General features: G+C 39.7%; 4 protein-coding genes and 3 non-coding genes across 10 annotated transcripts; 4 read left to right on the forward strand and 3 right to left on the reverse strand.

The window, feature by feature from the left end:
* Window positions 1–942: 942 nt before the first annotated feature.
* Window positions 943–12,965, reverse strand: VNN3P (vascular non-inflammatory molecule 3). Its single transcript, XM_004044696.5, has 7 exons — window positions 12,623–12,965; window positions 12,396–12,526; window positions 6,885–7,077; window positions 4,865–5,156; window positions 2,753–3,126; window positions 1,881–2,054; window positions 943–1,198 (listed from the first exon to the last, which is right to left on the reverse strand). The coding sequence occupies exons 1-7, from the start codon at window positions 12,833–12,835 to the stop codon at window positions 1,070–1,072; spliced, it is 1,506 nt and encodes a 501-aa protein (XP_004044744.2). The 5' UTR covers window positions 12,836–12,965; the 3' UTR covers window positions 943–1,069.
* A 9,061-nt stretch (window positions 12,966–22,026) lies between these two features.
* On the reverse strand, window positions 22,027–41,627 carry VNN2 (vanin 2). Of its 2 annotated transcripts, XM_019028658.4 has the most exons (8): window positions 41,557–41,627; window positions 35,896–35,984; window positions 35,641–35,771; window positions 34,067–34,259; window positions 30,693–30,981; window positions 29,379–29,752; window positions 27,896–28,066; window positions 22,027–22,687 (listed from the first exon to the last, which is right to left on the reverse strand). In XM_019028658.4, exons 2-8 carry the CDS (start codon window positions 35,947–35,949, stop codon window positions 22,496–22,498), a joined length of 1,404 nt encoding a protein of 467 aa, XP_018884203.3. In that variant the 5' UTR covers window positions 35,950–35,984; window positions 41,557–41,627; the 3' UTR covers window positions 22,027–22,495. The 2 variants fall into 2 exon arrangements, with proteins under 2 accessions (XP_018884203.3, XP_018884202.3); XM_019028657.4 differs by lacking the exon at window positions 41,557–41,627 and having other exon boundaries at window positions 35,896–36,129.
* Window positions 41,628–47,566: 5,939 nt separating this feature from the next.
* SLC18B1 (solute carrier family 18 member B1) lies at window positions 47,567–92,665 on the reverse strand. Of its 3 annotated transcripts, XM_031012537.3 has the most exons (18): window positions 92,619–92,665; window positions 83,097–83,350; window positions 82,930–82,987; window positions 78,444–78,790; window positions 76,830–77,185; window positions 75,402–75,541; window positions 68,578–68,673; window positions 68,165–68,238; window positions 65,830–65,977; window positions 62,318–62,474; window positions 57,475–57,611; window positions 54,524–54,625; window positions 52,422–52,513; window positions 51,194–51,289; window positions 50,334–50,408; window positions 49,237–49,330; window positions 49,091–49,140; window positions 47,567–48,534 (listed from the first exon to the last, which is right to left on the reverse strand). In XM_031012537.3, the coding sequence occupies exons 5-18, from the start codon at window positions 76,870–76,872 to the stop codon at window positions 48,468–48,470; spliced, it is 1,371 nt and encodes a 456-aa protein (XP_030868397.2). In that variant the 5' UTR covers window positions 76,873–77,185; window positions 78,444–78,790; window positions 82,930–82,987; window positions 83,097–83,350; window positions 92,619–92,665; the 3' UTR covers window positions 47,567–48,467. The 3 variants fall into 3 exon arrangements, with proteins under 3 accessions (XP_030868397.2, XP_063563949.1, XP_055247421.1); XM_063707879.1 differs by having other exon boundaries at window positions 76,830–78,790; window positions 83,085–83,350; XM_055391446.2 differs by lacking the exons at window positions 76,830–77,185; window positions 78,444–78,790; window positions 82,930–82,987; window positions 83,097–83,350; window positions 92,619–92,665 and adding an exon at window positions 69,187–69,264.
* A 184-nt stretch (window positions 92,666–92,849) lies between these two features.
* Window positions 92,850–95,933, forward strand: RPS12 (ribosomal protein S12). Its single transcript, XM_004044699.5, has 6 exons — window positions 92,850–92,978; window positions 93,097–93,147; window positions 93,337–93,453; window positions 94,828–94,930; window positions 95,332–95,433; window positions 95,846–95,933. The coding sequence occupies exons 2-6, from the start codon at window positions 93,134–93,136 to the stop codon at window positions 95,906–95,908; spliced, it is 399 nt and encodes a 132-aa protein (XP_004044747.1). The 5' UTR covers window positions 92,850–92,978; window positions 93,097–93,133; the 3' UTR covers window positions 95,909–95,933.
* Window positions 93,672–93,744, forward strand: LOC115935147 (small nucleolar RNA SNORD101). Its single transcript, XR_004070847.1, has one exon. It is a non-coding gene; the product is annotated as a small nucleolar RNA SNORD101 (small nucleolar RNA).
* On the forward strand, window positions 95,168–95,243 carry LOC115935171 (small nucleolar RNA SNORD100). The gene has a single exon (XR_004070871.1). It is a non-coding gene; the product is annotated as a small nucleolar RNA SNORD100 (small nucleolar RNA).
* On the forward strand, window positions 95,589–95,718 carry LOC115935163 (small nucleolar RNA SNORA33). Its single transcript, XR_004070863.1, has one exon. It is a non-coding gene; the product is annotated as a small nucleolar RNA SNORA33 (small nucleolar RNA).
* Window positions 95,934–144,179: the final 48,246 nt, after the last annotated feature.

Consider the following 144,179-nt stretch of genomic DNA (forward strand, 5'->3'; position numbering starts at 1 on the left):
TCAAAAAAATTAAAAAAAAAAAATCCATTTCAAGTATCCAATTTCCATATAAATAGAACATAGGAGTCAAATTAGTCATGACTAAAGGGACAATACTAGCTAAAAAGTTGTTCATAGTTACTTTAAAAGATGTCCTTATTCTTTAATTTCCTGTATCTTAATTGGCTGGAATCAAATACCCTCTGCATATTCAAAGTTCATCCTATGTATTTACAAATGAAGTGCATTAGTCAGGGTTCTCCAGAGAAACAGAACCAACAGGAGAGAGAGAGAGAAAGAGATTTATGATAAGGTATTGGCTCAGACAGTTATGAAGGCTGAGAAATCCCATGGTCTGGTCTGCCATTTGCAAGCTGGAGATGCAGGAAACCAGGGGTGTCATTCGAAGGCCTGAGAGCAGAAGAGTTGATGGTGTCAATTCCAGTCCAGGCCTGAAGGCCTGAGAACCAGGAGCACATGAAGGCAGGAGAAGATCTCTATCCAGCTCAAGTAGTCTGGCAGAAAATGAATTCAAACCTCCTCCTTCTTGTTTTTCTCTGCAGGCCCTCAAGGGACTGGACGATGACCATCCACACTGGGGAGGACTGTCTGCTTTACTCAGTCTACCATTCAAATGCTGTTCTCTTCCTTGAAACACCCTCACAGACACACCCAGAAACAATGGTTAACCAGCTATCTGGGCATCTCATGACCCAGTCAAATCAACACATAAAATTAACCATCATATGATGGAAACAACACTTGCATACATTAGTGCAGTTACTGCAAAAGGATTTTTCTAGGACCTCCTCCTATTTAAATATACGTTCCACTATACATATACATACTTACATATACTTAAACTCACATACATGGAGGATGAATGCGGCTCCCATAAATGAACCTGTGCTATACCAAACATGTAAAATGTGAAATTTGCACACACACTTGCTGCTTTTCAAATCTGCTTCAGTTTATTTTATTTGTTTCTGTAAGTTTATGACATCTTTTCTAAACAGACACTAACGGATCTCTTTTTTTTCTTCCTCTCTTAGCCAGGCTAATCCTAAAAGGGCTCTGCTAAAGGAGCTCACTGGAATTTCCCAGATCCCTGCCCTAAGCGTGGAGGGTCCTTCTCAAACACTCTTCCATACAGGGCCATAACTAAGACAGGCAAAGGGGCTCCACTTCGGCTCCTCAAGCGTCCATCTCTTGAAATCTGGTCAAAGAAAGCAAAGGGTTAACTTCAGTGCAGAGTTTAGGTTACAACCTAGAGCCCTTCTCAGGCAAGATCGCTCCCTCCTAAAGCAGTGTAGAATGGTAAAAATCACACAGGATTTGGTGTTGGAAGACCCAGGTTCATGTTTCAAGTCTGAAAGTAGAGGGACTTTGCGTGAAAGTGCAGCCAACAAATTTGTTGCACAGGTGGTCAAATAAGAATATGTATAAAACTATGTTCTTCAAACTCATGAAACACTATACAAAATATTAGTTATTACTATAATTATAACAACTTCTCAAAATAGTATACCCAGAAAATAAGTTGTAGATGCATTATTTAATGTATTTAATTTGCACCTTCTACACCATGCAAATGACAACATTATTGCCATTATCAGCAGTCAACATTTTTATTTTAGCTTCTCTGTGAATTTCCTGTTGCCTTGAATATCAACATCACATTTATGTTAAAAAAATGAACCCCAAATTCTCCATCACAGCCTAATGGCAATCTAAAACCACAACTTATATTCCATATCATAGTTTCCACATCTTTAAGGTGTTTCTTGTAGAATGTGAACCACGATATTGCTATACTCTCATTATTTCAAAGATTTTCATTATGCTGCTCTACACATCTGCTCTGCTCAAAGGAATTTATCATCCTGCACACCTCCTACCTCATAATGCCTTTCAGGGGCAAGCTGACTCCCACTTAGAATGATCTGTGGGAAAACATAACGCGTTCCAAATGTGCCACTGAGGGAGAAGTCTTCAAACTTGGTAAAAGCTGACCCCACAGGTTCTCCACACGTTTCCAGGTCAGTGGTTTGACACTTCAGTAATGTGCATATCTATGGAAGAAAAGAAAAGAGAAGGAGTCAGAAAACTTGCAAATATTTTCTCAGCTAAATAATGCAATTTCAAACTATAAATGCATATTTAAATTGCCTCATAAGAAGTATTTTTCAAACTGCAGGTAACAACTTATTAGTGAATCCTAAAATCAATATAGTGGGTCAGGATTAACACTTTTTATACTGAAGTCAAATAGAATAGACTAGGATTTTAAAAATCAGAGTGCATTGCACATAATAATAGCTATTTCTAATTCTATTTTAAATTATTTCATAAACTATTTCAATTAAATATCTTTTTTTTTATTCAGTCACACATCCACTTGGCTACACTGGGTTATGAGGTAAAATATCCTTCTTTCTCTGGATTTAGTTGAAGACAATTTGAAAAACACTGCTCTAAAGTAACCTGATGGGAAAAGAGAATACACAGAAATTGCAGCTTTTGAAACCTGAACCTGGCCTGCTGAGAACTAGTCAATTTGCTTTATGTTTTTGCCTTTCAACTAAAAGAACTAATTCTGTTCTTGCTAAGACTGAACAAATAATGTGTTCTGGGGACAAAATTCAGAGATAAATATAACATTACTAATTATAAAATTAGCTAAATCCAGCCCAATTTTCAAAGAAAGGCAATGACGACCTAGAAGAAAAACTGATAATAAGGCCACTTTAACATATTAAAGCATTTCTACCTGTAAGTAATATTGGCCTTCTACTGTGTGCAGTCCATCAAAAGCACCTAGGGCATAGACCTCGTCTGTTCGCTTCTCAGACATCTTGTAAGTTAAGTAACAACACAGATCTTTCTGGCAAGCTGTGTAATTTCCTGTATTTCTCTTAAGCTTGGTGAAGGTAAACTCATCAAAATAAATCATCCCCGGAAAATCTGACTGTTCAGAAGAAAATGGCTTGACACTGCTGGCATACGCATGCCAGTCAACAGCTGCAGGGTAGGTGGGCTCACGGCGGGGCCGAGACTTCAGTTCTGATAGCAACAGCTGACCACTCTCTGTTTCCATGTCATAGTGGTACACCTTGACTGCTTCTGGGGCGTAGATTCCACTCCCTACAAGCAACATAAATACAAACATTGGTTTCAGATTTGTTATGGTGACCAACTAATAGAATATTCCCATGAGAAGTTAAATACAAAGTTATTAAAGCATATTTTCAAGATAGTTAAGGAGATAGCTGTTACATTGGCCTAAGTTCCAATTTGACTCTGTGTCCTCCATAAGGTACTACTTGCACTGAAATTATCATTTGACATGGGGGGCATAGTTTTAAGCTAACTTAGCAACAAACTAGAAAATCCCCCAACATGAAGAATAATTTTAGCTCTCCACTGACGATTTAGTTTATTTGTGTTTGGGATTTGTTATTCAACAAATAACAAAACAGTTAAAAAGGAAGCATGCATTACTTTGAACATGGATATGATAAAGGAGAAACTCTAAAAACCTGATTAAGTCAAAAGAGATTTTTATCACTTCAACAAGTTTTTTTTAATGCTTGAAATATTTTTATTTATTTGTATTTTTTTCTTCCAACTGTTATTTTAGGTATAGAAGGGGAACGTGTGAAGGTTTGTTACATGGGTAAATTGCATGTTGCTGGGGTTTGGTGTGCAAACGATTTTGTCACCCAGGTAGTGAGCACAGTATCCAATAGGTAGTTTTTCAATCCTCACCCTCCTCCCACCATCCCCCGTCAAGTAAACCCTGGTGTCTATTGTTCCCCTCTTTGTGTTCATGTGTACTCAATGTTTAACTTCAACTCGTGAGAACACGCGGTATTTGATTTTCTGTTCCTGTGTTAATTCGCTTAGGATAATGACCTCCAGTTGCATCCATCTTGTTGCAAAGGACATTATTTCATTCTTTGTTATGGCTATGTAGTATTCTATGGTGTACATGTATCACATTTTCTTTATCCACTTCACCATTAATGAGCACCTGGGTTGATTCCATGTTATTGCTATCGTGAAAAGTGCTGCAATTAACATACAAGTGCATGTGTCTTTATGGGAGAATGATTTATATTCCTTCTGGTATATACCTATTAATGGGATTGCTGAGTCGAATGGCAGTTCTGTTTTAAGTTCTCTGAGAAATCACCAAACTGCTTTCCACTGTGGCTGAACTAATTTACATTTTCACCAGCAGTGTATAAGTGTTCCCTTTTTCTTCACAACCTTGCCAGCATCTGTTTGTTTTTTATTTTTTAATCATAGCCATTCTGACTGGAGCGAGGTGGTATCTCATTGTGGTTTTGATTTGCATTTCTGTAATGATTAGTGATGTTGAGCATTTTTACATGCTTGTTGGCCACATGTATGTCTTCTTTTGAGAAGTGTCTGTTCATGTCCTTTGTCCATTTTTTAACGGGATAGTTTTTTGTTTGTTGATTTGTTTAAGTTCCTTATGGATTCTAGATATTAGATTTTTATGAAATGCACAGTTTGCAAATATTTTCTTCTGCTCTGTAGGTTATCTCTTTAAACAACCAGACTTATTTCGATATTACTAATGCACATTGGCTAGGAAGTTTCTTAGAACTCTCTTTGATTTTTTTACGTGACTTCCTCCAGCTCCAATTTCCTTTCAAGTAAAATTGAGATAATAACGTTTGCCTCTTTTATTCACAAGGACAATGAGCGTTCCTTAAGTAGGAACAAATGCTATTATTAATTTTGTGATGTTAAAATTGGTAATAAAGTTATTAAACAAAAGTTTGTGGCTTGAAAATCAATGAAGCCTTCCTAAGACTGTCACTCCCACTTGGTGCAGGCCCACGTGAGTTACCTGTCATGTGCATGCTGGTGTTGTGGGTATTTGCAGCAAGTAGATTGACTCCCATGGCCTTGGCCCACGCTGAATGGAAGGGAACAGCCGAGAGGAGGGGCAGCGTGTTGTACCATGCTGTGGGGTAGAGAATGCTGTCAACTTGAAACTCATCCACCACCACCACAGCTGGGTCATGAGAAAAAATGTCAAAGCAAGTAAAAATGCCAAACTTCCCAAAGGGACTGTCAAAAGTCACAAGTTCTGAATCCTTGGGGAAATCAAACTGAATTTCAGGTGCAAAAAGATTGTACTGTTAATAAAAAGCAAAGAAGAAGAAAATTAATAAGAAAACTGCCAAATAGATGTGATCAATTAAGTCTTTCCCCGTTAAATCTTTCCTCTCATGTATGTTGACATGCAGGTTTAAAAGTGTTACACATAGGCCGGGTGTGGTGGCTTACGCCTGTAATCCCCGCACGTTAGGAGGCTGAGGCGGGTGGATCACTTGAGGTCAGGAGTTCGAGACCAGCCTGGCCAATGTGGTAAAACCCTGTCTCTACTACAAATATCAAAAAAAATTAGCCAGGCTTGATGGCATATGCCTGTAATCCCAGCTACTCATAGGCTGAGGCAGGAGGAGCCCCTGAACCCAGGAGGCCGAGGTTGCAGTGAGCCGAGATCGCGCCACTGCACTCCAGCCTGGGCAACAGAGCAAGATTCCGTTTCCAAAATCAACAACAACAACAAAATAAAACTGTTACACATACATTTGTAAAAATCATCCCCACTATACCACCATCTATAAATTTTCTTACTGTGACATTAATAAAAAAACTTTATTTTTTTTACAACCAATGAATGAAACCACATGTACAAATGATATTTAAAATGTGAAAATGTGTATCTTAAAATCACAGGTTGAAATCTTGAGTCCTACACTTCTCAGATTGTTTTCCACTGTATTCTTTAAATTTCAACAGCACTACCATGTTAATAAAATAAACTTTGTCATGTGTCCCAATGATACTGCCAGGTTTATAGAAGTGAAGTCCATTGAAAATTAATTTAGACAATGCAGTTGCTACATATTATTAATTAGTAAGCCATTCGTAATTTTATTTTATTTTTCAGCCTGATTCTTTTTCCAAAACTCCACTTAACCTGGGCTCAGGAGTACAGCATATGTTTTGCTCAGGTTTTTGTTTGGCCTGTTGTGTGCATGTGTGTGCTCTGGGGAGAGCTACTTCCCACCTCTGTGGTCCATGGAGGCCTCTTGCTCCTCCTTTCTCCTCCCATGTGGCAGCCTATCCTTCATCCTTTGGTGATTAGCTCAGGAAAGGCACATCACCTAATTGAATCAAGGAGTGATAAGGCCTTTGCAGGGTTCTAGGAGGGAGAAATACACCCTTCCTGTAGATTTTGTTGATAAAGATGTGAATTTCGTGTTGCTCCAGCAATGTGGCTTCTAAAAGGAGAGTTCCCCTGAGAAAGAAGCTGTAACAAAGGGCTAGGAGAGCTAGAGGGGTGGATGATAACTTTGGAGCCTCTGAGTGTCAGACTGCACTGAAATGAGACCTGTCCTTTCTATGATACACATTTTTACATGTGCATAAGCAAGGAAATTTCCATCTTTTTAAAGCCATTTTCAGTTGAGGTTTTGTTTTCATTGCAATCAAAAAAGTCCTAATGGAATACATGGTAGCTTAGTATGAAATGCTAACAAATTGGGCTAAAAAATGAACCTGATATTAAATCATGAATGAAACAGAATGTTTACTTCTTTTTCAGAGAACATTAAAAGCTTTGTGTGGCTATTGTCACATCCATTTAAATACTCTACCATATTCTGTTTTATGATAAATGCAAACCCAGAACAGTTATATGGAACTGAATTAAATCTCCTTTTCAACTATGATGTAATAATTATAAGATGCATCTATAACAGTTCTCTCCCCAACATTCAACAAACAAACACACATACATACCACAAGCACACAGAAGAAGTAACAAGTTGAGCTAAGGCACAAGTGATGCTCACCTTATGGTAGCGTGCCACCAGTTTTCCCTGAGAATCAAACACCACATCAGTGTTGTATTGGTAACGGCCATCAGGGGGACACTGAGAGTCACTGGCATTGCATGGCTTCTTGTCCCCAATATTAGCCACGACATAGATAGAGTTGTCCTTGGCCAGGCAGCTGAGTCTTTGTTGCACTGGTGTGTTGCCGAATCTAATTCAATAGACATTTCCTCAAACTTAGTGTATTTTAGTGATTTCTGAAATACCAAAGTGATACTTTATTTGCCCATTGCCCATAACACAACAGCTCTAGGTCAAGAATCAACAGAAAATATTTTAAAACTCTCATGTGATACAGTGTTTATCTTCCTGAAAGCTAACCTAATTTACTATGCCAAACTCCAGATTACAGTACAAGACTGAAGGAAAGAAAAGATGGAAGAGGAAGAGGAGGATGAAAAGAAGCAGCACATTCTCTTATGAAGTGCTCCCAGGAAGATATATGAAGCACTTGAAATTTAGCAGATTCTGCTAATGGAGAGGGCCTTTTCTATAATCCAAGCCATAATTTGTACAAGTTTGCTGATATGAGATGTGGTTGGAAACAGAAATGCCAGGTGACAGTAAATAGTTTGTACCCTCCCGATTGTCTCTATAAAAAAACAAATATAGCTGTAAGTAGTGGAAATGTTAAAAATTAAAATAAAAAATAAAAAGCACTTCACTGTACTGACTCAGTTTCTTCATCTGTCAAATGTAAAACAATAGCTTCCCTTCTGCCTTAGTGGATCCACATGAGAAATCCTGAGATAAGTACAGACATGAAATTGTTTTACCAAGTCCATCCATATTAAAGATATTTATCCTTGGTATAAGAAGAGAATGTAGCATGGTGATAGCCGGCTTCAAATATTTGAAAGGCTTAATTTATAGGAGATGGGTCATACGTGTGAACATAGCATAGAATGCAGGAAAAAGACGAAAGGAAGTTAAAGTGAGGCAGATTTCAGCAGAAAATAAGACAAAAAATGTTTAGCAACCAGCTCACTCTGTCAAATAAGTGGATTTGCTAGTCACTAAAAATTTTATTATAATATGGTTCATCTAGCCCTTAGAGTCCATTCCATTAGCACAGTTAAAGGACATAGCTGTTTTAATTCCAGCCAATCTAATGATCAATCATGAGATCATAAGCCTTCCTTTTTTCACATATTTGTAATGCAAATAGTAATGCCAACTACATAAATTGAATATAATAATGGGTATAGTATACCAGGTACAGTTCTTGGGACCTAGTAAGTGCTCAGTAAATGAAAATTGCTATTATGGATTGTGTGATTAGAGGCCATTCCATGTCTCTCTATGAACTCACAGCCCCTCTGCAATTGAGGTTAAACTAACCTTTGAATAAAAAGGACAGATTAATGGCCTACTGGTTTAGAACTTTTCTTTTTATTTTCTTCTAAAAAAAACAGAGAAATACTATTAATATTCATATTCATTAAGACCTTTAATAAGTTTATCATGTCCTTTGTTTAATTTTTCTTTTCTTGACTAAATAATTTGAGTTATTTAATATTTCCTACTAGTTACTCATGAAAAAAGCCCATGGAACTGTTTGACATGTCAGCATTCTAAATATTTAAATGCACAAGGATGACCGCATGCCTCTCTACTATTCTCTTCAGGGATAAATATCACCAGGGAGAAAACTGACTTTCTTTTCCAATATTATCATTATATTAAGTACTGGATTTCTCCTTTTTGTAACACAAAACTGAAAGGTTGTCATTTGAATAAGTAGGTGTAAGAGTTCATAATGTTGACATTTCATCAGTCACCTACTTTCCCAACTTAAAATAATTTATCGATAGCTAATTATCAAATTTATGGATATCTTTTCCCTGGAAAAGTCAGTTTCATTAGCCCAGTCAAATACAGTACATTTTCGTGTAAGCCTCATCAACTGCAGCAAATAATGATTCCTTCCTGTTCTGGGAAACGCCTCATAAGCAAGTAGATGTTGAGTCATAGTGACATGGTTTCTGTAAACACAGACCATGCAATGTTTAGAGAATATTTTTCCAAAGGGCAAAATCCCAGAGTGAGGTTTGACTCACATAGCTGAGCCTGAATGTTGTACCATTAAGCATGACTTTCCACTTAATTTCACATAGGTAAAATTATCAAAGAAGTTTCTCTTTTTGCACAATAGGTGTAGTTCTAAACAGGTGCATGTAAATTTAAAATTAGCAAGTTAAATGACTTCTTAACCCATCAATTTTGCCATTTAAAGAAATAATCTTAAACTATTTTTAAAAGTTAATACAACTAAAATAATCTATTTCACAGATATCATATTTATTATACATATTTTCTTTAAGAAAGTTATGCCTAAATTACATCTACTAATAATTACTAAAGTCTCTCAAAGGACAAGAACACAAAGAAGTTCAGACTCAGTCCCTTCTGTTAAAAAAAAAAAAAAAAAGGAATAGTGACAGCTAGCATTGGAGAGTGCATTACAATGTACAAATTCCATGTGTATTACTTCATTACTCTCGTCTGATCTGTAAGAGAATTAAGGGACTCTATTATCCCTGTTTTACAGATAAAGAAACAGAAATGTTAAGCATTTAGGTTATACGCTTACATCACTCAGCTAGGTGGTCGTAAAATGTGGTCCCAGAAGTAGGGCTTCCTTTTTCAAGTCCTATACAATTTCCATTGGCCATATTGATTGCATTCTAAATGATAGCGATAGCAATGCTCTTTGGAAACAGGCTCATTCATCTTTTTACTCTTCCTGTGAAGGAGGCAGGTGTCCATGGATGAACCAACTTACTTGTATTTGGGACACAGGTTCTAGATATTCCAACTTTTTCACTTTGTTCAAACCCAATTAAACACATTTACTATAAAAATTGTGTATATACCTACTATTTTTTTTTTGAGATGGGGTCTCACTCTGTTGCCCAGTCTGGAGTGCAGTGGCGTGATCTCGGCTCGCTGCAACCTCTGCCTCCTGGGTTCAAGCAGTTCTCCTGCCTCAGTCTCCCGAGTAGCTGGGATTATAGGCATGCACAACCACACCCAGCTAATGTTTGTATTTTTTAGTAGAGATGGGGTTTCACCATGTTGGCCAGGCTGGTCTCGAACTCCTGACCTCAGGTGATTTGCCCACCTCCACCTCCTAAAGTTCTGGAATTACAGGCGTAAGTCACCACACCCGGCTTATACCTACTATTTTTTTAAGACAAGGTCTTACTGTCACCCAGGCTGGAGTGCAGTGGTGCAATCATAGCTCAATGCAGCCTCAAACTCCTGGGCTCCAGTGATCCTCCTGCTTCAGCCTCTCGAGTAGCTGGGATTATAGGTGTGAGCCACCACACCTGGCTAATTTTTTTATTTGCCGAAATAGGGTCTGGCTTTGCTGCGCAGGCTGGTCTCAAACTTCTGGCTTCAAGCAGTCCTCCTGCTTTGGCTTCCCACAGTGATGGGATTACAAGTATGAGCCACCACGCCTGGTCACACTTACTATTCTTGAAAGACAATTGCAACAAATAACCAACTAGTCATCAGTATCTCAAGTCATTTACCAAACAGGAGATATGCCAGATGATATACACTATGAAACATAAGCAGTATCTGCAGATTCAATACTGTTTCTTTTCTTCTTTTTTTTTTTTTTTTTTTTTTGAGACAGAGTCTCACTCTATCATTCAAGCAATTCTCATGCCTCAGCCTCCCGAGTAGCTGGAATTACAGGCACACACCACCACACCCAGCTAATTTTTGTATTTTAGTAGAGATGGGTTTTTACCACCTCGGCCAGGCTGGTCTCAAACTCCTGATCTCAAGTAATCCACCTGCCTTGGCCTCCCAAAGTGCTGGGATTATAGGCATGACTCACAGCACCCAGCCTCAACACTATTTCTAACAAACTACCAATGTCATTTTTTCACAGATTTAGAAACAAATTTCTAAAATTCATATGGAACCAAAAAAGAGCCTGAATCGCCAAACCAATCCTAAACAAAAAGAACAAAGCCTGAGGCATCACATTACCCAAGGCTACAGTAATCAAAACAACATGGTACTGTTAGAAAAACAGACACATAGACCAATAGAACAGAATAGAGAGCCTAGAAACAAAGCCGCACACCTACAGCCATCTATAGCTCAAACAAAGTTCACAAAAATAAGTATGGGGAAAGGACTCCTTATTCAACAAAAGGTGCTGGAATATCTGGCTAGCCATACGCAGAAGATTGAAACTGGACCCCTATCTTTCACCATGTACAAAAATTAACTCAAGATGGACTAAAGATTTAAATGTATGACCTCAAACTATAAGAATCCTAGAAGAAAATCTAAGAAACACCATTCTGGACATGAACCTTGGAAAATAATTTATGACTAAGTCCTCAAAAGCAATTGCAACAAAAACAAAACTTGACACGTAGGACCTAATTTAACTAAAGAGCTCTGTACAGCAAAAGCAACTATCAACAGAGTAAATAGACAACCTACAAAATGGGAGAAAATATTTGCAAACTAGGCATCTAACAAAGGTCTACTATCCAGAATCCATAAGGAACTTAAATCAATAAGCAAAAACAAAACAAATAACCCCATTGAAAAGTGGGCAAAAGACATGAACAGACACTTCTCAAAAGAGGACATACAAGTGGTCAAAAAACACGTGAACAAACACTCAACATCACTTATCATCAGAGAAATGCCAAGCAAAACCACAATGAGATATCATCTCACACCAGTCAGAATGACTGTTAACAAAAAGTCAAATAATAAAAGATGCTATGGAGAAAAGGGAACACTTACACACTATTGGTGGAAATGTAAATTAGTTCAGCCATGTGGAAAGCAGTTTGGAGATTTCTCAGAGAACTTAAAACACAGCAACCATTCGACTCGCAATCCCATTACTAGGTATATACCCAAAGGAAAGGAAATCATTCCACCAAAAAGACTCGTGCACTTGTATGTTCATCGCAGCACTTTTCCCAACAGCAAAGATATGGAATTAACCTAGGTGCCCACAAGAAGGAACAAAATCATGTCTTTTGCAGCAACAAAGGACATTATCCTCAGCAAGTTAACTCAGGAACAGAAAACCAAATACTGCATGTTCTCACTTATAAGTGGGAGCTAAGCATTGGGAACTCATGGCCATAAAGATGACAGCAATAGACACTGGGAACTAATAGAGGGGAGAGAGAGAGAGGAAGGCAAGGGCTGAAAACCTTCCTGTTGGATACTATGCTGGGTGGTGCAATCATTGTACCCCAATCCTCAGCGTCATGCAATTTGCCTATGTAACAAACCTGCACATGTACTCCCTCAATCTAAACTAAAAGTTGAAATTACAGGGAAAAAAAAGCATCTACATCCTATGCCACAGATTGACTATTTATCAACACAATTACCAGTCAAGTTCAGTGAGTTTACTGTTGGTGTTTTACCAAATCACAACTTTTTGTTTAGAAATTAATGATATGATATTACCTCCAGGGGTCTCTACACGGAATCCAGTTCACTCCAGGGTCTGGTATATCCTCTAGATAGGGGTAAATGCTCTCCCTGGTGAAGATCCAACCATAGATTCCATCTTCTGGGGTCACAATGATATGTGCACCCTGCTCGAAACAAGTGGGGCAAAAAAGTTTGTCATGAATTCCAAATACTCTTTGACCAAACTGCAAGTCTCCTTTACAAGTATAAAAGGGTAATACCTGCTTCGCTGCCAGCTTAACTGCTTTCTCCAAAACATCTATGTTCTTGTTCATCAGGAGCAAAGCTTCTTCTTTTGAAACAGGTGTTTCTGTTCTGTTTGGTAATATCACCGCATGCTCATATACTGCAGCAATAAAAGTGTCCAGTGCACCAACACTCAGGGCAAGGAGGGCAAAAACTGCCACACATTTTGGAAAATGTGATATAATCATAACTAAAATTTAGTGATCTTTGAAAAAACAAACTCAGATTCTTACGTTTTGTTTCACTGGAAAAACTTTACATTAAATCCCTCCTTGCAATCAGCTGTTTATATTTTCTTGCACATATATTACACAACACAGCATTGAGAAAGGATGTTGTGCAAGAAAACTGACAGCCAGGACGTAATTGGATTGATTCAAGTGTACAGTGCAGTTGTTGACATTGTTCAGAGTCAACTCAACACTAAAAGATTGAGCCAACCAGATGAATTCACCCCAGTCCAAAACACACTGGCAGTTGAAATATTTTCTTTTAATAAAAAAAAATTTTCCTGGTAAGCCAATATTTCTATTAATAGGGCCAATATTGGAAGGTAGTCATCATAGCAATAATTTGTTGAGCACTCTACTTACATATTTGTATGGCCATTTCTATTTGAAAAGCCCTTGTTCTCCATCTGTCTAAGTTCCAGCTCCCCCTAGAGTCCTCCCAAATCCACCCCAGTCCTAAGTGATATTTCTGAACTCCTATAGCATTTTTTTCTGTGCTGCTGAATGTCTCTCACCCCTCGCTGTTGTCTTGACCTTTAATTTAAATATTATACCAATACTTAATATTATATATGTATGTTTTGTCTTCTTAAAGAGATTAAAAAGAAACTTGCTGTTTTCTTTCAGAACATCCATGTCCAATAAACATCTAGATAGAGATGATGTATCCTGGGATGTGGCCCCTGGAGGGTAAGGGAAGTGTCCTGCTCACTGTTGAACCTCATCACCCCAGCACATGTGTGACAGATGGTGAAAGCTCAATATATGAATGAATGCTGAATGACGGAATCTACTACCTGATGGGCCAGTCTATTCCACCTTTGAACACTGACAATTTTAAGAACATTCTTTCTTGTTATTGAGATGCAATTTACTTCACCTGTCTTCTACAGTTTAAACCCGCTTCCATATGAAGACTAATCAATAATTCAAAAAGTGTTAAGTTCTCCTTTAATTCTTTTATTTTTTAAACATATCATCCTTATAAGTCCCTTAAGGGCAGGGTCACATTATAATTCTCTGCTGCTTCTATAGAATTTTATACTGTGCTAAGCTCTGTAAATGTTTTTTGATTAGTTAAATTCATTTCCCTCGCCTAATTTTGGATTGAATCTCCTTGTTTGAATATCAGTTAATTTAAAATGTAGAATTTTTTTAAGGTTTAAATCTCTGATTCTAGAACAATTAACACTGCTTCTCCCTCTTGAGATTCTTTCTAAGATCTAAGGAAAATTGTAAGTTATGGAGATTTGTGTCTATTTTGGGTTTGGCTTGGTTCTATAATTCAAAGTCTCTTGGTTTCAATAAACTTTTCCATTATCCAAATATTTCTGCTCCCAGATACCCCAGTGTTTCCATATGTCCTTATGCCCTGATACCATTTCAGGGAATAATGACATACGAACATAAATTCAGCCCTAAATTCTGAATTTATGTCTGACATAAATTATTTTCATCAGACATCAGACATAAGTTCTTTTCCAAAAAAATTTCTGAGGAGAAGAGGGAAACTATGTAAAACAGATGGATTGATCTGGGATGAGAAGAAAATAATTTTCATATTTCAAGTTGAAATTCTAACTCTTTTATTGGTTCACCTGACTTTCTGAATAGAATCAAAAGGAAACATATGGGAATTCCCCTTCATTCTCCCAGCCCCTAGTTCCAGGAAATGTACCAGCTTTTTTTGTGTGTTGAAATCAATAGAAACTTGAGTTAAATATTTTATTACCCAATGTTGTTAGTTATGTCTTTGCTTCCTAGGTGTATGAGGTGTGCAGCTATGAGTTATTTGAAACACTGTATTGGTACATAATCCTTATGACAGTCTGGCATTATTGTAGGATTAAGAAGTTTAGAGTCAGAAGTTTTATATTACAATAAATATAATTCTTCTTTTAAATATGTAAGGGACACATCTTAATGGAAAGAAGAGGTGCTGTAATAAAATATCTAAGAGTTTACTGGCTTTCCCCAAATCTTTATTTCTAACACTCATTGTAAAACCTCCTCTCCATTCTCCTTATCAAGTTCCTGACCCCATGAATAAGGATTCTTTCAGGCTCTCCACCAGCCTCTCTGATCCCACTCCTCCCACCCTAACCCTCAATACTGTAATCCATTAGAGTTCCCTTGACCATTGCTGTCATTAATTAAGATACTTCCCATGCATATATTGAATCAAAGCAGACAGTAAGAGCCTTCTTTCTCTTGGTTCCATTTTATATTTTGTGTTCTCAGCTAAAAGTACTCTTCTTATTATAACATGATCACTGTTGCTCTGATCCTGGAATGATTCTGACCAATTGAGCTCGCCTTTCGAGCTCAAATCCATTGCCTCTCCAGTCTTGTTGCTATTCCCTTCTCTAAACTCTTAATGGACTTATGGCCAGTAGCCACATTGTTGTTCACTGTCTTTCAGTCCCTTACTCTACCCTCTCCCCTGGCCCCAGGTTTTTTTCTACTTCATACCTTCAACTATCTTCTACAAAAGGATAATGACTGTGTCTCTATCTTTAGCTCAAACTTCCGTTCTGAACTTCAGGCCTATTTATCCAACTCAAAAGAGCTCCTTTCCACAAGCTCCCACCAAGTACCTGCCAGCCATTTGTACCTATAAATTATGCCTCCCCCCATCCTTACTATAAATGACTCCTCTTGACCCTACTTAAGTCTAGCCCCTATCTTTGAGCACTGGATCCCAAGGACATTGCTCTAGAAGTTCTTCTCTCTTACTTTGTTTATTTTTTTGTTTGTTTGTTTTTGAGACAGGGTCTCACTCTGCCACCCAGACTGGAGTGTAGTGGTATAATCTTGGCTCACTGCAACCTCCACTTCCCAGGTTCAAAAGATTCTCCTGCCTCAGCCTCCCAAGTATCTGGGATTACAGGCATCTACCCCCCACACCTGGCTAATTTTTGTATTTTTAGCAGAGATGGAGTTTTATCATGTTGGCCAGGGTGGTCTCAAACTCTTGGCCTCAAGTGATCTGCTCACCTCGGCCTCTCAAAATGCTGGGATTATAGGCGTGAACCACCAATGCTCGGCCTTTTTTTTTTTTTTGAGATGGAATCTTGCTCCATCACCCAGGCTGGAGTGCAGTGGCCCAATCTTGGCTCACTGCAACCTCCGTCTCCCAGGTTCAAGCAATTCTCCTCCCTCAGCCTCCCGAGTAGCTGGGCTTTCAGGTGCACATCACCATGCCTGGCTGATTTTTGTATTTTCAGTAGAAATGGGGTTTCACCATGTTAGCCAGTCTAGTCTCGAACTCCTGACCTCAAGTGATCCACCCACCTCGGCCTCCCAAAGTGCTGGGATTATAGGCATGAGCCACCGTGCCCAGCCCCATTACTGTTTATCATCAATTTTTCTTTCTCTATTGGACACAATAAAGAAAACACAAATATCCTATTATATATTCTACAACTATCCTGCAACATTTTCTATCTTAAAAAAAAAAAAGCCTTTTGATCTGACATCCCCTTCCAATTCCTGCTCCATTTCTCAGCTTTATTTTACAACAAAATTCCTTTCCACGATGGTATGTACTCCTTGCCTCAATTCCTGTCCTCCCAATGGACAGGATTTTACCCCCATGACTTCACTGCCTTGTCCAGTTCCCATTAATCTACCTATTACTAAGTCCGATGGTCAATTCTCAATGTCATCTTACTCAACGTCTTGGTAGTACTTGACAAAGCTGCCATTATCCCATTCTTAATGTACTTTCTTCTTCACACTCTTTTAGTTTTCCTCTTTCTTTCCTCTTAGTTTTTGTATTTGTTTACTTTGGTTTGTTTCTTTGGACTTTTTCTTCTGGTTTCTACTCATCATCCCTGACTTGGCAACACTGGTGCACCCTGGAGCCCAACCTTTGGAAGTCTTCTGTTCCTATCTACACTCACTTCCTAGGTGATTACATCCATTTCATCTCTTTAAATACCATCTATATATTTAATATTAGTGACTCACAGATTTATATATCTACCGCAAACCTCTCTTGAGAACTCTAGACTCTTATATCTAGCAACAGTCTACTCAAAATCTCCACTTGGCTGTATGAAGGCTTATTTGATCAACATGAACAAAACTGAGCTCCTGACCTTCTCCTCCTGATGCTCTTTCACCAGCAGTCTTTCAGATCTCAATTAACGGCTTCTCTCATCTCCCTTTTGTTCAGGCCAAAACCCTTGGAGTCACCCTTACTTCTTTCTGTCTCTCTCACTCTACACACGTTCAAGCAAGTGGTCTTTTACTACACCAACTGTGGTCCAAGCCATCATTATCACTAGTCTGGATTATTCCCAAACCCTTGCACCTGGTTTTTGTACCACTACTTCTACTTTTGCACAACAACAATCAGAGCCATTCTATTAAAATATAAGACTAATCATATCATTCCTCTGCTCAAAACCTATCAATGGCCTGGTTGCAGTGACTCACACTTGTAATCCCAGCACTTTGGGAAGCCAAGGCGGGCGGATCACCTGAGGTCAGGAGTTTGAGACCAGCCTGACCAACACGGAGAAACCCCGTCTCTACTAAAAATACGAAATTAGCTGAGCACAGTGGCATGCACCTGTAATCCCAGCTACTCAGGAGGCTGAGGCGGGAGAATCACTTGAACCTGGGAGTCAGAGGTTGCAGTGAGCCAAGATTGCACCATTACACTCCAGCCTGGGCAACAAGAGTGAAACTCCATCTCAAAAAACAAACAAACAAATAAACAAACAAAAAAACCTATCAGTAGCATTCGATTTTACTCAGAGTAAAAGGCCAAGTTCTTACAATGCCTAAAAAAACCACTATAAGCTGTCACTTCTAACAATTCCTACTACTTTTCCCATGTTCCCTCGGCTCCAGTTGCATTGACTTCTTTGCTGTTCCTCAAGCATGTCCCTGTACTGTCTCCACTACCCTGAGGGGACTGCTGCAATTGGCTCCTTCCTGGCCACTCTGCCTTTAGAACTTCTTTCTCCACTCCGTCCTTCAAAAAGCCATCAAATTTATCTAGTTTTTAAACTGTTCAGTCCCTCATGGCTACTTGACTCTAAAACTCTTCAATGTGTCTTTCTCTCAGCTTCTGGATAAAGTCTAGACTTCATTTGTGTTTCAACACTGACTCTGGACTATCTCTCCAGTCTTATTTTTTACATCGTCTGTCTTTACCCTTCCTCCTTGCATCCTCTTCCTCCGTAATACATTAAACACTTCTTTAAGCATATTTCCATGTCTTTGCATGCATGACTAACTCTATTGAGAATGCCCTGATTATCTTATTCTGCTTGTCTGTGACATCCTTCTGGTCTTCCAAGGTAGAATTGATCCATTTCTGGTCCTTGTATTGATCATAGCACTAGCACGCCTCAGCGTCCAAAGTGCTGGGATTACAGGCATGAGCCACCAAGCCCGGCTAAGTTGTTTTTTTTTTTTTATATGTGATTGTTAGCTGCATAAATGTCTTCTTTCGAGAAGTGTCTGTTCATGCCCTTTGCCCACTTTTTAATGGGGTTATTTGTTTTTTTTTCTTGTAGAAAAGAAGTTCCTTGTAGATTCTGGATATTGGGCCTTTGTCAGGTGGATAGATTGCAAAATTTTTGTTTAAGTTTCTTGTAGATTCTTGGATATTGAACCTTTGTCAGAAGGATAGATTGCAAAAATTTTCTCCCTTTCTGTAGTTTGTCTGTTCACTCTGATGATAGTTTCATTTGCTGTGCAGAAGCTCTTCAGTTTAATTAGATTCCACTTGTCATTTTTTGCTTTTGTTGCAATTGCTTTTGGTGTTTTCGTCATGAAATCTTTGTTCGTGCCTATGTCCTGAATGATATTGCCTAGATTTTCTTCTAAGGTTTTTATAGTTTTGGGTTTTACATCTAAGTCGTTAATCCATCTTCAGTTAATTTTTGTATAAGGTGTAAGGAAGGGGTCCAGTTTCCATTTTCTGCCTGTGGCTAGCCAGTTTTCCCAGCACCATTTATTAAATAGGGAATACTTTCCCCATTGCTTGTTTTTGTCCAGTTTGTCAAAGATCAGATGGTAGTAGATGTGCAGTATTTTTAAAATTAATTTCTGAAATGCAAAATGAAACAGAACAGGGAAGCAAAGGTTTATAACATAACTGATCAAAGCTTTTAGCAGGGTTGTTCAATCCATATTCAAACAAAATAAGATGTCACAGAATTCTTGAAGACAGGTAAATTGAAATTAGTCAGTTCACTCTCATTATTTTTCTCCTTTGACTTAGCTTCACGTGGTCTAGAAATTCTCAAATAAATTGTTGATTTTTTTTTTTTTGGACACAAGATCTTGCTCTTTTGTCCAGGCTGGAGTGTAGCGGCGTGATCACAGCTCACTGCAGTCTTGACCTCAGAGGCTCAAGTGATCCTCCCACTTCAGCCTCCCGAGTAGCTGAGAACACAGACACACACCACCACACCTGGCTGGCTTTTTGTATTTTTGGTACAGACAGGGTTTTACCATGTTGCTCAGGCTGGTCTTGAACTCCTGAGCTCAAGCAATCCTCCTTCCTCAGCTTCCCAAAGTACCGGGATTACAGGCATGTTTTCTTTCCCATTCCAAGTACTTTCTGTCTTATTTGCATACTCAAGAAATCCTCTTCACAGTTGTCCCTGTTTCTTTATCCAAATGTCTTCCCAGGAATGCTTTCATTGGAAGTAGCTGCGTGTGGCTCAGTGTAAGCATGTGAGTGTGGGTGTGGGTATAATAACCATATTGACCTAAGCAGGCATCCAGCCTCAGATATCTTTTAGAACATTATCACCCATGGACTATCTTGGAATGACGGTCAGAATGGAGTTAGAAATGTAAAAAGAATTTAGGAAAGAGGCCAAAACAGAAAGAATGCTGACAGAAATCACCTGTACAGAGCAATGAGCCAACACTATGAGGACAGGTCAAAATGCAAAGAAAGTAGAAAGTAGGGGCAGTGTAATTGCAAAGCAGGTTGTGAGCATATCATAGAAATTACGGAAATAGATCATATCAAAGGGGGCAATGTCACAGAGTGGCAAAGGGAGCAAAGAGAATGCATAGACCACTGTCTCAGTACTTAGTGCTTGGGATATAGTAGGTGATCAATGCTTCCTGAATGAATGAAGGAAGGCTAGGTAGTGAGCCCTGAGAGAAGGCTTCTACTGAGCATGTGACTTTGTAATACAGGGGGCTGTAACCAGGAAGTTGTAAAAGAGCATTTCAGGAAAAAAGCCTAATGAAAGCCAAATAGGAGAAAATAAGAGCTTTGTTTACTATCTCCAGAACCACAAGGGACTCAAGAACTAACATGAAATTTTAGAATGGGATGAGGCCGGGCGCGGTGGCTCACGCCTGTAATTCCAGCACTTTGGGAGGCCGAGGTGGGCGGATCATGAGGTCAGGAGATGGAGACCATCCTGGCTAACAAGGTGAAACCCCGTCTCTACTAAAAATACAAAAAATTAGCCAGGCGTGGTGGCGGGCGCCTGTAGTCCCAGCTACTCAGGAGGCTGAGGCAGGAGAATGGCGTGAACCCGGGAGGCGGAGCTTGAAGTGAGCCGAGATCGCACCACTGCACTCCAGCCTGGGCGACAGAGCAAGACTCTGTCTCAATAAATAAATAAATAAATAAATAAATAAATAAATAAATAAATACATACATACATACATACATAAATACATAAATAAATAAAAATAAAATGGGATGAAAGATAGTTATCAAAGAAATATTAAGGCCAAATGAAACTATGCTTGGGTTGTTTGATAAAATAAAATGTTTGTGAGAAACCACGGTGGAGACGGGTTAAAATGTGGTGCAGGCAATTTTACAGTAGAGCATTAAGTGCTCTTTAATTTCCTTGCCACTTGGTGCTTTTGTTTTTTGTTTTTGTTTTTGACAAACTGAGGTACAGCTGACAGCTCCAAGCTTGAATCAGAACTGTCCCTTTCTGTGAAAGGAGCTCCTTGCTTGTATTTTACTCAAACCAGTTTGTTTAAGGTCAGCTGTTGATTTTCAATCAACATCTAAATTTCTGCAAATGAAACGTCATTGCCCAAGAGCCAAAATACATGCTGCAAAACCACTGCACAACATCTAACTTCCTCAAGCAAAACTTGGCAAATTTTAAATGTCCCATACTTCATGAAAAGAAAAAAGAAGCCAGGCATGGTGGCTCATGCCTGTAATCCCAGCACATCGGGAGGCCAAAGTGGGTGGATCACCTGGTCAGGAGTTCGAGACCAGCCTGGCCAACATGGCGAAACTCCATCTCTACTAAAAATACAAAAATTAGCCAGGCATGGTGGTGGGTGCCTGTAATTCCAGCTACTTGGGAGGTTGAGGCAGGAGAAGCACTTGAACCCAGGAGGCGGAGGTTGCAATGAGCTGAACTCCCACCATTGCACTCCAGCTTGGATGACAGAGTGAGACTCTGTCTCAAAAAAAAAAAAAAAAAAAGAAAGAAAAAAGAACATAAAACTTTGATGATTATATGATTTGGACTATATACACAAACGCACGTTCATTACAACTTTAAAATTGCCATCTTTGATGTCCCAAGGCTGAACATAGGGAATATGTATGCTCTTCTCAAAATTAAATACCAAGTGTGGCTTAACTTCCATATTTCTTCTCTTAATACTAACCACGAGATTATAAAAGGAATCTTACTTTTCTAGTGTATTTTGGTAGAATTTTAAAATCAAATCCATAAGTAGGTTTATGACAATATGTAAAAACAAAAGATAAATGCTTCAATTGTTTTTTTATGTAAAAGTAATGAACTTAAAAATACTTTGGGAGATAAAAATCAGAAAATAAATCTGAAAATTCAAAATCAGTTCTTTAATTTTAAGAGTATCTGAATTAAATGAGCAATAACAAATATACTAGTTTACTTCAAGTAGCATGGAATATGTGTATTTTGTAAAAAGTCAACCAAATGCTGAAAATAGTGTAACTTTTAACTGTCATGGTCTTTGTGTTATGAGATTTCTGCCTGTTAAATTATGCCATAGCCTTAAGGTGGGACAGTTGGGGCTATGAGTGCCCTGGGTCAGGTCTCCTTTGATATGAACTTGGAATAGCCGTGAATTCTTCTAGCACTCAAAACTACGTTCACTGTAGAAATAAATGTCGACATTGCCTTTTGATTGGAAAGTAAATCTCCTGATAAACATTAGCACAGAAAACTAGGTGAATTCAAACTGTCTTTAATGTCAAAGGGAATTCAGTCATAAACCTCTAAATTCCCATCATTACTATTCTCTTCAAGGGCACAGCTATGTTTGCAATGGCCCTGAAACTCCTCACTCCCATACATACAAGTCCCCCATACACACAAAGTCTCAAGCAAATGAGGCTGGAGCTGGAGTTTGATCTTCATTTATCTGACCCAAACACCCAGGCTCTTTCCATTGTTCCACACTGCAACATTTCAGAGTAGCCAAAAAAATGGACAACATTATCATAATACTTAAAAAATAATTATTGATGAGAAAAAATATTTAGGACTCACTGGTCTATACTACTGAAATAGCCCTTCAAAGTTTCTTAGTAAACTTGGGAAGCCGATAAACACATTCAGCCAAGTATATGATGCAGAAGCTGAGTGATAAAGAGATGCCCTATACCATTACAATATTTTGCACAGCTACGATCATTAATAATATGAATATTAGCAGGTAAGTTATTGCTGAATTGCTGTTCCCACATGAGCTGTAAAGTGAGTCCTTTGTGTACCACCTCCCAAAGAGTGACACTGTTAGGATAGGCCCAGATGATCCATTCTTGTTTACCAAACGCCCATCTTTCAGCACCTAAAGAAAAGGTGGGAAAAGTACAGTCAGCTTTCTTAACATACAAGTTAAAAGCAGATTTATCATTTTGAAACCATCCTAGATATAATATATAGTCAAATCATTTCTGATTTAGGAGGATACAGCAAGTAGGCCGGGCAGGGGACAGCCATTTACTACACAATGAAGACTAGAGCAATTCAAGAGGGCCCAAGATTTTAGTTTCAACAGTCAAATGTAACCATTAATGGAAAGTCAAAATCAGCAGCAGCAATTCATTGAGTTCGATTATGTGCAAGACAATCAAGAACCAGAGAGGTATACATCACATCCTTCCCTCAAGAAGCTAAAGAGCTAATGGTGAAATGGAGCGGATTCTAAACATAAAGAGAGAAATCAGTTTATCAGTGTATCAGAGAAGAGAACAGGTAAGTGCTAGGAGGTCTGAGAAAAAAAAAAAACTGAACTGGTCTGTTTCACGGAGTGGGACACAAGCTGCCAAAAACTCAAGCTGTTAGGAATTTCTTTCAAGGGCTGTATGGTGGAAGACATTGTGGGAAGTGGACATTGAATCAGCAAAGGCTCATTCTGAGACAGAAGTGTGTGTGACAGATCAAGGCAATGTGAGTTCTCATTCTAGATTGGTTAAAACCAGTGGTGTGCTGGAGCTAGTGGTGCACAGGCTCATGAGAACAGATTGTTAAATTTCCAGGAAATTGGACAGCTGGCTGTTAAACACAGCCATTCTTTTTTTTCCCCCTTTTTAGAGATGGAGTCTCGCTCTGTCACCCAGGCTGGAGTGCAGTGGCATGATCTTGGCTCACTGCAACCTCCGCCTGCTGGGTTCAAGTGATTCTCCTGCCTCAAGCTCCCCAGTAGCTGGGATTACAGGGGCGTGCCACCAAGCCCAGCTAATTTTTGTATTTTTAGTAGAGACAGGGCTTCACCATGTTGCCCAGGCTGTTCTCGAACTCCTGGCCTCAAATGGTCCTCCCAACTCAACCTCCCAAAGTGCTGGGATTACAGGCGTGAGCTATCAAACTCTGCCAACAGGTCCATTCTTGAAGCTGGTGGGATCATGGTGGGAATATTGACACAATGAAAATTGGCAAATTCCATAAGTCAGGGCTTTTTGTTTTCTACCTCAGAGAAGGAATTGTTTAAAGTTACATCACACCACTGGCTAGCCCTGAAGATTGGTGAAGAACAGAAGAAAGAATATGATCAGAGGAAGGTGGAGATCAGACTGTGAAAGGCATTAATGACTAGATCTAGCCTGAAGCCACAGTGGAGTTTTCGTAAGAGAGGAATGCGTACAAAGCAATTGAACAAGAACAGAAGGAAACATGCATAGACAGTCAATAAACAGAACAAGAATAAAAGAAAATGAACCCATTAGTTGTGGAAATGGAGTTGGAATGGAGAAGAAATTGAAAATTGGGAAATTAGTTGGAGTGGAGAAGAAATTGAAAATTAGGAAAATAGATGCTTTACAACTGGAAGGAGAAAATGACTAAATATCCTAGAAGATAATGATTGTACTTCACCATTCACAAAGTGCCTTCACATGCATTATCATATTTGATCCTCACCAAATCAGTGAGGAAAATATTCTCTTCTATGAGTAGGAAATTCAGAGGTAAAGTGACTTTCCCAAGGTTATCTAACTAGTTAGTTACAGAGAACAGACTCTGCCAGTGCTTCTGACAATACACCAGAGTTGCCTAAGGTGCTAAAGCAAGATGTTTCCACATGTGTGGGCATGGTGAGTAACACCACCCTTTTAACATAAAACTAAAGTGGTGGTGGGGGTTGAGGATACACAACAAGTCTGTTGAAATCTCTGCAATAGTGATCCTCTAAGATAACGTGTAAATATCTACGGAGAGAGTGTGCATCCATCAACAGAACTGAGAAGCTACTCAAGAAGCCATAATGAGCATGACTGATGTAAAACATTTGTCATCTTCAATATTATGACTGCTCTCTCTAGAAACAACATATTCACAGAAGGGCCATGCCCTGCAAGGTCTCTAGAGAAAAGAAACACTAAAAAAACCAAGAATGGGTTATTGGACTTTTTTTTGGCTCTTTTTGAGGAAAGTGGGCACCTTGATCCTACATGGTCTTTAGATCACCAGCCCTAAAGAGAAGAATCACATTGCCTCAGGCTTCCGTGGGTTCTTGGAAATCTTTTCCAAGAATGCCCAACTCCTTTTGTTTTAATTCTGCACTCACAAAACAAACTGATCTATCATTTGTACTTTTGAGAGGATTTGCCAATGAAGAGTCTCCTTGACATACAGTTCATTGTTCCCAGCTAAGGGAAGCTATTTTTTAAAATAACAAGTTGGTGTTCTCGCTTATCTATCTTGCAAATTTGATTAGTATCTGTTCCTTAGAACCTGATGAACTTCAGTGAAAGTCATGCCACAGAGAATCTACACTTTTAAAATAAAGACCTGCCTCACCCTCACCATGATGCTCCCTCCAAGGGACTACAATTCCAAAGACCCTCCCTGCCAGCTGTCACATGGCTCTTTCATATCTTTTGTGGTGTAATACAATCTAAATCTCATTTCCTTCTTCTGCAAATGGTCTGGAGCAGGTAAGACAAGATCCAAATGATGATTACACGTGCCCAATTTAAACGGTAGGTGCTATACCCCCTTCCCTCCTTCCTTCCATCTAAGAAGGAACCAGAGATGGGATACAGCATGACAAGTTCACAGAATCATTAAAAGTTGAGACCTACTGATACCACATTTACCCTAATGTGATTATTACACATTGCATGTCTGTATCAAAATATCTCCTGTAACCCATAAATATATACACCTACTATGTACCCACAAAAATTAAAAACAAGGCCGGGCATGGTGGCTCATGCCTGTAATTCCAGAACTTCGGGAGGTCGAGGTGGCAGATCACTAGATGTTAGGAGTTCGAGACCAGCCTGGCCAATATGGTGAAACCCCATCTCCACTAAAAATACAAAAAGTAGCTGGGCGTGGTGGCATGCACCTGTAGTCCCAGCTACTTATGAGGCTGAGGCAGGAGAATCGCTTGAACCCAAGAGGCAGAGTTTGCAGTGAGCTGAGATCGCACCACTGCACTCCAGTCTGGGCAACACAGCGAGACGCCATCTCAAATAATAATAATAATTTAAAATAATTTAAAAAAATGTTTAAGAGTTGAGATGTACAAATACTATGGAGTTAAGCATTTAAACATGTATTCTCTTGTATCATTCTCTAACTCTTCTTAACTGCCTGAAGCCATTTGGGATGAAATTTTTAAAACAAAGAAAGGAAGTAGTAAAGGAATAAATTATTTACGTTCTCCAACTCTTCATGCACTATCACCATCCACCTTCAAACACTTATGTGGTTCAGAGTAAGAGTGAAATGGTATTTCTGGCTTTGGACCTTTAACCTAGTTTGGAAAACTCTAGCATTTTTTTTGTCCTTCTCCCATGGATGAAGTAGTTTCATCAGGTAAATGTTCAGTCCTACTTTGGGACAATTCCTCAAAGAGATAGATTTCTATGAGTACAAGACATGGAAAAAGTGGCAAAGTAGTACCAGAAAATTAGATTGTGTGCTCAGTTTAAATCTTCAGGCTTACAGAATATAACGCATCAATATGGCTAGACCCTATGTCCTCCTAAGTTTACCTTGGTGACCCTGATTTCTCTCTCTCACTTCCTTGAAGTGATCTCAGATAGATATTTATGTCAGTCCAGCCACCTTTTAGCTACTGGATTTTAGCCCCAGACTCCTTGCTGTAGATTTAATCATGATTTTCTGTAGTTGGCAATTCAGCTTTTATTCCAGCCTCAATTTGCTCATGAGATTCTACCTAAACAGGTCCTATGGCAGCAAAGGATTCCTGATCTTTGGATTTTATGGCCTTAAGGTTACACTGTATGTTAAATTGTTGGTTTCACAGAATTAAGTATTTTTATAAGTATGATATGTTCCACTCTGATAACACAGCAGATACAGATACATGACCATAAGCAATCTGCAATTTTAAAGACTTCCTTACTTGATGCCTTGATTGAATTAACTTGGACCCTATTTTATAGGATATGCAATGATTTCACTCTAGTTACTGAAACCCTGCCACTGTTTGCCACAATTCAGAGAAGACATTAATATTCAAACCACTGGAATATGTGTATGTATGCGTGTATGTGCATGTGTGCAAGTGTTGTATATTAGCAGATATAAGCCTGCAGAGTCATAATTCTAATTTGAAGCCAGCTTAATTTGTGAATTAATTAGCCACAGCCAGTGTAATTTATGAACAAATGCTGGGTGCAGTGGCGCATGACTTTAAATCCTAGCTACTCAGGAGGCTGAGGCAGGAGGATTGCTTGAGCCCAGGAGTTTGAGGCTTCAGTGAGCTATGATCATGCCACTGCACTCTATCTAACCTGGGTGACAGAGCAAGACTCTGTTTAAAATAAAAATGTGAAATAAACATCTGATTCTGTTTGTCTTCACTTGTGACCAAAGGAAATTAAAAATCTATAAACAAATATTCTTCAATGAATGGTATCTCAGACTCACAGTTCTAGGTATGTTCTTTATTATGTTCTTCCAATGAAGTATCATCATTTTATAATTAGTTGTTATAAATTGAAAAAATGATCACAATATTTTCCCCTCCTTGACCCATGTCCTTTTGCCGTGCGATTTTATAGCTCTTCCCATTGAGAGGTCTGAGTTCTTTATTTCTCTACCACTTGAATCACCACTGCTCATGTAACTTCCTGTGTTGATGCAACATTTGCAAACACGGTGCAAGCAGAGATTTGCAAAGAACTTGCGAAGATTTTTTTTTCTCTTGATACTCCTGGACTCATTCAGCTAACATGTGAACAAGCTCAGGTTTGCTGAAAGATGAGAGACCACGGGGAGAGATGGCCTTAATAATCCCAGCTGTCCAGGACAAGGCAATCACAAACTGGTCAGTCCTAATCAACCCACTAGCCAATGGCAGACACAATGAGCCCAGCCAACGTCAACTGAGCCTATCTCAGACCAGAAAAACAGCCTACCTACACCAACTTCAAATTGCCAACCCACAGAACCAGGGCTAAAGAAATGGTTTTGAGGAAATTTGTTACACAGCAGAAGTTAACTGGCAGAGTGGCTATAGCTTGTTTTACTTGACTTCAGAGAACATATAAAATGAAAATACTCATAAAACTCCTCTTACCTCAAATTTTCCAGGTGACAGATGAATTTCGGTAAGTAGCACTTCAGGAAAAACATACTCTGTTCCAAATGTGCCACTGAGGGAGAACATTTCAAATCTTGTAGAAGCAGTTTCTACTGGCCATCCACAAGTTGTCAAATTAGTAGTTTTGCACTTCAGCATTGTGCAGACCTATGTGGAACAAACGCAGATAAAACGCAATGCCTTACATTGAAGTTACTCGTACCAGAAATGTTGCCCTAGTTTTTAACCACAGCGAAGCAAACATTATCTTTCTCTGAAAAGGGATTTGGATCATGTTTCTAATAATTAACTGCTTTATTAAAAATGGCCAGTGACTTCAGAATCAACCCACTTCCTAAATAACAAGTGGATTAAGAGAAAGAAGTCAGTTTAGAATTAGAGTTAAACCATTAGTTTGGTATGTCAGATGATGGCATTGAGCTCAATGAAGTGGAGATCTTTGGGCAACAATAGTACTGAAGAGTACTGAAGCTGAAAGGATATTAAAATTTTTTCCACCCTTTAATCTCACCTCTCTTCCCAATCCTTTTCTTTAGAAGAAGGCAGTGGGACATGGAGTATAATAGGAAAATACAAATTCAGAGCCAACATTCTACAAAAAGTTTCATCTTTAAAATTTGTCATTTGAAAGCAATATAAGGCCAGTTGTGGTGGTTCACACATGCTATCCCAGCAATTTGGGAGGCCGAGGCAGTCAGATCAGCAGGGGTGAGGAGTTGGAGACCAGCCTGGCCAACATGGTGAAACCCCGTCTCTATTAAAATATTTTGTGTATATATATATATATGTGTGTGTGTATATATATATGTGTATATATATATATATATTTCCAGATGTGGTGGCACACGCCTGTAGTCCCAGCTACTCAGGAGGCTGAGGCATGAGAATCGCTTGAACCTGGGAGGCAGAGGTTGTAGTGAGCCGAGATCATGCTACTGCACTCTAGCCAGGGTGACAGAGTGAAACTCTGTCTCAAAAAAAAAAAGAAAAAGAAAAGAAAAGAAAAGAAAAAGAAAGCTATACAAAAACCAGGACATCTGATTAGAAGAGAAACTAAAATAAAAGTAGTATCTCTATTTACTGTTAGTTTTGCAAGTGAAAATAAGACTGTTTATAATTTAGTTATGTTGGCAAACCCACTTAAGGAAGTCTTCCTGATGTTCTCCACAGTAGGCTGTTTTATTAGTCAAATCGAAAGTCATCATGGTTTGGTTAATAATTTTTTAAATATGCTTAAAGCAAGCAATAAGATTATACTTAATTCCCATTGTAAATATTTTATCCCAGTGTATGTACATGTATAAATGCACGTGTGTGTGTGTGTTGTGTGTGTGTGTGTGTTGCCATCAATGCATGGAGTCAAGCCAAGGAAAAGCACCTGGTTTTCTGGAACAAATATAAAAAGTTAACCTGGAATTTACCTTTCACTTGAATGCCCTTTCATTTGAACTGAAATTACCTGCCAGTACTCTCTTCTCCTTCGGCCATGTAATCCTGTAAAAGCTCCTAGAACGTACACTTCATTCTCTTCTTTTTGTAACATTCTGTAGCTTAAATGACAGCAAAGCTCCTTTTGACAGACTGTAAGATTTCCTGCATTTTCAAAAAGTTCTGTGAAGTTGAACCCATCCCTGGAAATAAATCCCCTGAAAGTGTTTTTCTGTACAGGAAATGGTTTGATGGTGGTGGCGTAGGCATTCCAATTCACAGTTGTTGGGTAGGCAAGCGAGGATAGGGGATGTGAATCCACCTCCGAAAGGAGAAGTTTTCCCAACTCTGTCTTCATGTCATAATGATACACTTTGGGACCATTTGGTGCATAAATACCACTTCCTGTGAATAAAAGACAAGTCTTCTAAAAACAACAACACACAAAAAAAAACCAAAACTGCCAATTTCCCCACCAGAATTGGGCATGTGATCACGCCACCATATTAGTCACGATGAGAGAGGATACATGTTTCTAATTGCACTGAACACCTAACTACTTCTATTCTCTAATGGAAGAGATTAAAATAAACATTCCTTGGTCTCATTTCAATTAAACCTTAAATATAATAGCATTATTTATTAGCATTATGGAAAATTAAACCAACTACAAAAATCTTCGTAGTCAGGAGTTCCTGAAAGGTGAGGAAAGGGAATAAAAATTCTCCCCTATTCCTCATTGTGGTGGTTTTCAAATATATCCAAAAATTCCTTAAAATTCTTCTTTCCGGTGGGAGGATCTAATTCCTTCCCCTTGAACAGGGGCTGGACTTAGTGACTCACTTCCAATGAATAGAACATGGCAGAAGTAATGGTGGGTAACTAGTCATAAATAGCAATGTGGCTTCTTCCCTTTTCTCTCTTGTCCCCTCTCACTAATTGCTCTAGAGGAAGACAGCAGCCATGTCATGAGGATATGCCATGCAGCCGTATGAGGAGACAAAGGGCAAGATATAGAGGCTTCCATGGCCACTGAGGAAAGTAGTAGCTGGGTAGCGTTTGGCAAATTACTTGCACTCTCTGTATGTCAATTTTCTCATCTGCAAAATTGGGATGACACTATCTGTCTCATATAATTATTGTAATAATTAAATGAATAATACACATAAAGGTCTTAGTATAACCATAGCTTATAATCAAGTGCTAGCTTTTTTTTCTATTATGAAACTATGACAAACACAGTAAGAAGTTCCAACAAGCAAAAAATTAATACAAGTCATAACTGAGGCATTCATTTCTCTGCACTTAAAAATATAAGATGAAACCTAACCTGGTCATGAATTACCTGTCATATTTAGGCTGACACGATGTGTGTTGGCCACAAGAAGATTAACTCCCATTCCCATAGCCCAAGCTGAATGGAATTCAATAGCTGTCAAAAGGGGCAAAATGTTCATCCAAGCTGTGGGAAACAGTATGGTGTCCACATGGAAATCTTTCACCAGGGTAACACCAGGATCATAGAAGAATATATCAAAGCACGTGAAAATGCCAAACCTTCCAAATGCGGTGTTGAAAGTCACCAACTCCGGCTTTTCAGGGACGTTAAACTGAGGCTCAGAGTACAGGTGGTACTACAACAAATGGATAGGAGAAAACTAGTAAAGCCTTGTTTGTTGAAGAAATGACTCATAAAAACCCTCCAAGTTGGTAACAGATTTGGCTATGGTCAACTGCAGGGAATCTCCTAGGAAGCGGATAAATCTGGCAATTGGAAGTAAATTTCTAAGGAAAATGTGGAGGAATATGTAACATATGTCCATAGCATCTCTCTCATCTCCTCTCTCTCCCTTCTCTCTCTTTCCCTCTCTCTCAGTTAAGAGCCAAATACCTCCCCATAAACCCCAAAGTCTGTAAGCTTTTTTTAAATTTAATTTAATTTTATTTTTCTGAGACGGAGTCTCGCTCTATCACCCAGGCTGGAGTGCAGTGGCATGATTTCGGCTCACTGCAACCTCCACCTCCTGGGTTCAAGTGAGTAGCTGGGATTACAGGCACATGCCACTATGCCCGGCTAATTTTTTCATATTTTTACTAGAGACAGGGTTTCACCGTGTCAGCCAGGATGATCTCAATCTCCTGACCTCATGATCCACCCACCTGGGCCTCCCAAAGTGTTAGGATTACAGGCATGAGCCACAGCGCCTGGCCCTATAAGCTTCTTAAAAGTTAAAAAACGTGCATTATTCTTCTTTGAATCCTTGGTGCCTAGAAACGTAATATTAATAGATGCATAATAAATACCTGTGAGTCAGGTGAGAGATGTCATCTCTCTCTTCAGTGTCCCATCCAAAGTAATCTCAGTGACTCTTGCCCACCTTTCAAAATTACCATAGAAAGAAATGTATTTAATTCCCCAATTCCTTCTAGGTAAACTCAAAAAAAACTTAGTCTAATATAATAAATGGAGTCAACAGTTAATAAAATGGTCTGCAGTGTAGAAAAAATATCTAAAAAATAGAAAAGAAATTGAACTTTACTCCTATTTTAAGAATTGACGGTCCAGGCAAGGTGGCTCATGCCTGTAATCCCAGCACTTTGGGAGGCCAAGGCAGGTGGATAACTTGAGGCCAGGAGCTCAAGACCAGCCTGGCCAACATGGAGAAACCCCGTCTCTACTAAAAAATCCAAAAATTAGCCGGGTGTGGTGGTATGCACCTGTAATTCCAGCTACTCAGGAGGCTGAGGCAGGAGAATGGGTTGAACCTGGGAGTCAGAGGTTGCAGTGAGCTGAGATCGTGCCACTGCACTCCAGCCTGGATGACAGAGCCAGACTCTGCCTAAAAAAAAAAAAAAAAAAAGGAATTGATCGACAAAGGTATTCTCATTAGGTTCACATATGTCAGAGGTCATGGGTTACAAACGGTCCCTGAGGTACCCTCAGGGAAGAGTGAGAGCCTCTCAACTTACACAGGGTAACTGCAGGTTCCTTGCTAGTTTGTCCACATTCAGTGCACTGTGCCATCCTGCACATTTACAGAATGGCAAAATAGCTTCAAATGATTACTGCAAATAAACTGCATTGAAAGATAATACAAATAATGCAAACAACCTCCCAAGCAAGAAAATGGAAGCACTGACCTTTCTATTTTTACTATGAGACACATTTTAAGAAGAAAGTGAAGTGCAGTGATATATATGAAAAGAAGCTGTCAAAATCCACAAAATTATGAAGAAAGTGTTTTGAAATTGTTGTACTTTATAACTACACACACAAAAATACATATATTGAGGACTTACGTTAACGATTTTTTCCAATAGGGGTCCATGATCGAAATCATTTGAAAACCATTGGTTTAACACCCCTCCTCTTAATTAATATTTATATTTTGACTGAGACTGCCAGGAGATAATTTCTCCACCCCAAAGATTCTGAGGCTACAATTTAAGATGCTTAGAAAATATCTGGGTGTGGAGAAGGGACATTCATACTGCCTGTACATCACACATATCCATTTAAAAGGCCAGCTTTCTTTCTCTACCTAGTTTAGTATAAAATTATGACTTAAAGGTTATTTGATTCCTTTTTTCAATTCAGAATTTAAAGTAAATATTTTATGGTTTGATCTTAAATCTATAAGATGGTAATTAAATTAGCTGATGTAGAAAATAAGGTATTTTGTGGTTTGATAGCAAATTAACTTATGCGAAGCTGATTCATACAATTCTGAAACATCTTTATACCATTTCAATATTAAATAGTATTTAGATTATGGCTGTGCTCAGTGGCTCATGCCTCTAATCTCAGCATTTTGGGAGGCCAAGGTGGGAGGACTGCTTGAGGTGAAGAGTTCAAAGACAGCCTGGGCAATGTAGTGAGACTCTGTCTCCAAAAAAATATTTAAAAATTAGCATGGTGGCACATGCCTACAGTCTCAGCTACTTGGGAGGCTGAGGCAGGAGGATCACTGGAGCCCAGGAGTTTGAGGTTAACAGTGAGCCATGATGGCTCCACTGCACTCCAGCCTGGGCAACAGTGAGACCCTGTCTCTAAAAAAATATAAAATTATTGAAACAGTGCCCAGATTATAGTCACCTTAGTATCTTTTTTTATGTTAAAATTATTTGTTTTATATGTGCAAAAAGCTTATCTCAATCCTGGACCATCATGACACTTTTTTTTTTTAACAGTTCTCTGCCTACATGTTTTTCTGAGTAGTTTTTTCCAAAGTGTCATTTTCTTTTTTCTTTCTTTTTTTTTTTTTTTTTTTTGAGAGTCTCCCTCTGTCACCCAGGCTGGAGTGCAGTGACACAATCTCGGCTCACTGCAGCCTCCACCTCCTGGGTTCAAGCAAGTCTCCTGCTTCAGCCTCCCACATAGCTGGGACTACAGGCATGTGCCGTCACGCCCAGATAATTTTTGTATTTTTTAGTAGAGACGGGGTTTCACAATGTTGGCCAGACTGGTCTCAAATTCCTGGCCTCAAGTGATCCACCTGCCTCAGCCTCCCAAAGTGCTGGGCTTACAGGCATAAGCCTCCACGCCCAGCCCAAAGTGTCATTTTCTTTATTGCCCACTTTCAAAAAACAAAAAACAAAACAAAACAAAAAAACCCTCTAGTAATATTGTATCATATAGGGAATGAAATTCAAACTCCTAAACCCAGCATTGACCACTCACAACACGCTCCATTTTACACGTCCGTCCCTCTCTCTTACCTTATGGTAACGTGCCACGAGTTTTCCTTCTGTATTATACACCACATTGGTATTGTATTGAAAGTAGCCATTAGGAGGACATGTGGAGTCACGGGAATTACATGGCTTTTTGTCCCCCAAATTTGCCAAGACATAGATAGAGTTGTCCTTGGCCAGGCAACTGAGTCTTGCTTGTACTGGTGTGTGACCAAATCTAAACCAAATTATAATTAAGAAATTTCAATTTTAAAAAAATATTTTAGTCACTTTATACGGAAATGATAGCAACTGTAACCACTTAAGTGGAACTTAAGTCAATACAAAAACTATGCCTAAAAATATCATACTTTAAAAGCCACAGATGATGATACACTTGATGAATACTTCCCACACCGTATCTATTGCTACAGAAATTCATTATTCGGTCTCCTGCCTCATCAAGGGTCTCCTCTCTACTGAAACATCCCATCAGCAATGAAATATCCTCTAGTACCTTCCATCTTTAAAAAATAAAATTAAAACCTCTTTTGACCCTTCCAAACATGCCCTTCCAAATATTGCTTTAATCCTCATCTCTCTCTTAAAGCAAAACTCCTCAAAAGATCAGTCCCTCTTGCTGTTGGCCAGTTTCTCCTCTCCCATTCTCTTTCAGAGCACTCCAACTTTTATCTCTATCACCCAAACTCTTACTAACGCCAGCAGTGACCCCCACATTTTACCTGATCTCATCTTAACTTTTCAACAGCAGTTGGCACAGTTAATTACACCTCCTTCTGGAAACACCTCACTTCTTTATTGGACCCACCCTCTCATTTTCCTATTTATTGGTTGCTCTTCTTCGACTCTTCTGCTGATTCCTCGTTTTCTTCCAAGTCTAAACACTAGAATTTCCTAGTGCTCAAGCCTTATACCTAAACTCTTCTCTAACTCACTCCACAGGTGAACTCGTCATGGTGTTTAACACCATCTATATGCTGACATTTGATTTTCTATCTCCAGATATAATTTTGTCTTTTCATGCCAGACTTGTCCATGCAACTGCCACGTTGACACCTCCAGGATGACAGTAGGACCCAGATTTTTAATATATATTAGAAGGTTTCTAGATAACCTTTTCCCAGGAAAATTAGCTTTGTGAGCCTAGGAAAATGCAGTTTCAAAGCATAAGGTCTTATGATTCACTTGAAAATACATGGTGAAGTCTTTCTGCCTAAGAAGCGACTCTGGGATGGAGAGACTCTATAATATTGAAAGGGTGTCCCTTCAGCAGAGGCTTTGGAATGTATTCCTAACACAATCCACTGTCTACTTCAGAAATTAAGTTACTACTTGTATCTATGAGATCTCTTCCGTTAGTTTTTCTTGCAGGAATACCCTATTTACACATTTTCTCAAAATTTAATAAAGATTTTCAATCACAAAAGATTGTTAAATAGTATCTAAGTACAATTTTTTAAAATCTGACAAATGTTGAGATAAATATAACCATAACATATACCACATATATGATAATTCAAGAGCAATCATTTTGCTTTGGTGAACGTGCACATTTTAGAGAGTTACTTTTGCACAAAAGACTAAGATAGTTAAAATACCTGTGGTGGTCTTGACACGGAATCCAGTTCACCTGAGGGTCTGGGATATCCTCCAGATAAGGGAAAACAGTTTCCCTGGTAAATTTCCATCCATAAAGTGCATCTTCTGGAGTCACAATGATTCGAGCACCCTGTTCAAAACAAGCGAAATAAAAATGATTTTTCCATGTACAACACAGACAATTCAGCTCTCTCGTCTTCCACCAGCTCCCATGCCCCTCGTATACATTATGATTAACAGAAATAAGAGAATACCTGCTCAGCTGCCTGCTTGATCGCTGTCTCCAGAATGTCTATATTCTTGTTCATGAGATTCAAGGCATCCTCCTGAGAAACTGGTGTTTCTGTTTTATTTGGCAAAATGACAGCATGTTCATACACTGCAGCTATAAAACTGTCATGAGTACCAACCTGCAGGGTTATTATGGCAAAAACTGCCACAGAGATTGGAAAAGAGGAAGTGACCATGGCCAAGGTTTAGTGATTTCTGAAAGCAAAAATAACATTCATGTAGTATTTACAGAGGGGAGAATGTTTGCATAACATGTGGCTGCCAGTTACTGGCCTTTTACTTTATCATCTTTTTTCTTCTTCTTCTTCTTTTTTTTTTTTTGAGGCGGAGTTTGCTCTGTCACCCAGGCTGGAATGCAGTGGCGCAAGCTCAGCTCACTACAACTTCCACCTCCCAGGTTCAAGCGATTGTCCTTCTTCAGCCTCTGAAACAGCTAGGACTACAGGTGCGCGCCAACACTTCCAGCTAATTTTTGTATTTTTAGTAGAGATGGGGTTTCACAATATTGGCCAGGCTGGTCTTGAACTCCTGATCTTGTGATCCATCCACCTCAGCCTCTCAAAGTGCTGGGATTACAGGCGTGAGCCACTGCACTTGGCCTACTTTATAATCTTAAGAACGCAATATATCTGACCACTTTTAAAGAAAGAAAAGTTGCAGTCCATTTAAGACAATCAGAAAGTATTACAGGGATTGAACAGCATGTACTATTAAGATTTAATATTGAATTTCCAAAAGACACCCGAATTCAAATATAGAACACTTCCAGCTTTTGTTAATAGAAACTCATAACTAACTCTCGTGTAAAAAAATCACATCCCAACAAATATCTCATTTATTAAATTTAAAAATTGACAACAATTTTTTTGGTTGTGTTGAGTCACTTACATTGTGTTTATTTTTAGACGGGGGGGGAAAATTAAATACTTACTACTAAGAAAATGTAACACAGGACAATATTGAGAACAAAATTTACCCAAATCTACACTCTGACTTACTTATTGCTATTAAGGACTGAAAACATGTGCTCCAGAAAAGCAGGATTTTGTGTCTGGTTTGTTCACTGCTGTATAGTTAGTGCCTACAGCACCAATACCCCGAGGCACCTAGGCCAGAGGAGGAATCTCAGCTCAGGGGCCCCAGGCCTCAGGAGACTCCGCTTCTTTCCTTCTTTCTCTCTTTCACCCTTCCCTCCCCCTCCTCCCCCTACTTCTCCTTCTCCTCCTACTCCTTCTCCTCCTTCTTTTTCCTCCCTCCCCACCCCCTGCTTTGGAGGAAGATGCCAGGGAAGGGGAAGAGTCCAGGATTGGTGATAAAGATCATCTGTGTTGTAATAAGGAGAAGATGTGACTTACATTTTTGTTAGCAGCAAATAACAACGAGTTTAAAAACAATGCTAACAGGCCAGGTGCAGTGGCTCATGCCTGTAATCCTAGCACTTTGGGAGGCCGAGGCAGGCAGATCACCTGAGGTCAGGAGTTCAAGACCAGCCTGGCCAACATAGTGAAACCCCGTCTCTACTAAAAACACAAAAAGTAGCTGGTCGTGGTGGTGGGCGCCTGTAATCCCAGCTACTCGGGAGGCTGAGGCAGGAGAATCGCTGAAACCCAGGAGGCAGAGGTTGCAGTGAGCTGAGATCACACCATTGCGCTCCAGGCTGGGCGACAGAGCGAAACTCCGTCTCAAAAAAAAATAATAATAATAATAATAATAATAACAACAAATACAGGATGTGATCTCAGATGCCTTCTTAGGACATTCATATTCTCCCTTCCCCAGGCCCAATCCTACCAAATAAAGGGTTTGTTTTATTTTTATCCAGCCCTTTGGTAAAAGTCACGGAAGTGCTTTTAGACAGCATAGAAGGGTAGGTACGAATAAACAAAGTTTATTCTGTGCTTTCCTTCATACTGAGATAAATGTTTTGTTAAGAATGGGGCCTAGAGGCTATAAATGAGATCTGCTCATATTTTCTGCTTTGAATAGAAGTTTCTATTAAAGGAATAACTTTTCTTATCTCTATAGAGCAGAAAACTAAAAATAATTCAGGAAAAATGGTCAAGCCCTTTTGTGGAAAATGTAAAGGGATAGATATTTTTATGAATTTTTAGCAGATTGTATAATAGACTGTTAGTATATAACCATACTATATAGTGTATAATTAGTAAATTAGCATAGGTGATTGGTATATAATAGATTATGAGTGCTGTTAGAGTTTAGAAATCATGTAACCCAAATGCCCACTTATTACAGGATAGGAATCTGAGGCACAGAGAGCTAGAGCGACAGAGCAGGATGTTCGCTTCTCATTCCTGATTCCAGAGTCTTTCCTTTATACCCAAAACAGCACATGTGTCTGTGCTCTCTTTTAATGTCTGCAACTGAGTGTCTGAACACTCGTGTCTTTTGGGGTTTTTTTGTTTTTTGTTTTTTTGTTTTGAGACAGACTCTTGCTCTATTGCTCAGGCTGGAGTGCAGTGGTATGGTCATGGCTCACTTCAGCCTCCACCTCCCAGGCTCAAGTGATCCTTCCACCTCAGCCTCGCTAGTAGCTGGAACACCAGGTACGCACCAACATGTCAGGCTAATTTTTGTTATTTTTTGTAGAGAGGAAGTTTCACCATGTTGCCCAGGCTTGTTTCAAACTCCCGAGCTCAAGCAATCCACCCACCTTGGCTTCCGATAGTGCTGAGATTATAGGTGTCAGTCACCGCAGCCAGTCATTCATGTCTTTTAAAGAACCCAATTCAAAATGATCACCTTAAGAAGACCATAGGCAAATTTGCTAAGTGCTAATGAAATTTCTGATGCAGTTGATGCCTAATAAAAACAACTAAGCTCTTCCAACTCCGTAAGTACAATTTGGGCCATGACCTACCTTCATTGATCTAGTATCACCAATTAGTAATACTTAATTAACTCTTTTGCTTTTAAGTAGTCAGGTAAGCTGATGAGGAGGAGTTAACAGTTTTAAAATTTTGGCAGTAGAAGTGGGGACAATCATAACTGTTATTGTGTTCCCAAATCTGGATGTTTTTCTCTGTCCTCTGCTGTAAAAGATAGAAATGATGTTGATTAGAGTTTTGGATTTTTTGTTTGGCTAACAGGGAAAGGGAAAATCACTTCTGATATAAAATCAAGATGACTAAATTCCCTCCTTTGTTTTTTTATTTGCAGCATCTAAAAATTGTCTCATTGAAACTGAGAATTTGAGTAACAAAGGTAATTGCAAAAAAGAATTAGAAGTTAGTAAATGAAGGAGCAATTTAAATATAGGAAAATCCCTGAGATGTAAAGAAAATATTTGCCGTAGAGGTCACTGATATTGTTTTAAATCTTCAGAAGTAAAAAACCAAATTCAGGACATACAGTTTCAATAGTTGACTTTTCATAAAGATGATTGATCAGGTAAAGATTAAAATTTTTAGTTTAACTGAGTTATAAAATAAAGTAAGGTTATTTTGCCACAGGGAACATTGATTAATTGTAATTCACTGCTAAAAGAGCCTACTTCCTAATTTACCATTTTGGGATTAATGAACTTAGCTAAAGGGGTAAAAAGTTAAAATCAATTAAAAATTATTTGGTCAAAGAGTCACCATAAAAAAAAACAGTATTGGGGTGGGCGCAGTGACTCATGGTTGTATTTCCTGCACTTTGTGAGGCCGAGGCAGGCGAATTATTTGAGGTCAGGAGTTCGAGCCCAGCCTGGCCGACATAGTGAAACCCAGTCTCTACTAAAAATACAAAAACTAGCTGGGCATGGTGGCAGACGCCTGTAATCCCAGCTACTCAGGAGGCTGAGGCGGGAGAATTGCTTGAACCCAGGAGTCGGAGGTTGCAGTGAGCCGAGATCGCACCATTGCACTCCAGCCTGGGTGACAGAGTGAGACTCTCTCAAAAATAAAAAACAAACAAATATACGAAAAACAGTAATAGCTCAAATATTTGTTTCTAATTGTGAATCTGATCATCTGTTAGAATAATGTTCAATTGGACTAGGTTTTAGGTCTTTAATTTTAAAAACCTCATTTTTTTCCCACTTTCTCAAGAGTAAGCATAGGGGTGTAGTTTCTGCTTTGCACCACTTCTTTGGACCTCTATTTCTCATCTAAAAGTTTAGGTAACCACACCTGCTCTATCTCCTAAAGATATGTGAAAGTCCTCTGTAAGACTACAATGCAGATGACAATAATTAACAAAAGTGAGTGACTATTTAGTAATATAATATCCTGACTGCTTAATATTATTTCATTGTTAGGCCCACAGAACTACTGTTGTTCAATTAAAATTCTAGTCTATTTGGATGACCGTGCTCAAGAACTGCTGGAATGAAATGGGGTTGACAGGGTACCTGGGCATCAACTCCTGATTCATGCTAAACCCAGCGTGGTAGAAAAACTGCAGTGGGGTAGCAAAGGCGAAACAAGAAAACCAAGGAACTCAACCCCAGGAAGGAGAGGAGCTGCTCCAGGCTCTGACACTGGCTACTGGACTTCCTGTTCTGTCCCTTCTCCTGAATGCAAAATGACAAGTGAACTGAGAAACAAAGAATGGGAAATATCATGTATTGTTATCAATGACATTCTCACAGGCAGCAAGGGTGACACGTCAAAATAAGAATAAGAAGCAACAATAGACAGAAAAGCCAGGCTCCAGTGTTAAAACTGTTTCTCTTAATACTGTATACCAAAAAAGTACAATACTGTATCCAAAAAAAGTACTTAATGGCAAAGAAAAACGTTTCTGTCTCTACACCATTGGAGTATTACATATGGCTTTAGCGAGACTGAGTCAGGCCCTGTAAAAGGCAAGGTTGCCTTGAAAAGAACCAGCCTGAACTTTAACCATCTTTTGGGGCCAGGTCTCATTCAGATGAGGTAATCTTCCAGCTTTAGAGTTGGATGGGTGTTCAATGCTTCAGATAGCTAATGAACACAGCTGAAAACAGAGCAAATCTGAGAAGGTAATGATATATCACAGCCTTGGATTCTCTGAAAGCACTGCTAGATGGAAATGCTTGTGCAACATGAAATTGCCAATCATCACTGTTTTTGACCTAGCAAAAGTAATTTCACATGGTTCAACCAACATGTCTGTTTTCCTGTCTCAGAAACTTAGGGTTGAAGTTGCAGAAGTCCCTTTGAGTTAGTAGCATCCTCCCCTACTTTCCGACAGCTCCTGCTTCCTTAAAATAAAATATTAACAATATTAATCTCATAGGTCCACCCACTATGCCAGTCTATTAACCCCGCCAAAAGTTTCTTGCATTCACCAACCGGTCCTTTTAAAAAATTAAAAATTCTCTTGACTGAATTAAAAGCTTTTGGTAAAGTCGGGATGACTGTCACCACAGAAATAAATCCACAGGAACTGGACCCAAGTCACTCGTTGATTTATGTAGGCAGTTGGAGAGACATGCGTTTGAAAGGGTATGGTAAGAAAATATCATGGAAATCTCAGACTTAAAAAAAATAAAAAGATAGATTAAAAATAGAAAAGTTTATGTCTTATTGATCGGTATGAGAATGTCACAGCAATTCACCAATAATGCCACTTGTTTATTTTCAGTGAGCAAGGAAGCAAAGAAAAAATAATGTTTGCAGCCCGAGAAAACTACTTACAGCTTTAGTCAAGGGGGAGCCTTCCACTCCTCTGGATCTCAGCTGCTTTCCTTTCCAAGGCCTCTGCTCCTTCAGTCACCCCTGGTGACTTCCTGTTTTGATTTCACTTTCTGGGTGGGCCATACCCTTTGAGATGACAGAGAAGAGTCCCAGCAGCTGCTGGTTCAAGGATGCTGCATCTTCAGTCAGACAGCAGGAGAAGGAGTGTCTATTTTATTCTAGCCTGGCAATTCTGATTCCTGAGCCTTTCTTTCAAGGAGTTGTACGGGCCAGATGACACAGGCGAGGAGCATTGACACGATTTCTACTGAACCAAGCTCAGCAGAGGAACCACGGCAATAGAATCAGGAGATTCTCTAGCCTACAAAGCCTAAGTCGACTCTCATATTCATGTCATAGTCTTTCTCTTTAGCACATTATTCTTTTACTGTAACGCAGATCCCACTCTAGACTGTCTTTCAAGTTAGAGAGAACTAAATTGTGTATGGTCCTGCATCTAGTTATGGCGAGCTTTTTTCTCACTGTAAGTTATAAGGGTCATGGTGGTATCTAATAATAATTAACATGGACATGGACTTTGGGTTCAGAATGCCTGGGATTGAGCCACTTCCTAGCTATGTGACTATGAGCAAGTTTTGTGCCCTCTCTGTGCCTCAGTTTCCTCTATCTGCGCAATGGTGATACGTGCTGAATAATTTTTGCTATTATTACTATTGCTTCATTCCTACAAGATGGAGGCCCTATTACAAGAGCCATGCCCAAGGCAGCTTTTACCCAGGCCTTGGTGACATAACCGCCTGTCCTTGGTTACTGTCTTGTTAAAAGAATGTCAATGCGTCTACTTCTTCACGTTTGCATTGTTTTGTCTGTCTCCACAAAGTCTTTCAAGTTTCCTCTCTTCCAGGTCAACCTGATCTGAATGGTTTCTCCTAAAATTATGAACTTAAATTCTGTTTCTACTTGCTAATCTTGATGGCATTCCCTCCATTTGTACCACAGATTCTCTTTCTGATAAAAAGCTTTCACTCCACCTATTTCATGCACCATTCTATTTTTAAAAAAAAAACATGCTAAACAACCTGCTGTGTAACTGGATTACTCACACATTGCTGTTGGGAATGTAGGATGGTACAGCCACTCTAGAAAACAGCTTGGCAGCTCTCTGAAAAGTGAATCATGGCTCTACTCCTTTCCCTCTCTGGGTGGCAGCCAGGCATGGTGGCAGGGCAGGATCATAGCACCTCCTTTACCCTGCTTATCCTTCCTCTGGGGAAGGCTGACAGGACAGGAATTTAGAGGCTCCGGTAGGGGAAGAAATTCTTTATGAGCTGTTTCTTCAGTTTCTTGTAGGCTAAAACATTAACCACAGTGACTACATGCAAAAACAGAAAAATGGAGGTCTGGCATTTGTCTGCATTTTTTAAACACCTTAAAATGTGAGTCGTATGCCATAGTTCTACTGAATGGAGTTTGTTTATATGGAAAGATCAATTCATGCACAATATCAATTGGAAATTCTCACTCTTCTGAATCATCTCACCAAAGTTTTCAGTGCTGTGTTATGACAAATTCCTACAGCTATATGAATGAAGAAGCTGTGGGCAGATCTTAAGATAAATTAAGATAATTTAAGATGTTAAAGATAAATTTAATAAATTTATTATTAAGACAAATTCTTAATTCTCACAGCTATATGAATGAAGAATCTGTGGGCAGATCCTCCTTTCCCATGCAGTTCTTTCCAATTAATAATGTTGCTGTACTGCAATAATACTGTTTTTCCAGAAGATGCAGTAGCAAGCATATGATCCAATGCCATAGCTGTCTTACTGCATGAGATGATTGCCTACTTCCTAATTCACATCCCTGTCTCCCTCACTAAATCGTGTTCCAGAACTACAGGCTGGACCCAGCTCACTAACAACCAAGACACGAACCACCAAGCCATTCGCATTTTTATCAGATAAGTAAAACGAAAGAGACAAAAGCCAACCAATAAATATGGTGATAGAACAGAAAACAATAGAAGAAATAATCATAGCCAAAAGTTCTGAAAATATAGGGAGAAGAAAAGGTATTAGTACTATTCTCAGATGAAAGATTTATCTACACTGGCTTTAATTCTCTTAAAAGAAAAAAAACCTACCTGTATTTATGCAATAACTGATTTCATGGCTGTCATTTTTGAAATATACAGTAATGTTACTTGATTGATTTGGTATTCGATTTTTGTCTTGACTGACAAAAACAAATGATATAATATACTGCTTTTTGTGTCTGGCATGCTATTGTTGACCTATCATCAACATGAAATACACTCTGAATTGTTTTAGTACTGATGATAAAATTGCACTGAGCTACAAGTCAAAATTTGTTATGACATCATGCTTTCCTAGGTGGTCCCTTGTAATACTCAACTATAAGTAAGCTGGGATTAGAAGTCCAGCTGTAGGTTTTCTGAAAGAAACTACCACAAATATTCAGGAGTTGCAAGCTGCTCTTAATGAAGATTGACTATGCAGACTTTAGTTTCCTTCGTTAATACTTTAAATAACATTTTAGCTTCTCCATGTAAATATGTTGTGTCTGAGCCTCCCCTCCTGTGGGTTTGTTTCATAAAACGGGGTCATGTGACAGTGACACCAAAGAAATGGTGAGTATCATGGGACTACCCTGTGGGTAATTTCCTTCTGATATGAATGTGTAGAGATACTTCTCAATTATTAATTGCACTTAATGAAAGTTGATTGGCTATATAAGAATTTGTTATCCACGTCTTTTCCAGCTAGGTTAGAGAGGGTATCTGTGACGTATTTAAATCTTGATCATTAAACAAATAAGTAAATAGGATATTTCTTTCTTATTTATTTATTTATTTATTTATTTATTTATTTATTTTGAGACAGAGTCTTGCTCTGTCTCCCAGGCTGGAGTGTAGTGGCGTGATCTCAACTCACTGGAACCTCCGTCTCCCAGGTTCAAGCGATTCTCCTGCCTCAGCCTCCTGAGTAGCTGGCATTACCATGCCCGGCTAATTTTTGTATTTTTTTGTAGAGATGGAGTTTCACCATGTTTGCCAGGCTGGTCCTGAACTCCTGACTTCAGGTGATCCGCCCGCCTCGGCCTCCCAAAGTGCTGGAATTATAGGCATGAGCCACCATGGCTGACCAGATATGTCATTAATGCGTGATATTTAATATTTATTGTCAAAATCAAGTTTCTTGTCTAAAATAAATGAGTTAGTTGAAAACAAACTAATCATGCAATTATCACGCAACTCAGCAGTTGTATTGCTGGGCATTTATTCCGGAGAAGTGAAGTCTTATGCTTCATATCCCACCCTCTACCCTCGCCCCTGGCAAAAACAAACAAACAAACAAAAAACCTGTTTCTGAAAGTTCATAGCTGCTTTGTTTGTAACAAATAAAGTAGTATTCCATTGTGTCTTAAAGCCACCCAATGGAATACTACTCAGCAATTTAAAGAACTGAACTATTGATACATGCAACAATGTCAATAGAACTCAAGGGCATTATGCTGACTGAAAAAAGCCAATCCAAAAAGTTTCATACAATACGATTTCATTTATACGTTTCTTGAAATGACCAGATGATAGAAATGGAGAAGAGATTAGTGGCTGCCAGAAGTGAAGATGGGAGGGAAGTGGGTGTAGCTGCAAAAAGGCAACGAGAAGAATGTGGCGATGGGAATGTTCTGTATCCTGGTTGTGCTATTGTACTATAGTTCTGCAAGATGTTACCATTGGTGAAAACCAGGGAAAGAATACTCATGATCTTTTTCTATTATTTCTTACAACTGCATGTGAATTAACAATTATCTCAAAATTTTTAAAGTTTAATTTTTAAAAATGATCTGTGAGTTGTATTTATCCTTTTTAGTTTTTCTTTGGATTGATTTATGTATCATATTATAATGTATAGGTTGCAATATGATCTTAACATAAAAGATTCCTTTTATTATTAACATATTCCACATTCAGTTATATAGAATATTCTCGTTATTAAAAAGGTTCTTTTAAGCTGCTCAGCCTTGTTACATTTAGAAGACTATAAATATATAAAAATATAAACACATACACAGAGATTTCCTTTGATAGTTTTGACCTACCTTTTGGTTTTCTTGTTCAAAGTGTTCTTTCCTCTCTCTTTTCTCATATTTTTTAAACTTTTCTGTCACTTATCTTTTTTTTTTTTTTTTTTTTTTTTTGAGACGGAGTCTTGCTCTGTCACCAGGCTGGAGTGCAGTGGCGCAATTTCGGCTCACTGCAACCTTCTCCTCCCGGGTTCAAGCAATCCTCCTGCCTCAGCCTCCCAAGTAGCTGGGACTATAGGCGCACACCACCATGCCCAGCTAACTTTTGTATTTTTAGTAGAGATGGAGTTTCACCAAGATGGTCTTGATCTCTTGGCCTCGTGATCCATCCACCTCAGCCTCCCAAAGTGCTGGGGTTACAGGCATGAGCCACGGCTCCCGGCCCACTTATTTTAATACTTGCAAAATTTCAAAATGAGAAAGGAGTAAATTTGGTTTTGTGCATAGCATCTTTAAATACACTGCGCTATCCAAGGGAAGTATTGAGAGCCGTGTGTTGGGAATGGGAATGAAGGAAGTTCTCTCCCCAGAGAGCCTCGAATCCTTGCGTTGACTTTGAATTCTCAACAATCAACTGTGCTGCTAACAGAATAGGCTGGCCCAGATAGTGGGTAGGAAGGTGCAAGCTGCAGACTCATGCTTTAATAGTGGCCCCAAGTGACAGTGGCAGGGACTGCAGGCACTCAGCCGCATCCAAGACCACTGGGCTGAGGAAGGGCGGCTGTCCTTGCGTGGGTGGACATGAAGGTCAAAAAAGTCCTGGAGGGGGCCAGGATGACTTAAGGCAATCAAGGCCCAGATCTGCATGCCACATGGGTGCAGGGGACCAGGGTCACACTCTGTCCTGGCACTGTTCCGGGAAGGGAACTGCAGGACATTTGTCCTCCTCAGACATTGGATCACCCTCTGGAGGTTCAAGAGTGAAAGGTTTGAGGGGACAGGGAAATGAAGAGATCACGAGACAGATGTACATCCAGTCTTGACACTCAATGCCAGGCAATCTTCCAAAGCCATCCTCTCCTACCCTGGGGATTGTCCTCCTTTTCCATATTTTTGGTTTTGGTGGTGTGCAATGACATCCCATGGTGGCTTGAACTTTTGCCACTTCAGGATCCATTTTGCTCCTATTCTTCCCCAATTCACTAAGAGTCACCACCATCCACCCACACCCTCAAGCCAAAACCTAGGAGTCCTCCTAGATTCCCCTCTCCTCCCTCCACATCAGCAAGTTCTGTTGGCTCCACTCCCAGATAGAGCCTTTTCTCTCCATCACAAGCTCCCTGGTCCAAACCATTATTGTCTCTCTCAAATCTTCCAAAGTTCCCCCTCCATTCCCATTACCATCCCTATCCCCACTCACTGTCCACATGCAGACAGAATGGACTTTCTGAAATGTGAATCAGATTCTGGCATCGCCTCCAGTTTACTAGACTCCAGCCAGCAGACCCAACCTCATCTTTGACCATGTCAAGCCCTTGTGCACATACTACGGACTGTCCTCTGTCAGAATGAACGAATGGTGGTTACATTCTCTTCCTTTAGATCTCAACTCAAAGGTCGCACTTCCATGGACTTTTTCAAATTAGGCACCCACATCTAAACAACCCCAGCCAACTACTCTATCACATCACCATGTTTTTTTTTCCTTCTTAGCATTTCTGTAAGATAATTGGAGAGTCTGATATTTATTTATTGTTTGTCTCTTCCACCAGTATAAGTTACATAAAAGCAGAGATTGTGTTTATCTTGATCACAGCCAAATCCCTAGCATCTGGCACAGTGTCAGCTCAGAGAAGACATTCAAAAGATATTTTTGAATGAATAGATAAAACCATTTCTTCTTTAAAAAAATTACTGTAAATGTGGCTACTACACCATGAAAATAGACCAAGAAGCATGAGAGTTACACAATAGACATTTATTCACTTCAACATCACAATTTCACACGAAGTTGGAGGAAGCCCTTCCCTAACAAAACAAGCATTCGCATTAGGGGAAGGAGGCTGACCTGCTCTAGGGATGAAATACATCTACCAAGAATATAGATAAAAACAAAAACAAAACAGATGGTAGAACCAAAAAACAGAGACATTAAAGGAAATGAAAAACGTTATACCAAGTAATGTTTATAAATCTAGATCATAAGTGAACGTAGGTTACAAAAATGGAAGTTGTAAGTATTGTTATTCTTGTACTTTTCACACAAACAGAATTTTTAGAAAAGCTTAAGGCCAGGGAGTGCTAGAGAGTTTCTGTATGGCAGGCAAGAATTCTTCCTTTTGAACAAGACCGAAAAACCTCAGGACAAGGAGAAAGTATATCTTTTAAAAACTGATTTCATAGTAATGTTTCCATATATTTTGAAGCACCTTTATGTATTTAGGGCATATCAAATTAATTCATTTCTTTCCCTGTTAATAAAAAAGGTACATTCACAGAATCAGTGTACTTAGAATAAAAAATAAACAGAGGAAATAAGAACTAACTCGAGTTAATAACAACATCTTTAAGGACAAGTTTGGCCATTTAAAAACTAAGTTTTGTTTTGTTTTGCTTGTTTTTAATTACTCCTTTCATACTTAATATTTCAAATATAGCTGCTTCAGCAGGACTGCTTTTCAGTATCACAGTAAGTACAGCCCAATACAGAATCATCCAAAAACACGTTGACACTTCCAAGACACTGGCACGGGGTCCACGGAGTTTTGTGCGTAAAATTTTAAAAACCCTTCGTACGGTGATGTTTAAGGCCAGGAGCATTCATTTCTCAACATTGTATCAATCCAGGATCCATCGGACTAGGTTTCATTAGGCAAGAGAGTAGTTCGTTCCTCCTCTGTGCTGAGGATGTTTTGAGATTTAGACCTACATTGAGGGAAAGAAGAGATGAATCTCAATATTTCTCATCTTAAAAACAAACAAACAAACAAACAAAAAACCAGTACCTGTATCTCCATCCAACTATCTTTTTAAAAAAGTTTCTACTGCCCGGGCATGGTGGCTCACGCCTGTAATCCCAGCATTTTGGGAGGCAGAGGCAGGCAGATCACTTGAGGTCAGGAGTTCGAGACCAGCCTGGCCAACATGGTGAAACCCTGTCTCTACTAAAAATACAAAAATTAACTGGGCATGGTGACCCATGCCTGTAATCTCAGCTACGTGGGAGGCTGAGGCAGGAAAATCGCTTGAACCCGGGGGGCAGAAGTTGCAGTGAGCTGAGATTGTGCCACTGCATGCCAGTCTGGGTGACAGAGCAAGACACCATCTCAAAAAATAAAAATTAAAAAAGTATCTACCAACTGATGAGCCTCAGAGTGCTTAGAAATCCACTGACTGGAAGAATAAATGTAAAATGTTATTTATTTTCCACTTGCACTGGCTAACTTTTAAATAGAGAAAAAAGCCCCAAAATTGACCATACCTTTTTTTCCTTGAATACTCCAGTAGATAAAACAGGCCCATGGCTAATCCCTTAAACACAATTAAAAGTACTGATTAATGTAAATTTTCCAAGTCAAGTTTTTCCACAAATATAAGGAAAATGCAAATAAAAGACTGATTACTCACACTTATCAGAGCCCATAGACCTTGTATAGCTGCTGCCCACTCAAAACCAATTTTCTCATACAGAAATCCACCCAGCGTTGGTCCCATAAAAGCGCTAACAATAGAAAGAAGAAAAAGTATTCAATAGTGCAAAAAATAAATAATTACTTCGTGAAAAGCTACATGATCCTTCAATTGTAAGTCTTCATTAAATTGGAAGATAAGTACTAAAGAAAAAGCTAATTCCTGGGCACAGCATTCAGTAAAAGAAAATAATTCTACCTGATAATGACATTCAAAATTTTTTAACAATTTTGAAATTATTACTGCTTCTGAAAAGTTGATGGCTTATGTAAAAATAAAAAAGATGAAACAGGTTTAAAAAATTCTTTATATTATTCTATTCTCAGTATTTGCAACTAATATAACTCAATTCAAAACAATATATTACAATGTTAGCATAGTTACCCTTCTGGTAGAAGGTAAAAAATAAACAAATGAATGAACAAATGAATAAATTGTAAAAATCAGAGACATGTTTCTATTAAAGGAACTTATAAATACCACTCAAATAAGATAAAGTGTATGAAACCATTTTGACTAAGTATTAAACTGTTGGTATAGGCATTGATTGTTGAGTGAAAGGGTATGGATTAGAACTCTGGCTTTCCCCTAGATGAACTGTTTGTCTTTGAGAAACTCATCTGATCTCTCAGTGTTTCAATTTCTTCATCAACATCAAGCAGGGATAGTATTAATATTTTCCATCTTGCAAGTATGAATGAAATTAAATGAGGCCAGGCACAGCGGCTCATGCCTGTAATCCCAACACTTTGGGAGGCCAAGGCGGGCAGATCACCTGAGGTCAGGAGTTCAAGACCAGCCTGGCCAACACGGTGAAACTCTGTCTCTACTAAAAATACAAAAATTAGCCAGATGTTGTGGTGGGCACCTGTAATCTCAGCTACTCAGGAGGCTGAGATAGAAGAATCTCTTGGACCTGGGAGGCGGAGGTTGCAGTGAGCCAAGATCGCACCATTGCACTCCAGCCTGGGTGATGAGAGTGAAACTCCATCTCAAAAAAAAAAAAAACAGAAAGAAATTAAATGACTACTCACCCAATTGACCACATTGCACTAAAAAGACCTGATACAAGTCCCAATGTACTTAATCCCTCTTCAAACCCATTTTCACTGCAAAAAGAGACATGAGTGTATCCATTATTAAAAGGAAAACCTGTGTGAAAGAAAAAATTGTATGATAGATCAATTAAGATAAACCAAGGATAATCTGGAAAAAACCAACAGCAAGAATACTCCGCTTCTAAGATAAAAAGCAAATCTTATTTAAAAGAATTTTCATAGTTACATTTACTCCATGGTTTTCTAGAAATAATTTTTCTGCATATATATATGATATTAAGAAGCATGGCTCATTTGCATTAAATACTTATAAAAATATATAATTAAGAAATTCTTAAAATGAGATGAAGATGGAAAGAGAACAAAGGCAACTTTTAAAAAACAGAGATAGCTCCTTATTCCCATGAGAACTATTGAACTGACCCAGCACAGCCATAGTACTTAGTGTTCTTCATCATCATGTCTATTAAACAAAAGAATGATGACCAGGTGACACATGCTGGTCACTCTAGGCTCTCTCATGGACCTCCTCCATGAAAGAGGAACAATGCTGAGACCTATCTATTTTGCTTTAGCTTTTCAAAATTACATACATACTGAGGCATAAACCAAGCCAGACATCTGTCCACAACCCATTTTAGCTATTAATGTACTATTATCATTTCTATTAGTGTATTATTACTATTTATATCATAATATCATATGCTACAAAATCATGAAGAGTTAACATTGGGGCAAAAATATCCAACATGCTGCAAAATTGAGAAATTCAAGAAAGCCTGTGATACTTACTACTTATTCACAATACAGCTCTTCAAGCAATGGAAGTAACTTACTGTGCACAACTGAGAATTTCCGGGAAAGTTGGAATTATACTCATTCCAGCAGAGAGGCCACTTACAACTAATATCAGCACCAGCAGCCAGAGCTGACTGCAAAAGGGTTTTGGAGAAAACAAATACAAAAAGAAAAACATTAGTGTTTTAACAAACACAAAGCTTAATGCTAAGGAAGTGAGGATCCCTGATAAGTTATTTCACCGATTATGTGCCTAGTCTCATTCCCTTTCCCATCTAACCCATTTCATTCAGTTAGAGTGTCTTTAGCTCCCTACAGTTTTGGGGGCTGGGAGGGTGGGGGGGAATTCATCCTGATATCTCCATCTCTTTGGTCCTTTGGTTACACATATCACATATCTGGAGCCAACCTGGCTTCTTCTCACCAGACAAAATCCCTTCAAAATTGGTGAAAACGTCAGTACTAAAACTGTTCTTTCAATCACTCGGCTTTGAACTTCAATTAATTTAAAAATGGCATAGAAGGAAAGAGGTAAAAGAAGAGTCAGGAAACACATTTGTTCCATGTGAGGAGACTATGCCAGTTACTTAATATATGTTACCAGATTTAATCCTTGTAATGTAAGTACTATTATCAGCTCCTTTTTGTAGATGAGAAAACCGAGGCTCTTGGAAGTGAAGTGGTTTGCTTATTAGTACCTGGCAAAGCCAAAATGTAAACTCAAGTCTGAAGGACTCTGAAACCCCTTCCTTTCCATGTTACTATGTTTTATCCCAGAAGTACCTGAAAAGGTCTAAGAAGTTCAGTTTATTTTAGCAACTAAATTACATTAAGCAAGGTCTAATAAGCAGCTACTACATGCTAAGGATGATACAGAAAGAAAAATAGATTTGGTCCCTGCCTCAAGGAAAAAGAAAAGAAAAAAAACAAAAATATATTCTAAGAACTATCAACTAAAGGTAAGTAGCAACAAATTCTATTTTAAAAATATAACAAAAGTATAAACAAGTATGTACAATTGAAATACAGAAGGAGAATATGCATTTTTGTCATTTGAGACAGATTTTATGCATTTTTTTTCTGTTGTCCCACTGCTAGCTTCTAGTAGGGTAAAATATTGTCAGCCTAACAATTCAGTAGAGTCCTAAAGTTAATTATTTAAATATTAATGTTCAAAATACTAAACTATACCAATGTTAAAACAAAATTTTTCGAAATAATTCCTAATGTTATTTGGTCAAACATACAGAAGAAGAAAAAAATTACCTTTTAATATGCAAGATTGGGACAGGCCCTAAGAGCATGTAGCACCCAGCTGTGATTAAGTTGCCAAACACCAGAAGCCATTTCCTTAGAGGCTGGTAAAGGAGAAAGAGAGTCAAAATGATTCTTAGAGGCAAAGACCCTCCATAATCAAACAACGTAAAACGTTAGTAAAAAACACAAATCATGATATTCAAAAACCCAAATACAATGAAGAAAACAAAACTTTACATTTAAAAGAAAGTAAGGAGATGATAAACTCGCAAGCAATGACGATATATAACAAAACAGATAGTGAACAAAGGACAAAGGTTTCTTAGCAGGGGAGTGTATTGCAGATCAGATTTTGCACATGATGAACTATTACAAATATAACAACGAAAAAGCTCGTTATAAAAAGCAGTAACCGGCCAGGCATGGTGGCTCACACCTATAATCCCAAAACTTTGAGAGGCCGAGGCGGGAAGATCCCTTCAGCTCACAAGTTTGAGACCAGACTAGCCAACATGGTGAAACCCTGTCTCTATTAAAAAAATACAAAAATTAGCTGGGCAGGGTGGTGGACATCTGTAATCCCAGCTACTCAGGAAGCTGAGGCAGGAGAATTGCTTGAACCTGGGAGGCGGAGGTTGCAGTGAGCCAAGATCACACCACCGTACTCCATCCTGGGCAACAGAGCAAGACTCTCTCTCAAAAAAAAGCAGCGACCACAAAAAAAACCCACCAAGTATTAATAGTTACAATACCTAGAAAAATCACATTATTAAAAAATTACCTGCTAGAGACTGAATGCTTATGTCCCCCCAAAATTTATATGTTAAATCTTAACACCCAATGTGATGGTATCTGGAGGTGAGCCTTTGGGAGGTGATTAGGTAATGAAGGTGCAGCCTTCATGAATAGAATTAGTATCCTTATACAAGAGGCCCCAAAGAGCTTCCTTGCCCATTCTGTCATGGTGAGGTTAAAGTGAAAGATGACAATCTGTGCGCCAGGCAACAGGCCCTCATCAGACATCAAATCTGCCAGTGCCTTAATCTTGGACATGTCGGTCTCCACAATTGTGAGAAATAAATTTCTATTGTTTATAAAGCCTCTCAGTTTATGATATTTTGTTATAGTATCCTGAACGGACTAAGATTGTATCCAGTAAAATTATCCCTTATAAACTACCTGAATCAGGACAAAAATTACAGGGGTACCATATCTGCTCAGTTATGTAAGATTATGTCTGAAAACCAAGCTCCAAACACTGTTTAAGGTACTTGCTTTTTGACATCTGGGTTACTAAGTAATCCACAAGTAATTCTGTTCTTGATAAATAAATATGCAAATGAAATCAAGGGAAATGCAAAATATAAGCCCTAAAACCACAGAAGTTTAAGATTTGACTAACAGTACTAATTCTGTACTCTGATCATCTGGACTGAATGGTTTAAACCTGGTTGAAAGAGAACAGAAGGGTTTTTTTTGTTTTGTTTTGTTTTTCTGTTTATCAGAAAGGCTATGGGATAACCAGTGCATACTTATGTGGTCAATTCTTTCACTCACACAGTAAATCTAAATTACCTCCTCCTAAAGAAGAATCTCTCAATTTGATCAAGTCCACAGTAGCCTCTAGGACTTTGCCCTATTTATTAAGATCAATCCATTTTTTTACATCAAGTGAGCTTTTTTCATAAGAGAGTTTAATCTAGGAGCTGGATGTGGTGGCACATGCCTATAATCCCAGCTACCTAGGAGGCTGATGCAGGAGGATCACTTGAGCCCAAGAGTTCAAGGCTGCAGTGAGCTATGATTGCACCACTGCACTCCAGTCTGGACGACAAAGTTGGGGGAAGAAATTAGAAAAGGAAAGTCTAATCCAATTTATTTTTTTTTAAGCATAAGACTCTTCCTCTTTTCCCAGGTGAAGCAATTTAAAGTGAATTGGCTTAGTGTGATAGCTGACCCTTAGGGTGACAGAAGACACTGAAACCTCTCCATCAGTCCAATTGAATATATCAAGTCTAACCAGTGGAATCCTAGAGTTCCAAAAGGAGCAGCTGGAAAACCACCGCTCTAAACATACAAAAGTGACTCAAATATAAATTAAGTGTACGTACTGGCCTTTTATCACTTAGGAGACCAAATAGTGGTGAAGAGATGGCATAGGACAGTGCCATACCCAGGAATACTAGTCCCACATATCCAGCTGGTAAATTGAACTGTAAAAGAAATCCTATATTAAAGTTACATAATTAAGTCATTTTTAAGTAAACATCCCTCTTTTCCCTCTACCATTTCTTTAGCTCTTGTTATTACCATGAGTCTACTAATAATATTCTGCATTTTCCTAATTTTCATCTTACCTTTGAAAATGCGTTACTTTTTCTCTCTATGGGAGGACAACCTAACCAGAAGTCAGAAGAGTAGATTTTTTTGCTTTGTAGCCTTTGGCATTAAACATATTTTGCTTCCATAACTCAGAGCATTTTTATATGTAAATTAATGTTTTGCAAACTTCAATGTGCATAAAATTTACCTGGAGAACTTGCTAAAAGAGATTCTTGGATTCCAACCATAGGGTTTCTGATTCAGAAAAAGAGGAAAATAAATTTCTAAAGATTTCTTAGGTTGGAGTTGGGTAATGGGATGGGCCGCAGCACTTCCACCTGAAAAGGGAGCAGCAGTGGTGAGGCACCACCAACAGCCCTGAGAGAGTCAAGGTCTGATGTAAAACCCGGTGTGGTGGCTCATGCCTGAAATCCCAGCATTTAGGGAGGTTGAGGCGAGTGGATCACTTCAGGTCAGGAGTTTGAGACAAGCCTGGCCAACATGATGAAACCCCATCTCTACTAAAAAATACAAAAATCAGCCTGGTATGGTGGCGCATGGCTGTAATCCCAGCTACTCAGGAGGTGGAGGCAGGAGAATCGAGGTGGAGGCAGGAGAATTGCTTGAACTCAGGAGGCAGAGGCTACGGTGAGCCGAGATCATGCCACTATATTCCAGCCTGGGTGACACAGTGAGACTCTGTCTCAAAAGCAAAAAAAAGTTCTGATATAGTCCATCATCAGCCAGGAACAAGTAGGGCCTATACTACCTCCCATGCCACAAATGGGTCGATTATATTTATCTCTGAGGAAACCTCCTGTCTTCCTCATCTCTTAAAAATAAATTACATTTTCCTGAGAAACAACAACGAAAAAGATTTATTATAAGATATACACAAACGGGCCAGGTGCGGTGGCTCACGCCTGTAATCCCAGCACTTTGGGATGCCGAGGTGGGCAGATCATGAGGTCAGGAGATCGAGACCATCCTGGCTAACACGGTGAAACCTCATTTCTACTAAAACTACAAAAAAATTAGCCTGGCCTGGTGGCACGCACCTGTAGTACCAGCTACTCGGGAGGCTGAGGCAGGAGAATTGCTTGAACCTGGGAGGAGGAGGTTGCAGTGAGCCGAGATCGTGCCATTGCACTCCAGCCTGGGCAACAGAGCAAGGCTCCATCTCAAGAAAACCAAAACAAAACAAAAAAGATAAACACAAACAACTTGGATTTCCCAGAGATTAGTTATAGATTTTTGTTGTTGTTGTTTAGACACAGCTTCTTAAAAGCACAGAAAAACAGCTCAAAAATACAGGTTGTTGATGATCTAAATGGACTGTGTCAGTATGATCATAAAACATTTTTCTTATGGGTGTCACACGCGTCCGTCTAAAGAGACCACCAAACAGGCTTTGTGTGAGCAATAAAGCTTTTTAATTACCTGGGTGCAGGCAGACTGAGTCCGAAAAAGGAGTCAGCAAAGTGAGATAGGCTTGGGGCAGTTTTACAGGCTTTGGGTAGGTAATGGAAAATTACAGTTAAAGGTGGTTATCTCTTGCGGGCAGGGGCGAGGGACACAAGGTGCAGGGTGGGGAAGATCATAAGACTCATTGTCCAGGGGGGGAATGTCACAAGGTCGATTGATCAGTTGGGGTGGGGCAGGAACAAATCGCAATGGTGGAATGTCATCTTTTATGGTTCTTCAGTTGCTCCAGGTCATCTGGATGTATATGTGCAGGTCACAGGGGTTATGATGGCTTAGCTTGGGCTCAGAGGCCTGACACTGGGTACCTTATGGATACTCACTGGCTAAAGGCAATATTATAATACTGTCTAAATCTTGGACCCGGCACTAAAATAACGGTCCCCAAGTTTACCTGTGAAGTACCCCAAACTGTCTTCAGTGATTTCAAGGGGTAGTGTAAAATTATAAGAAAAATTAATTTTAATCTTTACATTCTATGATAGGTAAATGTTCAGAAAGCATTTGAAATGACCATATTAGCAACTTTGTTGATATTAGAAAATATATTGAAACTTAAGTTTCTGTGCTATTTTAAATCTAGTGCCTCAAAGTCATTATGGGTCGAAGTTAGTCATTTTTGCCTTTTATCAACACATATTAATTCTCCAGTATAGTTAACTACCACACCTGGTAATGGACTTCACTGTGTCCGTAATAATATTTTTTCAAAAATATCTAAGAACAAATTTCAATGACATCAAACTTTTAGAATTCAACATTTTATTTTTTAATGCTAAGGATACTTGGTTCCTTTCTCAAATCCCAGAATAATACAGTCCATAGTCATTTGATTATATGAAGCAGCTTAAAAAGTAAGTGGACCCAGGGGTGATCTGTTATAGAAGAAGCACATCTCACATCAAATGAGCTACAGTGTACCCCTAATGTCTCATTGCAATTCAAACAAATAGAGGAAAAGTGTCCTTGTTAAGCAGCATGGATGATGCCCAAGCTAGGCCTACGATGACATGAGCAAGTTCTTGGAAAGAAGGAAACCAATGTTAAGGCCACTTAGTGAAAGACTTCCTTCATTTTTACTGAATCAGATTCCTAGTTCACAGGGACGGTAGAGAGGGACACGGTACCTCGGTGTGTAGTGCCCATTCTACCTTCTTCTCCCAGCCACGCAAGGGTCTTTCCACAGAGCAGGGCCCAAGAACAAGCAGTTACATCCACCTGCTACAATGCAGCACTCTTCAGCAATCAGGTAACTTACCTTCTCCAAAACAAAGAGAGACAGAGTAGGATCGAGGAAGCCAAAACACGAGCTGAGTGAGTTGATGATGAAGGCTATAAGGCCAACTTTGGGTAAAGCGATCAGTTTCCAGAATGAGTGTTCACCTGGATCAGACTCTTTGGGGAAAAAATGAAAAAAGAAAAAAAAATGAAAGCAATTAAAATCTCTTAATTTTAACTATTTGGAAAACTGGTAACACCATCTTTATCTGGTAATCAAAATGACTCAATCTCTGAGTTTGCCTAAAATTGTATACCATCTACACTTGCATATAAATTATTCAAACCTAGAGGCCACATTCAATTTAACAAAAACAATTTCCCAAATTTAAAAAGAATCAACTGGAATCAGAGTGTGAGGAGAAGAAGGGGTCTTAGGTTACAGGTTGTAACAATTATACTCATCCTGGCCAGAGATAATATCAGGTTTGGACATTGTATTAGTCTGTTCTCATGCTGCTGATAAAGACATACCTGAGACTGGGTAATTTATAAAGGAAAGAGGTTTAATAAACTCAAAGTTCCACATGGCTGGGGAAGCCTCACACATGGTGGAAGACGAAGGAAGAGTAAAGGGACATTTTACATGGCTGCAGGCAAGAGAGCCTGTGCAAGGGAACTCCCATTTATAAAAACATCAGATCTTGTGAGACTTATTCACTCCCATGAGAACAGTATGGGGGAAATCACTCCCATGAATTAATTACCTCCACCTGGCCCCACCCTTGATACGTGGGGACTATTACAATTCAAGGTGAGATTTGGGTGGGGATACAGCAAAATCATATCAGACATGAAAGATTTTTTTTCTTTTCTCTTTTAAGAGATGGAGTGTCTTGCTCTGTTACCCAGGCTGGAGTGCAGTTGTGTTATTACAGTTCACCGCAGCCTCCAACTCCTGTGTGCTCAAGTGATACTCCTGCCTCAGCTTCCCAAGTAGCTGGGACTACAGGTGTGCACTACCTCACCTAGCTAATTTAAAAATTTTTTAGAGATGGGGTCTCCCTATGTTGCCCAGGCTGGTCTCAAATTTTTGGCCTAAAGCGATCCTCCCACCTCAGCCTCCCACTTATGGATGTGGAAGCTATTTGATGGCCATGATGGCCCTCATTCATCCCCATTTCTCCTACAACATCCTGCACAGTTCATTATTCTGTAAATACTTGCTGAATCATGACCAAACATAAACATCACGAAGTGTGGTTCAGCTATTTTAAGTGTTATCCTTAGATTTTTTCAGGATATAAGAGATAAAGTTAAACCACGGTGTTAGTTTTTTTGTTTGTTTTTTTTTTTTGAGACAGTATCTCACTCTGTCACCCAGGCTGGAGTGCAGTGGTGCCATCTCAGCTCACTGCAACCTCCACCTCCTGGGCTCAAGCAATTCTCCTGCCTCAGCCTCCCGAGTAGCTGGGATTACAGGCACACGCAACCACACCCAGCTAATTTTTGTATTTTTAGTAGAGACGGGGTTTCACCATGTTGGTCAGGCTGGTCTTGAACTCCTGACCTCGTGATCCACCTGCCTTGGCCTCCCAAAGTGCTGAGATTACAGGCATGAGCCACCACCCCTGGTAGGTGTTAGTTTCTTAATTATAAGCCAAGTATTCGATGGCGAAATAAATCTGAGCACATCCTTGATGCTCAACTACAGAAACTGCAGGATGTAGTTGGACTTAGAAAGAGGAGAAACACCACCGTGTGGCTCAGTGAGGAATTGCCAGCAGGGAGACAAGTTGGTACGATTTTTGAATTGTATATACTAAGGATGTTAGTCACTTTTAAAATATAAATTATAAAAGATTCTAACTGTAATTGGTTACATTTATTGTGAAAGTAAGAAGTATTATGTATTTACGGTAAGAAATAAATCATTATTGCACAATAGTCCCTTTTCCTAAAATCCAGGGTGAGAAAAGTTGTCATAATGAGAATATATTAAAACATCCATGAAAATGAAACATAATTAGTATAATTAAGCTGTTGAAGACCAAGTAATGAAAACGTGGGGTATTTGCTTGAAGGCACATAACTCCCTGGCTGACAAAGCCTGCACAGGAAGTTACTGTTAGAGATGGGGGGGTGGGGTTGTCCTCAGGTGTGAGGGGACAGGAAAAATACTGACCACTATGGCACTACTTACACAAAATCTAGTCCAGTGATCGAGAAGGTTTAGAAAAACTCCCCAGAAAAGGGCCGGGCACTGTGGCTCACATCTGTAATCCCAGAACTCTGGGGGGCTGAAATGGGTGGATCACGAGGGTAGGAGTTCGAGACCAGCCTGGCCAACATGGTGAAACCCTATCTCTACTAAAAATACAAAAATCAGCCAGGTGTGGTGGCGCAGGCCTGTAATCCCACCTACTCGGGAGGCTGAGGCAGGAGAATTGCTTGGACCCGGGAGGCGGAGGTTGCGATGAGCCAAGATCACGCCCCTGTATTCCAGCCTGGGCGACAGAGCAAGACTTTGTCTTTAAAAAAAAAAAAAAAAAAAAGAAAAGAAAAAGAAAAACCTCCCAGAAAAGGTAATAAAATCAAGTTTTGCAGGTTGAGTAAGGGTTAGGTAGAGTGGAAGAAAGATATTCCAGATCATATGACTCCTCTACTTAAATCTAACAATAGGCCAGGTGCAGAGGCTCACATCTGTAATCGCAACACTTTGGGAAACCAAGGTGGGAGGATCACTTTAGGTCAGGAGTTCGAGACCAGACTGGCCAACATGGTGAAACCCCGTCTCTACTAAAAATACAAAAAATTAGCCGGGCGTGGTAGTGGGCGCCTGTAGTCCCAGCTACTAGGGAGGCTGAGGCAGGAGAATGGCGTGAACCCGGGAGGTGGAGCTTGCAGTGAGCCGAGATCGCGCCACTGCACTCCAGCCTGGGCGACAAAGCAAGACTCCGTCTCAAAAAAAAAAAGAAAAAGTACTCAGGTGTGGTGGCATGCAACTGTACTCCCAGCTACTCGGGAGGCTGAAGCATGAGAATTGCTTGATCCTGGGAGGCAGAGGTTACAGTGAGCCAAGATCACACCACTGCACTCCAGCCAGGGTGACAGAGTGAGACTCTGTTTAAAAAAAAAAAAAAAAAAAAAAAAATTCTAACAATATCTCCCAGTGGCTTTCAGGATAACATTCACATTTCATGGATTTATGATTTTTTTATTTTAAAAAATAACAAGTAAAAACTGTCTATATTTATGGTATAAAACATTATATTTTGATATATGTATACATTGTAGAATAACTAAATCAAGCTAATTAACACATGCTTTGCCTCACATACTTATTTTTTTATGGTGAGAACACTTAAAATCTACTATTGGCAATTTTCAAGTGTACAATATGTTGTTATTAACTATAGTCACTATGATGTACAATAGATCTCCTGAACTTACTGGATTTAAAGATTTTAATAAGATAATTGACATGTCCATGACTCTATTTTAGAAGTATTTTTTTTTAGAGCAGTACAGGAGAGGGGACTTGGTGAGCAGATATAATGAATGACTCTTAGCCACCTAACGCTAAAGCCATATTGTCTATGGGTCTAAAAGGTGGTAAAGAAATGGGTAGAACTTATAAAATAAAAAATTCTGCCAATATCAGTAATTTTTAAAATTTATTTGATTTTCTAGCGTCTATCTACAAACTCTTCTAAAATAATAACAATTTTTTTTTTTTTTTGAGATGGAGTCTCACTTTGTTGTCCAGGCTGGAGTGCAGTGGCATGATCTCGGCTCACTGCAACCTCCGCCTCCTAGGTTCAAACAATTCTCCTGTCTCAGCCTCCTGAGTAGCTGGGAGTATAGGTACATACGACCATGCCTGGCTAATTTTTGTATTTTTAGTAGAGATGGGGTTTCACCATGTTGGTCAGGCCGGTCTCAAACTCCTGACCTCAGGGGATCTGCCTGCCTCGGCCTCCCAAACTGCTGGGATTACAGGGATTAGCCCCTGCGCCTAGAGAAATAATAACAATTTTTAAAAATACTACTAATTGGGAATACTTAAATCTACATTTACAGCCTTAATATTATCAATCCTAGAGATTTTTTTTTTAATACCAGTTTATAATTTTTTGAGGGGGCAGAAGAGTCTCGCTCTGTCACCCAGACTAGAGTGCAATGGCGCGATCTCAGCTCACTGCAACCTCCACCTCCTGGGTTCAAGCAATTCTCATGCCTCAGCCTTCTGAGTAGCTTGGACTACAGGTGTGCACCACCATGCCCAGCTAATTTTTATATTTTTAGTAGACACAGGGTTTCACCATGTTGGCAGGCTGGTCTTGAACTCATGGCCTCAAGTGATCCGCCAGCATCAGCATCCCAAAGCGCTGTGATTACAGGCATGAGCCACTGTGTCTGGCCCAGTTTATAATTTTTTTAAAAGCACTACTCAATGAGAACACCTGAATCTATGTCCTTGTATCTGAGCTACGCTGTGAGGACAGCTGCAAGGACCATTGGGAGAGAAGGATGGGTATTGTTCTCCTAGCTTATAGCCTTCTAGGAAGACTGGGCCATGTGTGGCACACAGAAACTTCTGGTTTTGATATTTAGTTCAGTCCAAGAAAACCTCTCATAGACATAGCGTATGGTAATGGTTTATGATCAGAAATTAAATATTTGCTAGCTCTAAAGGTTGGAAAGAATTTGTAATTTACAGAAATTCATATAAACTAATTGCCTACATTACTGAAAAAAGAATCAGTTATTTTTAAAAGCTATTTTTGATTATATAAAATAATATCTGGTAAAACTGGTCTCTTACAAAGGTATAAAAATATATTTAAGGTTCTTAAAATGAGTAATAAGTGTGGACTTACCGTAATTGGGTAAAATATACATATTGAGTGGTACCATCAGCAAAACGATGCATCCCATAACAATAAAAGGCACTTCATAGCCAAAGGATTGATACAAAAAGCCACCTACAGGAGGACCTAGTATCAGCCCCAGTCCAGAAAAAGTCTCAAGACTTCCCTTAAAATGAGAAAAAGAAAAAATCAGTTTAAATATTTCATTTGAAGAATTAACATGGTACTATCTTAAAAAAAATTTCTATCTTCTTCATAATTTACATACACACACTCCCAAGATGGCCCCAAAATTTAAATGCACATATTGAAATCATAAAAATATTAGAAAAATAAAATATGGGAGTTTTAAAAAAATTGTTATTGTAAGGAAGGTATTCTAATTGTGACATAAAACACAGAAGATAAAAAAGATTGACAAATCTGATTACATGAAAATACGAAAACTATGCATAAAAAAATCAAAAGATAAATGAAGAACAGAGAAAAAAATGACAAAGAACTAATTCCCCAAATACATCATGAGAGCTACAATGAGGAAAAGATAAACAACCCATAGAAAAATGGGCAAATGCTATAAATAAACTATTGACACATAGATGGAATACAAAGATCTTTTAGAAGTTCACCCTCACTTTTTAAAACAAATGAGCAAATTTGAACCACAAGATACCAATTTTCACCTATCTCCTATTGAACACTCTATGCTAGTGAGTGAACACCGGTAGGCAATTTGGCAATTTGGCAATTTGGCAAATTAAGGCACATACCTTATGACCCAGAATTCCACTTCTAAGAATTTAACTTGCAAGTTTAGACATGCAGATATGACATGGTATGTATACAAGCTTATGCGCTATAGCAGAGTTTTGCAATAGCAAAAGATGAAAATAATCCAAATATTCATCAACGATGTAAGTAAACCAGGTTATATCCACGCAGTGAAATACTATACAGCCAGTAAGAACAGTAAAGAGTAAGAAAGCTCCTTATATGTAGGTACAGGAAGATCTCCAAGATGATTTCATTGTTGGTGTAACCAGTGAGGTGCTGAATGGTACATATGGTATGCTACCATTTGTGTAAAGAAAAAAGAGGGATACTGCAATAGTCCTGTCCAGTTAAAAAAAAAAAAAAGGAAAAGAAAAAAGGGGGAGGGAAATCATGCTCTCTTGTTCACGTGCTCTCTCTCTCTCTCAGTGTGTGTGTGTGTGTGTGTGTGTGTGTGTGTGTGTGTCAGTGTGTACATACATATATGTGGAATTTCTCTGCAAGAAACCTGCAATATCTGTTGCCTTCCCCTAAGGGGATGGAGGGCTGGGCACCTGCACAACTGATGTGTATACAAAGGCTGAGCAACTGTTATATGTAGAATATATTTACTATATTCTATGTTCCCTTCTGTAACTTTTGAATTTTGTACCATATAAAATTATTTTGTTTAAAGTTAAACAAAACAATGCTATGGAAAAAAAGGGTTTACCACTATAGATATTGCAACATTTTAAATCAATCTAGTTTTTAGGGACCTTAAACAGAGATCTGTGGCTTGCAACCTTATATCCTCAGACCTTATAGAGTACATAAAAATATACCATTAATAACTTTCAAAACTTCATAAAGAACATTGAAATTCTGTAATCACAATAAAGCCATCCAGATCAATTATCACATTAGTGTGTTAGCTGTTGGCTGCAATTTTATACAGAAACTTGGTACAGCAACACTGGTGTCTCTTGCTGATCAGAAAATCCAATGGATTGTTACCATTATCATAGGAATTTATTAAGTAGCACTTTCCAGAGTGTTCCACAGAATACCAGCTCTTTAAGAGACCAACAAGTCTTGTTTGAAAAAATAGTTACAGCCAGGTGTGGTGGCTCACATTTGTAATCCCAGCCACCTTGGAAGGCCAAAGTGGGAGGATTGCTTGAGGCCAGGAGTTCAAGACCAGCCTGGGCAACTCAGCAAGACCCTGTCTCTACAAAAAAAAAAAAAAAAAAAAAAAGAAAGAAAGAAAGAAAAAAGAAAAGAAAGAAAAAAAATGGTTCCATAGTTAAAGTGAGTTGTGGAACATTTAATAAAGTATACCTACTCCAGGATTTTCAAGGTCTGAAGACATTAATGTGAACTGGGCATCTCTAAGTTAGAGGACAGCAGACAGCCCTCTCCAAACTTGCTTAACCATAAACCCTTATCTTAATGAGCATATCAACAGACGGGTGTTCTTCTGAGCCCTTTCTGAGAAATAAATTTTCTGGAAATGTAAATGGTATACCGGCCAAATGGCAATAGAACCTACCATAAACCTATCCAGCTATATACATAAATGCTTAATAAAAAGTGGGAAGAACGTGCCGGGCACGGTGGCTCACGCCTGTAATCCTAGCACTTTGGGAGGCTGAGGCAGGTGGATCACGAGGTCAGGAGATCGAGACCATCCTGGCTAACATGGTGAAACCCCGTCTCTACTAAAAATACAAAAAAAAATGTAGCCGGGTGTGGTGGCGGGCGCCTGTAGTCCCAGCTACTCGGGAGGCTGAGGCAAGAGAATAGCGTGAACCCGGGAGGCGGAACTTGCAGTGAGCCGAGATCGCTCCACTGCACTCCAGCCTGGGCTACGGAGCGAGACTCCATCCCCCCCTCCAAAAAAAAAAAAAGGTGGCGGGGAAGGACTATTTACACCACAAAGGGTTTATCTGATGGTAAAAATTTTCAAACTACATTGTTACAGGAGTAAATGAGGGAGTCCTCGGTACTAAGCTGATTAGACTCTGAAGTCCAAGAGAACAATTACATGCTATAAGGGCGCCATACCGACTATGATATGAAGTGCGTGGGCCCAGAGAGAGAGAGAGAGAGCTACGACGGGAAAGCCTTCTTGGGGATCAGAGAGGCAGCTGCCTAGAGATGGGATGAGAATCTGATATGTCACTAATACCAGGTCTATACGCATCTAGGCAGTACACAAAAACGCATGTCAATATCATGCTACCAGGATCTGGATTTTTATGTCAAAATGCAAAAGCACTCCTCAGACAGACAGCACAGAAACACTTAAGGACTTTGAGATGATTTCTAAGATCCCGTGCATAAATCTGGGGAAAGTGGAAGAAGGCCTTTAGTATGAATTGATTATTTTGCCACTAGGGATAACTCTTTTCTAAAGCAGAGGAATGCTTCAGGCAGCTCAGCCACAATCTAGGCTACGGGGAGACAGCAAAAAAACTACAAAGGAAAAATTTTTTTTTTAAGTGGTAAAAAGAACGACTGATTTGGACCACATTTACCTGTCAAACTGCCCATTCAGGGAATTCTAAAACCAGGAAGAGCACCTAAGTGACACCAATGTTACATTTATTGACAGGCTTGCTGCTAGTCAAACTCGGGGTGAAAGGCAACAATAATACAGAGAGTAGAGAAATGCAAGTATAGAAGAATGGACCCCAGCTTTAACTTGGAAGGGCAAATATTTTGGCCTACACTCAAAGGAAAGTGGGAAATACTTCTAAAATACATACCAATACCGTAGCCACGTTATTTGGAAAAGCCTTTGCCAGGATAGAAGAAGATGCAGTCATTGCTGCAGCAAAGCTAACTGCATCCATTACTCTCACTAGAAAACACATAGCAATAAATACTGGCCCATCTGGAACTCGGTCCAATACACTAAAAAGGAATAAGACAATTCTGAAATGCCAAGCTGGTTTTCTTTTTTTTTTTTTTTTTCCTTTTTAACTGTACTCACTAAAAAGAATAGTACATCACTCATGGTTTTTAGAATAAACCGCTTTAGAATATTATTTTTTTAAAAGAGTTGCTTTGTTGTCTTTTCAGGAGAAGGAAATTACCCTTTTTCTTTTTTTGGTGACCATTTGAGTCATAATGACAGCTTAGTCACCCTTTTCTGCTGATATAACTGGTCCCCCAGATAATAGCACTAAATAAACCTTTTTGGAATATGTAGAATCAGCCGGGCGCGGTGGCTCACGCCTGTAATTCCAGCACTTTGGGAGGCTGAGGCAGGCAAATCACGAAGTCAGGAGATCGAGACCATCCTGGCCAACACGGTGAAACCCCGTCTCTACTAAAAATACAAAAAATTAGCCAGGTGTGGTAGCGGCCACCTGTAGTTCCAGCTACTCGGGAGGCTGAGGCAGGAGAATGGCATGAACCTGGGCGGCGCAGTTTGCAGTGAGCCGAGATCGTGCCACTGCACCCCAGCCTGGGCGACAGAGTGAGACTCTGTCTCAAAAAAAAGAAAAAGAAAAAAAAAAAAAAGAAAAAGAAAACACATAGCAATAAATACTGGCCCATCTGGAACTTGGTCCAATACACTAAAAAGGAATAAGACAATTCTCAAATGCCAAGCTTGTTTTCTTTTTTTTCCTTTTTAACTGTACTCACTAAAAAGAATAGTACATCACCCATAATTTTTATAATAAATTGCTTTAGAATATGATTTTTTTTAAAGAGTTGCTTTGTTGTCTTTTCAGTAGGAGGAAATTAACCTTTTTCTTTTTTTGGTAACAATTTGAGTCATAATGACAGCTTAGTTGCCCTTTTCTGCTGATATAACTGGTCCCCCAGATGATAGTACTAAATAAACCTTTTTAGAATATGTAGAATCAGCCGAGTGTGGTGGCTCATGCCTATAATTCTAGCACTTTGGAAGGCTGAGGTGGGTGTATCCCCTGAGGTCAGGAGTTCGAGACCAGCCTGGCCAACATGGCGAAATCCCATCTCTACTAAAAAAGTGCAAAAATTAGCTAAGCATGGTGGTGAGCCCCTGTAATGCCAGCTATTTGGAAGGTTGAGGCAAGAGAGTGGCTTGAACCTGGGAGGTGGAGGTTGCAGTGAGCCGAGATCACACCACTGCACACCAGCCTGGGCAATAGAGTGAGACTCCATCTCAAAAAGAAAAAAAAAAAAAAAGAACATGTAGAATCACTCTGACAAGACCTATAAAGAAGAAAGCACCCAGTTTCAGATCTCTCCCGTAGTCAGACTGAAACCTTCAAAAAAAAAAAAAAAGGAATAAAGAAAGAAAATAAACGACCCTTCCAAAAAAATTTTAACCCCATTTCATTTAATGTAACAGTTTTCTTCAGTTTACTTCATTATAATCTTACTATACTGGTATTGCTCTATGTTCCCCCATGTACTTATATAAGCTCTTCCATATTATTTGGAACTTTCACATCTGTTTTGCCTCTGGCACTCATTTTTCCTTTTTCTGGAAGTAGCAATGGGGGAAACCATTTTGTTCCATGCTCTGAACTGAGCATGTGACCTGGCCTGGCCAAGCAGAACATTCTTTCCCCATGGCTACCGCCCTCAGCAAAGGTCAGGCCAGCGGGGCTTCATTCTGTGACTCTAATAGGAATTATTAGGAAACTGGCACTTTCTACTGAAGCTGCTAGGGGTCCCCTTGCCACCTAAAGGGGAGGGCTTGTTCAAATCACAAGAAGAAAAATTTCTCGTGACATCGTTTCAAATCTGTATTCTGATATTTTTTGAGTTGACACTTTATTAAAGAAATTCACTTTTTTACTGAAGCTAGTAAGTTTCCGTGACTCAGAAAAGTGAGTTAAGTTTCTGTCACTCACAATCACAGGAATCCTAATGAATAGGTTCAGTAGCAAGCATCATGGAGATCCCCCAGAGGCCTGTTTCCTTAAAATCAATGCCATTTATCCCTGTTCTCTACTTACTCAACTCCTGCCATTAGTCACATGCTATGCGTTTGACAGACAATAAATGGAACCATTGACTTAAAGAGTATTTGACAATTTATACAGAAGATACATTACAAAATCTGTTCAAGCTCCCAAATATAATCAGAAAATGACTTACCCAAAGAGAATTGTAACTCCTCCTGAGACAAACATTCCTGCTACAAACATAAATTTTGCTCCAATATGTACAAGCTATAATAAATGTCAAAGAAGAGTGGTAAATTTATGACTTCTGAAAGTCTATATTGATATAAACAAATCCACTGTATTGGCAAATATAGGATAGGGGAAGACATGTACAGTTAGTATATTATAATAATTCTTTAATATGGTGACAGTACTCATTGCTTAAAAACATGGAAAGAGTTAAAAATCAATCAACTCTGAGGAAGGAACTGTCAACAGTGGCACAATTTATAAAACTATAACGATGGCTATTTCTTTATCAATGCAAATTCTAGACTAGTAAACTAAAATAATCCATCATATAATTTTTAAAAATTAAGATGTGCATATGAACTTTATACTTACATAGTTTCCAAATACCAAGGATGCCAGCAACTCGAACAAAGCAAAACATCCAAAGATCATACCGATAATTGTATTGCTGGCTCCCTTCTTTTCAGCCTTTAAGTAATAGAAACGGAAACAAAGTTTCAAAGAAAAATTAGCATCAGTATGAAAAAATGGAAATGATAGATCAGGGCATCATCTTCTTGTGAACTTTATCTATATATCAGTTTCAAAAAGATTATTCTTTTAAAATAAATGGGGTAGGGAAGGAAGGGAAACTATTAATAGTTTAGATAGTAAACCATAGTCTCTTACATGAAAATAATTCACTCACCATACCTATAAAGAATTGTTAGCTTTATGTGGCAAAAGTCAGAATCAGAGTGTATAAACAAACACAAAAAAAATGCCTTGGATAAGGAAATTTGGGCTCTATTGCATAGTCACAGGACTGAGGAAACAGCTGATTCAGACACACTTCCTTTTGGGTATCACATTTATAGGAAACAAACAAAAAACACTGGCCAGTCTTCAAACTCAAGAATAGGAAGTTCCATGAGTGGGCACATGGGTCAGACCAAGGCCCAATCAATCTAGGTCTCTGTTTCTGACAGTAATACCAATTACCTGACAGTTTGGAGAAGACAGTTTTCCTTCCTGTCAACAACACAGGTGAGAGATGCTCCCCTGACATTCTACGTTCTCCTGAAACAGCCAAGGTAGTTTATCATCCATCAATTACAGTTACTAATGTTTATAGCCTACTCTATCAGTGAGCTCCTAAAATTTGCTACAGATAATATTTATCATAAATCTACTTCTTTTGAACTTCAAATGCTACCGTGATACACAACTACATTCACATATAAAAATAGAAAGTTTAAAAAACTTTGTCAAGTCCTGGAACTATTGCAAATCCTTAAATCAGGTTCTAGCTATAGAAATTTAAGGAATCAAAATATGAGTTTAATTTCTTTAAGATAGGACTGGCAACTTAGCATACTACAAAGAGAAAGCCCGAACTGTCATATATTGACCATCTTATATATATGAGGCATTGTACCAGCAGTGAATATTTATGGTCAGAAGAGTCCAGTTTAGATCCATCCTTTCGGCAGAGCTTTGGATTTTCGCAAATAACTTCATAATACAGAAATGCACACATGCTCACATACTTTTGCAATCTTCAACATCCATTCTCTATAACCATGATTGCCTTTCTTTATCTTTTCTCTCTACAATTGATGATAAAAATTTTCTCCATCCCTTCCCATGTAAAGATACTATCATCATTCAATCTTTGTCTTTTTCAAGGATTTTTTTTTTGCATGTCAGACTATGCCTCTTTAAATAAACCATACAGAAGCCAGAGAAGTGAACTCTATTGTTCTAAGCTAAATTTTAGGAAGGACCTCTCTCTTACTCTAGGAAAAGTCCTCAGAAATGTCCCTAAGCACTTGGTGGTGGGTGAGGGCAGAGAGGATGGGCCCACAGCTCTATGGTAATGGCTTGGGCACGATTTAAGCCCATAATTCTTGGGCTTCGTAACCAGCCATTCCCTTTCCATGTACTAATAACCACAGGAAATAATGGTGTGGATACAACAGAGAGTTCATTAAAATACCTTTAATGGCACTGTAACAAATGGTTATGCTGTATGTCGACTGGAACATGAGGTCTACATTTCTACTACACACGGGTCAGGTTCCTCAAAAAGAAAGTGTTGTGAAAGGAGTCAATTAAGGCATAAGAAAAATATTCGTGCCGGGCATGGGGGCTCACGCCTGTAATCCCAGCACTTTGGGAAGCTGAGGCAGGAGGATCACTTGAGGTCAGGAGTCTGAGACCAGCCTGGCCAACATGGCAAAACCCCGTCTCTACTAAAAATACGAAAATTAGCCAGGTGTGGTAGCACGTGCCTGTAATCCCAGCTACTCGGGAGACTGAGGCAGGACAATCACTTGAACCCAGGAGTCAGAGGTTGCAGTGAGCCAAGATTGTGCTACTGCACTCCAGCCTGGGTGACAGAGCAAGACACTGTCTCAAATAAAAGAAAGAAAGAAAGAAAGAAAGAAAGAAAGAAAGAAAGAAAGAAAGAAAGAAAGAAGGAAGGAAGGAAGGAAGGAAGGAAGGAAGGAAGGAAGGAAGGAAGGAAGGAAGGAAGGAAGGAAGGAAGGAAAGAAAGAAAGAAAGGGAAAAAGAAAGAAAGAAAGCAGAGAAGGAAAGAAAGAGAAAGAAGGAAAGAAGGAAGGAAGGAAGGACATTCATTAGTCAAGTTGCATTATCAATGTTCTTTGCTTAATAGTTCTGATAAGTATTTAATTTAGAATCTAGCAGAAAATATATAATGCCTATAGCAATTAATACTTATTAGACCCTCATTATGAGCCAGAATCTCTTTATTAAGTGCCGTTTTACATGGTATCTAACAACAATTAAATTAAATAAAGGATACATTTTTAGCTGGCCTCATTTATAGATGAGGACAGGAACTAGCAAAGGTTACAGGTCATGAGCCACTACAGTTTCCATCATGTGCATGTTCCCATATTCGCTGTGGAAATGGAATGCTGACACAGGATGTGCTAGAACCACATGCTACATCAGCAGCTGAATGTCATTTTTTGGAACATGGATCCTGCTTCACATTAGGAAAGCAAAAACAGCTATTAAAAGCAATTTCTAGGCCGGGCACAGTGGCTCACTCCTGTAATTCCAGCAATTTAGGAGGCCAAGGCGGGCGGATCCCCTGAGGTCAGGAGTTCGAGACCAGCCTGGCCAATATGGTGAAATCCCGTCTCTACTAAAAATACAAAAAAATTAGCTGGGTGTGGTGATGTGCGCCTGTAATCCCAGCTACTTGGGAGACTGAGGCGGGAGAATTGTTTGAACTCAGGAGGCGGAGGTTGCAATAAGCTGAGATGATGCCGTAGCACTCCAGCCTGGGCATGATGGAATGAGGCTCTGTCTCAATAAACAAATAAATAAATAAGCAATTTCTGGTCCTCTGACAAAAGATGAGGGTGGCAAGAAAAATGATGAATAGAAGTAGGAATCCCACACCATAATTTAAGAAAGGCACTGTTTTTCCTTTGCCCAGTTAGCTTAGCTAATAAGAAAAATGGCAGGACATGCAGGAGGAAGGGTGAGGCTTCACCAATGCATTTGTTGACCACAAGATTTTAACCAGAAATGAAAAATCAAAGCCTTCTCTTCATATTTACAGCTTTTAAAGTTAGAACGTTCTCTCTCCTGCCTCTATCTCCTTTCTTTCAGCCTTCCCTCTGCGAGGCGAGACATAAGTAACAAATGTAACAAGTCACATTTTGCTTACTTCTGCTTGCCAGCATAATGTTATAAAACCCCTGACTCTGTGACAACATGCAACTCTTGGGAGGGATGAGTTGAAGACAGAGCAGGATAGAGCACATGGTCCCCCACATCTCTTGCCTGAGCTACTACATTCCTTAAATGATAAATGCCCCCAGCCTTTCCTTTTCCTACACATAAGATAACATCTAACAGGGTTGTGATTATGCGTTTATAAACTATTACCAAAGGTACATTCATAATCTATAACCAGATGTACTCTTACACCCAAACTTTGATGTGACCGTGCATGTACTGAGTCTCTACTACCTGTACATGAACTGTGAACTGAAATACTCAGCCTGTAGTCCTCGGTAAGACTTCTGAATAAAATGAACTTTAATTCTTTAAAAGCTTGACTTTTTTCTTTGGTCAACATTTCCTATAAGCAAAAAACTCAATCGAAAACTTAAAAAGCACACACCCACAGCCTGGTTTTCCTTTGTCCCTATTCACTTAGAGGAAACTAACATTAGTTGCACTCACTGAGTTCCATCTGAGCTAGGAAATGCCCTTCTCACTGGTTGATTCACTCACTCCAATTCTTCTCCATCTCAATTCCACAGGCTCTTATTATTTCCTTTTTTAATTTTTTTTGAGATGGAGTCTCACTCTGTTGCCCAGGCTAGAGTGCAGTGGGGCGATCTCGGCTCGCTGCAACCTCCACCTCCTGGGTTCAAGCAATTCTCCTGTCTCAGCCTCCTGAGTAGCTGGGACTACAGTCACGTGCCACCTTGCCTGGCTAATTTTTGTATTTTTAGTACAGACAGGGTTTCACCATGTTGGCCAGGCTGGTCTCGAACTCCTGACCTCAGGTGATCCTCCCACCTCAGCCTCCCAAAGTGCTGGGATTACAGGCGTGAGCCACCATGCCTGGCATTATTATTATTATTATTATTATTATTATTATTATTATTTAAAAATCCCAAGTCTGGCCAGACTGCTCTTTCTTGCTCAAACACCTCTGATGACTGCCCACTGACTAAGTCCTTGACAAGTGCCCTTCCTTTCTATCTTAGGCCTGCCTCCTCAGATCCACTGTCTCCTATTAGACCTCACTTCACCCCAGGCTCAAGCCACATCAAGAAGCTGTCTGTTGTTCCCCAGGAACATGCCATTCACTCTGCTCTTCCTGTGACTATACCTAGAACACCTCCATCTCTGTTGTTCACCATAAGAATTAACACTTCTTAGGACCCACCTTAGGCCAGGTGCGGTGGCTCACACCTGTAATCCCAGCATTTGAGAGGCCTGGCCAACATGGTGGACGGATTGCTTGAGCTCAGGAGTTCAACATCAGCCTGGGCAACATGGTGAAACCCCATCTCTAATAAAAATAGAAAAAAATAACTAGGCATGGTGGCACATGCCTGTGCCCCAGCTCCTCAGGGGGCTGAGGCGAAAGGATCTCTTGAGCCTGGGAAGTTGAGGCAGCAGTGAACTCAGATCATGCCACTGTACTTTCAGCCTCGATGACAGAGTGAAACCCTGTATCAAAAAAAAAAAAAAAAAAAAAAAAAGCCCCAACTGAGATTTAGCCTGAAAGTTCCTTTCAGTACCGCCCTTTCTTCTGCTACCCGCACTCCATGTATGGCAGAATTAACCATTCTTCTTTCTAGGGTCTCATAACATTAGTATGGACAGAGGGAAGCCAGAAGAAAATAATTTAAAAAAAGAAAAAAAAACAGTCTTATAACATTCTGGACATCCTTTTCTTAAGGGATATCCAAACCACTGGAACCTTTTTTTTTCCCATATTTTTTCACTCCCGAAGGGCAGACAAGAGACAGCCATTTCCCTTATTTTTTTATACTACCCTAACACATCCCATGCTTAGCCTGCTCTAGAGAAGGGACTCATTAAACCTCTAGTTAATAGAACTGAATTGGGCAAGTCACAACTTCTGAGACCGTTTCTTCATTTGCAACATGCTGAGATTCTCAAGATTCTGTATGAGGTTGTTGCGGGGATTAAACGGATAAATAAGGGGTAATGTGTACTAGAAGCCAGACAGCACTGTATGGGTACATGGCAATATTGTTCCTTTAGGAGAGAAGCCACTTTATCTTCTTTTGTAGCACACAGAACGAAGGACTACATGTTAAAAAGGCAGTTGGAGGACTAACAAGCTGCCACTGCACTGTGAGCCAAGGATTTGGCAAAAAGCACAAAATAAAACACATGGATATGTTGTCTGCACTCCAAGCCAGTCATATTCATTTCATACTATATCCTATTGACGTCTAGAATCCAGTTGGACTTTCTAGGGATTATTATCTTTGAATCTGTGTCATCAGCTATAAATCTTAACACCATATAAAGGGCTATGCCTAGAAGGAATAGGCCCTATTAATCAGAATTCCTCCCTTGCATAAACATTGCCGCTAGAGTCCATAAGAAATTAAAGTCAAAAGAGGGAATATGGAGCGGGGCTGGGGCTGGGCGTGTTGGCTCACGCCTGTTATCCCAGCACTTTGGGAAGCCAAGGTGAGCAGATCACCTGAGGTCAGAAGATCCAGGCCAGCCTGCCCAACATGGCAAAAACCTGTCTCTACTAAAAATACAAAAATTCAGCGGGGCACAGTGACTCACGCCTGTAATCCCAGCACTTCGGGAGGCGGAGGCGGGCAGATCATGAGGTCAGGAGATGGAGACCATCCTGGCTAACACGGTGAAACCCCGTCTCTACTAAAACAATACAAAAAAAAAAAAAATTAGCTGGGCTTGGTGGCGGGCACCTGTAGTCCCAGCTACTTGGGAGTCTGAGGCAGGAGAATGGCGTGAACTCAGGAGGTGGAGCTTGCAGTGAGCCGAGATCGCGCCACTGCACTCCAGCCTGGGCGAGAGTGCGAGACTCCATCTCAAAAAAAAAAATTACCCGGACGTGGTGGTAGGCGCCTGTAATCCCAGCTACTCGGGAGGCTGAGGCAGGAGAATCAATTGAACCCGGGAGGCAGAGGTTGCAGTGAGCCAAGATCACAACATTGCACTCCAGCCTGGGCAACAAGAGTGAAACCCTGTCTCGAAAGAAAAAAAAAAAAAAAAAGGAAGGGGGGTCGGGAATCAAAACGTCCTAATTCTAAAATGTGAATAAAACCTCGAGAAAATAGTTACTGTCTTAACACAGACCTATTGCAGTAACATTTGAATCTCAGTTATTCAGTGCACTCCTTTTTTTCAGTTGCAGAAACCAAATAAAGATTAATCAGACTCCATGGTAAGCAAAGGAATTCTCAGAAGATCAACTACTTTTAGGTGAATTACCTCCCAAGAAGATGTTCTTTTTGACTGGATTTTTTTTCCTGGTATCAAGCATTCTATAAGAAGTATTCTATTGGCTGGAGTTCTATACACCATCTGTCCTATATGCAGATTTTTACATTTTATATACTATAAAATAAAACAATTCAAAAGGCTTTTAAAAAACAAACAAACAAAAAAACAGAGGTCCTAAGGATTTAAAAATGTCTTACCTCTTTGGGGAAAAAGGGTCCAAGTATAGAATAGCACATCATGGAACCTAAGTTCACCGAAGCTGCCGATATCAGTACAAAAACCTGTTCTCTCGAAAGCCACCCGGGGGTCTCTCCTGCACTTCCTGCAGGATCATCACCTTGAATGCAAACATGCAGCAATTAGGCATATAATTGAGACTACTGATTAAAGTACACAAATGTGATTTCTGTGCACATATGTTGCACTCTGAAGATATCATTTGCTGAGCTTAGGGCTATTTTGAATTTAGCACATTTGATCAAATAGAACACAATCCTTGTACATTACTGCCGTTTTGAAAACGTACTGCTTTCGGCTGGGCGCGGTGGCTCACGCCTGTAATCCCAGCACTTTGGGAGGCCGAGGCAGGCGGCTCACGAGGTCAGGAGATCGAGACCATCCTGGCTAACACGGTGAAACCCCGTCTCTACTAAAAATACAAAAAATTAGCTGGGCATGGTGGCGGGCGCCTGTATCCCAGCTACTCGGGAGGCTGAGGCAAAAGAATGGCGTGAACCCGGGAGGCGGAGCTTGCAGTGAGCCGAGATCGCACCACTGCACTCCAGCCTGGGCTACAGAGAGAGACTCCGTCTCAAAAAAGCAAAACAAAACAAACAAACAAACAACAACAACAAAAAACAAAGATTTCTAAGGCAGTATTGAAGTCAAATGAAGTGTAAGTAGGAGAAAACAAGCTAAATCATTCAGCTGGTGAATTAATATTTACAACGGTATGCTTCTGGATAGACAAGTCCCACAAATTCATAAATAAATACTTTTTTTCTTACCCTAATTACTGGTCTTTTACATCAGTTAATTTAACACTTATTTCCAGGGCTAAATTGTCATCTAAAACCACGAAATCAATTACTGAGTTCCAAATATCCAAGCAAATCCATCAGCCATTTATAAATTAAATTGTTTTTAGGAAAAACTTAAGAAAAATACATTTGCTTTGCTCTATTTGTCAGAGGTTGCCATTGCAGTCCAGAAGAAAAAAAAAAAATCAGTGCAACATGAGGAAGTCTTACGAATCTTTGTAAAATGTTTGTAGTAGATGAGAAAGGGAAATGAAAGTTAAAAAGAAAGGCAACAACAATGGGTACTTGAAAGGTAACGTTTTACATTTGCCTAATGGCATACTTATTTGAATGCATTAAACACACAGTACTTAAAAGCAGAGGTATAGGTTAGAAAGTCATTAGAAACCGTGACACATATCCAATCCTGGAACTTTACCCGGTCCAGAGAGAAAAGAAACGCTGGCCCGAACCCCACGATCAGGCCCCAGCCTTTTCCAATCTCTCGGAAACAGATCAAGCTATAAGCAATTCAATCGTTGCTAAAGAGACACTCCGGAAGCCGCCGCTGGTCTCCGGGCTCCCGGCCACGCAATTCATGGTCACCTCCTGGTGCGCGTGGTCCCTCCAGGTCACCCGGCGCCTCCATCCCCGGTGCGTGGACTCCGGCGCCCCAGCTCCCGGCTTCAAGCCACGTCCTTGGACTCGACCTCCAAGGAGCCACTGGCACTCTGGCGGGCGGCCGCTGTTCAGCTGGAACCTGGCATCCCCGACTCCCTGCGCGCAGCGATCCGCCCGGCCCGGAGATCCGCAAAGCCTTCCAGGACTGAGTCCCCGGGAGGCGGCCGGGGGCGGGTCAGGGGTGGAGCAAGGCTCCTTTTTTTTTTTTTTTTGCACACCCCCCCACCCCAATTATCTTAATCCACCACCTCAGCTGCTATATCATGGTGTCCTTTTTCATTCTGTGACAGAGAGTGAAAAAAGATGAGTCTATATTCCATACAGCTGTACCCCCCTCGATCTTAAAATAAGTTCAATTTATTCCTACGAAACGAAAGAAAGGAAGCTTATGTAGACACAGAAAAGGTAGGGAGTACCTCAACTGAAAGACACAAAAGTGAATTAGAAAATTAGGTTATACAGGAACTTTGAAAGAGTGAATTATTTTTCACAGTGGGTAAATGCGGTAGTGTTCGTAATTACTGAAGCCAGACACTATTGAACCGGAAATGAATTAACCTATGTGAAGCACCTGGAGTCGAAAAATATTTGCAAGAATACTAATGAATATCGAGGAAGCATGGTGAAGTGACTAGGAGTGCGACCTCTGGAGGCAGGTGCCAGGGATTCAAGCCAGGGCACTTGCTGGCTGTGTGTAACTTTGGATGACAAGGTCAGTTTCTCTACCTGTACAACTGAGATTATAATGTTTATCTCGTAGGGCGGCTGTGAGCATTGGCGATAAAGTGTGTTAGTAGCTAGCACATGAACATGATGGCTGCTACCTTACTCTCACACTCACAGTTTTCTTGCATAAAAAATAGGTTTCACTTATTTTCACCGTATTTACTATTTGGGAAGTGTTAAAGCTCGAGGACTGGCTGGGCATGGTGGCTCATGCCTGTAATCCCAGCAGTTTGGGAGGCCGAGGTGGGCAGCTCACCTGAGGTCAGGAGTTCTAGACCAGCCTGGCCAACATGGTGAAACCCTGTCTCTACTATAAAAATACAAAAAAATTAGCGGGCCTGGTGGCAGGCACCTGTAATCCCAGCTACTCGGGAGGCTGAGGCAGGAGAATCGTTTGAACCTGGGAGGCGGAGGTTACAGTGAGCCAAGATCCAAAAGAATTGTGTGAGGGTAGCTTTATCGACTGAGAATCTGCCTCAGATCCGCTGTACAAGGTCAGTTCCAATACACAGGATGGCTGATAGTAAGTTTGTAATTACTGTGCCACCTCATTCCAGCCTGGGTGAAAAAGCGAAACTCCGTCTCAAATAAATAAATAAAGTTTAAGGACTGGGAAATTCTTGTTTTGAAGCCAAAGCAAAACAAAAGACTGAGTTACCACTTTTTGCCAGACATTATGAATTTAAAGAGGAATGAGCCCCATCCAGACTCTGCCCTCAAGTAGCACACTTTCTAGCAGATGAAATTCACACTAATTAATAATCTACTATAATGCAATCGGTTGTATACAAACACATTGGAAGAACCATTTACTTTGGCAAATGGGTCCTGGATGACTTCCTGAGGAAGTGATGTTACCTTGGTTCTTGAAGGTTATGTAAAAACTCCCCAGTGAGGGCCGGGCGCGGTGGCTCACGCCTGTAATCCCAGCACTTTGGGAGGCCGAGGTGGGCGGGTCACGAGGTCAGAAGTTCGAGACCAGCCTGACCAACATGGTGAAACCCTGTCTCTACAAAAATACAAAAATTAGCTGGGCATGATGGCACCCAGCTACTCAGGAGACTGAGGCAGGAGAATCGCTTGAACCTGGGAGGCAGAGGTTGCAGTGAGCAGAGATCATGCCATTGCACTCCAGCCTGGGCAACCGAGCTAGACTCCATCTGAAAAAAAAAAAAAATTCCCCAGTGGGCGAGTTGTAAAGGAGAACCTAGAGAACCACTCTGAACAGAAAGTTCCACTCTAAGCCAGGTGCTGTGGCTCACGCCTGTAATCCCAGCACTTTGGGAGGCCGAGGCAGGCAAATCACCTGAGGTCGAGAGTTTGAGACCAGGCTGACCAACATGGAGAAACCCTGTCTCTACTAAAAATACAAAATTAGCTGGGCATGGTGGCGCATGCCTGTAGTCCCAGCTACTCGGGAAGCTGAGGCAGGAGAATCGCTTGAACCTAGGAGGCAGAGGTTGTGGTGAGCCAAGACAACACCATTGTGCTCCAGCCTGGGCAACAAGAGTGAAACTCCATCTCAAAAAAAAAAAAAAGAAAAGAAAAGAAAAGAAAGTTCCAATCTAGCAAATGTTCCCTAAAGTAGCCTTATGAAATCTTTATGATCTAACCCCTGACAGCTTCTCCAATCTCACTTAACTCTATGCTTTCTCTTCAATCTAACATCAATCTGTAGAAGGAAATTTTCTTGAATGATTTCTTTGATGATTACATTTCCTCTTTTATTTTCTTTCTGGACTGCACTTTATGTGGATGTTGGGACACCCAAACTGGTCCTTTTACTTATTTCTCTTTTTCTTCTTTCTTTTATTTTATTTTATTTTTAGACAGGGTCTCACTCTGTTTCCCAAGCTACCATGACACTATAATGGCTCACTGCAACCTCAAATTCCTGGGCTCAACTGATCCTCCCACCTCAGCCTCCCGAGTAGGTGGGACTATAGGCCTGTGCCACCACACCTGGCTAGTTATTATTTTTTCTTTTTTTTCCTCCATCTTATAGGAAGTATCCCTAACTGTATCTTGCCATCTGAATTTTTGCCAACTGAATCTTGCCAACTGTATCTTGCCAACTGAATGTTTCATTTCTGTTGCCATCTATTTCCTTGTATCTCCATTCTCATTCCTCTCCCCATTTGCAATAATTCTTGCATGTTTAATGCAAATCTTGTTCTTTATGTTCTCAAAAAAAATCTATGTTCTCATGTGTCCATCTACTTTTAATTTACATAAAGGCTATTCATATCCCTATCCTCCGCTCTTCTTCTAATCTCTACCTCTCATTCTCCCTTCAGATCATCAGTTTTATAATCAAATATATTATTGTGTTAGTTTTCTGGGGCTGCTGTACAAATCACCACAAATTTGATAGCTTAAAACAAGGTCCTCAAAGCCAGAAGTTCAACATCAGTTTCACTGAGCCAAAATCAAGGTGTCAGCAGGATCATGTTCCCTCTAGAGGCTCTAGGGAAGAGTCTGTTTCTTGCCCCTTGAAGCTTCTAGTGACTATTGGCATTTTGTGCCACATCACTGTAATCTCTGTTTCTGTGATCACTGTGCCTCTTCTTTTCTGTGTGTAATCTTCGTTTGTCAGTCTCTTGTAAGGATATTTTGAATGAATTTAGGGCCCACCTGGGTAATCCAGGATAATCTCATCATCTCAAGTTCTCCAATTTAGTCACATCTGCACAGACCCTTTTTTTCACATAAGGTAACATTTACAGGCTCCAGGGATTAGGATGTGGACGTATCTTTGGAATCCATTATCAGCCTACCACAATTATCTATTCATAGTTTGATATGCTCATTTAGACATTCATACACATATGGAATATTTGTTTCTTTACAAACTAAAATGGAGTAATATGGTCTTTGTTTAAATGCCACCTCCTCAGAGAAATTCATTCTTTTTTATTATTTATTTATTTAATAATAGAGACGAGGTTTCACCATGTTGCCCAGGCTGGTGTCAATCTCCCGGACTCAAGCAATCCATCTGCCCTGGTTCCCCAAAGTGCTGGGATTACTGCCGTAAGCCACCATACCTGGCCAAGAAATTCATTCTTTTTTTTTTTTTTTTTTTTTTTTTGAGATGGAGTTTCACTCTTGTTGCCCAGGCTGGAGCACAATGGTGCTGTCTTGGCTCACCACAACCTCTGCCTCCTAGGTTCAAGCGATTCTCCTGCCTCAGCTTCCCGAGTAGCTGGGACTACAGGCATGCGCCACCATGCCCAGCTAATTTTGTATTTTTAGTAGAGACAGGGTTTCTCCATGTTGGTCAGCCTGGTCTCAAACTCTCGACCTCAGGTGATTTGCCTGCCTCGGCCTCCCAAAGTGCTGGGATTACAGGCGTGATCCACCGCACCTGGCTAAGAAATTCATTCTTATGTCCTTATCCAAATACAGCCCTAGTCCTCCTTTGTCCTTTCACCTTTCTATTTTTCTTCCTAGCATTTCTATCAGTCAGGGTTCCCTGTTGCTAATAAAAAAAAAGCAACGTTGGCTAATTAAAGCAGAAAATGAATTCATCATTGATTATTAGGTAACACATAGTATCATCAGGAGGATCATGCATACCACTTAGAAGCTAAGTGCCTAAAGTCACACCACCTAAGTGGTCCAGTATGCATGGCACTGCAACCCTGCTGAATGTACATCTCCAGCACATGCTGCCAATACCACTGGAGCCAGGTGTGAGACACTGTAGTTAGAACATCATCCCCACTCCTCAAGAATGCTGCCACTCTCACCAGAAGAGATTTTAGGTGGTGCTAGCTTCTTCCACTCACTTGCTTCCATTGCATATTAAGACCCAATGTGTTTGAAGTCAGGCAGTAAAAAGTGTCCAAGTACGTTCTTCTTTTTCAAGAGTGGTTTGAATATTTTAGTTACTTTGACTTTCTAGAGAAATATCACAATTAGCTCTCATATTCTCCAAACAACCTGGTGGACTTCTCACTGGTATTTTTTTTACTCCATATATCAATTTGGAGAGAACTGATATTGAATCACTATTAAGCTTTTAATCCATGAACATAGTATATCTCTCCAATTATATAGATATTTCTTTCATAACATTTTCACATTTTTCACCGTGTAGGTATTATATGCCTCATGTTAAATTTATTCCTAAATACCTTAGTTTTAGAAGCTACTAAAATTGGTATTTTTATGTTTAAATTTCCAACAATTTGCTGATTATATATAAAGGTAAATGAACTTTTATATTAATCTGGTATCCTGCAATCTTGCTAAATTCCCTCATTAGTTCTAGTCATTGTTGTATAGATTCCTTTAGATTTTCTACATAAACAATTATGCCATCTGCGAATAGAGTTTTACTTCTTCCTTTCTGAAATGTATGCTTTTGTTTCTTTCACTTATTTTATTGCACTGACTAGGACGCCCAGTAAAATGGTGAATAAATGTGGTGAGAATGGAGAGCCTCACTTTGTTCCCAATCTTACAAGAAAAACACTTGGTCTTCCATTATAAAGTATGAGGTTAGCTGTAGGTTTTTCACATCTGCCTTTCAGAAGATTAAGGATGCTACCTTCTATTCCCAATGTGCTGAGAAATTTTAAAATGAATTTGTGTTAAATTTTATCAAATAGTACTTCTGTGTCTATTGTACATGGTTTTTTCTTTATTCTGTTAATTTAATAAATTACACTGATCAATGGTCTAATGTTGATTGTCTAATGTTAACCTTGGATTCTTGAGATAAATCTTGCTTGGTCAAGATGTATTCTCTTTTCTTATATATTGCTGGATCAATTTGCTAATATTTTGTTAGAGGTTTTTTTGTCTATGTTTATGAGTAATGTTGATCTGTAATTTCTTTTTATTTTCTTTTGTCAGGCTTTGGTAGTAAGTAATTCTGCACTCATAAAACAAGTCGAAAACTTCCCCTCCTCTGGTATTAACATGTATTAATTTGAGAAGATAGTCTACTTACATATAAGGTAAGTATTGATGGGGTTGGGTTTACGTCTACCATTTTACTATTTGTTTTATATCTTCCCATCTGTTTTTTATTCATTTGTTTCTTCTTCTTCTTCTTCTTTTTTTTTTTTACCTTATTTTGGCTTAATTAGAAAAAAAGAGATTTTGGAATTCCATTGTAATTTATATGTTATCATTTTACCTATATTTCTTTCAACTATTTTTAGTCATTGCTTAGGAATTACAATACACACATTCTTAATTTTTCTTGTCCACTTAGCATTAATATTGTAGCACTTCATGGAAAATGTAAGAACCTTGCAGATTGTTAGACTCATACAGATGGCCTTACCCAGCAGCCACCTCTTCTCTCTTCATCCTTCATTCTTTAGTTGTCATACACATTACATCTATGAAGACACAAAGTTCATCATGCAATATTATAATTTTTACTTTAGATAGCTATATGTACTATTTAATCAAAAAGAAAAATAGTCTGAAATTTACCCACATATTTACCATTTTCAGTGTTCTTCATTCCTTCTAGAACATCTAAATTTTCCACCTGATATCATTTTTCTTCGACATGAGTAACTTTCTGTAACATTTCTTCAAGTATGAGTCTTCTGGTGATGAGTTCTGTTAGTTTTTGTTTAGCTCTGAATGTCATCATTTTGTCTTCATTCTGGAAGAGCCTTTCATTGAATATAGAAATATGGGTAGCAAGTTGTCTTTCAGCCCTTTCAAGATGTGGTTCTGTTTTCATTTGGCTCCTATTTTTTGAGAGAAATTAGTGGAATTTTGTATTATTGGCCTCCTGTATGTAATGTGTCTTTTTCCCCATAAATGCTACTGTAATTTTAACTTTGAGTTTTAATATCTCACTTATGATATGCCTAGGGGTGTATACGTGTGTGTATTTATTCTTCTCAGGGTTCACTGAGCTTCTTGAATCTAAATTTATGTGTTTCACCAAATGTGGGAAGCTTTTGAACATTATTTTCTTTCTTTCTCTCTCTCTCTCCTTTCTCTCTCTCTGTCTCTGTCTTTTTCTTTTTCTTTTCTTCTAGATGGAATTTCGCTCTTGTTGCCCAGGCTGGAGTGCAATGGCATGATCTTGGCTCACTGCAACCTCTGCCTTCCAGGTTTTAAGCGAGTCTCCTGCCTCAGCCTCCTGAGGAGCTGAGATTACAAGAATGCTCCACCATGCCCGGCTAATATTGTATTTTTAGTAGAGATGGAGTTTAACCAAGTTAGTCAGGCTGGTCTCAAACTCCTGACTTCAGGTGATCCGCCCACCTCGGCCTCCCAAAGTGTTGGGATTACAGGTGTGAGCCATTGTGCCCAGTCTTATTTGTTTAAATATTGTTTCCTCCCTCATTTTGTTGCCTTCTGGCACCCCAACTGCCTATATGTTAGTCCTGTGTATTCTAATTGCGTATATGTTAGACCTTTAGATTTTGTCCAACAGATCATTGCAGCTCTATACATTTTTTTTTCAATTGGCTTTTTCCCTCTCTATTGGATAATTTCGGATTTATTTAAAGTTTACTGACTCTTTCATCATCTCCAATCTATTGCTGAGCCCTTCCAGTAAATTTTTTATTTCTCATATTTTACTTTTTAGTTTTCAAATATCTATTTGATACTCTTTTATGGTTTATACTTTTCCTATTTATTCATTCATTATGAACATTTTTTACATTCTTAATCATATTTTTAATGGCTGCTTTAAAATTCTCGTCTGCTACTTCTAACATATGATCATCTTGGGATCCTTTTCTCTTGAGTATGAGTCATGTTTTCTAGTTTTTTGGTATATAGCATAATTTTGGATCATATCAAAGACATTGTTAATGATACATTGCAGAGATTCTGGATTCTGTTACATTCTTCCAAAGAATATTAATTTTAAAAAAGAATTTAGCAGAGAGTTTACCTGCCTTGACTCAAACTTCATGTTTCCCCAGTGATGGGAAAAGCAGCAGCTGTAATCTCTGTGCATTTTGTTTAGCCTTACCTGTGTTGCTTGGAGGTTTTTTTTTTTCTTTCTTTTTTCTAACATGGAGTCTCGCTCTGTCACCCAGGCTGGAGCGCAATGGTGCAATCTCGGCTCACTGCAACGTCCACCTCCTGGGTTCAAGTAATTCTCCTGCCTCAGCATCCTGAGTAGCTGGGATTACAGGGATGCTCCACCATGCCCGGCTATTTTTTTTTATTTTTAGTAGAGACGGCGTTTCACCATGTTGGTCAGGCTGGTCTTGAACTCCTGACATTGTGATCCACCCACCTCAGCCTCCCAAAGTGCTGGGATTACAGGCATAAGCCACTGTGCTACCCCATGTGTGTGTAGTTCAGAGCTCAGCCAGAGATTGAGGCAGAGTATACACGGAAAATTCTGGTTTTCCCCTCTCTGGCTCTCTCCTTTCTGGGATTTCCCTCCTTTCTTCAATTTCCAGTGCCATAGTTATTCTGAACTCTTGTGATGGTTAATAGTGAGTGTCAACTTGACTGGATTGAAGGATACAAAGTATTGATCCTGGGTGTGTCTGTGAGGGTGTTGTCAAAGGAGATTAATATTTGAGTCAGTGGGCCGGGAAAGGAAGACCCACCCTTAATCTGGGTGGGCACAATCTAATCAGCTGCCAGTGTGGCTAGAATATAAGCAGGTAGAAAATGTGAAAAGAGAAACTGGCTTAGCCTCTCAGCCTATATCTTTCTCCCGTGCTGGATGCTTCTTGCCCTTGAACATTGGACTCCAAGTTCTTCAGTTTTGGATCTCAGACTGGTTCTCCTTGCTCCTCAACCTGCAGATGGCCTATTGTGGGACATTGTGATTGTGTGAGTTAATACTTAATAAACTCGCCTTATATATGGGTCAGGTGCAGTGGCTCATGCCTGTAATCCCAGCACTTTGGGAGGCTGATGTGTGTGGACCACCTGAAGTCAGAAGTTTGAGACCAGCCTGGCCAACATGGTGAAACCCCGTCTCTACTAAAAATATGAAAATTAGCCAGGCCTGGTGGCGCATGCCTGTAATCCCAGCTACTCAGGAGGCTGAGGCAGGATAATTGCTTGAACCCAAGAGGCGGAGGTTGCAGTGAGCCAAGATCATGCCATTGCACTCCAGCCTGGGCAACACAGCAAAACTCTGTCTCAAAAAATATACATATACATATATATATATAGAATATATATTATATTTTATATATATTCCATTAGTTCTGTCCTTCTAGAGAACACTGACTAATAGAACTCTGTTCTCTGTTTTTTTTAAGGCATTACAACTGAGGAACTCTATTAGTTGTTCCGTGTAGCACTGACTAAGGGTCTCCTCGTGCTAACACTCATAAAAATGGAAAAACATCCAGTGTCATTCCTTCTTCTTAGTGTTGGTCCTCACACCTATCCCCTAGTTCTATCTGCTTTTGGTCATTCTCCAGTGTCTTCAGGTAGTTATTTTTTGTTTTGTTTTGTAACATTTTCAGAGTTACATTAGTTATCTGCAAGAAGGTTAGTCTTGCAGAACCTCCTAGTAATTAATATTTGTTGTATTTTATTAAACTAATAATCTTTGATGGATTGGGTGAAAAATCCTCTGATAGTCATTTTATAAAGCACTGCCTTAAGAGGCTTTTGATCAGGTCCTATAACCAAGACCCCTGGAACTATTCCATTCCTACCATTCCCTAGACCTGACTTCTCAAACAAACCGTTCTATTCTTACCATTCCCTAGACCTGACTGCTCAAACAATCCATTCTATTCTTACTATTCCCTAGACCTGACTGTTCAAACAAACTGTTCTGTTCTCTGAGCCATCCAGTACATTTCTAATAAATTCATTTTTTAAATGTTGGCCACAGCTTATTCCATTGCGTGCAAAGAATTATCACTGATACAGTATTATTCAAATCTTCTACAATGAACATGCTTACTTGTTCTAATATTTAAAAAGCAATAACTGTTATTTACAAATAAAGATATCATCCGTAAGTTGGAGACATAGGAGGGAAGTGGGCATTAACTACAGCTCATAATCATGTGGATAAAGTCAAGTAAAATCAGAAAACTAATATAGCAGACAGCATAGGATGTTCAACATTTACCAGCAGTGAAAATCGTTTGAAAATAATGAGGTAGAATGCTGAAACCGAAAAAGTGCTTAAGGGTATCTCGTATAATTGCCTATTTCATTTTGCAGATCCAGAGTTTGGAAGTCTCTTGACCAAGGCTACAGAGTCAGAAAATGATAGAGAGGAGAATCTAAATCAAAGAGTCCTTGAATCACCAGTCTGCCCTTCGCATTCATTTGTAGGATTAGAACCAGTTATAAAAATAGGACTTTTTTTTTTTTAAATGTAGTTTCAGTTACAAGAATAGGAGTGGTACTGCCTTCATTCTAATGATTCTCTGATAAGAACTGCATACATCAAATACATTTTAGAACATCAGGACCCATTTTCAAAAGAAATGTTGCGCAGATAATAGCAGGGGAAGCAGCAGAGAGGGCTGGAGTCTCCCCGACACCAGCCCTCTTTGTATCCTAAGGGAATCAATTTAATGTTAATTTAAGCTTTGCTCTACCCTCCACTACTCTTTATTTCATTTATAAATTATTGTGTAGTGGCCAGGTGTGTTGGCTCATGCCTGTAATCCCAGCACTTTGGGAGGCTGAGGTGGGCGGATCACCGGACGTCAGGAGTTTGAGACCAGCCTGGCCAACATGGTGAAACCCTGTCTCTACTAAAAATACAAAAATTAGACAGGCGTGGTGGCGGATGCCTGTAATCCCAGCTACCCGGGAGGCTGAGGCAGGAGAATTGCTTGAACCTGGGAGGCAGAAGTTGCAGTGAGCCAAGATCGTGCCACTACACTCCAGAATGAACGACAGAGCGAGACTCCATCTCAAAAAAAAAAAATAATAATAATACTGCATAGCTGGTTTATAATTAGTTTATTTATAAAAATTGGCCAGGTGTGGTGGCGGGCGCCTGTAATCTCAGCTACTCGGGATGATACTTATAAAGTATTATCTCTAATTATATTCCATAATATGTTTGTTCAGTTTCCATGAACTCTAAGTCAGCCCTGTAGTGTGCAGCTACAGTACCCCAAGTGTTGTGGGTAACATCTGGTAGCAATAAAAAAAAACAAAAAGTGGATGGTTGGGCACAGTGGAGTTCAAGATCGGCCTGGGCAACATAGCAAGACCCTGTCTCTAAAGAAAACAACAACAACAACAAAAAAGAACAGATAAAAACTACAAAACAAGCAGGTGAAGATATATTCTTACTAAGACTTGTGAAAACTTAGATGATAATTACACAAAACCCTCCAAAAATATAAGCTATTGGCACAGGCTTCATACTTAGCTATACAATAATCTAGCCCAATTCTCCCCTACAACCTTGTTTTCACTTAATAAACATGTTAACTTTACAAGCTACTACCAACAGCCTTTATTAGTCTATCCCACTCTTATTAATGCATCTGCTTTCTTATTTTCTGTTTTCTTCTCTCTTTGCAACTTCTCTTTTTCCTTTAATTCTTCCTTTGATACAATGGGATTCTATTCAAATCTTTCTTCAGCTATGACTAATTTTTCTTCAGTATGTTTAAAACTACATGCTATAATAAATGAGACTTAAGCCTATATGTTCCTGAGTTGCAGCAGTATAGTACTTTTTAGTTTTTTCTCCTATTTCTTATCACTCATTTCCATCCATTGTATTTAGTTTCTACCCCCAAAGGTAGGGAAACTTGAAGTTTTCAAATTAAAAGTGATTTTCTGGGATGCTCAAAGCTTCCAACTAACTCCCAACAAATTCTGATTTATTATGGTAGTCCTCAACATGGCGGCTTTCCTTTAAGTACGACATCTACACAAGAGGCTTCTTTTTTTTTTTTTTTTTTGAGATGGAGTTTTTGCTCTGTCGCCCAGGCTGGAGTGCAGTGGCTCACTGCAACCTCCGCCTCCCGAGTTCAAGTGATTCTCCTGCCTCAGCCTCCCAAATAGCTGGGATTACAGGTGCCCACCATCACACTCGGCTAATTTTTGTATTTTTAGTAGAGACGGGATTTCACCATGTTGGCCAGACTGCTCTCAAACTCCTGACCCCGTGACCCACCTGCCTCAGCCTCCCAAAGTGCTGGGATTACAGTCTGAGCCACAGCACCCAGCCCCAAGAGGCTTCTTTAATCTTATTTCACTCAGTGAATTCATTCAGTACACGCGTTTAGCCTCCAATATGCAATTCACTGTACTAAGTGCTGGATGGTTTAGGACAGGAGAAAGGTAATATTTAAGAAACTTTCCATGTATTTTCATATGAAGTTCTTTATAAGGTAAATTACTTTACAGGCATAGTGGTAAACACTTTAAATGACTATCTCATTTAATCCTCACAGAAATACTATAGCATTACCACCATTTTACTAGCTCAGAAAGAAAATAACTTGCCAAAGGTCACAAAGTAAGCTGGAATTTTAACCCTGCACAGTTGGGTCCTCCTGACCACTCCAAGATATAAAATCATTATTATGCCTCAGCCCGGTTTTTCTCTCCAGCTCTGGTCTTCAAAGTAAGTTTTTTTGCAGTTCATCTCAAAGATGCTTTCTTTCATTTGATCATTCTGTATCTCCTCCTTGTCATCTGTTATGAGTTGAACTGTGTTCCCTCAAAATTCACATGTTGAAATCCTAACCCCTTCCACTTCAGAACAAGACCTGATTTGGAATAGGTTTGTTGTAGACGTAATTAGTTAAGATGAGGTCTTACTGGAGCAGGTGGACCCCTAATCCAATATGGCTGATAGTCTTATAAAAAGGAAACATTCAGACACAAAATCAGACATGCACATAGGGACAACATCATGCGAAGATTGGAGTTATGCTAACACAAGTCAAGGAACACCAAGATTGCCAACAAACCTCCAGAAGCTAGGAAAGAGGTGTGAAATGGATTCTTCCTCACACCCTCAGAAGGAACCAACACTCCCAACACCTTGACTTCAGACTTCCAGCCTTCAGCACTATAATAGATTTCTATTGGTTAAGCCACCCAGTTTGTGGTACTTTGCTATGGCAGCCCTAGCAAACTACATATCTACACTTAGATAATTCAGAAATCCAAATTTCTAAATCCAAATGCAAATTTTTCTGCCTAACAGCAATATTCCCTTCCTCCTTCTATATAGTTTTTAGCACAGTGGGATAGAACTAGCTGTACTATTGCCAAACCAGAGATGTAAAGAGTCATTCTTGAATTCTCGGCAATCTCCTTTCCACATTCTGGCAATCATTCAAATGACCGAAGGGTTAGGAGCACAGGCTTTGAAGTCCACTGAGCTTAAATACCTGCTTCCACATTTATTAGCTGTGTGATCTTGGGCTACCTAAGCCTTGGCTTCCTGACCTGTTAAAGTGGGCTAATACCATCACTACCAGATAGGGTCTCCGTAACAATAAAGGGGAAAAATGCCTGAAAGAATTTAGCACCTTATCTGGCATATAGAAAAAGTGAAACAAATTGCCTGTTATTATCAGTATTGTTCCTAAAACAAACTTCAGAATACATTGTTTTCATATGTGTGTCAGACTCATATTTGTGCACATGTGTTATACTCTGCTGGTATGAGTGACCAACCACTATCCTCTATGTAGTATTGTCTTCCACCTTTACCAGTCTCTGAAATTGAGAGGAGGTAACCTTAAAAATGTGAACTAGGAGGCTGGGCACAGTGGCTCACACCTGTAATCCCAGCACTTTGGGAGTCCAAGGTGGGCGGATCAACCAAGGTCAGGTGTTCCAGACTAGCCTGGCCAACATGGTGAAACTCCCATTTCTACTAAAAATACAAAACTTAGCTGGGCGTAGTGGTGGGCACCTGTAATTCCAGCTACTTGGGACTGAGGCAGGAGAATCGCTTGAACCCGGGAGGTGGAGGTTGCAGTGAGCCAAGATCCCAACACTGCCTGGGCTGCAAGAACAAAACTCCATCTCAAAAAAAAAAAAAAAGTGAACTAGGAGAATCTGTATTAAAGAACCCCTGTATCACCAGTGTGCCCTCTGACTTCATTTTGGGGGTTAGAACTGGTTATATAAGTAGGACTTATATAAGTAGGTTATATAAGTTATATAAGTAGGTTATAGGACTTAAAAAAAAATGTAGTTCCCTCTAAGGAGGGAGGTTTGTGTGAAAAGACATTTAGTGCAGTGAAACATTAAAGCAGAGATCCACGACGTCTGAGTCAATAGAACAGATTAGCAGCTGCTAAAAGATAGAAACCAAGTCTGAGCTGGTTGGTACTGGGAACAACTGCCTTAGCTAACAAGGCACTTGATCATTTTCCCCCCACATAAATATGCTGTTTGGCAGTGAATGTTTTCACTTAGGTTTCCCAAATTCCCTGCTTCTTCCTTAAAAATTTTTTTGGGGAAGGAATCTAATATGCTTAGCATATCAACTGTACTGTCTTTAGATAATGAGAAATGTGCTGAAAGACTATTTGCCACATTCTCTTTCAAAAATACAAACGTGTTAATTATAACCTCCAAAAAAGGCAAGAAGGTCTTCATGCCTTTGCCCCTACACTTTCATCCATTTAGAATACCCTCCTCTCCTTCCGTGCTCACCGATTTGGAATCCCTTAGTTTTTGTTTTGAGCCTGTTTCAAATGCTGCCAGCAGCCTGAGGTCCTCTTACCTTTTCACACCATCCCCACTCCCTAACCCCCTGCCACTTTGTATCTCCTCTGTGGCCCTGAGGTATTCTGATTTTTGTCTCAAATCTTAATCCCACCACAAACAAACCAGGGCAGCAGGAATGAATCATCTTTATAAATTCCTCGTTTTTTTTTTTAAATCAAAAGCTCAATAAACATTTGCATGAGTTACTGACAGAGAAGCAGCTTCAACGCTTTAAAAATGAAACTGAAACCAGCGGAAAATCTAAAACTGAACTCTATCAGTAAACCGAACTCTATCAGTTTATTAACATTACAGCAAGTCTCTGTTCTGGTGAACTCCATGGCGCTCTTACTGCGTTACCCATTTTTGTTTTTTTCGCTGCACTCACCAGTCTAACAGTATCTGCCCACTGGATTCACAGCGCTGGCACGTGCCAAGCGCCTAATAATTGCTCACTGGTTTGGCGGCTGACTACCCAGGAGAGGAAATTAAACACAAAGGCAGTATTGATCATATTCAGTAGTGTTTGGTGCGTTTGGTTTGGAAGTGGGGATTGGGGAATGGCCAATCACTTCCAAATTTAAAATATTGCTTCCTGGAAGAAAATGGACTCCTCAAAGACTGGATATTTCATGTCTGTAGTCCCAGGCCCTGGCCCTGCGTCAGGCACATTGTAGGTGTTGAAAATGCACCTGAGGAATTCTGATTTGCGCGGAACTGTGTATTCCGAGCACAACGAATCGTTAAAAACCAAACAAAGCAGAACAAACTTCGCTCAGAAGCGACTCCCACTATACTTAGAAACTAGAATTGACCCCCTGGCTGCAGGGTTCCCCTTTACCAACACACCGCAGGGAAAGGGCTTAGAAATAGTGAAAGCGGCCGGGGGCGGCGGGTCACGCCTGTAATCCCAGCATTTTGGGAGACCGAGGCGGGTGGATCCCCTGAGGTCAGGAGTTCGAGACCAGCCTGGCCAACATGGTGAAATCTCGTCTTTACTAAAAATACAAAAATTAGCCAGGGTGGTGGCAGGCGCCTGCAATCCCGGCTACTCGGGAGGCTGAGGTAGGAGAATCGCTTGAAACCGGGAGCCGGAGGTCGCAGTAAGCTGAGATCGCGCCATTGCATTCCAGCCTGGAATAGTGAAAGCATGTAGGCTCTCGTTTCATGAAGACAAAGGTGAGGATCACACCCACAACGACACAATCATGGTCTCTCAGGATGACTTAGAAGCGAAGGAACAAAGTGCTCTGCCTGGGAAGGCTAGGTCTTGTAGAAGCAACAGGAAAGTAAAACGTGGTGTGGAAAGGGTTAAAACTGGTGCTCGGCGGGATACAGGGATCTAGGTGCCTTAAAGACCACGCGGACACACTTGTTTGGCTTCTGTCGCGCTCCGTAGAATGAGTTCCCTGGGCCTCGGTGGGCCACGCCTCCGCAAAGAAGGACAACGCGAAGCTGCCCGCGTAGTGCCTGTTGCACTCGCCAAGGACCGGCCTGGCAGAGATAGAAAACTCGCAGTACTCTTGCCTCAGAACCGCCTCAATCCGGAAACAGAAACTCCCCAGGCCCGGCACTGCGGGAGCCACCTCTTTCGAGGGTGGGAGTGCACATGCGCACAGGGGGCCTGAAAAAACCCTTAAATACCGGCATGCGTGCGGCTGAGGCCTCTTTCCCTGCCGCCGCCGAGTTGCGCGGAGGCGCCGGCTTGGGGTAAGTTGAGCGAGGCGGGGGGGGGGTGTATTGGTTATGATTCGTGGCTCGTTGTGTTCTTGCTGGGATTGGTGACAAGTATCTGGTTCTTTAACAAGTCAATGCTTTTGTTTTTTAGTGCGTTCAAGATTCAGTTTCACCCGTAACCCACCGCCATGGCCGAGGAAGGGTGAGCCCAGGGGCCGGGGTTGGAGTTGGGGTCGGGGTGCGGCTGAGGCGTGGGGCTAGAGCTGGCGGAACAGGACTGGGTCAAACGGGTCGCCGTAAGCGCGTCTGTTGTACACTTAGCCTTTGCTGAGTGCAAGGCCTTATGTGGTGTGAGGATTTTAACTGATGGTTCTGATGCGTCGCGTTTCAGCATTGTTGCTGGAGGTGTAATGGACGTTAATACTGCTTTACAAGAGGTTCTGAAGACCGCCCTCATCCACGATGGCCTAGCACGTGGAATTCGCGAAGCTGCCAAAGCCTTAGACAAGTACGTGTATCAGTCTCAATACTGTGGGTTCTTGCAACCGGAGCAAAACTGCCACCCAAGGGAAGAAGGCATGGAGTTCATGGTGTTAGCGCAAAAGTTCTGAATGGCATCCGTCCTACCGGAAACCTAGGAAAAGGTATCAGAACTCAGATCTATAAAGCCCACTTAAAATGTGTGGGTTGCTGTTTGGAATGGGGATAAGCACTCAAAACTACAGTGTTTGAATGATGACTTTAATTGTCGGATACCCCTTCACTCCTTTTATGAGTGAGACATAAGAGTCTGACAAACCTGTAGGTTGTGGGGCTAGTCAGTTTTATACTTATCTGGCAGATAGATGAGATGGAGAGCCACATTACATCTGGTAGTTTGCAAAACAAGCATTAATTTAATGGAATTTCAAACTCAGGTTTCAGAAGCATTTGGTCCTAGATGAATTTAGTAGTGTAATAGCTGTGATTTATTTGAATTTGGGATATTTGTTAATGTATTTGAATGGATCGAGTTAATGTGTTTTTTAGGGTGGTGGCATTGACCAATCAACCTACTCTTGAGCTGAATTTAAATGCAGTTTTAAGGTTTTACAGGACAAGCTCGTTTTGGTGTAATCTAGCCAGTTCAATCCGATGGAAACGGCATTATTGTTTAATGTATTTAGTAGGTCCTAGTATGAGTCTTCTGTATTATTTCTATTTCGGCATTATTGCATGGCATTTCATAACTGTTCCATTAATGCCACAGTCTTTTTTTTCTTTTTCTTTTTTTTTTTTTTGAGACAAAGAGTCTTGCTCTGTCCCCCAGGCTGGAGTGCAGTGGCGCGATCTCATTGCAACCTCTACCTACCAGGTTCAAGCGATTCTTCTGCCTCCCGAGTAGATGGAATTACAGGCACACGCCACCATGCCCAGCTAGTTTTTGTACTTTCGGTAGAAACGGGGTTTCGCCATGTTGGTCTCTGGCTGGTCTGGTACTCCTGACCTCAGGTCATCTGCCCCCCTCGTCTTCCCAAAGTGCTGGGATTACAGGAGTGAGCCATCGTGCCCGGCCTTTCACATGTTTCTTTAGGTATATGAAGCTGGCTTACAAGAAAGCTATTATGGTTGGGTTTTGGCCAGAAGTTTTAAAAATGACTTATACCAATTCAGTGTGTCAGGGACAGAGGTTTTACTGAAGACCAGTTGTAGGTTAATTGAAGATGTATATGCTCTCTAGCAGGTTCTTCAGACTCAAGCAATTTTGTACGCATTTATGTGTTCAGTGGATTGGCTGCTTATGTTTCGCAAGTGTTAGTGTAAAGATAACCCTCCTAAAATGCAAGAATGATGGATTTGGATCTGAGTTTTAGCTCCATTTTCATTGTAATTTGAATTTCAGGCGCCAAGCCCATCTTTGTGTGCTTGCATCCAACTGTGATGAGCCTATGTATGTCAAGTTGGTGGAGGCCCTTTGTGCTGAACACCAAATCAACCTAATTAAGGTAAGGCTGCTAAGGATTGTGTTGGGACTAATGTTCAGTGATGTTGTATACGGGGGTAAATGCTGTGAAGTCTCAAGCTGTTCATTTTGTGCAGGTGTAAACATTACGTGCACCTGATACTGTCGGCCATTTTAAAGATGATTGTAGGTAGAAGCATTTTATACCTGCAGAATTGAATCCTAATTTTGACGTTGGTATACAACAAAGATTAGTAGCAGGCTTGTAGGTGATCTTTGTGCTGTACATGATGACAACTGGCTCCCTCTACTGAACTGCCATGAGGAAACTGCCATGTCACCCTTCTGACTACAGCTACCTTTTGGGTTTCATTTAATTTTGGTAGTGTTAATGTCTATTAATGTGATTTTTTTTTTTTTTTTTTTTTACCTTCCTCTCAATAGGTTGATGACAACAAGAAACTAGGAGAATGGGTAGGCCTTTGTAAAATTGACAGAGAGGGGAAACCCCGTAAAGTGGTTGGTTGCAGTTGTGTAGTAGTTAAGGTAAGTCACCGTTTATTTTAGGGATGAAGGTTATGCTGGGTAATCATATAAAACCTTGTATTGAAATAAGTTGAGGATCTTTTAAGGAAAAAACTGATTCAACAGGTTTAAAGCATTTTCTGCATTTCAGGAAAAAAATAAAAGCTGTAATTTACAAGCCAGCCAATGAATCTGCTTACCTGATTGTGTTTGTGCAGACATACTTTAAAAACTGGCAATAGTAAAGCCATGTTACGAGCCTTAAGGACATTGAAGTCGTTAAGGTCCCTGAGAATGGCTATAACAAATCTTAGTGATGGGAAACATTTTTATAAGACATAGCTAATTGTTGAAGCTCCACTATAATTGATACTAATAGCTTGGTGAAATTCCTAAATATTAACAAGAAATTGCATGCGTGTTTTTTTTTAAGGACTATGGCAAGGAGTCTCAGGCCAAGGATGTCATCGAAGAGTATTTCAAATGCAAGAAATGAAGAAATAAATCTTTGGCTCACATTCCTCATGTCTGGCTTTTTATTTGGGGCAGTAAAATAAGGTCCCCGTTAGCAAAGTAAAATGTAATCATCGCAAAGTGATTGCTACAGATTAACTGGAAACTTGCTCTCAAAGTCTTTTCCCCAGCCAATGACTGCATCATGGGGCAATTCAAACCTGGACAGCCTTAGCAAAGTTAGGTCTGCCATGCAGTGTTGGTGATGGCCAGGATTACTTAGCTATGGGCATTTATCCCTCACTAGACTAGCCTAGAGTCTGGAGAGAGAGGTTGTGTTTTTAATAAGATTGCAGTGTATGAAAGGACAGTGAGTAGACTTGCTGGGCAGGTTGGTAGAAAGTACACAGTTGGGCCAGGATCATATCTTGCATGTGGGACAAGTGTATGATACCCAGGAATGCTTGTGGACGTTCGTTTGACTTCTTTGGTTGGAGACGGAGTTTCACTCTTGTTGCCCAGGCTGGAGTGCAATGGCGCAATCTTGGCTCACTGCAACCTCTTTGTCCTGGGTTCGAGCGATTCTCGTGCCTCAGCCTCCCAAGCAGCTAGGATTACAGATGCCTGGCAATTTTTTTGTTTTTAGTAGAGATGGGGTTTCACCATATTTGGCCAGGATGGTCTAGAACTTAGACAGCAGTGGATCCACCAGCTTCAGCCTTCCAAAGTGCTGGGATTAAAGTGTGAGCCACCATTCCTGGCCTTACTTTTGTGCAGGAGCGAGAGGGGCTTGAATGCACCCCAGTCCCTAGAAATCTCCGCAGTGAGAGAAGCCATGGCTGGTGTTTGGTGTATTTTAAACTTGGATAAAGGTACCGTTAAAAGAATGTTGTGAGGACATATACTTGGCCAATCCTGGTTTTGAAGACTTTATACCAAGGTTTTTCTTTGCATCTTAAGCCTTGAGAATCTCAGTAGGGTCTCCCTTACTGGTTGGTTTGGTAGTTATAGCTAAAGCTGGTTGACTTTAGCATGGTAGTGACATTGAGTACCCTCACGGAAAGCAAGGAGCTCTGAGACATTTTTTCTGAAGTGTGTGTAACCTGGAACTGTGTGTAAACATTGAAATTGTCAACCTCATGTACTCTGGCTTTTCTGAGGAAAGTTCACTTTGAATTCTAGTTTCCTTGTATGACCAATCTATGTAGACATTTTTGAGTGCCTGTTGCATATTTTTTGGTGGAGATGGGGTTTCACCACATTGTCCAGGCTCAGATTTTTTTGTTTTGTTTTGGTGTTTCCATGTCCACTGTCACCTCAGCTGCAAAACACCAAAGTCAGAAGGAATGTTAATCTCCCAAGTTTTTTTGTTGTTTTTGTTTTGTTTTTTGAGACAGAGTCTCACTCTGTCCCCCAGGCTGGAGTGCAGTGGCACAATCTCAACTCATTGCAACCTGTGCCTCCAGAGTAGCTGGGATTACAAGCGCGTGCCACCATGCCCAGCTAATTTTTGTATTTTTAGTAGAGATGGGGTTTCACCATGTTGGCCAGGCTGGTCTGGAGCTCCTGACCTCAGGTGTTGGATTGGCCTCCCAAAGTGCTGGGATTACAGGTATGAGCCACTGTACCTGGCCCCAAATCTAACCTTGAACTCTGCATCTTCCCTTACTGTTGCTCTGTGTTTGCTCCTCCAAGTCATTAAAATGTCTCCATCCTCAGACTTTGTCGGTTTTCTGGCTGTTGTCCTCCAGCAGCCTCTGGTCAAAAAATGCAGTGGCTCAGTCACAGCCTTTTCCTGACCTCCAGGATTTTAAGTACTGTTAGTTAGCATTTTGACCTTTACCACATTTCAGTTCTTTCTCTTATTCTGCCTGTGCTTTCAATTGTAATAGTTTCCAGAGTTCAGGTGAGCATGTTTGCTTCTCCGCAGCCTTCCTGAGACATTCTCCCACTCCCACAGCTTCCCCTGATTCCCAAGTCTATTTTGTTTTCTTTGATCAACTCTAAGCTGTACCAGACAATTTCCCAAGGAAGACCCACTTGCTCTTCAAATTTTGCATGCCTTGAAGTGAACTTTACCATCACTAACATGTTTTTGTTAGAGGAAAAGAAAGCTGACCATGTGATATGTACCATACTGCATTATCACTTGTTACTGCGTACCACCTTCCCAAGCCAAAGGCCTTGGCATCCTCAACTCCTACCTGCGCTGTATAGGTCTTACTACTGTCAGTCTCATCCAGATGATTTTTCAAGACATGAGTCACTCCACTCCAGTTACTCATCCAGACTTCTGAGTTACAGTTATTGAAAAGTGATCATGTCCATCTCTTCATAACTTTGGTTTGTTCTGTTTGAAGTACCTCTACTTTTCTCCATCTAGATATCTCCTACTCATTCTTCAAAACTCAGTGCAAATGTAATGTCGGCTTCAGAGTGTGATTTGCCTGTGTAGCTTATGGAATTCACTGGGGAGCCCACTGAAGCAAAAGTGCCAGGACAGAAGCAGATGTCTTCATTGTTTTATGGGGGAAAATTGTTTTATGACACTGGTTGCTGTGTGTGCTCAGAATCTTGTTGAGGACATCCCTCATGAACCCAAAAGGAGAGCTCTTTGAGCCAAGCACTTGATGTTTTCTTGCACCCATGGACAACGAGACTTGCGACTGCCTGTTTTCTTTGGCTGTAAGAGCCTCCAAATGAAAGACTCAAATTTTCTTTCTGTTCTTTATTCTTTTTTGCCTCTTTGTGATTTTATTAGCGTATTCTATGTATTTCTGATAAACCACTTTAAATGCTTTAAAAAATGAATGAGAGGCCAAGCGCGATGACTCACCCCTTAATCCCAGCACTTTGGGAGGCCAAGGCGGGCAGCTCACGAGATCAGGGAGTTTGAGACCAGCCTGGCCAACAGGGTGAAACCCTGTCTCTACTAAAAATACAAAAAATAGCTGGGTGTGGTGGCAGGTGCCCGTGATCCCAGCTACTCGGGAGGCTGAGGCAGGAGAATCGTTTGAACCCCGGGACGTGGAGGTTGCAGGGAGACAAGATTGCGCGATTGCACTCCAGCCTGGGCGACAGGGCAAGACTCCGTCTCAAAAAAAAAAAAAAAAAAAAAACAACAACAACATCTAAAGAGAAATTGTAAAAAGGCTGTATTAGACTGCTGTTATAAACAAGTACTGTCAGTCTTTAACTGGATTGTTGGGGCAACAGAAGCATTACATAGACAGCTTATAAACCCTAGGAAAGTGTGGAAACATCTGCTAGTCTTACTGAGGACTGGCCCTTAATGGAGTTTGAATTTCTTATTTTAAATGAGTTCGTTATTTAAAGAGTTGTGCTCAAGGACTATGTTAATCACAAATACTCCTGAGAGCCACTGAGAAAGAAGAGACTATGTAGTCAAGGAATAAGGTCAGTAGCCATCACCACTCCAGGAAAAGGATGGGACAGGCTGATGGCAGAGAAGGGTACAGCATTGTCCTCCCAGCCAGGCATTTTCAGAAAGGTCAATCCATGTGCTAGAAGAACAACTTCAGCAGTAAGTCCTAGCAAAAGAGATGGCGTGGTTAAGGAGGTGACCTGGGGAGAGGCCACCAGACTCACTCGGCACCAGTCTGACTCACTGCTGGTGGCTTAGGATATAGAAGTATTGACACAGCAGAATGTTCAGAAGGATTGGGACCAAGCCGATCCCAGGCAAAAATAAATCATGAGTTCTTTTTTGAAAACATGGTTTGACACTTCAAATATAACAGTACATCTCAATTCAAATTGCTTTATCATAAGTGAGATGTTTCAGCCAGCTCTTTTCCCAGAGTTTACAGATCATAATCTTAGTCTGTTGATAAGTTGTATTCAAATCTGGCTTTTGCTTGGGAAGGCTTACAAACCGGGGAGGAGGATGAATCTTCCTCCTAAGGATTCTTCACCTATGTTGATGGGCAGTTTTCTAAGCTCTTCCCTACTTTGTGTAAAACATTCCTCAGAGTATGTTTCTCCCCTTTTCCTCCTCCTCCTCTTTCTTCCTTCCTTCTTTTTTTTTTTTTTTTGCTAAATGTTCAGTGACGGTCTTCATCACCACACTTTTAATTTGGCTTCCACAGTACCTCAGTTTTTGGAAGGAAATGTGCCAGAGAAGAGACAGAAGTGTCTTTTTGTTGTATTTTTCCATCTCTTTTGAGTTTGTTTTTTAAATATGAATTAACCAAACTGAGTGACAAAGATTGTGAAGATAGAAACCCTGGTGATCCTCCTGAGACCCTACCAATCAGTGAGGTTCTATTTGCCTTTCACTTTTTGATGACAAAGGGAGAGCAAAAAAATTTTTTTTTTTTTTGGTTTTTTGTTTTTTTTTGAGACAGAGTCTCGCTGTGTCACCCAGGCTGGATTGCAGTGGCACAATCTCGGCTCACTGCAGCCTCCGCCTCCCGGGTTCAAGTGATTCTGCCTCAGCTTCCCAATTAACTGGGACTACAGGCATGCACCACCATGTCTGGCTAATTTTTGTATTTTTAGTAGAGACGGGGTTTCACCATATTGGCCAGGCTGGTCTCAAACTCCTGACCTCGTGACCCGCCTGCCTCGGCCTCCCAAAGTGCTGGGATTACAGGTGTGAGCCACTGTGCCCAGCCAGGGAGACAAAAAATCGTAAAGCATCAATTCAGAATGTTTTAGTTTAGAAAACATTTATTAGGCCAATTTCAAATAAAAGAATAGGCATAGCTGTAAGTATATTCATCACAGAGCTACAATACTTTGTGTTGATGGAGGAGAATTGAATAAAATATATGTTTACTTAATGGGATATTAGGGTGCCACTGAAATAGACAGTATAGAAGGGCATTTGTTAATATACATGTTTTGAAAAGTAGTTGAACGTACAATAGGATAGCATTTTCTAGAAAAAGAAAAGGAAATACTAAAATAATATAGAATATAAAGGGGCCAAGAGTGGTGGCTCATGCCTGTAATCCTAGCACTTTGGGAGGCCAAGGTGGGTGCGGATCACCTGAGGTCAGGAGTTCAAGACCAGCCTGGCCAACATGGTGAAACCCCATCTCTACCAAAAATACAAAAATTAGCTAGGCATGGTGGCAGGCCAGGCGCCTGTAATCCCAGCCACTCGGGAGGCTGAGGTGGGAGAATCTCTTGAACCCAGGAGGCGGAGGTTGCAGTGAGCCAAGATCGCACATTGTGCTCCAGCCTGGGCGACGGAGACTCAGTCTCAAAAAAAAAAAAAAAAAAAAAAAAAAAGAATATAAAGGTACATGCTGGCAGAGAAGACAGGTTGGAAGGATATACATCAAGGTGTTAATGTTTCTAGGAAGGTTTTCCATTTGCTTGTTTTCTTTTTCCTGTAATCAACATGTATTGCTTTTGAAGTAAAATATTTATTTTTATTTTTTAAAGGAAAGTTTACTTGGAAGAAACCCAAGCAGGCACTGAGAAAGAAGGCCAAATGCCAATAAAACATTTTAAATTAAATGAAATAAAGATACAGTACATTCTTGGGGTTAATTTTGAGTGCCATTAATAATCTTTTTAAAAATTTGTTTTGTGAATCAAGTGAATTTATATACTTGTCTGTACTTTCAGTTGTAAAAACAAAACTGCTTAAAACGAATGAATTCATGCCTAGCCAGCAGAGGGCAGTAAGAAACTGATGCCAGCTGAGGGACAGGTCAGTGAAAAACAGGAAGACAAGGTAAGAAGCAGGGACTATAGCAGGTTCACCCTAGGAAAAGATTCTTATCGCATTCTCTGAAGATTTTGAGAATTCTGTTTGTAGGAACAGAGATTACAGGATATTGTTGAGCTTAGTTTACTATTTCTGGTTGCATTTATTTGCTTTTTACAAACTGTTATCCATCATTTGGATTGAGTTTAATGAAAGCTTCCAATAATAATAATACCAAATTAGCCTTGCTCTTAGACCATTAAATACGAAAGGACATTGGCATTCATTTTCTAACTCACATAACATTATTTCAATTAGTTGTAATTTTAAGTAGTTCAAGTTTTTTGTTTTGTTTTGTTTTGTTTTTTTGTTTTTGAGACAGAGTATCGCTTTGTTGCCCAGGCTGGAGTACTGTGGTGCGATCTCGGCTCACTGCAAGCTCCGCCTCCCGGGTTCACGCCATTCTCCTGCCTCAGCCTCCGGAGTAGCTGGGACTACAGGCTCCCGCCACCACGCCCGGCTAATTTTTTTGTATTTTTAGTACAGACGGGGTTTCACCGTGTTAGCCAGGATGGTCTGGATCTCCTGACCTCATGATCTGCCTGCCTCGGCCTCCCAAAGTGCTGGGATTACAGCCATGAGCCACTGCGCCTGGCCGGTTTAAGTTTTATAAATGATATCAGTTAGAATTCTGTAACCACCAGTGGACACTGGCTGTTTTTTATCTTTCTTCCAAGGTTACTAATTTTGCTCAATTGCAATATATATGTGTGAAATACAAATAAATTATAAAAATTTAAACCGTTGATTTTCAATGTTTTCTCCACCATACTGAGAATATGCCTAGAACTACCCGAAGAACAAGTTTCCAGAGAAAGCCTATTCTGGAAAATGGGCATAATTTGGAGATGATCAAGGCAAGGGGTATACTTTGGAGATTAAATTCTCCACACCGTAGCTCCATGGAAGCATTATCTATGTTCTGAGCCTTTATCTCCCGTGCCTAGGACAGTGCGTGGTGTGGTAGGAACTCAGATATTTCAATTGTTTGTGGGCTTTCTTTTCAGTCTTAAACTCCTCAGCCTTTTTTCACCCTCTATTTTTTAAGGTTCCTTTTCCTCTGGCAACGAAAGTAAGTCTCTCAGGTTGGGCTGCTTTGAGTGGAGTGTGGAGCCAAGCTGTCTCAACTTCCTTTCTCTCCAGCTCCACTCTAGGGAGCAGGGCATAGAAACATACCCTATCACAATATGGAGTACATGGCTCTAAGAAGCTGAAAAAATACGTTTAAAAGCCATTGTGAGACCTGGGAACAGTAAAAAGCATGTGAATTCAGAGAAACTATTTTTACATTGCAATAAGTTCCTTTTGAAGCTTATTTATCGAGACATATGCCAACAGCACAGAATTATATGAGTGATGTGAATTAAACACAAATGTAGTATTTGTCTTTTTATTTTTCCTTCTCTCAACTACCCCCAACTAAAATTTACAAACGGATATAAAAATCCTGTTTGTACTTGGTTGGCTCGTTACAGAAATACTGAGTCAAAGGTCTGTGATATTTCACAGTGCTGCCCCCAGGTGAAAAGAAGCAAAACGCACATTAAAAAAAAAAATAAATATGAGATCCATAAGGGGAAAATAAAATATTAGCATATAAAATGCTACAAATTAAAAAGCCTGCCTTCTCCTGTAGATTTGAAGCTGGATAAACTTGATGGATTCTAGGAGTCAGCAGATGTTTTGCTAAATGGGTACATGTTGTGTCTTGCAGGGAGGTACTTAGCCCCACGAGGGTCATAACGTGATGCAGCTATGCCACGCTTTCAGGAGGAAATACACATATAATTTAAGAAGAAATTAAAACCTTTTCTACATTTCCCCACAAGCTTCATTTTGAAATAAAATTTTCCTTTTCAAAATATTATATTCCAAATTTCTATCATGTGAAGACTCTAGAAAAGTTTACTCTAAAATAATGAAAATGATAACATAATGTGAACGATGCTAAAGTGCAAAAGCAGAATTCAGAGTTGTATGTAAAGAGGAAATGATATACAATAAATCTGTTAGATTTTTTAGTAGCATCATCAAGGCATAAAAGGCAGACTTGTCATATTAACTTTGTTGTTGCCTAGTGTTGTCTCGTGAAGTGAGTCTCATTCAAAGTATTTTGGGTTGCACTGCTGCCTTCTGGAAATGCTCAGTGTAGAATACAGGACAGATGAAGTTTAACAGTCACTTTGGTTTGACACTACTGTGTAGGGTTGCAGTAAAAATGAAACCGATAAGAAGTGAGCTGGTCTTCAAATAAACTTCTATATTGCAGTAAAACTGCGAAGGTGTTTCTCCTGTCATAGCAATGGGCAACAACACGACCTTTTGTGAATCAGAAACCTGCCTGGCCAATGAATCCAATACATCCCAGTACGGGACAATTTTAAAGTCCGTGTTCAAAGTTTATTTGCAGCAAATGGAGGTAATGCTTTAAAAGCAGAAGTATTAGGCTGGGTGCGGTGGCTCATGCCTGTAATCCCAGCACTTTGGGAGGCTGAGGTGGTGGGCAGATCACTTGAGGTCAGGAGTTCAAGACCAGCCTGGCCAGCATGATTAAACCCTGTCTCTACTAAAAATACAAAAATTAGCCGGGCACGGTGGCACATGCCCGTAATCCCAGCTATTCAGGAGGCTGAGGTGGGAGGATCACTTGAACCTGACAGGCAGAGGTTGCACTGCAGCCTGGGTGACAGAATGAGACTCCATCTCCAAAAAAAAAAAAAAAAAAAAAAAAAGCTGTATTTCTTGCTGGTGTTGGGGAGGAGGCAATGGGAAAAAGAGACAGAGAAAGTGAGGGAGGGATGGAGAGGGAGGGAGACAGAGGGAGAGAAAAATGTTCAGGTCACTATAAATTAGTACAGAGGATTCTTGTTATTTTTTTGGCCCCACGCTGGTGATTTTCTCAAGTTAAAAAATGAAAACAAAATGCCAGCATTCACTTTTTATTTTGGAAATTCAGCTTGATGCAATCGTTAGTTGAAAATAAATATAAATAGGCCGGGTGCGGTGGCTCATGCCTGTAATCCTAGCACTTTGGGAGGCTGAAGCGGATGGATCACGAGGTCAAGAGATCGAGACCGTCTTGGCCAACATGGTGAAACCCCATCTTTAATAAAAAGACACAAATTAGCTGGGCATGGTGGCGGGTGCCTGTAGTCCCAGCTACTCAGGAGACTGAGGCAGGAGAATCACTTGAACCTGGGAGGCGGAGGTTGCAGTGAGCCGAGATTGTGCCACTGCACTCCAGCCTGGCCACAGAGCGAGACTCTGTTTCGAAAAAAAAAAAAAAAAGAAAGAAAATGTAAATAAACTGAATATTATCTGACTGATTCCACTTTCACTGCATTGGATAGAACTGAGTAACTGTTTTCTCTGGAGATCACAGAAAGTCTCAATTGAAATAGCATTTTATTGAAGTGAAAAGAACTTACAATCATTGTCAGTTCACGGATTTGTACTTGTGCTGAAAATCTTTAAGGCAGCAAATAAAATGTTCCTCTACCTGTGCACTTTAACTCTATTCTCCTACTAAGACATTCTAATTTGAAAATTAGGGCCGGGCGCGGTGGCTCACGCCTGTAATCCCAGCACTTTGGGAGGCAGAGGCGGGCGGATCACGAGGTCAGGAGATCGAGACCATCCTGGTTAACACGATGAAACCCCGTCTCTACTAAAAATACAAAAAAATTAGCCGGGCACGATGCTGGGCGCCTCTAGTCCCAGCTATTCCGGAGGCTGAGGCAGGAGAATGGCGTGAACCCGGGAGGCGGAGCTTGCAGTGAGCCAAGATCCCGCCACGGCACTCCAGCCTGGGTGACAGAGCGAGACTCCGTCTCAAAAAAAAAAAAAAAAAGAAAAGCAATATATTTAATAATATTTATATTGCCTTATCTAAATTGGAAGACAAAAAATAATATATGTATATTATTTTATTTATTTGTTTTTTCTTTTGAGATGGAGTCTTGCTCTGTCACCCAGGCTGGAATTCAGTGGCATGATCTCAGCTCACTGCAGCCTCCACCTGGGTTCAAGCGATTCTCCTGCCTCAGCCTCCTGAGTAGCTGGGATTACAGGCATAAGCCACCACACCCAGCTAATTTTTGCATTTTTAGTAGAGACGGGGTTTCACCATATTGGCTAGGCTGGTCTCAAACTCCTGACCTCAGGTGATGCACCCACTTTGGCCTCTCAAAGTGCTGAAATTATCGGTGTGAGCCACCGTGCCTGGCCCCAACATATAAATAATATGTAAATAATAACAAAACTCAGTAGAGTTGAGTGGAAGATCATGTAAACCAGCTCCTTTTAACCTTGTTCTGTGATTCCAGAATTCTATAGATTCTTTGATTTCTACTTCAATGACTTGATAATAATAGTTAAATAATTGTGCAAATAAATAATGGGGATTTATTTTATAATAACATCTTGTTATCTTAGGGGATTCCCAAATTGCTTCATTTTTTATTTTAGTCTTTTGAAGAGAGTCTACCATGGTGGAGGGACTCTTACATAATACAAGGGTTTATTTAAGACTAACCATTTAATATAAAACAAGAAGGTATATTTATATGTTTATGATGATCATTTCCCAAAGTTAGCTTATTGTTAAATGATGCAAAATTCAGGGAATTAAAGCAAACAACCCAAACTATTATAGTATTCTTCGTAATGACATAAGTGATCTTCTTTAATACTGTCACCAAAGGTAAATAAATATTAATGACAATTGTGATTTTCCTGAGTGTCAGCAGCCACCTTGTCTCTATTATTATTATTGGTTTTGTTATTTTCTAGAAGTAATTATATGGCCAGATCAAAATGTGACCTTCCTACTTTCTTTCCTGTGTTTCTGGAGAACATGCTTTCTTTTGCCTCTAGAGAATTTAGGCCTGATGTGACAATATTTTTCCACTGCAGATTCTACTGGAATTAGAGTCTGAGGTTTTTCTGTTGTTTTTTTTTTTTTTTCGTGAGACGGAGTTTCACTCTGCCTCCCAGGCTGGAGTTCAGTGTTGCTATCACGGCTCACTGCAACCTCTGTGCCCCGAGTTCAAGCAATTCTCCTGCCTCAGCCTCCCAAGCAGCTGGGACTACAGGCGTGCACCACCATGCCCAGCTAATTTTTTTGTATTTTTAATAAAGACGAGGTTTCACCATGTTGATCAGGCTGGTCTCGAACTCCTGACCTCAGGTAATCTGCCTGCCTTGGCCTCCCAAAGTGCTGGGATTACAGGCATGAGCCACTGTGCCTGGCCGAGTCTGAGTTTTTAAGATGGAAGAGATTTGAGAAATGGTCTAGTTTGATTCCTTCATTTTCCAAATGAGAAGATAGAACCCCAAGTTCCAGCACATGACCCAAGAAGCCTTTGAACATTGGGTAATCTGACTGATTATAGGATTTGCCATTTTGTCGAATATTAGAATAGTTTGTACTTAATATATGTAGAAGGATTATTATTATTATTATTTTTAGACAGAGTCTTGCTCTGTTGCCAGGCTGGGGTGCAGTGGCGTGATCTTGGCTCACTGCAACCTCCATCTCCCAGGTTCAAGTGATTCCCCTGCCACAGCCTCCCAAGTAGCTGGGACTACGGGCACACACCACCACACCCAGCTAGGTTTTTGTATTTTAGTAGAGACAGGGTTTCACCATGTTAGCCAGGATGGTCTTGATCTCCTGACCTCGTGATCCACCCGCCTCGGCCTCCCAAAGTGCTGGGATTACAGGCGTGAGCCACCGTGCCCAGCCCTGAAGAACTGTATTTTATAAATTGGTAGGTAGCTTCCACAAGAGGCATGTAGAGATTTGGAAGAAAACTGTTTATACAAAGCTAAAACTCAAATGTACAAACATAGTATTCCATAAGCCATTCATTTGCAATGCTCTGCACTTTTGAGTTTTGCTGTGCAAAAACCTGTGCAATATTTTCCTGATCTCTACTTATTTCATATTATCCAGACCAACAACAGTGGTTCAGCATGGTGAATTCTCCAGAAAGAGGGATCTGCAACACTGAGTCTTGTCAAGCCTTCAGTAGGGGAGCAACACAGGTGAATTAATAAGGCCAAGGAGACACCTTTAAAGAAAAGGGAAGAAAAGGGGAGCTATTTGTCCAGAAAACAGTGATTTGAAGAAAACCAGTCTGGAAGTGTATGATGAGGGTACATTTTATAAAAGATTACAGCTAGCTGCTTTGCCTTGCCATAAAATAAATAAGAATTAATTTTTAGAAGCGGTTATAACTTTAAATGAGGAGTGTTGCTACCTATAATTGATTGTAAGGGGAATTGGGCTTTTAAATATAATACTGGGTTAAGTACACATTCTTCTGAGACCCTGTCAGCAGAATGCTGATGTTTGTAATTGAAAAAGAGAATGTTTCTTAAGGATCTCTTTAACTAGTCAGCCTAAGACGCAGATTCTCATCCTCAACTAGAATGCTATTCCTATTCACAAAAACCTGGGGAATATGATCACATTAATGCCCAATAGATTTATAGCAAGAATAAGAGCAAAAGAAAATCTATGTATTTTTGAAGACATGGACTTCCCTAGTGGATATGTTTTCAGATTCTAAGAGTTAGAGGTAAAAATAAATTTTTAAAGTTTATTTTTTTAAAGTTACTTTATTATTTGTATCTGCTTTGGTAAAATTCCAAAATAAGACAGTGATTTCTATTGTTTTGGTTAACTTTTGCCTTCCTCATACTCTCCGTGAGTATTCTAAATTTGAGATTGTTGGTGATAAATCAATTTCCTGAGAACACTTTAGCTAATATTAAAACAATATATATGGTTATTATTTTTAAAGTTTAATTTTTTTATGTTTACACTGTAAAAAATAAATGACTGAAATTTAGGTAACATGAGGAGAGCAATATTCTGAAAAATGAGGTGAAGTACCAATTTAATGTTTAGATAAGGACCAAAATTTCTTTAGAATAACTTTTATTTAAAGATGTATCAAATTTAAAACATTATTATGACATTGTCAATTTGAATAAGATTGGTTTTTAATCTATGGCTAGAGAAAATTTATAAAAGAGCCAACAGTCTCTAGTTTGTGGTTTTATCCAATTTTACTTTTCATTCCTTTTGAGGGTAATTTCATTACATTCTACCCAGCAAACAGGAGATGGCAGCATTACTTCAGCCGTTCAAAAAGACACTCGATCCCTTCTGAAAAGAGAAGGCTGGGAGCTGATGGAGAGTAGAGATTTAGCAGCAGGTGCTACAATGTACATAGAACAGAGGAATGTATGTTTCCTATGTATGGTACATAGGAAACAAATGTGAAATAAAACTGTTTAATGCCTCTGAATGCTGCAGATTTTAATGCATATTTTCCAGTGTAACAGGCCCTTCCCTTGTAAAAGTGAAATGGGTCAGATGTTGAGATTTTTATGGGATTTAGAAAGCTGTGCATGCATAACAAAGAGCTTGGCTCTACAGCTGTAGGATTTTTAATCTCTGTTTTTTTATGGAGTAGTAATTTTCTAAGAACACTAGACACTCATTTTCTTTATTTCTTCTCAAATTTCTAAGCATACATTAATAATAATATGGAACTTGGGTCTCAGGTCAAAAACATACATACATGATCCAAACTACTGATATCTGCTACAACTGTTAATGCAGGAGATAAAATATTAGATTGGTAAATCCATGGACCTCAAGGCCTCAGCTCGTTTTTCATGTCAATTGGATACCTCTCCTTGAGGAAGCAACTTCTAAGGAACACAGATCTGTAATATACAAACTGGGTTTATTTTGTTGAATTTTTTTATATATCTGTAAATAAGTTTACTTATGTTTTGTTTGTGAAAAATTTGTAATAGTCTTTCTTAGCTTCTTTCAGGAAATCTAACCAGCTACTTGGAAAATCAAAAATTTTATTAACTTTAAGTAAAAGAAGAGAAATAAAGGCCTAAATGGAAGTTTCCTTGATGCTGATGTTAGACCTTTACCCTGGTTAAGGAAGAAAAGATTCAAAGAATTATTCAAAGATTCAAAGAAAAGATTCAAAAATTGTCTCCATTCAAAGAATGGAGACTTGCATTCCAGCCTTTATCTTCATTTTAAATTCTATATTCTTAGGAGCCTTGTTTAGGAGATATTTCTCCAAACCCTATTTTTAAAATGTGGATTTTTGTTGCTCATTTTAACTAACATCTGAGCTTTAATTTCCTCATATCTGCACATAATCTGCTTCAGGCTATGATGGCTTTTTTTTCTCTCTTTTGAGAAAGCAACCTTTCCATGTTGGCATAAATTTGACTTGTATGTACTAAGCAGAACATTTTATTAATATGCTAACCATTTTTCCATTAAAATCCAAGGCTATCACATACATAAATATAGCTTTTATGGGTTCACCAGAGATTCAAACGTGAACCTGAAATTTAGTCTACCACTTGGCAGCTTATGTCAACTAGCAGGGCTACTATATCAGAAATAATGACTTGAGTGTGAGTTTGAATAAATGAAAACCATAGATGTTTAATCATAATGCAGTCAGAGTTTTATCCTGGGCTCCATAAATAGTGGGGAGGGCAAAACTGATCTTGAAACATTTTTCACTTTTCTTTTTCAATATGTTCTGCTTTCTCATTAAGTAATTGTGAACAAGGACACTAGTACTAATTTTTAACCCTCTTTGACATGCTAAGGGCTTTAAAATGTGATATTTGACAGAGTCTTGGTCTATTTGTAGGGCCAACCACTGAGCATCAGATTGGAGATTCTTATGGTGTCCATACTAAGGCCTTTGAAAAGTGATAACTCAGAGAGGTGAATGCAAGGGCTTTTAAGATGTCTGTGTCTGTACCTGTATCTGTATCTCTGTCTCTTTCTCTCTCTCATTTTGTGGTTGGTCAACATACACTGGCTTTATAGTCAGGGGAGCTTGGATGTGAATCCTGCTTTGGCAGTTACTGATTGTGAAACAACAGAGAAGTCATTTCACTTATATGAACCTCATGTTTTTTTCTCTAAAATAGTTATAATAATACCTGTCTTATAATGTTTTTGTGAGGATGAGATGATATGTATAAAGTGCTTTTGTCCAGTGTCTCAAACATAAATAATGGTGGTTGTTATTATGATACAGAATTATCAGAGCAAATTTAAATGTATATAATATTTTTAAAGAATACAATTTGATTACTTTTTCTTTGCAAAACCCTACCCTATATAAAGATAGTTTTAAGATCTGTTAAAACTCAGATATTCCCTATGGAATAGGTTATAACTTTTAGTTACACACTGCTTGAGACAATGTATTTGTGTAACCTTCTCCGAAAAGTTTTATAAATAGCTTTCATAGGCCATGGACTTTATTAGGGTCCCAGTCCTAAGGGGTCTATAGAAGCCTGTCTAAAGATTATTTAGAAAGATTATAGAAAACTGTTCAGTCCAATGGGTGTTTATGTCTGTTCAGACCCTTGCTCTTGGCTTCAGCTCTCAACTGTGGCTTTGTGCCCCTGGAGATAGCATGCTTGTTAAGCGCATTGATTGTAGCCACTTAGAGCTGTTGCTGCTCTGAACAGCATTGCCCAAACAGAATATTCATTTTTGCACACTATTTACTGAGTGTTTAACACAATGTTTTACCTTATGTAGAATTTTTTTTGTCACCTAAGAAACAAAACGAGTTTAAATATTTCATTTAAATATTTCCAAAGTCTAGGCCTTCTGCCTTGGAAGTTCTTTGATGTTGAGTCCTTTGTGTGTTTTCTTTCAGTTACAATTCAGGTCTTTGAGCAATGAGGTCAGATAATCTTGTTCCTTGCTCTTAGTTCTTCTCTGCCTGCCCTTTCTTATCTCTTTCGGCCCCTCGTTTGTACAGCCCAAATTAGCCTATAGATTGCATCTTTGGTTAAGAGTTTCTCGAAGGTAGGGAACACACTTCTTATGTGCTTTCCTCAATGGCTAATTAAGATATTTTGTTCAAAAGTACTTAAAATGAGGACATTAATATGATCTACGATCATATTTTCTGTGTTGGGCGTGCCAAATACTATTTGCACTGACAAATATGATTAAGCTCAAATGGGGGCTCTTAATTCTGGAAACATGATAATTGAATACTGTGACAGAGATGATGAATAGTACAGATTGAAAAAAGTCTCCCATTACCATTTAGGTTAATCCATCGAATAATTAAATAAAAAATCTCCTTTACATATGGAATAGACAACACATTACTCCAAGAGATGATATATGCTGAAAAGGGAAAGATTTGAATAAGTATAGAGGAAAGTTGTAGAATGAATAATCAAAGGAAGCTGCATATTTTGAGTGTATCTCTATACTTTAAGGCTAATGTCAGCCGCCGCCATCTTGGGATCTCTGCCAAGACTGAGCCATCTTACTGGACTGGTAGGACCCTGGCTTTGACAGTAGGGCTGTTGTTATGTTTCGGGAGTAACAGAGAATAGAATTGCAGTTTTAATTTTAAAATTGTTTTGTCTTTGTCTCCAGCACCCTTCATCATCCTTACCTAATAAAACCCCTATCCTGGTTCATACAACACTTCTTCTCATCCATTCCTGCACCACACAGCTGAACATTATTGCAGAAAAGCACACAACCAAGCCAACTTGTTTCCTCTCAGTGTATAAGGATGTAGATAGGAGGTTAGATGTGGAGGTAGCAACTTGGGAATGTTATTTCCTGATTTTTTTTTTTTTTTTTTTTTTTGAGAGGGAGTCTTGCTCTGTTGCCCAGGCAGAGTGCAGTGGCGCAATCTCGGCTCACTACAAGCTCCGCCTCCCAGGTTCACGCCATTCTCTCGCCTCAGCCTCCCGAGTAGCTGGGACTACAGGCGCCCGCCACACGCCCAGCTATTTTTTTTGTATTTTTAGTAGAGACGGGGGTTTCATCTTGTTAGCCAGGATGGTCCTGATCTCCTGACCTCGTGATCCGCCCGCCTCGGCCTCCCAAAGTGCTGGGATTACAGGCGTGAGCCACCGCGCCCGGCCTTTCCTGATTGTTTTTATTTTCTCTCAATGGAATAAGGAAGTAAGCTCATTAGCCAGAAAGAGGATGAGGGAGGAGGAGGTGGTGGAGATTTGAGGTGAAAGGAGGGTGACAGAGTAAATAGACAAAGCATGTGATCCTATATTCCCTTAAACTGTGGTCCTAATTTCTTGATTCCTATTTATAGCAAAACTCCGCAAAAGAGTTGTCTGTTCTCCCCATTGTTAGCTCCACTTCCAGTTGATCTTGAACTCACTTCAATAAGGTATTTGCTGTCAACATTTCTCTGAAACTTGTCTTCTCAAAGTCACTGGTTATTTCCATGTTCCTAAATTTAATGGTTCATTCTCAGTCTTTTAACTTTCTTGACATCTGGGTGGCATTTGACAGTTGATCACTCCTTCCTCTGTGAAAGACTTTCTTTACTTGCCTTCTAGAATCCTCTACCCTTCTGTTTTTTTCCTGCTTCATTTGCTTCTCCTTCTCAGTCACATTACCAATTTCTCCCCTTGTCTCTGTCCTAAATATTGCAAACTCAGGTTTCCTTCCTGGATCTCTTCTTTTTTCTATCCACACTCACTCTCTTGGTGATTTTTTCCTTATGTATGTGGAGGGCTTCCCAATTTACATCTCCATTCCAGACCTTTCCCCTGATCTCCAGGTGCACGGACTTAACTGCTCACTTGACATTTCTACTTGGATGTGTAACAGGCTTCTCTAATCAAACTTCTGATCTTTCCTAAAAAAATTTACTCTACTCCTAACTCTTCCTTATTACTCTAAGGACAACTCTATCTTTTTCCTTTCTTTTCTTTTCTTTTTTTTTTTTTGAGACAGAGTCCTGCTCTGTTGCCCAGGTTGGAGTGCAGTGGCGCCATCTCGGCTCACTGCAGCCTCCGCCTCCTGGGTTCAAGAGATTCTCTTGCCTCAGCCTCCTGAGTAGCTGGGATTACAGGTACACACCACCATGCTCAGTTAATTTTTTTTGTATTTTTAGTAGAGACCGGGTTTTGCCATGTTGGCCAGGCTAGTCTCTAACTCCTGACCTCAGGTGATCCACCTGCCTCGGCCTCCCAAAGTGCTGGGATTACAGGCATGAGCCACCACACCTGACCAATTCTACCTTCTTAATTGCTCAGGCCAAAAAATTTGGAGTCATTCTTGTATCCTTTCTTTCTCTTATACTCCATAGTCACCTCTGTCAGCAAATCTCGTTGGTTTTGCCTTCAACATTCAGTCTACATGTGATGATTTCTTACCACCGTTACTGCTTCCATTCTGGTCCAAATCACTATCATCTCTCTCACTTGGATAACTGCAATAGCTTTCTAACCCCTTTCCACCTTTGACCCTGACATTCTGTTCTCCCAAACAGCAGCCACAGGAATCTTTTGAAAACCTAAATTTATCATTTTACTCCTCTGTTCAAATCCTCTAGTAGCTCTCCATCTCACGCCGAGTAAAAGGCAGTCCTTAGAGTGGCCGAATACAATCTGACTGTCTGCTGCCTCTATAACCTTTTCCCCTACCTTCTTCCCTCCCTCACTTTACTTAGAAACAATGGCCTCCTTGCTATTCTTTGATAGTACCAACCATACTCCTGCCTCAGAACCTCAGGACTTGCTGTCTCCTCTGCACAGAATGGTCTTCCCCTGTGTTTCTGCATACCTCACTTCTTCATCCCCCTCAGATTTCTGCTCAGATGACACTTTAGGAAGACATTCTCTTGATCATCCTAGCCTATTGAAAATAGCAACCCCTCTTTGTACTGACTCCTTTCTATTCCTAGTAACGAACCATAGAAATGATCCCTGAAATAATAGTCTTAAGGCTCCCTTCTTTCTTTCTTTCTTTCTTTCTTTCTTTCTTTCTTTCTTTCTTTCTTTCTTTCTTTCTTTCTTTCTTCCTTTCTTCTCTCTTTCTCTCTCTCTCTTTCTTTCTTTTTTTTTTTTTTTTGAGATAAAGTCTTGCTCTGTCACCCAGGCTGGAGCGCAGTGACGCGATCACGGCCAACTGCAACCTCCACCTCCCGGGTTCAAGCGATTCTCCTGCCTTAGCATTCCGAGTAGCATGGATGGTGTGCGCCACCATGCCCAGCTAATTTTTGTATTTTTAGTAGAGACAGGGTTTCGCCATGTTGGCCGGACTGGTCTCCAACTCCTAACCTCAGGTGATCCACCCATCTTGGCCTCCCAAAGTGTTGGGATTACAGGCGTGAGCCACCGCACCTGGCCTCCACTTTCTTAAGTTGTCTCTGTACCATTCACCACCATTTGACACTCTGTATTTAAATTACTTACTTGTGTATTATATATTTTCCTCTGTTAAAACATAATTTTCATTTTTATAGAGAGGTAAGGAAGGGCTTCCTGAAGAAGTAACTGTTTAATTGAAACATCAAAGAGGAGGAGAAATTGAATAGGCCCAGAGAAGTTTCTTCCAGGCAAAGGGAAATACACATGCATAGGCTTCCTTTTGTAGGGGGAAGCAGGGCAAAGACAAAAGAATAAATAAGGCCTCACTCCCTCACATTAGACTCCTCAATGACGGCTGAAATTATGGCCACCAGGAACTCTCAGGCTCAGCTCATCACACTCATGACCAGAAAGTAACTCAGTGTTAGTCTCTCTGCTTCTATGTTCATAAACTCTAGAGAAGGACTTGGATGAGCCCTCTTGGGTTAAGAGACGAATGGGAGGAGTGGAGCAGTATGTCTGGTCCAGCTTGGGTCACTTCTTCACCTCTTAGACTGATCCCTGTGGCCAGGAATGTGGAGTCGATAAAAAGATGGCAGCTACCCCTCAAGCTTCATGTTAAATCGTGGAAAGGTACATTTCCCCCCACAAAAATGGGGATGTAAGAATCAAGAGGGAGGCTGAGGCGGGCGGATCATGAGGTCAGGAAATCAAGACCATCCTGGCTAACACAGTGAAACCCCGTCTCTACTAAAAATAGAAAAAATTAGCAAGGCATGGTGGTGGGCCCCTGTAGTCCTAGCTACTTGGGAGGCTGAGGCAGGAGAATTGCGTGAACCCGGGAGGCGGAGCTTGCAGTGAGCCAAGATCGCACCACTGCACTCCAGCCTGGGCGACAGAGCGAGACTCCCTCTCAAAACAACAACAACAAGAAAAACAAAAAAAACCCTCAACGTCAGGCCAGATGCAGTGGTTCATTCTTGTAATCCCAGCACTTTGGGAGACTTGAGGCCAGCAGATCTCTTGAGCTGAAGAGTTGGAGACCAGCCTGGGCAACATGGTGAAACCCTGTCTCTACAAAAAAATACAAAAATTAGCTGGACGTGGTGGTGTGTGGACTTGTAGTCCCAGCTACTCAGGAGGCTGAGGTGGAAGCATTGCTTGAGCAATTGATTGAGGTCAAGGCTGCAGTGAGCCATGATCACACCACTGCACTGTAACCTGGGAGACAGAGTGAGACTCTGTCTCAAAAAACAAAACAAAAAAACAAACCAAAACAAAAAACAAACCTCAACATCATCTCAGGCTTGTCCTTGGTAATTTTTTTCTTGCTTCTCTAAATCCATTCTCCAACTTTGTGGGGAGTCTGACCTGAATGAACTGCACTCATGAGCATCTCTTGTGTTCTCCCAGTTAGAGGCACTATCAGGGTGTGAAGTGGGTGAGGCCAGGGTATTTAGTCTCCAGGCTTCCTGCTGGTTCAACTTAGTCCTGTAGGGCTGTAGGGCAGCCCCTATACTCTCCAAGGGTAGTAATAGCTTTTTTGCTGTTGCTAGTCCTGGAATCCTATATCATCCTGCTGTTTCTTCAAACCCTGCTTACTCTTTTTGTAAACAATTCTTTTATTAAAATTTGCTCAGTTATCCAGTTTAAATATGCCATTCACTTCCTGTTTGGACACAGATTGATATACAAATACAGGATATTCTAAAGGAACAATTTGGGAAAGCTAAAGAAGATAAAAGAGAATTTGCTTTTGTACAAATTCTATAAAACAAACTGCAGAGACAAATCAGAGGAGACTGAGGTTCTAATGCAAAATTCCCAGCAAAGAATGAAACTAGACATCTGCAAGTAGAGAATAAAGCAGGCTGGATTTCAAATGGTCAAAATCCATGCTGATCTATGCTGATCATAAAGATGGAAAGATGAATTAGGATACATTTTGGGGAAGTTTACACACTGATGATGCCCTTTCTGGAAAATTAAGTTCCAGCCAATCAAAGGTTCACAGAAAGGTGATGATAATAACTCACTTTTTCTATTTCCTTGGCAGTACACCCTCCAGACCCAAAATCTCTTCCATTGTTACATTTATTTAGCAAGTGCTGTGATTATTGCATGATATTTATTTGTAAACTGGGATTAACAAATGGGCCACCACTGGTTCACCTGTATCAAGAAAGAGCTCGAAAGAGGAAGACATCTGTGTAGGATAAATGAGAGGACACTTAGATAGCCAGAGAAACCCAAAATAAACAGAAGGAAAAAAAAATAAACCTGCGATATCGCAACATTTGGGAAGCAATTTATATACCAACTCTGCAATGGTAGAGGAACTTTTGGGAGAAAAGTTGGCATTCATCTGTGATGAAGAAAGCAGGCTGGTTACTCAGGAAATCAATACAGTCTTTAAACCATGGCATAGTTTTTTAAATAAGTGTGCATTAATCTTGCAGTTGTATTTGCAAGTATGCACAATGCTCATGGATCGAACATGAAGAAGAAATTATTGTAATGTCTTAACTTAGTGTTGTACCTAGCAAAGGGCTTTGCATATTGAAAATGCAAGCATTAGTTGAATGAATAAATGAAAAAAATTAATCCACTGGAAAATGAGCACTGACCTAAATTAGCACATCAGTGAATTAGCACTTTTGTTCTCAGTGTAATGTTTTGCTTATTTAACTTACTGTTGTTTTGACTGGGTTCTATTAATTGATAATAGTATTTATTGGGCCTATTAAAAATGTATGTTTAGCATCTGTTTACCTTGCTAAAAGTTAATTGGTGGGAATTCCAACACCTTTTGGATCTATCCCTATAGGAATTACAGACAAATCTATTAATTTGTTAATCATTAATATGCAGCCATTGGACATGTGCATGTAAATATACAAACCAGATGCTCATGTTGTCAAGTTATTGCTTGTTTCTAGTTTGGATCCTGAGTTTCCTTGGCCACCCTAACCTGAACAAAAGTGTAGACAACAGAACAGTGAAAATCCAGTGCCTCTATGAAGTGTACGAGTACCAGATATAGCCCCAAATGGGGCATCTCTGCCATCATCTTTATGTATTTGTAAATCTGCATATCAGAGAATTCCATTTTAAGTGGAATTATTAGAATTTTATCAGCGCCTCTATAGTTGGCTTAAAAGCCAATTTTATGACATTTGTGAGCATTGGGTAAGAGGAAAAGAATGGAAAAATGTATCCAAGAAATATGATAGATATGTGAATTTGGGTGCAACTTTAGGCTTGAGATTTAAAAATAAAACTGGGATCCTATAGAATTTTTGCATACTATATAATAAAAGTCTGCAATCTGATCCTCACACATGTCCGTTAACATCTAACATTGGATTTGTTCTATTCTCATTGTTTTTCATTGATACAAGTGTTTGGTGAAGAATTCAGGAACTTTCCTTCATAAATGTTTTATTTGATTTACAGCATTAGGGGCTGTGATATTCCTGGTTAGAATATTTTACTGTTGACATCTTTAAGTAAAAAACATTAGTTGAATTCCCGCAGGAGAATGTGCATCAGCCCTGTGTTAAGCTCTTTGTTCAGACCTATTATTTCAGCTTCCAAAATGTGTTTTGACTAACCTAATAGTGTGATAAATGCAAGAAGTGTGTGCACAGCTTAAAACATTTGGAAATGCTTCTACTATGTGCTGCTTTTACACTGGGCAGTTTACTTTCTCTGTAAAAGTATTTCTATTCCACACTCTACTGTCCCATGGGTTTCTGAAAGGTGAGCGTGAACTTTGTGGGAATTCTATTTTTGGATTTTAAAACTGGAGTTGCATGGTAAACAGTTTTTTACTCTTACCTCATTAGAGTTTTCAAACTTTCTCCCTTCTTGAGTGCACGGACACCAGTTTCACTTGTTTCCCTTTATATTTGTGCACACTTCCTAAACTCACAGCACATAAGCCTTCCGGTTAGGTGGCATATTCCTCCTGGATTCTCCATGCTCTTTTATTTCCCTTTTTGACCTTTCTAATCATCTCCTTTCCTTAACCACTTAGTGGTTGTGAACCTTCAAACTATAGTTCCATTATCAAGAGAGCCTATATCACCAAGACAGTCTACTCCTTTATACTCTATATATGCCCTTCCCAATAAAGTAGTCAGTAGCCACATGCAATTGTTGAATACTTGCAGCGGGGCTTGTCCATATTGAGATGTGCTGTAAGTGTAGAATACATGCTGGATTTCCAAGACTTAGTACAAGTGAAAAGGATATAAAATAGCTGATTCATAATTTTATATTGGCTATTGTGTTGAAATAATAATATTTGGGACTTATTGGTTTAAATAACGTATGTTATTAAGAAATTAAAATGAGGCCAGTCTTGGAGGCTCACACCTGTAATCCCAGCACTTTGGGAGGCCGAGGCAGGCAGATTACCTGAGGTCAGGAGTTTGAGACCAGCCTGGCCAACATGGTGAAACCCTGTCTCTACTAAAAATACAAAATTAGCTGGGCATGGTAGTTCATGCCCGTAATCCTAGCTACTTGGGAGGCTGAGCCAGGAGAATCACTTCAACCAAGGAATCAGAGATTTCAGTGGGTGGAGATCACGCCACTGCATTCCAGCCATGGCGACAAAAAGAAATTAAAATGTATTACTGAAAAGTTTTCTTTCCTTTATCTTTTAAAAATGAGGCTACTAGAAAATGTGGCTCACATTATGTTTCAATTAGAGAGCACGGCTCAGTATTAGTCTTTCTCAAATCTAGTCATCCATCAGAAGCATCTAAGAAAGAAAACAATATGTGGCTGAGTGCAGCGCCTCACGCTTGTGGTCCCGGCACTTCGGGAGGCAGAGGCGGTGGGCTGATCACCTGAGGTCAGGAGTTTGAGACCAGCCTGACCAACATGGTGAAACCCTGACTTTACTAAAAATACAAGAATTAGTGGGTGTGGTGCACACCTGTATTCCTAGCTACTCGGGAGGCTGAGGCAGGAGAATCTCTTGAACCCTGGAGATGGAGGTTGCAGTGAGCCGGGATCACGCCACTGCACTTCAGCCTAGGTGACAGAATGAGACCCTTCTCAAAAAAAAAAAAAAAAAAAAAAAGGAAGAAAAAAGAAAATGAAAACAAAACAAAGCAAAAAACCCAGTTTCCTGGTCCCTACCACAGACCTAGTAAATCAGGATGCTGGAATGAGTCCTAAGAAATCTATGTTTTTGGAAGCCTCTCCAGGTGGTTTTGAGGCACTCAGGAGAACAACATTTGAGAACTTCTACCCTATTTGCCCTCTTTTCCCACCTTATGACAACACTTTTTGGTTTGGGATCCCATATACAGCAGGAAGTACTCTTTTATGTGGCTGAATATGGTTGTGGGTAAATCACAAAGAACAAGGGATTACCTGCTTCCTAAAGTAGTTTCTTCCCTTAACCTATTTAAATTTATTTTTATGCATTTTAATTTTTAATTGACAGGTAAACATTGTATATATTTATGCTGTACAATCTGGTGTTTCAATATATGTGTACATTGTAGAATGGCTAGATCAAGCTAATTAAGCTATGTATTACCTTGCATACTTTTTTTAAATGGAAAGAACACTTAAAATCTACTCTGTCAGCAGTTTTCAAGTATACAATAAATCCACTGTCATCACCGTAATGTACAATAGGTCTTTTGAACTTTTCCCTCCCATCTATCAGAAATTTTGTGTCCTTTGACCAACATCTTCCTTATTTAAATGTAGAACTCTTTAAGAAGGAGCTTAATAAATAAAGGTATTTGCATAATGCTGTGGAAACTCTTCTGATTCAGTTTGGAGAAGCAATGGTCACTTACCTTTTAAAACTCCATTTAAAGGAGTGAGGGATGATATATTTGTAGAGCAAACCTTTTATTTTAATTTAAAAGATATATACAGACATTTTATTATCAATCTTATGATGTAGGGCTAATGTTTTCTTGACATGTTGGTCTGCCGATTGCAGCCCTGCATTACCTTTCTTCCATAAGCAACATCTAAAATGCGCCCTTTACAAATTCCACCTCTAGTTTCTTTAAAATGTAGAAAGATCTCTTTAATTAATTAATTAATTTATTTATTTATTGAAGAGATGGGGTCTTGCTGTGTTGGCTAGGTTGGTCTTGAACTCCTGGCCTCAGCCTCACAAAGTCCTAGGATTACTGGTGTGAGCCACCATACCCAGCCTAGAAAGATCTCAAAGTACTTGTGAGGCAATCTGAGTATAGTATTTTCTAGATTATTGTGACTGTTCTATGTTTTTATAATTTCATCATTTAATTTGACAGAAATTCACTTTTATTTTTCCAAAGGATTTAACTTAGTTTTCACAGAGATACTTTTTGGTTTAGTTTTTCTGTTTCATAAATGTGCATCTTATTTATTAAATTCCAAAAGTTCAATAAGTACAATTGTCATAAACAGGTTTGGGAATAAACTTGACTTTTGTAGAGCATAAAACTGTCAGGAACAATATTGTACAGCCCTTCTAAGATGTATAATAGTCTGCTATTGAGAGCACTTAGAATGTCATGGACATCAGTCTAACATGTTTAACGAAGGAATGGACAGCATGATGAATTAATCTGATGAATCAATTCATGGAAAGTCATTAAGAGAAGCTCTACAATAAAAAATAATAATGTAATAATTAATATTTATTGAACACTTACTATGTTGCAGACATAGACACTTCATATATAGTAATTCACATTTGACTTACAAACATCCTTTGAGGCATGGTTTATAATTAGCTTAATTTTATATATAAGGAAGTTAATGACTCCAGAGATTAAGTCACTTAAGGTCACACAACTTTAAGTTTGGAGATAAAATTCAAACTCAGGCCAGTCTGATCCTAGAATTCACGATAAGCTTTTAACTTCGAAAGCCTAACCTTGAGGAGAGGGTTCATGTTGTCCTTTGCTAGAGATCTTACTTGGCCTGACATTGATCTATGGGGCTGGGTCAAGGGCACAGACTCTGCAAAGCAAGCAATCACCATAACAAATAACTTGCATGTGTGTCCTTGGTCAGTGAGCAACTCTATCAGCCTTTTTAGAATACGATGAAGCAACATGTCATTAATATATTTAATGTCTTAAACTAATGAATCGATTGAGTGTTTTGAAACAAACTTTACTGAGAATATTATTCGTGCTCGAGCCCAGGCTTCAAAGAGATAAGTACATTTTTATCCTCATTTCTGGACACTCTATCCTGGGATCCCCAAACCAGGTATTTATCATGCTGTCTCCCTTGTGGTGCTTTTCCTTGGTGTGATGAATGTGGCTTCCTGGCAGGACTGTTTTACACCAGCCTCCAGGCAGAGTCCTTTTAGCTCAAAGAAAAATAAATTGACTTCAGGAAAAAAAAAATCCTGCCATCAACTTTTTGATCCTTCCTTTTCCATCTTCTTTTTCCTGACTGTGGTACTATGCATACTTCGGTCTTTAGGGATCCATCGCTCATTTCTACAAGAGCATCAGGTGACCCAGATATGCACTTTGAGTGCCTTTTATATGCTTTGTCACACCCATATTTGTATATGATAATTAATCACCCATGGATCAATCACCTAAAATAATGGCCTAGGCTACCTCTCCTTCCTCTATGGTTTTCCTCCCACGGGAAAGCTGTGCAGGTAGCTTTGCCTAGGTGTCATTTGGTAATAAAATATTTTTTCTAGAAGTTTTCCAGTGAGCTACAAGCATTACAGTGATTTATACTTATTTTCTTGTCTTTGCAAGTGAATAATGGCATTTACTTTCTTTGAAGTATCATTATGCCCAAGGAAATAATTCTATTAATTAGGAGGATATGGATTTCTAAGAATTTACTTTTAAATCTTCCACATTCAAAATATTTTTTATAATGATAATTTTGATCTGAGTGTTTAAAAAATCAAGCTGTGTAGCTCCTCTTTTGCACTGCTAAGAGCAATCAAAATTAGCCTATGAAGTTTTTGGTGCATAAAGATTTCGTGCCACGACAGTGAGCAACTTTGTTAGATCCTTAAGCTCAGATGGACTTATATTGTTTATTCTGTGTTACTTGAAATTCAAGACTTTTGGCTGCCAGAAAATAAGCAGCTGCCACAAGTAAATCCAGAGGAAACAGGAATACTGAAATTTCTTTTCTGTGGAGACCTGTTCCTTGATGTCTCTGAGACGATACTAAACACGAGTTTCACTTAATTTCAAAAAAGTTTGCTTCATAGTTACAATCAGCTTTGCAATGAGAAGAGATCTCTTATTGTTTTTCTCTAGAAGAAAATACATTTTAGGATTGGAAATCAAATTGAATATCAAGAGTGTATAGGAACACTGACATGCTTTTACAGATGGGCAGACTCAAATTATTTTTGAAGGACACTGGAATTTAAATAATTCCTCACATGTGCCTTGTAAAATAAATATTGCTTATGAAGTGTGCCTGCAGTTCTCAAACCGTGGTCTCCACATCAGCAGCGTCAGTGTAATTTTATGTGTCAAGTTGAATGAGTCATGGGATGCCCAGATATTTGGTTAAATATTATAATGAGTATGTCTGTGAGGGTGTTTCTAGATGAGATTTTAATCAGTAGACTCACTAAGGCAGACTGCCCACCCCAGTGTGAGTGGGCCTCATCCAGTCTGTTAGAGGCATGAATAGAACAAAAAGTCAGGTAAGGGAGAATTCACGGTCTCTGCCTGACTGTCCTCATATCTGGGACATCAGGCCCAGTGCTGTGGCTCACGCCTGTAATCCCAGCACTTTAGGAGGCCAAGGCAGGTGGATCACCTAAGGTCAGGAGTTCAAGACCAGCCTAGCCAACATGGTGAAACCCTGTCTCTACCAAAAATACAAAAATTAGCTGGGCATGGTGGTGCACACCTGTAGTCTCAGCTACTCAGGAGGCTGAGGCAGGAGAATCGCTTGAAACCAGAAGGAGGAGGTTGCAGTGAGCCAAGGTCGTACCACTGCACTCCAGGCTGGGTGACAGAGAGAGACTCCGTCTAAAAACAATGACAAAAAAACAAAAAGCAAAAACAAACAAACAAACAAAAACCAATCTGGGACATCAGTCTTTTGCCTTTGGACTCAGACTAAAACTTACTATTGGCTCTCCTGGTCCTCAGGCCTTCAGACTGCAGATCTTGGGATTTTCTCTCTCTTTCTCTACATATGTACACACACGCGTGCATGCACACACACACACACACACACACACATATCCTATTGGTTCTGTTTCTCTGGAAAACCCTAATATACTAATACAATCAGCTTCACCTTAGAAAGGTAAATTCTCAAGCACCCTCAGTCTTTTCTTTTTTTATATACTTTAAGTTTTAGGGTACACGTGCACAACATGCAGGTTAGTTACATATGTATACATGTGCCATGTTGGTGTGCTGCACCCATTAACTCGTCATTTAACATTAGGTATATCTTCTAATGCTATCCCTCCCTCCTCCTCCCACCCCACAACAGGCCCTAGTGTGTGATGCTCCCCTTCCTGTGTCCATGTGTTCTTATTGTTCAGTTCCCACATGTGAGTGAGAACATGCGGTGTTTGGTTTTTTGTCCTTGCGATAGTTTGCTGAGAATGGTGGTTTCCAGCTTCATCCATGTCCCTACAAAGGACATGAACTCATCATTTTTTATGGCTGCATAGTATTCCATGGTGTATATGTGTCACATTTTCTTAATCCAGTCTATCATTGTTGGACATTTGGGTTGGTTCCAAGTCTTTGCTATTGTGAATAGTGCTTCAATAAACATACGTGTGCATGTGTCTTTATAGCAGCATGATTTATAATCCTTTGGGTATATACCCAGTAATGGGATGGCTGGGTCAAATGATATTTCTAGTTCTAGATCCCTGAGGAATCACCACACTGACTCCCACAAGAGTTGAACTACTTTACAGTCCCACCAACAGTGTAAAAGTGTTCCTATTTCTTCACATCCTCTCCAGCACCTGTTGTTTCCCGACTTTTAAATGATCGCCATTCTAACTGGTGTGAGATGGTATCTCATTGTGGTTTTGATTTGCATTTCTCTGATGGCCAGTGATGATGAGCATTTTTTCATGTCTTTTGGCTGCATAAATGTCTTCTTTTGAGAAGAGTCTGTTCATATCCTTCACCCACTTTTTGATAGGGTTGTTTTTTTCTTGTAAATTTGTTGGAGTTCATTGTAGATTCTGGATATTAGCCCTTTGTCAGATGAGTAGATTGCAAAAATTTTCTCCCATTTTGTAGGTTGCCTGTTCACTCTGATGGTAGTTTCTTTTGCTGTGCAGAAGTTCTTTCGTTTAATTAGATCCCATTTGTCAGTTTTGGCCTTTGTTGTCATTGCTTTTGGTGTTTTAGTCATGAAGTCCTTGCCCATGCCTATGTCCTGAATGGTACTGCCTAGGTTAAAAAGAGCCCGCATTGCCAAGTCAATCCTAAGCCAAAAAAACAAAGCTGGAGGCATCACGCTACCTGACTTCAAACTATACTACAAGGCTACGGTAACCAAAACAGCACCCTCAGTCTTAAATTAAAAACTTAGGGAGTGGGGTTCAGCAATCAGAGTTTTAACAATCTGTCTTGGTAATTCTGTATATTGATATTTGAGAACCCTGTCTCTGACTAATGACCTCTTCTCTGCTTATACCTCATGGTTTCTGCTTACTTATATCTTTTACTGCCTCATTGCTTTTGCATAATGCTTTTTCTGTCCATAGGTTGTTTTGTTTTATCTTGCTTTTTAGTTTTAGCATCAGTCCATAGTCTGTATCCCACTCTGTGTATTACTATTCAAGTTCCCAAAGAGAGAAGATCTGGCATAAAATATGCCAAAGTAAGGGAGATCCCTTATTAGGCAGAACTCTGACATCAGATCCTCTCATTCATTCATTCATTCATTCATTCATTCACAGCTATTTATTGAGATCATGTCTTTCATATTCTAGACTTTGGAGACACAGTGAAGAGGTTAAACAAAATATTCAGGTATCCATTGCTCTTAAATCCTAGTTGGAGGGATGAACAGAAAATAGAGTAAATATTTATGGTCCACAATCTGTTACCTGTGATTCTGAAATTCAAAAAGCTCTTCAAACTAAAAGGTATTTCCTAACTCATTTGGCAGGAAAATCTGACCTGACTTGAACTCATCTGGCAGCAAAACTTGACCTGAAAAAAGGTGAAGTTATTTGTAGTCTTTAATTATCTCTCTTACTAGGAATATCCATGCATTGAAGAAGTATTAATGTTTGATCATGGAGAGCTGCCATGGACCCTGATGAGAGTATGCCGTAAAGCATTTAGAAAATTTTTTTAAAAATTGAATTCTGAAACACAACTGGTCCTAAGGGTTTTTGATGTGAGATGTGGACCTGTTATAAAAGGTGAGGGAGTGCAAAGTGCTAGGAAGAAAAATTAATCAAGGTAAGGGGATAGATAAAAATGGAAAATGCTATATAGATCCTAAGCATGAATGATTGTTATGGGTCTACCCAGCATGCATCCAACTCTAGGAGCAATCACTAACATGTGGGCATGAAGAAATATAATCATTTGTAGAAAATAGAAGGACTTTGGCAAAAAAAAAAAAAAAATCCTTCAAGAGGAACTTAAGTTAAAGTCTTCTAATCAGTTCCCACCAAGTAATTCCTTAAATACAATAGAAGATTTTACTAAAATTATAGCCTGATATAGTAAGATGCGAATGCTTGTAAAGTATGTAGAATTCAAGGAAATGGATTTAACAAGAGGGAACTGTATCCTCCTATAATGGGGATATAAATATATGTTTAGATAATTGATGACTAAATGGATTAATTAGTGACATGGAGAAGAGAGTCTAGGGAGCAAGGGAATCTGAGTTATCCCTGTGTGTATGCACATGCATGTGTGTGTGTGGCCCAACCAAAGCATATTTATGGCCTTTTTATTATGCAAAAATGGCATATGGAAATCTTCTATGAAATGTTAGTGATAGCATCAGCTCTGCCAACTTTAAATTCTGGTGCCACTATTTATGTTTAACATTTTTCTCATGTTACACTGCATGTAATAGTCTTCACCTGCTAGGAAATATTATTACTAAGCTATTATTAGCATGTTTAGTAATATAAGTGGTGTCTGACTCTTCTGCCTTTTCTTATTATTTTATCTTGAGTGTATAATTTATAACAATATTTACTGTGCACTAAACTGTCATAAGCCCAGGATAAACTTAGTGAATATTAAAGGATGGCTATGCATCTTTGTCATGAGCTAAATTAAAACTTTTAAGTGATTTCTACTTATTTGATCTCTAAAAGTTTTAAATGAAAAGTTATGTTTGGCAAATAATTATGCATTGATAGCTAAGAAATCATAGTTTTGGGGGAAAATAATCTTTTATTTATTTATTTATTTTGAGATAGAGTCTTGCTCTGTCACCCAGGCTGGAGTGCAGTGCGTTCTCGGCTCACTGCAACCTCTGCCTCCCGGGTTCAAGTGATTCTCCTGCTTCAGCTTCCTGAGTAGCTGGGATTACAGGTGCCCACCACCACACCCGGCTAATTTTTGTATTTTTAGTAGAGATGGAGTTTCACCATGTTGGCCAGGCTGGTCTCGATTTCCTGACCTCAAATGTCCCACCCACCTAGGCCTCTCAAAGTGCTGGGATTACAGGCGTGAGCCACCGCGCCCGGCCGTGAATCTTTTTGTCATCCCCCTTAGCACATGATCACACAGTCCCTGCTTGATGCTCAAGGTAATAATTGGCTGTCTCTATTTCTTTCTATGACTCCATTTTTGCTCTATAATGAGTAAAACATAGTATTAGCAAAACTATGTGCTTGTGTTTTCTGAAGCTGTAGAGACTAGACTACTCCTTCAACCTTTAACATATACTGTTATATTTGACCCTCGCTTTTTCTTTCCCAAGTTGTCACAGAAATGATTTTGTGACAAATGTTTTTGGAGCTTTTCTTCATAGTTCCTGTCTTCTAAACCAATTGCCCTCCACTGGACACTGTCTCATTTTGTTTTGTCCATTTGAAAATATAATACCCAGTTGCAGCCACAGCAACCTAGGAGGGCTATGACCAATACAGAACATAGTGACACTAAAAGTTTCCTATATCTGGAACCATGCTGTTATTTTTGCAATCCTATTATACATTTCCTTGTTTATTGTTTTATGCTGTTAACAGCCTTTGGCACTTTTGTGGCACCTCACGTGAGCTACTCTGGACCTTAGCTTTTTACATCTTGTCCTACAGATTCACGTTTGATTGTATAAGTGATATGCAGAAACCAGCCTATTTACTAGTCAGTTGGTAGGTTGATGTGATAGAATTACACACAGGAATGGTTCAAAATAACTGGAAAACTTAGGATTACATTAATTATAATTTTAAAAGCAGAATTTTCATAGTTTTAAATTTTGAGGCGGTAACTCTGCTATTAACAATATTCTCATGGCTTTGCACCCTACATCTATTGATTTTAGAAAATGTCAGTGGAGATCATGTTCAAGATACTGATCCCTGAATTAACAAATCATAGCTTCAAGTAGTGTTGATATATATGAAGTTTTCTAAGTAAAAGACAAGGCACCACATCTTGGAACTTGTTTTCTAGAGCTGACCATAAAGATATTAGACATTTTTATTTTAGTTTATGTTATGTTATTTTTTTAAAAGTATGTGGTTAGGAGAATGGGTTACATGCTGATTACAGATCTCCATAGCAGACCTTCAGCTTATGAGGTTAGGAGAATGATTTATAAAGTTGACTATAGGTCAGATCATCTTTGAGAAAGCTGTGCTTTCAACACCACAGGATTAAAAGAAAAAACCAAAAGGAAAAACACTATATTAAAAACAACCCCTCCTCCCAGCTCCTATTCACAACCCCCACTCTCTTTCCCCAATATCCTGGTTCATAACCCCGCATAAAGTCAATGCTGGTGACTGATTGTCTTTGCCTCCGTGTGTCTGCTTCCTTCCTTACCATTCTGGTTTTCCCAGTGTCTCTGTCTATGCTCATTCCTTTTACTCACTCTGTTTTCATCAGGATTATTAAACTGCTTGGGTCTTGCTTTGTGGTCTTTTTGAAAGGAAATTCTTAGCTACAGCCAAAGACAATGGAGGAAATTTCACTTTCTTGGTCTTAGCACCATATTGCTAGGGAGTTAGTCACATAATGTCATGAAAAATTGGTTGGTTACCAGATTTCCAAGACCTCACTCATGGATATAACCCTAATGAAATATCAATGAAGACAAGAATCCAAGAACATCATGCCAAACTCCCCAAAGGGAGTTACATTTTCAAGATAGTAAACTTTTAAAAGTATTATTATGAGCCTTTTAAATGTTATAATTGACTAGACAGAGTGAAAACACAAATAAAAATGTAGCACTTTTTTTTTGGCAAAATTTTCATCTAAGTATCAATCCACACTGGATGTAGCAATAATGTATATGGCACATTTTTCTTTTTTTGAAATGGAGTCTCCCTCTGTCACCCAGGCTGGAGTACAGTGGCATGATCCTCCAGAGTAGCTGGAATTACAGACATGCACCACCAGGCCCGGCTAATTTTTGTATTTTTAGTAGAGATGGGGATTCATCATGTTGGCCAGGCGGGAATCGAACTCCTGACCTTATATGATCTGCCTACCTCGGCCTCCCAAAGTGCTGGAATTACAGGCATTAGCCACTGCACCTGGCAATGGCATATTTTTCATAAATTAATTAGGTATTTATTTTCTATTTTAAACAGTCTTACTTTTTATCTTTTAATCCTACCTCTTTCCTCTATCTAGGATTTTCAAACTGACAAAAACTTAATTGCATCTCTGTCTAATATGGATAACTTAGAAATTAGAAATTCCAATCCATCTGATATCTTGATAATAGAACCAAGTTACCAACATGAATGTGTGATACTATTTTCCATAAAGATTGTTCTCTTGCGGTCGGGCGAGGTGGCTCACGTCTACAATCCCAGTGCTTTTGGAAGGCCAATGTGGGCAGATCACTTGAGGTCAGGAGTTCAAGACTAGCCTGGTGAACATGGTGCAACCCCATCTCTACTAAAAAAAAAAAAATACAAAAATTAGCTGGGCATGGTGGCAGGCACTTGTAATCCTAGCTACTCAGGAGGCTGAGGGAGGAGAATCACTTGAGTCTGGGAGGTGGAGGTTGTAGTGAGCCGAGATCATGCCACTGTACTGCAGCCTGGGCGACAGAGTGAGACTCTGTCTCAAAAACAAACAAACAAAAAAACCATTGTTCTCTTGGGGCCAGACACAATGGCTCATTGGCTCACGCCTGTAAAATCCTAGCACTTTGTGGGGTGGAGGCAGGTGGACTGCTTGAGCCCAGGAGTTTGAGATCAGCCTGGTCAACATGATAAAACTCCTTCTCTACAAACAAAAAAATTAGCTGGATGTGGTGGTGCACCTGTACTCCCAGCTACTCAGGTGGCTGAGGTGGAGGATCACCTGACTAGGGGAGGTCGAGGCAACAGTAAGCAGATATTGCGTCACTGTACTCCACACTTTAGCCTGGGCGATAGAGTGACACCCTGTCTCAAAAAAAAAAAAAAGTATATATATATATAGTTCTCTTGGGAAAGTCTATTGACAATGATAAACTGTTCAGATTTTAGTGTTATAGTGGGTAATATAATCAGAAAGACTTTGGGGGAATCAAATCCTTAATAAATGTAAAATGTTTCTTTGGAAGAGTCTAATTCTTGACAAATTATAAAGGTCTTCAAATGTGCCCCACTGCACATGTAGACTGTAGTTCTCCTCAACTTGCCTAATGACTGTGTAAACTAAAAAAGCAAAAGTCTAGTGGTTTATCATTGTCAAAAACCCCCTAGCCAGATGAAATTTGAGTTGTATAAGCACCCCCCGAATGTATATATTTTTTAATTGTAATTATTTGCTTTTTAAATGGCATATCTATATCAAATGTATATGGGAAATAGAATTATCTTCTGGAAAGAGATAACCAAATAGTAAAGTGTAGGCCAGGGAAGACCTTGATATGCAGGCCCTGGATGGCAGAAGACATTACAAGAAAGGGCAGTCACTAGAGAGTTAAAGTGGTGTTTGGGATTCTTGTTCACTGTCCCTGCAACTATTTTTGTTTGTTTGTTTGTTTGTTTTTCTGATTCACTGGGTAACAGAAAGTTTTTTATTTAGCTCAGGGATAGAAAAATTATGGCAATTCAAGCATAGGCTAAATTTAATTGATTTTCACTCTACCTATGAAAAAGTCACTGATTAAAAATAGCAAACAGGATTGTAATGGAAATGTGTGCTTTAGAATCAGACTAAAAAATTTGTAGCTATCGAAGTGAGCCTTTTCAGTCAGTGTACAGTACTACTTACAAGACTTCACCATTTTCATCCAATTAGATTATTCACTTGGAACTCTACACTTTTGCTCTTCCTAGTTCTGAAAGCATCATAACCTGTTCTTAAAAACAAAAGTTCTATAATTTTTATATTTGCTTATACCAGTTTCATGCACTAATTTCAATTATTAATTTCTACATTTAGATGGTTAGGTCAGCTGTGCTCCCTCCCTTCTATCACTGAATTAGACCAAAGCTTGGTGGGAGCAAATGGTGGGGCTGGTGTCACCCGATGGTGTGTGAGGGAGGCTCGGAAATGGGCTAGCCAGAAGTTGATGTGTTGTCAGGTTAAAGTGAAGTTAGGGAAGTGAAACCTAACTTTTAGTTTCCCTAATCTTGCCCTTGCCTAGTTGTTCCCTCGCCCTAGAAGAGGACCAACTATAAGATACCAAGTCCAAACAGAGATAAGATATAGTTCAGGTCCAGTCTAGGCACAGAAAACAATGGAAAATCTCTTAAGACTAAGATGGGAGCTGTCCAGGATTAAAGCTGGATGCTTCAAGCATTTCTTTAGGAAAATGAGGTAAATAAAGAGAACGGGGGCTATTCCCAAAGATTTACAACTTTGCTAACAATGTGGGAATCATTGGAGGTTTGGATGTAAAGGAAAAGAATGTGGCTTTCTGAGGGTAGTTGGAAGAATGTACAATGACTTCTAAATACTATCAATACTCCTGGTTCTAGTCCACTAGTAGTGCCTCTCCTTCCATGTCCCGCTGCAACCCTGGAGATCTATCAGAGCATCATTCTGTGCACTGATTTCTGGACTTCTTTCTTGAGTTGGATGCAAAGATGCCAATTTTAATTAGAAGAATTTTAGTAAATAAATATTGTCAGATTTCCCCAAATATCCGAATACTATTTTTTTTTTTTTTTTTTTGAGACTGAGTCTTGCCCCGTTGCCCAGTCTGGAGTGCAATGGTGCGATCTTGGCTCACTGCAACCTCCGCCTCCCAGGTTCAAGTGATTCTCCTGCCTTAGCTTCCCGAGTAGCTGGGATTACAGGTGCGTGTCACCACACCTGGCTAAATTTTTGCATCTTTAGTAGAGACAAGGTTTCACCATGTTGGCTAGGCTGGTCTTGAACTCCTGACCTCATGATCTGCCTGCCTTGGCCTCCCAAAGTGCTGAGATTACCGGCGTGAGCCACCGTGTCTGGTCAAATATCTGAATACTTTTTAAGGTAGCAAAGAGTCACTAAGACAAAGCACTTGAATCCATTGTAAGTTAAAGTGCACTCACCAGGTATCATGGCCCCTGAGCAGCACTGGACTGTGCTGTGCTGAGTGTGGGCAGCTCAACTACAAATCAATGCAGTGTATAATCAGTGTCAAAAGGGATCAGTTCAAAAGATGAGTATTATGTGATTTCAGATCAGGGAGAGAACTACATGGACTTGAGTGATCAAGGGGCTTCTATGGAAGAGGCATCACTAACTGGACCTTCTTCAGGGAGAGGAAATAGGTATTCAGAGAGATGCTTTTGTGTTCCCTGATGTCAGAGAAGTTACATTAGGGAAGAGGGTGAGGGACTTTGGCTTATGTTGAGAAGTCTCAGGGGCAACTTTGAACAGATGTGTTTGGTGGAAGGCAGAAATAATATAAGAACTTTGAAAGTCAGTGTGAGCTTTATACTGAGGGTAATGGTGAATTATTGATTTTAGGATTGACATATAAAGTATAGCATTTTGATGAAAGGAGGTGAAGGGTAGCAGAATATGCCACTCCCAAATATGCAACTTGGCGTAAGGATGATTTTGAACTAAAGACACTTGAAGAACAGAAGGTACAAGAAGGGTGCACTGACCTCCCCTTTTCTTCCTAAAAGCAGGCGATAAATCTCTCATGTGAAAGATGCTTATTCTGGAGGTAAGAAACATTCTTATCGCCAGAGATAGGGAGTCAAGACTGAGAGAATTCTGCACACACAGATCTTATTAAAGCAATTCTTATCTTTCTTTGGTCCTCTAATGCTCTAATTTGGCTACACAAGCCTCCAAACTTCATGCAGAAATTTGATTTCCAATGTTGGAGATGTGGCCTAATGGGAGGTGTTTGGGGTCATGGAGGTGGATCCCTCATGAACTGATCAGTGCTGTCCCTGGGTTGGGGGATGGCTGTGGGGCGGGGAGGCAGTTCTCACTGTATTAGTTCCAGGGAGAACTGGTTGTTGAAAAAGTCTAGCACCTTCTCCTCCTCTCTCTCTCTCACTCTTGCTTCTGCTCTTTCATCATGGGATCTCTTCTCTGCTCACGTGGGCTCTCCTTCACCTTCCACCATGAGAACCAGCATCCCAAAGCCCTCACCAGAAACAAATACTGATGCTATGTTTCTTTTATAGCAGTGAACCAAATACACCTGTTTTCTTTATAAATTACCCAGCCTGAGGTATTTCTTTATAGCATCACAAATGGACAAAGGCATTCCATATATTTTAGTGACTTTTCTACAACTGCCTCTCTATGTCCAACCTAGTATATAAGCACTTAGGTTTTGCCACCTCTTTGGGTCTTCATTTTCCTGTATGCTTTTCTCTTGTTAATCTGTCTTATGTCGACTTAATTCTCAGGGCCCACCAGAAGCCCTAGGAGGGTAGAGGTAAAGTATCGCCTCCCTTCTAGAGGGTTTTAGGAAGATTGTTTGCCTAGCAGAAATGCAGTTTAGCCTGGAAAGTAGCAAAACTGGAGTTGGGGAGACTTTGGGGAGAACTGCAGGGGAGGTTGACAAGGCCTCGTGAAGGTAAGAAGGCCAGAAGGAGGGAGTGCTGTGTTGCAGCAGTTATGGAAAGTTCATGATGGGCCCACATTTCAGAAGGATAAGGCTGTGTAAGTGACAGTCACAGTGCTCCAACCCAAGAGAAGGAACTGACTATATTTTGGAGAAAGATGTCGAGTGTTGGATTTTGTGCAGTGGATCTGCATGACACAGCTGGTGTTGATACTGAGGCTGTGGGCTCTATCTGGCTCCACTAACAGGCATTCTGGAGAGGTTTTTCCAAGAAATTAATTCCGTGGACCATTGAGGCCTAGTGCCTCTCTGTTGATTCTAACCTTTCTGGCGTGGTTTTACTGGCCAATGGTATGTATGTCAGTTTCATTTTTTATCACTCTGGATAAAAATGTTTGGGGCAGGAAAGCAAATTCTACAGCTTGTGCTTTTTAGGTTCATGGATTTCAGTGGCCTCAGATAGTTCCTATATCTTCATTCCTGCAACATCCCAAGCTCCTTTTCCTTGAAGTCCTTTAAAAGATAGCTTCATGGCCAGGCACCTGTAGTCCCAGTTACTAGGGAGGCTGAGGCAAGAGAATGGCATGAACTTTGGAGGTGGAGCTTGCAGTGAGCCGAGATCACGCCACTGCACTCCAGCTGGCGCGACAGTGTGAGACTCCGTCTCAAAAAAATAAATAAATAAAAATAAAAGATAGCTTCGGAATTCTAGGAGATAGTCCAAGAAGCCAGTCAGCCTCCTATTTATTCCTCTACTCCTCTTGATCCTACACTGGATTAGTATGATCTCATTCACTCTCCAAATATTTACTGACCACCTATTAAGTACTAGGTTTTACCCTCACGAAGATCACAGTGAACTGGAGAAGTCAAACATCCAGACTGGCAATTCAAATGCAGCCTCAGACATACCATGCTAGGTGCAGTGTAGGATAGGCTTCCAGAGCCAGGCTGCATTTGAACTCTAATGCACACCCTGGCTGTGTGACCTCGGGCAAGTTACTTAACACATCTGTGCCAGTTTTGCCCTCTGTAAAATGAAAATAATAATAGCAGGATTATCTTGAAAGTTAATAGAGGTGATGCAGGAAAGAAGTGCTAAATAAAAATCAGCCAGTATATTCCAGCCCAGAGAAAGGGCATGGTGGAATGAAACACGGCATAGGAGCAGCTGACTATTGTTAGTGCATACTAGTACATATTGGAGATCAACAGCCAGAGTCCATTTTGATTGGTTATGGCATCTGTCCCAATTGGTCCATATTGATTGGTTGGTGACTGTACTGTATGGGTTAATATTTCTTATGTCATCTCAGAGTTTAAGTCCGTGGTCCTGAAACATTACATGTGCCTCAGTATAAATGGAATGCTTGCTAAAAAGTGCAATTCTTGGGCCCTGGCCCCAGAGATTATGATTCAGTTAATGTGGAGTGGGCCCAGAAGTATTTTAAATATGCATTGATTGCAAGCCTGCTTTCCTACAAGCTCTGATTTAGAGGGACAGAGGAGGTTATCTGGGAGAAGTAACATTTAACCAAGACCTGGAATTCTAACAGCTTTAGGCAAGGAGGTGGGGAGAGCGGGATGGAGTAGGGGATTATTCCTCTCAAAGGGCACAGCATGGGCAAGAATGGTTGGAGTATTAAGTCGAGGGTGGATGGCAGCAAAAGATAGAAAAACTCAATTATAAAGGCATTGTAAACAGTAGGTTTTTATTTTACCTTCAGTGTAATGAATGGGAACTCACTTAACGTGTTTTACGCATGGGGTGGCAGGATCATACTTACGCACTGGAAGATCTCTGGTTTTGTGCAAAGGGATGAGGGCAAACAAGCCAGGGGCAGGAGGCGGCCTGTGAGCTCCCTGGTGAGAACTGCTAGCTTGGTGGCCTGTCACCAATCCTTACTATTGTCCTTGACACTTTTCCCCACTCTTTCCCTCCTTCCTGACGTCTGGCCCTCTCTGGACCTGGTCAGCCACTCAGGCCAACTGTCTTCCTTCATGGCTGGTGTGTGACCTCCCTGCTCCAGCTTCTGACATGATGGTCATAGTGACTGTGCTCTGGTTTCAGTACTTGGTCACACTGGCACCCAACGATGCAGAGGAAGCTGGTGGGTGACTAGAATGTAAGTAGAGGAAAGCAAGGCTCTATATGTCTTATTCATTTCCCTGGGGCTACAAATGTGTAGCAGTAGTGTCTAGGGGAGTAGTATGGAGTAAGCACTCAGTACATATCTGCTAAAGAATGAGGGCTCTGTCTCCAGAAGTGGGCCTATGGTAGATATCAGAGGGCAATTCCAACTTCTGTGGATAGTATGGAGTGACTGTAATTTGACTCACCTTGTCATCGTTGATGAGGGGTCCTTTTTATTCATCCTTTTGATCATACTTCCTCTCGTGTTTCCACCTTATTCTTTGCATTATTTTTTAACAGGAAAAGGGGATTGACCATTTTTTTAAGTGTCAGTCAACCTCAAAATACTGTATTTTAGCTATACAAGCTATCCTGCTGTACATATTTGGCTTATTTGGAGTTACTTTGCCAAAGCAGAGAAAGTACAAATCCTAGAAACCTGTTTCTCACTAAACTCACTTCATAAACCCGTCCAGAGTCATTTTCCACAATGGGATTGAAAAAGAAAGAAGAACAGGCAGTAATCAATTGTAGCACTTACTAGTTTACCCCTCAGATCTCAATCTTCTGCCAGCACTTAGAAGCAGGATCCCAGGAGGACAAGAAATAGAGAAAGGGGTTAAATGAGCTCCTAAAATGGTCATAATTTTCCAAAGGCCATGTTTTAAAACCCTGGGATTAGTCCCCGGAAAACCATTTATTCAATTATTAAAACAAAGTTAAGGATAATGCTCTTTCCCCCACCAAGCTGAGTGGATATTTGTCAAAACTGAGTTGTACCCATTGATAATAGGGATTAGGAAGGACTTGCTATAAAGTGCGAAGTGTGTGTTTAATTGTTGCTGCAAGAGAAATATAACTTACTGGTAAACTACGCAGAATTTGAAACAAAGTGCCCTTTTTACTTCTGTAGGAATGGCATACTAACCAAATGTGTCCGCATGTTTTCAATTAAGCAGAGGAATGTTAAATGTAAAGCTAAATTGATGAAAATAACCAAACTTTCTGACAAACCAATAAATTGGAGTCTAGAACTCATTGCCCATACTGTACGGCAGCCAGAGAAACATTGCTAGATCATCAATTTTTACTTAATTTTTGAGTTAGTTTATACTTGAAAAGAGAAAAGGAATGCTAGGAAAGTAATTTAAATTATTCCCAGCTATAAACAGAGAATATGCACATTGGACGTAGACCTTATTCTTCCCTGTATGCAATTGAACTGATTGTTTATTCTTTTAGCAATTTCCTCACTGAAATTTTTGGAAATGTAAAACAGAGTTTTCAGGGAACTCTCATGTCAACATTTTGGCAAATGATCTGGCAACATGCTAGTCATTGGACCGCTTTTCTGAACTCCTCAGAACTACTCCATGGCAATCTGTATTCTTTGAAAGGGATGTTTTAATTTTCCTTCCCTCAAATTTTTATTCCTTCAAGTTGCTGTCACGTTGAGATGACAATATACTAGAAAAATTATGAGTTTGGAAAAGAAAATTCTAAATTTCTTCCTGAAAACAGAGGGTAAAATTACATAGTCAGAAATATGACTCTCTGCACATTTCTGCTTATGTCAGATGTTTCCATTTTTAATACAGAAATTTACCTCTGAATTGGTCTTTTTATTTTGTGAGAGGTGGCAGGAAATAAACCTTTGAAATCAGAGAAAGGGGAAGCTAAGGCCGTCATCTTTGCCACTGTGAAATGGGTACCCTTTGCTGAAAGGTCAGTCAGAAACCCAGGCTCCCACATCTTGATCTCCACTGCCCTCCAGGTACAGAAGTTTCCCGTGATCCTCTCACTAAGAAAGTAGAACTGCTTCCAAATGTAAGGTAGTGTCTCTAAGTTTCTATGGTTCTATCCTATGCTCAAAGTGTGCCAGAAGGACCCTGTATCTTATTTGGGCAAAATTTTAGTCCAGGCAAAGGCCTATTTCAAAACCTATTAATGCTATAATTTTTTTTCTAACAACACTGGGGAACAATCAGTTTTTCAAATTAGTTGGTCACTCAACACTTTTGTCTGGTGGCCACTCAAAAAATATTATTTTTTGCAAAATTATTTTTGGACACTTCCATGAAACTGCTCCTTTTTAAATTAAAGTTTCATGCTCCAGCTTTTATTAAAGTTTCAAACCTTTTCTCAATGTTTGATCAAATTCACCCAAAATTTAAATCAGAGTTAATTACATATATTACATATTTCCAAGGACTTACATTTTAAATTTTTATTACTTATTTAAATGGCATTCAGAGGAAAAAAATGAAATAATCTCATTTGAGGGCAGGCAACATGGTTTTCCCTCAGTTTACCTTTGCATCTAGTTGTTCCTAATGGTGTTGACTTCATATAAATGCTCAATTACTATTGCTGCTATAGTTCCCATTAAGTGCTGTATTTAAGATGAGTGGTGGTGGCCTCTTGATCAATCAAGTATTTAAAGCATCTTATCCTTTAAGCTTTCATGCTATCCACACATTTAATTTGCTTAAAACCTCTTAGGTATTCATTCAAATCACAGATGAAAAAGTTGAACATCTGCGTTCTGAGATAAGCTGCTGGTTATCTCCCTCCAGATTCAGTTGATCTGCAGATATATATTGGGTATTTAGGCCCTTTGCTCAGGCCAGGGTTGCAAAGATAATATTACATGATCTCTGTCTTCCAATAACTCTCAATAGAGAGGATAGTAAAGCATTGATTAATAAATATGTTATCAGCCAGCTATGAATTCATTTAATGTGGTATTCCCCAGATCACAGTCTTCATTCTTTCCATGTAAGTGTCTGCTATCCATATATAAGGCAATAGGATAAGTCTTAGAAAAAAATTATGCTTTGTGTTATTTATTTCATCTACAAATTTATTTTTAAAGACTTTATCAAGAGTTTTGCTATAATCAAGGCCCACTACGCCTACTGATTTAGGATAGTTTCAGCCCAGTATAGACAGGCATAGTTTGTAGGGAACAAGGTTAACTCTCAAGTTCAGCATGATAACTGAAGCCTTCTGATACTCTGATTTCTTAGTTGGGCATTCCTCTGACTTTTACCGTCCTCTCTTCTGGGTTTGATCCCATTTTTCTAATAACTTCTTTGTATTCGTATTTCTCATCCATCTTTTCTTTAGTCTTTCACAACTCCCTGCCCTCTGACTATATCCAACACTGCTCAGTTTTCACATTAGTGTTTAGCTTTTGGTCAATTTGTTGCTCATTCAAACATTACAACTTTCAAAAACATGTAAAGATAGCTAATAAACATATTAGGCATGATATTTGTAAGTCATGATACATTAATCACTCTCGTTACATACATTTTCTCTAAATATATCTGATATAACTTTTGTCTCTAGCCAAAAGATATTAAGTCATATGTAATAGGGGGTAAGAAATATGACTCTTTATACTGTACTTCAGCCTATGGCTCAAAGACTGATCAATACAAAGTTATCATGAGGATGGTGGGGCAGCGTATTTCAAAGTGAGGTTTCAAGGAAGTCTTTATGGACCATCCCACACTCAAGAAACACTGTTAGGCCCACTTCATCTGATTTGCGCTTCAAGAGCTGCCTAGAGTACTTAGGAACCTGACCATTACAACAGAGAAGTAGATGGGGTCTAGAAGGTTTTCCACTTGACCGATGGTCAACCATGTTATAATCCTTTCATTACAATTCTGTTGTCGTTTTGGTAGGCAAAGAATAACATTGAGATTCAAAAATCATTTATTATTAAGGGCCTATTGTGTGTAGGCATAGGCACGTTCACAATAAATTGCTATTCTTTAACTTAACAAATATGTATCTTGAGAACTCATTATGTGTCACGTTTGGTACTATATGGAAAATTTGATATTTGGTCTAAAATCTTGGGAAAAATCCATCAAATATAAAATATGAAAATGAAAGCCTCTCAGTATTTGTGCTTTTTTTTTGTTTTGCTTTTTTTTTCGGGATGGAGTTTCACTCTTGTTGCCCAGGCTGGAGTGCAATGGCGCAATCTCCGCTCACTGAAACCTCTGACTCCCGGGTTCAAGCGATTCTCCTGCCTCAGCCTCCCGAGTAGCTGGGATCACAGGTGCCTGCCACTACACCCGGCTAATTTTTTTGTACTTTTGGTAGAGATGAGGTTTCACCATGTTGGCCAGGCTGGTCTTGAACTCCTGACCTGAGGTGATCCACCCACCTCGGCATCCCAGAGTGCTGGGATTACAGGCGTGAGCCACCGCACCCAACCTCCAGAATCTATAAATGCTAAACAACAACAAAACAAAATGAAAGAGTTTTAAAATAGGAATATTGTTTATATTTTTATATGATTTTTCAAACACAAAGCAGAATGAAGCAAAAATTACTTATGGGGGAAAATATACACATTTTACCTTTATACTTTTTTCTTTTATTTTGTTCCTGCTTGAGCATTAACAACAATGTATGGTGAATATAAGTTTGCAATATATATAATGCTTTTGTATTTTTCATGAATTTTAATGTAAATACTCATATTCAAACTGAATGGATTAGATGAATCCAATTCATATATGCACGACTCACATAACTTTGTTCCTAGGAAACTTGCGTAACCTACTTTTTGGTAGATTCCTTTATCTTCATTCAGAAGTGCTGGCTTTTCAGTGTTGGCTAAGTTCTAAGAAGAGATTGGAAAGGAATAGGCCGAGAACTCAGAAAACCTTGTTCCTACTTCTAATTTAGGCTGTGACATTAGCTGTGTTTTATTGCTTCCCCATATTTAGCATTGGTAAAATGTCTATCAAATAGCAATCTTAAGAGATACATTAAAAATCATTTCAATTTTAAGGGCTTTAATAATAATAAAGGTATAAAAACAATAGCGACATAGATAATAGTAGCTAGCATTTATAAGGCCAAGTATTTTATTTTATTTTATGTTAGTTTAGTTTAGTTTCATTTCGTTTAAAGATGGAGTCTTGCTCTGTTACCCAGTCTGGAGTGCAGTATCGCATGATCTCGGCTCACTGTAACCTTTGCCTCCCAGACTCAAGCAATCCTCCCACCTCAGCCTCCTGAGTAGCTGGGATTACAGGCACGCACCATCATGCCTGGCTAATTTTTTGTATTTTTAGTAGCGGCGGGGTTTCAACATGTTGGGCGGGCTGGTTTCAAACTCCTGACCTCGAGTGATCCACCTGCCTTGGCCTCCCAAAGTGTTGGGATTATAGGTGTGAGCCACCGCGCCCAGCAGGCCAAGTATTTTAATACATCCTCTTGTAATTCTTACACCTCTCTGTGCTGTAGGCTCTGGTATTATCTCCACTTTGTGGCTGAGGAAACAAAATTTCAAGAGATTAACTATCTTTCCCAGATCTGAATGCTCTTAATGCCTGTGTTATGGAGGCTCTTTTGGATTTTTTTCTCATTAGTTGGTGTTTGTCTTAAGTGAATAATACAGTAATAATAGCTATATCTATAAATCCAAAGCTAGTGCTCATCACCATTGTTTGAAAGATTTTATGTAAAAGTGTATGTTTGTGTGTTTATACACACGCTATATAAATTCTTTCTTAACTACAATGTACAAAGTCTGATCTTATATGTAAAGATAATGAGAAAATACTAACTCTGAATTGGAGACTTAAGATAATATTGTTTACTTATTAATAGCATCATGGGAAGGCTTGAAAATAATATAGTGGAAAGTTAAACAAATGGGAGTGGGGTGTTAAAATGGAATAGCAGTGCTTGAGATTTAGTGAGACACCAGTAGGATTCTAGGGACAGCATTTTAGAAAACGCTTTGTCCATGGTGACTTCTTTTTTCCTTGGGGCTATAACAAAGGACATTTTGTTAGTAGAGCAATTTATATTAAATCCCTTCCTGAGCCCAAGAAAACCTGGACTTTTACTTCCAGGTTATATTTCTCTCATTCTTCCAAGACCAAGGTTTGAAAAAAGCTCGAAAAGCAGGATTCAATAAATACATGAGCTTGCTAGGAATATTTAGACACTCGGTCTTGTGACTGTGGAAAATCATTCACTCTAGCAGAACCCAAAGGGCTTTTATTTCCAGTTATGGGAAATACAATCTGGGTGAGATGGAGAATGTTCTTTAAAGGGTGATGTTTGTGGGTCACTTCAAAGTTACGCTTGCTTACCTAGGGCTCTCTCCTTGAAGAAACTTTGTTAACGTCAGCATCCATGTTTCCGTTTTTAATTTAGAAGATGCATTTCTCCTCCCCATTCACCCCCATTTCCTGTTTTCTGGTAGGCTTTGCAGATTCAAAATGCCTCTCAGGACACAGTGTAGGGGCCAAGGACATGGTGCCAAACAGTCAGCCATGATTTAGAACAATCAAGGTCCCCTGGATGTATTTTTCTACTTTACCAGCAGTTTGATAACTAAGGACTATAAACTTTGAATACTGAGTCCAAGTCCCTGTAGACTGTTCTGTTCACAATTCAACTCCTACGCTGCTTTATAGAGAACAACACTGGCTCTTGCCTTTAAAAAAAAAAGGTAATTTATGGTTCTTTAGGCATACTGAAACACGATATTTTCCAAATGTTTAGAAACTATGATACAGGAGAAGACCAAGATGACAGTATTCTTATGCATAATTTTTTTAGGGTTGCCTTTCCCTATTTATTACTTATGGTAGCAGACAATCAGCTCAAATAAGTTATTTGAATATATAGATTCATTTTAGAAGGATCTATTTGGAAGGATCCATTTGGAAGGATTGCTTGAGCCCAGGAGTTCAAGACTACCCTGGGCAATGTGATGAGACACTGTATTTACAAAAATACAAAAAAATTAACCAGGTGTGGTGACATGTGCCTGTAGTCCCAGCTATTCGAGAGCCAGAGGTAGGAGGATCACTTAAGCCTAGGGAGGCCAAGGCTGCAGTGAGCTGAGATTGCACCATTGCTCTGCAGTCAGCCTGGGTGACAGAGTGAGACCGTGTAACAAAAAAAAAAAAAAACAAAAAAAAAACAAACAAGAATATATATATACACATATATGTGTGTATACAAACACACACACACACACACACACACACACACAGAGTAAGACATTTGTTTTACTAAGTGAGATGCTTCTCTGAGCCTTCCTTTGTGTACCGGGACGGTGGAGACAGCTGAATTTCTCCTGGATACAGATGCCCATTTCAGGAGAGACGTCTAATGATGTTTTACAGCTTTCAAAGTGCTTTCACATGGTTCATTTCATTTGATCCTTCTACAAATCCCCTGAATCAGCATGGCAGAGGTTCTCCCAACTTTAGAGATGTGCAATTTTGGCCTAGAGATGAAAGGAATTGCCTAAATTTACATGATAAGGAAATAACCAAATCAGATTGGAACACAGCCACAGTGCTTCTCAAAACTCACCTGGAAATCTTGTTAAAATGCAGACTCCCATTCAGTACGTCAATGGTGTGGCCACAGATTCTGTATTTCTTATACTTTGCCACTTGATGCTGACATCCCTGGTTCCTGCTAGGCAATAGTTTAAATAGCCAAAATTCTAGACCATAACACCTTATATAAATACAAATTGGTTGAATATGTATGGGAAATTTATTTCTCAAAAACCATCTTCAAAGTTGTCCCTTGAGTAAATGCAAGACTCATGACCCTACTAGATATGTCTCTATGGTCATGTGGCTGTGCTGTTCATACTCTTTCACTCAAATCTGTCATTGCGTTGGTCAGGGAAACACCCATCCTATGCTTTGTATTCAATTCTCTCTTTTTCACTTCACACTGTTAATCACATCTGCCCACCTGTCCCCAGTCCTTAAGTAGCCCAACTCTTCCTTCCAATTTTGTTGCACCTGATTTTCAAGATTTAAAGATAAATTTTTACTAACAATTTTCCCCAATTGAATCAAACTATCCCAATCCATATCTCAGGGCCTCAATCAGTGTGCATATGGAAATATTACATGTATTAACTTTTGTAGTCTATCATGTGTTCTATGTAAGCCACACATTTGTGTAGATGACATTTACTATGAGGGAAGAATAGATTTTTAACTGTAATCCTCTCGTGGATAAATTTCTTCTAGGTAGAGAAGTATGTCAAGATTATGTCTTAATTAGGCAGAATGAGTAAGGAGTACCATGTTGGAGATAACAATG

This window comes from Gorilla gorilla, chromosome 5 (genome assembly GCF_029281585.2).
Source record: "Gorilla gorilla gorilla isolate KB3781 chromosome 5, NHGRI_mGorGor1-v2.1_pri, whole genome shotgun sequence".
Lineage (NCBI taxonomy): Eukaryota > Metazoa > Chordata > Mammalia > Primates > Hominidae > Gorilla > Gorilla gorilla.

What these genes read in the sequence shown, in the direction of transcription:
- VNN3P (XM_004044696.5), bottom strand. Translation starts at nt 12,835, where the DNA reads ATGATTATATCACATTTTCCAAAATGTGTGGCAGTTTTTGCCCTCCTT. An exon ending in CACCAGCATGCACATGACAG is followed by an intron (nt 3,127 to 4,864) that starts GTAACTCACGTG and finishes TGTTGCTTGTAG; the next exon opens with GGAGTGGAATCTACGCCCCA. An exon ending in AAGGCCAATATTACTTACAG is followed by an intron (nt 2,055 to 2,752) that starts GTAGAAATGCTT and finishes TTTCTTCCATAG; the next exon opens with ATATGCACATTACTGAAGTG.
- VNN2 (XM_019028657.4), bottom strand. Translation starts at nt 36,108, where the DNA reads ATGGTCACTTCCTCTTTTCCAATCTCTGTGGCAGTTTTTGCCATAATA. An exon ending in TGTCAGCCTAAATATGACAG is followed by an intron (nt 29,753 to 30,692) that starts GTAATTCATGAC and finishes TTTTATTCACAG; the next exon opens with GAAGTGGTATTTATGCACCA. An exon ending in TGTCACCTGGAAAATTTGAG is followed by an intron (nt 22,688 to 27,895) that starts GTAAGAGGAGTT and finishes CCTTTTCTTTAG; the next exon opens with GTGCTGAAAGATGGGCGTTT.
- SLC18B1 (XM_031012537.3), bottom strand. Translation starts at nt 76,872, where the DNA reads ATGGAGGCGCCGGGTGACCTGGAGGGACCACGCGCACCAGGAG. An exon ending in AGTGCAATGTGGTCAATTGG is followed by an intron (nt 49,331 to 50,333) that starts GTGAGTAGTCAT and finishes TTCTATTGTTAG; the next exon opens with CGCTTTTATGGGACCAACGC. An exon ending in GTCTATGGGCTCTGATAAGT is followed by an intron (nt 49,141 to 49,236) that starts GTGAGTAATCAG and finishes ATTGTGTTTAAG; the next exon opens with GGATTAGCCATGGGCCTGTT.
- RPS12 (XM_004044699.5), top strand. An exon ending in ACCAAATCAACCTAATTAAG is followed by an intron (nt 94,931 to 95,331) that starts GTAAGGCTGCTA and finishes TCCTCTCAATAG; the next exon opens with GTTGATGACAACAAGAAACT. An exon ending in GCAGTTGTGTAGTAGTTAAG is followed by an intron (nt 95,434 to 95,845) that starts GTAAGTCACCGT and finishes TTTTTTTTTAAG; the next exon opens with GACTATGGCAAGGAGTCTCA.